Source organism: Dendropsophus ebraccatus, chromosome 6, assembly GCF_027789765.1.
Source record: "Dendropsophus ebraccatus isolate aDenEbr1 chromosome 6, aDenEbr1.pat, whole genome shotgun sequence".
NCBI lineage: Eukaryota > Metazoa > Chordata > Amphibia > Anura > Hylidae > Dendropsophus > Dendropsophus ebraccatus.
In genome coordinates, this window is record NC_091459.1 from 7037020 (window position 1) to 7181198 (window position 144179).

The following is a 144179-nucleotide window of genomic DNA, read 5'->3' on the forward strand; positions in this document are numbered from 1 at the left end:
GTAGCAAAGGGGTTAATGGTTGATTTCATGTTGCTTGACGGTGGAGGAAAGGTTTCTTGCCGTTCTCAGGTGGTTTCCTCGCCCCCTGCATAATCCAACAATGTAAGCTGGATGCTTTGTGTTCAACCTCCCCCCCCCATTCAGTGATGATACAGATCAGTACATGGCCGGACAGAGCACAGAATTGTCATTGAACAGCAGCACAATTCACTTCCTGCTCAGATAGTTAATAGCTGCACCTTTATGACTTATTATCCAGAATTGTTATTTTGTCATGGTGCACATGTAACGGTCAATATTTGCCATTTAATGTCGGCCATTTACTGAATTTCAGCAGTGTGCGAGCATAGCCTTTCTGTGTTTTCTATCCACTCCCGGTTTTGGATAAAAATACTGACCAAAAATAACTGTGTGGGAACATAGCCTTACAGTGTACTCCTGCTACTAGAAAAACGTCCCCCTCCGCAGTCAATAGTCAATGCTGTGATCAGTAGACAGATGACATATATTCTTCCTGGTTCAGCTCTAGTTCAAAGAAAAGTTCCAAGAAAAAGTTCTCAAGATGACGGCAAATAAATAGGTTAAAGGGATCAACCATTATCTTACAGAACAGCGTACTTGTGATCCATGCGGTTGTAAACCACCTGTTTCTAAAAGGTGTCACTATAAAAGTACTGCGCTGTAAGTGATAAAGAACCTACCTGTCAATCAAAGGGGCCGGAACAAACGTCTCATGGTGGTAATAGTTCTTTTCCTTCCCATGGAGCTATGTAGATTTTGTAGGTAGATGCAGCTGATACTTGTGAAAGACTAAAATGTGACCGATTTTCTTCTTCCCCTTGTACAAATCTAGCCAGTCACACCCCAACCCTACAACCACTCCCCATCACCTAAAAGAAACAAGGGCTCAGATTACTTGATATACTCCACTGACAACTTTAACCCCTTCTCCCATTAGGTAGTCTGGTCTTAAAAGGGATTGTTCACCATTTTCATTTACTCTTTCACATTAACTGGTGCCATAAAGTGCCAGAGATTTGTCATTTACTTCTATTAAAAAAAAAATCTCAAATCTTCAAGTACTTATCAGCTGCTGTATGTCCTGCAGTAAGTGGTTTATTTTCTCCAGTCTGAAACAATGTTTTCTGCTGCCACCTCTGTTCTCTAGAAAACTTATTCTGCTCTCCTGACTGGAAAGAATACATCACTTCCTGCAGGACATACAGCAATGGATAAGCACTAGAAGATTACTAGACTTAAGATTTTTTTTTTAATAGAAGTAAATTTCAAATCTCTGGCACTTTCTTGCACCAACTGATATGAAATACATTTTTTTGTGAACTACCCCTTTAATGGCAAAGTAATTTTTTTATTTTTGCATTGTCACCTTTCAAAAGCTGTTACTTTATTTTTCCATCCACATAGCAATTAAAAAAGAACCATTTTAGGGTTCGAATATCTTATTGGTTAAATTTATGTAGCTCTTTTTCGACAGGGAAATGGGGAAAAAATATTTTGTAATTTTTTTTTCCACCTTGCTGTCTAAAACCCATATTTCTTTTATTTTTCAACATACAGAACCATATATCAGCTATATAACAGCTATACTTACTGTATCCAGGTCCAGTCTCCTGAAGGCAGCTATATAACAGCTATACTTACTATATGCAGGTCCAGTCTCCTGAAGGCAGCTACATAACAGCTATACTTACTGTATCCAGGTCCAGTCTCCTGAAGGCAGCTACATAACAGCTATACTTACTGTATCCAGGTCCAGTCTCCTGAAGGCAGCTATATAATTCCTATACTTACTGTATCCAGGTCCATCCTCCTGAAGGCAGCTATATAACAGCTATACTTACTGTATCCAGGTCCAGTCTCCTGAAGGCTGCTATATAACAGCTTTACTTACTGTATCCAGGTCCAGTCTCCTGACGGCAGCTATATAACAGCTATACTTACTGTATCCAGGCCCAGTCTCCTGAAGTTTTTTAGTCAAGAAATGAAAAAAAAAACAGACTAAACACATAAAGTTCATGAGTGTCATGGCTCAATGTGTCCATCAACCACATGACTGCCTTCTCTGTGAGCGCAGATGACATGGGAAACGCGGGACTTCCTGTGTTTAGACTCTTTGAAAGAAAAAAAGAGTCAGAGCACAGGAAGTTCTGTGTTTTCCCATAAAAAATAAAATAAATAAAAATTCAAATGCAGACTTGCTTTATATCACATCATTTATATTTAATTTTTCAGAAATCAATAAATATCAATAGTACAAGTGGTTTTATAAAACTCTGTAACAGGTTTTATTTAGCAAAAGAGTTTCCTTTTGTACTCAAAAAGCTGTTTTCCTACCTCCCCCCTCACTTCAGAAGAAGCAGGATTTCTGTGTCCATTATGCTCTATGGAGAGGGGAGGGGTTGAGAGAAGTGAGTGAGCATGGAATACAGAAATATCAGTCCTTATCATGGAATACAGAAATATCAGTCCTGCAAAGCACAACACCCTGCAACCTTCTCTCAGCAAGTTTCTAGATAAGCATTGATTTTTCTGACCTCTGAATCCAGCGTTTTAGACGCCCAGACAGTCTACAAACAGCTGACCTTCATGTCTCTTCTTCCTGCTCGCTTATCTCCCTTGGCCCCTCCCCCCGCCATAGTATTTAATGAACATAACAGAACCCGTCTTCACTTGCTTCTCTATAATGAAGACAGCTTTGCCTGAAAATGAACAGATAAAAAGTGAGGGGGGAAGTGAGAAAACAGCTTTTTGAGTACAGAAAGAGGCCTTTTTGCCTAATGAATACCTATCACAGAGGGTTTTTTTTAATTGCTTGTACTATTGATTTCTGCAAAAAAATTTTGCAGATTGCTAATACTGAGAGTTCTGTCACGTCTCAAGCCGCAGCTCAGATTAGGAAGCGGCAGCCGGACAGGAGAACGGGGTGGCGCGATCAGGGACCCGGAGCTGGAACCGGGGAGGTAAGTTACCAGCGGCCTCTATTTCCACCCCTTCCCTGACAATACCCTATAAATAACCCTGGCCCGGAGTACCCCTTTAAGATCCACCAGGATCAAGAAAAAACTATATGCTGGACATAGAAATACATTAAGTGGGAATTAAAAAATGTTTTATTAGTAATCACTCGAGATGAGTGAGTAGTAAAATATTCGAAAGCTCGAAATTCGATTTGAACGGACTGCGATGTTCGACTATTTGATTGAATTTTGAACCCCTTTATATGGGAAAAAATGCTTGTGACTTGGTAAACTCCAAGTGGTCAAATTTAGGTTTCCAAGTCCACCGTGACACCTCAGAAAATGATGCCAACACCTCTGGAATGCAACTGGGACAGCAGGGAAAGCATGCCTGGGTGCAGCTAACATGCCCAAGTCGCAACATTACGCCACTATCACAGCCTCTGAACAATACACTGTAAAGTGTAAGTAAAGTGAAAAAAACACCACAAAACCTTCTTTCCTCTACATTAGCATAGACAGAAAGCCAAATTTTAAGGAAAGTAACATTTTCATGCACTCTTTGAAATTACTTTGCCTTTGGCAACCGCAAATGGCGTAGGCAAGGAGTGAAATCAAACAGCACCCACCGCTAACTGTCATTATGTGTGTGTGTGATGTGGTTAGACATATCCTCTTTAAATTTGAAAGTCATCTGGCATTTCCATACGCCCTTCATTACACATAAAGAGGTGTGGGTGTCATGGGAACCTTCTAAAAATGGAGTTTGAATACCTTTTGGTGAGCCCTCCAAAAATTGTTAGAGGCTCTTGAGGTGAGCTCTCCAAAAATTGATTTAGACTAGTTAGAGTTGAGACAAGCAAAAAAAATAAAGTTGCATGATGTCGACGTGAGCCCCCCCAAAATTAAATTTTTAGGCCCTTGACGAGCCCTATCTTGAACCCCTTGAGGTGAGCACTCGAAAAACTCTGATGGATGGCCCTTGAAGTGGGCCACCTTGAAAAAATTATATGCATGGCCCTTGATATGAGCCTTTTAAAAAATGTGTAAGTCTGTTGTCATACTCCCTTTAAAACATTTAAAATGGTCTATTTATACTGTGGTTGAGAAGGAGGAGGAAATGAGCTAAAGCAGACAAAGCATGTTTTGCTGATTTACAACGGTAGAGAAGCAAACTGATAAGCATCAGCCTGTCAGCACTGTCAGTTGACAAGCGGCTGAACCTATTGGTAATAATGCCCCCGGCTGTGCTGAATACCCTCTCTGAGAGAACACTGATGGCAGGGCAGGCCAGCACCTCCAAGGCGTAGAGGGACAGTTCCAGCCGTGTGTCCAGTTTGGAGCCCCAATAAGTTTAGGGCACAGAGGGATCGGGGAGGACAGGGTGCTCGTGTTATACTACTCGGCCAGTGATGGTAATGTTGTGAACCCAGTGCTTGTCCAGCAAACATGTGTGATGTTGGTACCTGCTTTGTATATGGCCGGTAGTGTTCCCCAACAGGTCGAAGACCTGCTGGGTTGTGATGGGTCCCTTGGGCTCTTGTCACAGAAGTCCTAAGTGGCTATTGGTACCGCCACCCACAGAAAGTGGGAAAATAACTCAAGGTGTACGGTTTGTGTATAGGTGCTGGTGCAGAAGAAAGGAAGACTGATTCCCAGTGATGGAAAAATAAAACAGCTTTACTGTGCAGTCTCTCAATAGTACAAAACACTTTTTTAGCAAGTAGATAAATTTTTGTACAGACTTCAATGTTTAACTTGGTTTGTGTTGCGGAGATGCTTGAAAGAGTAGAATATAGTAGAGATAGTTGTAGCGGTGCTTGGAGAGTTAAGAGTAGAGTGGAGCAGCGTAGAGGAGAGGAGTTTTTCAAAGGAGTCCCAACCCAATGTAGTACTTGTGCTCTGCTGGAACTTTTGAAGAATACTTAAGAGTGAGAGTGATACTTGTACCCGTGTTTAGACTAATGTCTGACCACATTCTGCCCTACAGTGTTGAGGTACTCATCCTACTAGGGTGATACAAGTCCCAGCCGTGGTTACCTGGGTAAAGATCAATGTCCAACACTTCCAGGTTTACTTGCACTGCGAGATAGAACACATAGACCTTCTGGTAGCTTTGTTCTATCCAGGTGAGTTTCAATTGTCCAGTAGGATACTACCCTGCACCTTTTAGACTGGTTCATGGCATGGGCTAGGATTATCACCGACTCTTCTCCCTTGGTAGTGTCTAGCACTGCTTAGTAGATATAGTGGATAAACTGTAAAAACTGAGTGTCTCTTGTTGCTTCTTCATACACATATATTCTTGTTTCAACCAACTCACTTACATTCTGTCTCAACACTGACTTAACTTCCTCACACATGGGGCTAATTAACCACTTCCCTGGGGACTTTGTGTGTAGAGAGAGCAGGGATATAGGAAGAAAGAGCATCTCCTATAGGTAAACACAGAACACATGGTGCAACAATAAGAGTAACCCTTTGCTTACTTCAGCTGTGCGTCGAAATAACAAGGTTTAAAAGTAACGCAGACACCTAGTGGTGAAACTAGAGAACACTACCTTCATCACCACTGAATCTAAAGAGAGAATTTTACGACAGGTGCCTAAGGTCCTTAAAGGACAAGTGCCATGAAAAACTTTTTCCCAGTAATTGAAGCACATTACAAAGTTATATAACTGTGTAATATGCTTCAATCCCCTATCTGCCTCCCTTCCCTGCATTTTCCCCCCTCCACCCCCAACCAGGAAGTGTTCTAACTCACACAGACCTGATTACTGTCGTCAACGTCACCAAGCTCTTCTCTCAGCTCCTTCTCCTGTTACACTAGCCTCCCCCTCCCCTGCCTTGTCAGGTGACAGGCTTGCTCAGCTTCCATTGGCTGAACAACTGCAAGCCATCACTTGTCACATCTCACTTGCTTATCTTCCCTCTGACTGACTCCGGCACATAGGCAGCTCCCCCCTCCCCTCATACCCTCTCTCCTGCTGCCGTGGACTCAGTGAAGGAGTCATGTCACTAGAGAAGATAAGCTGAGCAAGCAGAGTCACCTGACAAGGAGGGGGAGGGGGAGGCTGGTGTAACAGGAGCTAGACCAGCCCTCCTTCTGATGACTCATCCTCACAAGAAGGAGCTGCATGGTGACGGTGACGACAGTAATCAGGTCTGTGTGAGTCAGGACACTTCCTGGTGGGGGGTGGAGGGGGGGGGGGGGGGGAAAGACAGGGAAGGGAGGCAGATAGGTGATTGAAGCATATTACACAGTTATATAACTTTGTAATGTGCTTCAATTACTGGAAAAACGTTTTTCATGGCACTTGTCCTTTAACTGTGGGAAACCACACAAGACTGTCTGTGTCACTATATGATATGCTGCTAGACAGTCTCTCCACTATAATGGAAGCAGCTATTTCCTGTGCTGTGCAGTAGCCCTAATAAAGGCTTTAAAGTTTTCTCTTGCCTAAAATCTTCCAAAATCATGAATTTCCTCTCTCCTTTTTTAATTATTTTAAAGCAAAACACAAAACACTGCTCAGTGAGGGGACACATGAACAATTATTGATGCTATTACAATTTTATGTAGCAAACGGGCACATACACTCATGAGATACAATCATCAGTATAAACTATATATGCCCATGAATCGAAATGGCAGAAAAAATAGCAATATGATAAATTGGGGAAACAAAGTAACTCACAGTAAAACTAAAGTTATCAGCGAAACCCTCAATTTATAGAAACATAGAAGATTGTCGGCAGAAAAAGCCCACCTAATCTATCTAGTCTGCCCTTATAGTATTTCCCTTCTCATAATCTTAGGAATAAGGTCATGTTCACATGCTGTAAGAGACAGGCCAGGTCACGGAACAGCAGGTCTCTGAAAAGGTCACCCTGGCTAGTACTGCAGTACCGGCCGGATGATCTTTTCGTCCGCAGTGCTCTGATGCTGGCTCATCCGTGCGCACCCGCATCAGAACTCCCCACAGCACTCTATGGAGTTTGCGGCCGGAGCTGCACGCTCCATAGTGTGAACTAACATGGTTTTCTGCAGCCGCTATTAAAACGGAGCGTATACTATGTGTATACGCCTTGGCCGGGATTCCTAGGCAGCAATGGCCATGGTTTTACGAAAATATACAGTGTGTGACCATAGCCTAGTACTGTATATGTATATACCAGGCAGGTTACATTCAGGTACTGTAGATTTAGCTACCACATCTGCTCAGCAGCTCGCAGGCTAGAGACTATGATCTGTGTCTGAGGGTTTGGGGTGGCATTAGCCCAGGGATTTAGGAGACCCCTGCTAGCCACTCCCTTGGGCCATGATACATTACCTGTAGCAGGTATATTAATGGGTGTCTGGGAGTCCCCACAGCAAACATCAACCTACCTCTCGATATAGACCACTGTGTTTCCTGAGAGTCAACCACAACCCAAAGATAAGATCAGAAGTATGCAGAGAGACACAATGTGGTCCAACTAGTTTTCTGTCCCACTTCATAAACAGAAAGGTAAGAGGAAATACATTTATTTTACTATACATGACGCATATTTTCTGGCATGTTACACATGCCTTCCCCGCACAAATACCAGGTTGGTGATCGATGAGGACATTATTCACAAGGACATCATCTGATTTTCTATCCTACATATCCTTTTAACCAGTTCAGGTCCAGTGTATTGTATGCGTTTGTAAGCAGACACTGTTTAGCGGTTTTAAGTTTGTATTTGCTGTCTGGAGCGTCACTGGGTGGGAGAAAGGGATTAACTATATTCTGCCCCCCCCCCCAATCAGCTGCAGGCCCCTCTGTGATGTCAGCCCCTCACCTTTTATATAAGGCAGTTCGGTAATGGAGGTGGCCAGCCAGCTGTGTGTAGAGAAGAGAGCAGGATGGCAGCAGGCAGTTAGAGCAGAGCAGGGAGAGACTAACAGAGGGATATAGGGACAGAGAGGAGAGGAATGGCGGAAATTGATTGACTGGCTGATTAACATTTTTTTTTAAATGTGATTTTCTGATTTTGACACTTTTATAACAATATGCTGTAACAAATTTGTCCTTCTGTAATAGCTCCAGTATGACCAAATGACCAAACATTTGTAAAGCTCGCAAAATCAATTTCCGACTGCTTTGCTCATCTCTAGTTGCAACATGTTTCGGCTTCCAGTTGCAAGAAAGCCTTTCTCAAGCAGTACACATTACAGACACATAACTGTTTAAATAGTGACATATAGAAACAACAGTGCCTCCAATGGCAAGCTAAAAGACATGAGGATTTTTACCTTAAAACCGTTCCTTTTGTGGTGTCCCACCAGAGGTATTCCTTGTATTACACCTGTCGCAAAAGCCCTCCACTCAAAAGTGAGGTGCTGATGGAGGTATTTATTGGTTTCATGACCAGATGTGAGTATTTTGTATGTATTTACTTGAATACCTGTATGTATATTGCACAGCTGTAGTGAACACAGGGTTACTGTTTTGTATTATGGGATCTTGTGGTCCAATGGAGATACTTCTTCTTCTTCCCCCTATTTCCATACCCAGCCAGGTTTAAAAAACAAACAGCAGCAGCCTAGTAGTACCAGGGTGGGACGGGCCTTTTTTTTTTGTTTTGGTCCTCCTCAGCCTAATTATACCAGCCTTCCACTGCGCAGTATTTTTTGACACAACAGGACTACTGGTACCTGGCTCTTCCTAGTACCCCTGGTGCGGTGGCTACTGGGGTAAAAATGGGTGGATTAGTAATTTTATACCGACTAACACTAAGTCCCGACTTAATAATCAGACAGCGGTATGTGACGTCCCCAGTGTTCAGCTGCAGATGTCATCCTGCAGCCGGCATCAGGATCCTAGAGTGGCGCAACAGAGGCATGAGGAGGGGTGAGTTTACATGTTTATTATTTTCACCCCCACCTCCTGCCTGCCTGCTGATTTTAGTCTTTCTGGGACTTTGTGGGTTAAAAGCAATAAATTGCATGTACTTACCTGCCCAACTGCACCATTCCAATGGTGCCCGGTCCGTTTCATTGCCTGAGCAGGCAGTCCCTTGTGTCAGCAAGAAAAGACTGCCCCTCTGCTGCTGCCAGTGCTGTACAAGCTCTGGTCCCGACACCATTAAATACCCCTAATGCTGCTGCATGCAGTGACAGCAATACGGAACCTCCTCCAATGTCTATTCTAATGCACATTACCATTAGGCTTAACAATAGAGTCATAAGTATCATAAGTATTTATTAATTGTAAATGTTGTGTTCTTGTAAATCCCATTGCCATTTGTTCTAATAAATAATGTGAAATTGTATAATTTTTCCTTGCCTTGTTTTCATGAATTTACAATTATTTTATGTGATGTCTAGTTTGCTTTTGTAAAGTCTTCTGTTTGCAATTGTAAAATCCATAGTATTTTAATGCAAAGCCTATTGCTTGATCTTTGTGAACTTGAAGGTTCCTCCAGTGAAATTAGTTTTTTTTTTTTAAATCAACAGTTTTCAGAGAGTTAAATAGATCTGTAATTTACTTTTATTTAAAAATCTCCAATCTTCCAGTACTTATCAGCTGCTGTATGTCCTGCAGTAAGTGGTGTATTCTTTCCAGTCTGACACAATCCTCTCTGCCGCCACCTCTGTCCATATCAGGAACTGTCTAGAGTATTTCTATGGGGATTTACTGCTGCTCTGGACAGTTCCTGACATGTACAGGGCCGTATTTACCACTAGGCACCCGTGGTCTGGTGCCTAGGGCAGCCTCTTGCAGGGGGGCAGCACCAGGGAGCAGGGGGAAAGAGAAAACATTTTTTTTTTTTTTTAGCCTCTCACCTCCTGCACAGACTTGCCAGTAAATCTGGTGTCTTTTCCAGGGGGGGGTGGGGGGTATGGTGGTATTGGTCAGGCCTTGTATGGCCAACCAGTGCGTGAAGATGGGGCGTCTTCAGGTTTAGTGCCTAGGGCAGCAGCAAGTGTTAATACGGCTCTGGACATGTACAGAGGTGGTGGCAGGGAGCACTGTGTCAGACTGGAAAGGATACATCACTTCCTGCAGGATGTACAGCAGCTGATAAGTACTGGAAGATCTGAGTTGTTGTTTTTTTTTATGGTTCAAAATATTTTTATTCACAAGAATTTTCATACAAGGAACATACAGTCATATTGGTAATGAACAAAGTATGAAGCCATACAGCGATGTGTGCACATCATCAATTACAAGAAGAACGCGATCCATAGTATTAAACAGCGTTAACAGTACAAACACGATGAAAACGGAACGCACACACTCTAATGTAGGCCGTACCCAGTGCACTCCCCCCAATCTGAGGAGCTCAATACACATTAAAGGTAGAACTATAGGAAGAAAGAAAGGAAAATGGGAGGCCGTGCTTATATTCTGCAACACATCATTGTGCCTGTCATGAGTAATATTACCTTTGCCCTAACCAAAAGGCAAGAGAAATAAAAAAATCAAGAACTCAAAGGGGGGAGAAAACCCCAACCAACCACACATAACGAGACAAACATATATACATACAAGAGGGAAGGGGGAGAGGGAAACACAAAGGGGACAAGAAGGGAAAGGAAAGGAGGGGTGAGGGAAATGTTCCCACCGTACTAGATCAATCAGGTCCCAGGTATCCGTAAGAAGTCACAGCCTACCCCCTCAGAGCGTAGACCCCGTCAGCCATGTGGCAAGCTCCGGAGAGGCTTTAAAGAGAATCCATGATCTCCATTTACAATTAAATTTGGCCCCTGTATTGTGTTCCTCTGATCGCAACTCCTTCATACACATGATCAGTTAAAGGCCTCTACCCAGTTGCTTCTGGAGGGGGGAGCCTGTGACCTCCACAATCTTGGTATAATCTGCCTGGTTGCCACCAAGAAATACCCCAAAAGGTCCTTCTTGATTTTGGAGAGAGGGCCAGGCAACACAGAGAGAAGAGCCATTTCTGGAGTAAAGGTTATGGATGGCCCCGTGACCTTGTTATATAGGTCCTGAACCCCTTTCCACAATGAGGCTACCGGTGCGCAGGACCACCATATATGCTTCATGGAACCCACCGCCGAGGAATATCTCCAACACTGGTTGGACACTGAGGGATACATTTTATGTAATTTTTCTGGTGTCCTATACCATTGGGTCAGAATTTTATAGTTAAGTTCCTGAAGTCTACTAGACACTGATAATTTGTGTGTCAAAATAAAAGACTTTGACCATTCTTCTTCGGTAAGCTCTCTACCAAGTTCTCCGTGCTAGGCGGTCTGGAACCCCAAGGGCAGGTCCCCTGTCCCTTCAGAAATAAGAATACCATATATCAATGAAATCAGGGCCGGCGTCAGCACCTGGCATACTCGGGCAAGTGCCGGGGCCCACGGCCGCCCAAGGGGCCCCCGACACTTGCCCAAGCGGGGAGACAGACGCCCGCCGCATCACCGACCCCCGGGGGACACCAAGTCCGGGGAGGGCTGGAGGGGCTGGGGAAGGACCTGCCGTGTTTGCTGCACTGGAAAAGGACCTGTGGTGACGTCATAAGGGGGCGGGACTGAAAACGGGAGAGGCTACATATGGATGAAGGACCTGTGGTGACGTCATAAGAAGGCGGGGCAGAGAACGGGAGAGGCTGTATATGGATGAAGGACCTGTGATCATTGTCATGTGACATGAGGAGGCGGGGCTCACTAATACCTTCCCTCTGTATGCTGTGAGTTTTAGTCCTTCTCTCATATCTCCTTCTGTAATGGCCTCTGATCTCCCATAATAACAGGCTGCCCATGCTGGGAGTTGTAGTTCTCCTCATATCTCCTCCTGTAATGGCCTCTGATCTCCCATAATAACAGGCTGCCCATGCTGGGAGTTGTAGTTCTCCTCATATCTCCTCCTGTAATGGCCTCTGATCTCCCATAATAACAGGCTGTCCATGCTGGGAGTTGTAGTTCTCCTCATATCTCCTCCTGTAATGGCCTCTGATCTCCCATAATAAGAGGCTGTCCATGCTGGGAGTTGTAGTCCTCTTATATCTCCTCCTGTGATGTCCTCTGATCTCCCATAATAACAGGCTGTCCATGCTGAGAGTTGTAGTACTCCTCCTAAATCTCCTCCTGTTATGTCCTTTGATATCCCATAATAACAGGCTGTCCATGCTGGGAGTTGTAGTACTCCTCCTAAATCTCCTCCTGTTATGTCCTTTGATATCCCATAATAACAGGCTGGACACGCTGGGAGTTGTAGTTCCCCCTGGTATACCTCATGTAATGCCTCCTGATTGTAACTCCATTCTAGCCTGCTCTATGGTGAACAAGCTAGAATACAGACTCCAGGGGGACGACCTCCTTCTAGCACCTTCATTCTAGTCCATTCTAGCATGGATCCGATCTCACCAACAGGCGCAGAGCGATGACGTCATCACGCCTGCTGGTGGATCCACAAGGTGCACACAAGGGAGAAGAGGACCCGTCCCCGCCCGGATTAGTGAGTATGTTTTTATTTTCTTGTGCTGAGGGAGATCAGGGGGCATTTCTATGGGGCAGAGCAGGGGGCATTTCTATGGGGCAGAGCAGGGGGCATTACTATGGGGCAGAGCAGGGGGCATTATTATGGGGACAGAGCAGGGGGCATTACTATGGGGACAGAGGGCATTATTACTATATGGAGGGCACAGCACGGGACCCACAAACCTCCTTACTTTACTGCACATGACACCAAACAGTGGAGTTACTACTGTATGGGAGCCTATAGGTGGGAAAAAGGGAAGGAAGTTGCTGGAAAAGTGCGGAGCCTAACATGTTTGTCTGACAGGTCCCGAAGAGATGAATTGTAGCTGGAAGAAATCATCATGGAGGTCTGGGCCAGATGGAGAGGAAAAGGAGAGCGATCGCCTCAGATCAAAGAAGACGTCACCTGTGAGTTACTGAATTACGTTTTTTTCGATATTTTGTCAAACTTTATTTGGTAGGTGTGCCCCGAGGTGTGCTATACAAAGGGGCCCGCTGAGGCTCTCTCGCCCAAGGGCCCACAAAAACCTGGAGCCGGCCCTGAATGAAATGGTGTGTGTAGGGGCCTCAGTGGCCACACAGAGGTGTTTGAATGATGTCAAGGACGCCGTCAACACCGCCAAGGGAGCCAAGGACCTAGTTTTCCCCTTCAGCTGGAGATAATGGAGCCACAAGCCCCCCCGCACGGGTCCTTCGCCCCTGATATCATTCAAGGGTCGAACCCCCATCTGACTCATCACATCTCGCATCCTCGGCGTGATAGATTCCCCTCCGGGGAATAGGGGAGAGCCACTCAAAAACTGAGGGAAGTGTGGGTTCCCTAGCAGTGGGGTGAGTGGGCCAGGGATAGTGGCAAGGCCATTTTTAACTGCAAAGCGTCTCCAGGCCCTAAGAAGGGTGGACAGCATAGGCGATAGCCCCAAATCCCCCACCGCCACTGTACCAGGGATCCAAAAGTCTCCCCTAGCTTTATGTGCATTGAGTGAGTGTTCTATCTCCACCCAAAGTTTAGAATGGCCATGATGTTGGAGATCCAATACACAAGTGGCTATAGCCGCTCTATGATAGAGAGTGAAGTCCGGTATGGCAGCTCCACCCCTATGCTTTGCTTGTTGTTTTTTTTTAATAGAAGTAAATTACAAATATATTATATATATATATATATATATATATATATATATATATATATATATATATATATATATACAGTTGATTTGAAAGAAAACTATTTTTTACCCTTTTAATAGAATCTGGCACCTACAGGTAATATTTTCTGCTGCCACTATACCTCCTAACATTGGAAGGCACCTACAGCAGAGAGGACGGATGAACCAATATGTGTTACGCGAAAGCTATGCACACAACTACTAAGCAACGTTGCATAATTTACACTGGAAAAATAAATATTTAGGAGCTCAGAATTTCTTTATTCATCAATTTATAAAATTAGTTAACTTAAGTATTTTCCAAAGGATGACACAAAGAAAACTGTTTCTTACTAAAGCTATGTGAGGAAACGCAGGGCATCTCCCAAGTGTCTTTTTATTCATCCTGCATCAATATCAAACATTTATTTGTCTTCTAATGCTTTGATATAAAATTATATTTAGAGACTTTTTCATTTCTTTGGGTTTTGTTTGAAATTTTTTTTCAGTTAAACTGTTAAAACCGAAACCGATGTCCAGTGTTTTAGAGAACTATTATTTTTACGTTGCTATTTTGTTTTGTTTCCAGACAGCCGTCACGTTCTTGTTGCGGTACTGGTCTTGCAGAATACGGTTTATCTAGAACAAATCACAAAATATTGATGAGTGTCTCTTAATATAGCACCTATATTACTATATTATATTATATACACCTATATAATCCTAATAACTTACCTCATTTATGATAAGAATTTGATTATTTGCTGCAGTTGATGAGAAAGTCAGTGAAATAAAAAGGCTGTGGGCATCTACAAAAAAGGGAACAAAATGATTCGATACCAAAGTGTAAACTCTATGGGATATTGTAGTCACTTACTTTATACTATACGAATACTAGATGTCATCATGAAGTTCTACATAATACAAACTGCAGCTTTTTTATAAACTTTTATAAGTTTATTAGCCATTAGTATAGAAAAAAGAACTTCCTCCAAAAGGATTTTGGGATAGATTGTTTGAAACTTGTGTTAGAGATGAAAGATGTGATCATGACATTGGAGTAAAGAGCAAAGACTTAAAGGTAATGTATCACCTAAACTTCCTTTTACTGATAGGAGTCAGATACAAAACATTGTTCTTTAATTGTAACCTGTTTTTATTTTCTGACTGTAATTGTTTTTATTTCACTTTTTTGTACATTATTATGAGGGCTGCCATATTGCCTGGGCTGTTCTTAACAGCATTTAGTGACAGATTCATGGACATAGATGGCAATAGACAGAGTCTGTCCCCTTGAGATGAATGAGAAACATTACTGAGTGCGCTCTGTGACCTTTGGAAAGCTGATTCTACAGGGAGCTGCTATTGTCTCCTCTATCGTTACATGACGCTGCAATGCTGTACAGATCACTTAACTGCAGCCTCCTCTTATCACCACAGACAAAACAGGAAGCCTCAGCATAGTTTTAGCCTTAGTGGTGAGAATAAAAACTGCAAGATCTCAGGATTATTATATAATATAGATTGAAAATTTGGAAAAAAATGGCACAAAAAATTCTTTAAAATGATGTTTAACGTAAACAATTTTCTGATGACAAATTCCCTTTAAGGCTATGTTCACACTACGTATGAGTCCGGCCGTAGTTCGTACGCAGCTGTACATGTGCGGCTGAAAGTACGGCCGTGGGAAAAATAGACATGCGGCCAGATTGCGAACATGTGTACGAACTGCGAACATACGCCCGTAGTACAGTTCTGCTTCCCTAGCTTGTTTGGAAGCGATCTGAAGCAGGTGATTTACTTGGAAATCTTCACCCAGCCCAATAAAACTCACAGAACCTTTTGGATCTAAAAATCACGTTCAATTTGGCTGAAATAAGTTCTCCGTACGGGACCGCATGGAAATCTACGGCCGTGAGTTGGAACATTTCCGTCCTCAAACTATGGTCTTGTTCATTTTTCACGGCGCCGTATACGATCCGGCCGTAAGCTCATACGTAGTGTGCATTGTGCGGGCGTATATCAAGCGAACGCATCAACCTCAAAACTACGTGCGTATATTCGCGGTTCGCACTACGGCCGGAAAGATACGTAGTGTGAACAAAGCCTAAATGTGTTAACTACAGTAATTAGGTTTGTGAAACAGAAACTACATGACAATTGTGAACTAGTCCTGTGAGTGCTGACATTTTTTGCTTGTTAGTATGCAATGTCTTCCTTGGAGAGTTACATTGCATTTTTCAAGTGTTACCTAAAATAGTTAATATGTCTGCATCATATAGGGAAGATTCAATAAATAGTTAACCAAGTCAGAGATTGTGTGAATATCATTATGTTTCCTATGAGGGTGGGCTAGTTTCTGGATTAGAGGGGGTTAAACAAGTAAAGGGAAAAGCAATATAGTAAATTGTGGTCAAAACTGTGGAAAGGTTAGTTTGAGTGATCAGATAATGAACCACTTTGAGGTAGCTATGGGCATGGGTCTATGGGGATGCTACAGTCAACCATAATTATAATGGGAAATCAACCAGGTAGGAAAGTGGTCGATAAAAGTGGGGTCAAGACTATGTGGTCAGAGATGGTGGCTATTTGGACATTATGGGGAAAGTGAATGTTTTTCCCCCTCTACTAACCGACCTAAACCTGACATTTCCGTCTCTGTTTCTGTCACTGCCATAACGTCTAAGCAGCTCTCTTGGGGTTATGCTAAACACTTCATTTGCAACTTATCATCATTATATCCAGATCGATCCTTTCCTTATAGTTGAAACTGCTAAAACTCTCACTGTCGCTTTGATTCATTGTCCATCCTAAATGTATCAGCCAGGCTCATCTTTCTATTCATTACATTGACGCCTCCCTACTCGCCCTGTGCCAGTCATTACACCGCTTACCCCTCAAATTCAGAATACAACGCAAACTCCTCACACTCACCCACAAAACCCTCCACAATGCTGCACCTCCCTACATCTCCTCCCTCATCTCTGTCTACCATCCCACACAATCTCTATGTTCTTCTAACAATCTCAAACTAAAATTCTCCATAAACCAAACTTCTTATTTTTCTCATTTACACAAAGAGGTGTATCCTTTTGATGGTATGCACTAGGCGCTGACTTTCATACATACCCCCTTAGACTCACACCGCCAATTTTCAAATCAACTGGTTTTAGAAAGTTATATAGATTTGTAATTTACTTCTTTTAAAAAATCACAGGTCTTCTAGTACTTATCAGCTGCTGTATGTCCTGCAGAAGGTGGTGTATTCTCTCCTGTCTGACACAGTGCTCTCTGCTGCCACCTCTGTCCATGTCAGGAACTGTCCAGAGCAGCAGCAAATCCCCATAGAAAATCTCTCCTGCTCTAGACAGTTCCTGACATAGACAGAGGTGGCAGCAGAGAGCACTGTGTCACATTGGAGAGAATCCACCACTTCCTGCAGGACATACAGCAGCTGATAAGTACTGGATAACTTTATAAAACCAGTTGATTTGAAAATTGTGGACGTGAGTCTAAGGGGCTATGTATCAAAGTCAGCGCCTAGTGCATACTATCAAAGTCATACACCTCTTTGTGCAAATGAGAAGAATAAGAAGTTTGGATTATGGAGAATTTTAGTTTTAGATTGTTAGAAGAAATGCAGGACATACAGCAGCTGATAAGTATGGGAAGACTTGAGAGTTTTAAACAGAAGTAAATTACAAATCTATATAACTTTGTGACACCAGTTGATTTGAAAGAATTCGATTTTAGCTGGAGAACCCCTTTAATGTAGAGGTTGAGACCCAACAATCATTTATCCAAACATCCTCAAATCATAATCACATAAAGTCATCAATGAAAGCGAGTTATAAAAATGTGCAATGAAAAATAATTTATGGAATTGTCACAATACTCACTTGTTTGAACTGCGACACTCGAGCCTTCTCCTTGTATTTTGGACTCCCCAACTAGAGCTGAAACCACAACTGTGTACACATTTCCAGGAGACAACCCTTCAATTGTGTACTTTGTATTTAGCGTGGAATCGGAAGTTCCGTTGAACTGAATTTGATAAGCACTTACACCTCCATCTGGTGGAGACCAGCTTAGAGAGAAAGACGTGGTGGTGATACTCCCTGCAGCCAGGTTCTTGACTGCTCCAGGTTCTACAAAGAGAATAAAGAGAGCAATTTAATTGAAAGAAAAATGCATTGGGAGAGCAATGTCTGTACATTATACACATCTTACGGGGTGCAAAGAATTCCTATGTTATCACATCTTGGCTTCTGCTTATATACCTGTAATAACTTATTTCCTTATATTTACAGTGGGAGATTATATTGTGGGTGATTTTTTCTTTGGGCGTGCAGTTAAAGGGATACTCCGGCCCGGGGTATTTTTCAGCTATGGCCAGGAATGGGGTGGTTGACGGCGGAGGTCACTTACCTTCCCGCTTCCAGCGCCGGGTCCCGGATCGCATCGCCCGGTACACCCGTCCCACAGCCACTTCCTGGTGTGAGCTGCCGCATGAGACGTGACGTCTCAAGGCAGCTCAGCCATTCAGCGACCGAGGTGGGACTTTGCTACAGACGCTGAATGGCTGAGCTGCCTTGAGACGGTAAGTGACCTCCGCCATCCATAACCACCCCATCCCCGGACAGAGCTGAAAAATACCCCCGGGCCGGAGTACCCCTTTAAGCTGTTCTGAGTTATCTACCAGACCAGCCCTCTCAGTAAACTTTTCACACCCAAATCTGGGCCCCGATATCCAGGGCCGACTCCAGCTTTTTGTGGGCCCTCGGGCGACAGAGCCTCGGCGGGCCCCTTTGAGGAGAAAATCATGGAGAGACAGGTGAGGAAAGATTTGCAGCAAAAGAAACATGCGGCTGCTGCATATCTTTCTCCTCCTGTATCTCCTGATCTCTCCTGCATGCAGCTCCTGCTGTGTGTGTGTGGATGTGTATATATACAAGCACACACACACACAGAGCAGGAGCTGTATACAGGAGAACTAGCAGCACCAGCATGATTTTATATATATATATATATATATATATATATATAGATATATATATATATATATATATATATATAAACATGGTGAGACCCCTAGTTCTCCTATATACAGGTCCTGCAGTGATATACAGTGTATATATATATATATATATATATATATATATATATATATATATATATATATATATACACTGAACATCACTGCAGGACCTGTATATAGGAGAACTAGGGGTCTCACCATGTTTATATGATAGAGACAGAGAGACAGAGAGAGATGATAGATAGATAGTTAGATAGATAGATAGATAGATAGATAGGAGATAGATAGATAGATAGATAGATAGGAGATAGATACAGATATCTAGTTGTTTTGTGTATAGAGGTCCTGCTGTAACATATATATATATATATATATATATATATATATATATATATATATATATATATATATATATTACAGCAGGACCTCTATACACAAAACAACTAGAAACCAGCACATACAGAACACTTAGTTTGCAGAGCCTACCGTGCTGCCCTCTATCAGGTCAGGTGTCCGATCACATGACCCGTGACATCATCAAAGGTCCTACACACTCAAAGGTCCTTTCCTACTCGGCTGTAGGGAAGATTTGTGAAGGAAGACAGGTGCTCGGGGCCCCAGTATGTATCGGCGTGGCCCCTAACTGTCACATGCGGCCTCTAGGGGCCCAGTCCCCTTTGTTACTACACTTTTTTTTCTATTTTACTAACAAAAAAATGTAGTAACAAACGGGAGTGGGCCCCTAGAGGAGCTGTGGGCCCCGGCATTTGCCCTAGTTAGCCGGGTGCTGACACCGGCCCTGCCGATATCCTAAAACGGCACGGATATCTATGAATAGGTCAGTACATTGTGGACAACTAAGGATGTACTGCTGCCTGTAGATTGGGGTCCACGACTACGGACGGCACTACGGACCATGTGAGTGACACCTGTACTGTTTAGCCTGGTTATGAACGATATAGATATTGGATTACGTTTAATAATTTGTATGCGACACAAAGGTTTACAGTGCTGTAGATTCAGTGGATCTATTATCCATAAAGATACCATGGATATACTGGTTAAATGGGCGACAAGTGTGACTTGTAAGCACCGACAATCATGGTGTCCAGGGTGTAATAATATATTATTTTATATTATTACATGAATAGATTGTACATTTACATAAAACTCATTAGTAGGAGAATGGCTGAAATAATAATATACACACCGCCCTCCATGTCCTAGGTAATAATAAGGTGCAATAAATGAGCCAGAATATGTCAGAAAACCAAGTGTTGTGCTGCATAAAGATCACCCAGAAAGTGACTCCACACACGCACGAGACGTCCAGGGTCCATCGAGGAGTCACAATTTGGGTAATATTTATGCAGCACAGCACTTTGCTTTCTGTCACACTCACACAAACTCTCACATCTGAGAGCTCTGTATATTGTATCCTGTGTATCCTCAGACACAAAGTTGATACATTTACAGGTAGGTATACATTGTAGCAAACTCAGAAGAGAACAGTGTGCAATATCTTGCTAGAACTTATTTGCTCTCCACATACTTACTTGTGTAACTTGCTGCCTGTGAGGATAATCCTATTACATTTCCTCCAACAACGGCAGACACGCTGAAGGTATAATAATTCCCAGCTATAAGTTCCCCTATTGTAGCAGAGGTTGTAGTCACGGTTCTGTTAAATGTCAAATTTCCCACCATCTGGATCAGGTAAGAACCTGTTATTCCAGCAGGCAGCTCCCAGGTCAGAGATATTGAACTGGTGGTGACGTTCACTGTGTTCAAATTTCTTACTACATCCGGTCCTAAAAAGCAACACAATATTCTAATTTAATGCTTTTCAATAATGTTTCCCTACAGCTGTACTTAAAGTTTGGTGTCGGTATGGTCACTGACTGGCTGAGAAGGGCTGACACATCATGACCCAGGTCCCTGCTCAGACCAGGAAGCGGCTGGGAGACTGGGAACCGGATCGGGGGACAGCAGACCTCCAGCACTGGAGCCAACTAGGTGGGTGTATGTTGTTATGTTCAGCCACCTCCTCCCGGGCTCTTTTGAAAAAATGTCTGACACCGGTTTTTCCCTATGTCTTCACAGTATGTTATTTGTGGCTCTGTGGCCTTGTCTGAAGATTTTTATTTATAATTAAATAATAAAGTGAATATCCTGTACTACTAGTGTTGTGTGGAAGTGCATTCCTATAGCACAGAGCTTTTCTATGTCTGTTAGTGTTACGTGGTTTGTGTGTACTGTTTGCGCTCCATTTGGATTTATTAGAGGTGCCCGTTGGTCCTTGGTTCATTTCATTACAGAGCGTGCTATGGGATTTGTAATTCTGAACTCATTCCTGTCTCATTTTGACAGTCTGCGCTAGGCACAGGCTTTGATACGAACCTACTTAACTCATTCTTAACACCCACAGTTTGACCTAAAGACTCATCTCTATTGGGCTGCCCTATAACATTGCCTAAAATAGTTTCCTTACCCAACTCTCCCCCTCACCTTTTAGTTCGCAGTGTTCCCCTATGCTTAATGCACTTTGTATTTGCTCACACAGATTGGCTGGTGGTTGGCTCATCCACCTTTATGTGCACAACACTATTCTGCCTTTATAGCTAATGTGGTACCAGTATTCAAGAAGAGGTCAAAATGTGATACTAGAAACTATAGGCCTGTAAGTCTAACATCGTGGGTAAAATATTGCATGCTATACCGGACTATCTTATTGACTATGTTTTTTTGTGTGTCAACTCCACTCCTCATAGAGTATAAGCTTTTGCTAGCAGGGCCCTCACTCATCATGTTCAGTTATTATTGTGTGAGGCTATGTTCTTTATTAGTATGTGTTTTTGTGAGTTGTGGTTTTAGAGCAGGGCCTCAGCAGTTTATCTCCCTTGCTCATTAGACTGTCCTGTGGCAGCTCAGACTGAAATTAATGTACATGTTAATGTACAAATTGGAACCCAACCATAATTTAGCCAAATGTTATGTTATCACACGATTATAGCCACATAAATTTATCAATAAAAGCAAATTAAAAAGTGTGCAATTAACTATACTTTATGGAATTGTCACAATACTCACTTGTTTGAACTGCGACACTCGAGCCTTCTCCTTGTATTTTGGACTCCCCAACTAGAGCTGAAACCACAACTGTGTACACATTTCCAGGAGACAACCCTTCAATTGTGTACTTTGTATTTAGCGTGGAATCGGAAGTTCCGTTGAACTGAATTTGATAAGCACTTACACCTCCATCTGGTGGAGACCAGCTTAGAGAGAAAGAAATGGTGGTGATACTCCCTGCAGCCAGGTTCTTGACTGCTCCAGGTTCTACAAAGAGAATAAAGAGAGCAATTTAAGTGAAAGAAAAATGCATTGGGAGAGCAATGTCTGTACATTATACACATCTTACGGGGTGCAAAGAATTCCTATGCTATTACTAGTTGGCTTCTGCTTATACACATGTATAAGGGGAAGCCGGCGTCAGGCATTTTCTTCAAAAGAGTCAGGGAAGAGGTGGCCAAACATATCATGGATGGGACCCTGCTATGGCCGCTGACTAGCTGAGCGAAGGACAGTGGACCCCAGCGCTGGAGGCAGGGAGGTGGGTGCATTTTGTTGTGTTAAGCCACTTCCTCCGCGACTCTTTTAAAAGAAATGCCCGACACTGGACTTCTCCTTTAAACTACACTAACTATTTGGGGGGATGGAAATTGTACTTTTATTTTGTATCATACTTACGTGTGTATTTATAGGTCTGCGAGTTGTCCCCTATTACATTTCCTCCAACAACAGCAGAAACTAAAATGCTATAGTAATTGCCAGGTGTCAGGCCTCCGACAGTGTAGGAAGTTGTGGTAACACTTGTAGTTAATGTTATATCTCCCGAGATTTGTATCTGATAAGAATCTGCAGATCCATCTGGTTTGTCCCAACTCAGATACAGAGATGTGGTGTTAATAGTCTCTGCTAACAGGTTCTTTACTTTTGTAGGTACTAAAAATTATAAAAAATAAAAAATATACATGAAATAAGTTATGGGTATTCTCTATCTATCTACATATAATCAACTGACTTCTTTAGATGATAAATCCTTTTAAGTACCCCTTTAAAGGGAAACTATAAACAGGTTAAAAGTATCTAGCCTGCTGATATCTGCCTATAGTACACAGGGTGCTGAGAACCCAAATCCCTTCTTCCACATAAAGACAATAGAGATAATAAAGAAGGGGCACTTGCAAATCTCACATTTTGGCCCAGAGCTATAAACTTGCATTCAGAGGTCCCACACAAACCTAAAACCTCTCAGTCTATTCAATGATTTGTGAGCTAAACAGCTCAGACACAAAGGGGGACATTTACCATTGAAGCTAAAACCTGTGATTTTTTAACAGTGTATTCTTTTTTTTTTTTTTATCCAGCCGAATAGTACTTATTTAACAAATTGTAACGCCCGGAGTAGTGGATCCACTGGACCGGCACCAGCGATGGCACAAACCTCACCAGGGAGCGGAGTCTAAGGGGCCGCTGGTTTTCACCAGAGCCCGCCGCAAGGCGGGATGGACTTGCTGCGGCAGGCGACCCCCAGGTCGCTACCCCTGGCTTGGTTGCTGGTGTCGGCAGGCGAGGCGTGGCAGGAGATGGCACAGGCAATAGTCTGCAGATGAGAGAGCACGTGATAGGCTGGACACGGGAACAGGTGGAGTGACAGGGGAACAGGAACCAGGAACAGGGACTTGGGACCAGGTAACGGACAGGACTCAGGAACAGGGACTTGGGACCAGGTAACGGACAGGACACAGGAACAACAGGGAGCTGGGCCAAACGCTATGGGAAGCATGTAGAGGCTCCAACACAGGGAACAGGGCAAGCTGGGATTTATAGGGGAGTGATTAGGTGCAACTACCAATTAGGAGCGCACTGCCCCTTTAAATCTGAGACAGCCGGCGCGCGCGCGCCCTAGGAGGCGGGGACGCGCGCGCCGGCCGGCACAGCGGGAGACAGGAGCGTGGAGAGGTGAGGCGCCCCCCGGGGCCGAGGTGATAGCAGCGCCGGGTCCCCGACTATGGACACCGCCTGCTGCATGGGGCAGGAAGCGGTCGCGGCGGCGGCCCGGAACGCGGGACGCCGCCGCGGCTGTGACACAAATATTACTAAATTTGTAAGCAAAAGTAATAACAGAAAAAACTAATAAAATTGCGCAAAAAAGCTGCCACTGACCAGACGTACTGTAGGCCTGTAGCTGTTTGTGCAAAATCCCAAATTATGCTACTTTTTAGGTGAATACTCAAAACAGGCAGAATAATTGAAAAAATATTCACTCGTTAAATACTGGTCAATGAATAGAACTTAGGGGGAGATGTATCAAAGGGTGTAAAATTTAGACTGGTGCAAACTGGCCATAGCAACCAATCACAGCGCAGCTTTCCTTTCACCAGAGCTGGAAGCTGAGCTGTGATTGGTTGCTGTGGGCAGTTTGCACCAGTCTAAATTTTACACCCTTTGCTAAATTTCCCCCTTAGTCTATAAAAATGGGTGCAAAAACATATATTCACCAACATATAAATTTCCCCCAATTGTAATTCATTTTAGCCTATGTTAACACCTAATTTTCTGCCTCAAGTCAGGCTCTATCCCAGAAACCTTTGAAAAAAGGATACTGACATTTGCCCAATGTGTTGTCGTTGACTTCAATAGACAGAAAGTAATAATTTTAATAAGTCTGCCACGCCTTTCAGTCCCACCCAAACATGGTTTATGTCCAGGGAATAGACAGAAAATAGTCACAAAATGATTATGCTCTGTCTATTCAAGTCAACGGGGCTGTCAACAATTTGTCAGGCTAATGTCAGCATCCCTATTTCATAGGTTTCTGACGTATAGCCTGGCATGGTGCAGAAAACAAGGTGTGTACATAGCCTTACCTGTAGGTAAACATTATAGCAAATTCTCAGAAGAGAAGAGTGTGGAATATCTTGCTATAACTAGAGATGAGTGAACCCGCCGGATTTCTGGTTCGTATGAACCAGAACTCTTGACACCTGATTCCCGCTGTCTGCTGGCTCCATGCAGCGGGTGGATACAGCCTAAGGACCGCCTGGAAAACTGGGATACAGCCTATCCCATAGGCTGTATCCCAGTTTTCCAGGCGGTCCTCCGATTGTATCCACCCGCTGCATGAGGACTGCAGACAGCGGGAATCAGAGGCCGAGAGTTCTGGTTCATACGAACCAGAAATCCGGCGGGTTCGCTCATCTCTAGCTATAACTTATTTACTCTCCACATACTTACTTGTGTAACTTGCTGCCTGTGAGGATAATCCTATTACATTTCCTCCAACAACGGCAGACACGCTGAAGGTATAATAATTCCCAGCTATAAGTTCCCCTATTGTAGCAGAGGTTGTAGTCACGGTTCTGTTAAATGTCGAATTTCCCACCATCTGGATCAGGTAAGAATCTGCTTTTCCAGCAGGCAGCTCCCAGGTCAGAGATATTGAACTGGTGGTGACATTCACTATATTCAAATTTCTGACTACATCCGGTCCTAAAAAGCAACACAATATTCTAATTTAATGCTTTTCGACAAGGTTTCCTGGAAACTATTCACCTACCACAGCTCTTAAAGAGAATGTATAGTCTAGATTTTATTTGATTGATTAGAGACAGATAATATAACACATTCTTTTTTCTAATCTGTTTCTATTTTCTGACTTTAGCTTATTTATTTTTTCAGTTTTTGTACCTCTTCTGCCTGTTTGTTTGACCATCCCTACTTGTTTGTCTGCAATCTGTGTTGGCACGCAGTCGCCCAATTTTCCGCAGCCGCCTAGGGCTGATTGTGGCAAGTAGGCATAGACAGTAGGGGGGGGAAGTGCAGCTTTCACTGTCAGTGTCTTTCCCGTCCCTGCCTTTGCCAAGTGAATCACTATTCATAACAGTTTGGTTTGTGAAGTTTGTGAATTTTGCTGTAAACTTGTCGCCAAAACATCTTTTTTAGGCAAAAAAAGATCATTATCAAAGGGAACCTGTCACCCCTCGGGTCAGGGTAAAGGCCACCCGACCCCCCGCTAGAGCCCCGGATACTCGCCAAGTCCCGCTCCTGGAGCTGGTCCCGGGACAGAGATATCCTTGTCGGAAGCCCGGCGCGCACTCGCTGCATAGATGGGTCCAATGTCCATAGAGAATCAATGGAGCTGTCATTCTCTATGGGTGTCAGACTCATCTCTACAGCAAGGATATCCGACAAGGATATTTTTGCCCTGGACCGGCTCCAGGAGCAGGACTTGGCAAGATAGGGTAAGTATCTGGGGCTCTAGCGGGGATCTGACGACCTTCACCCCGACACGGGGGGGGGGGTGACAGGTTCCCTTTAATTATGTTATTTTTAACAATCAACAATTTTATTTATTTTCATTTTTCTATGTATATTATAACACAAGAACACTATTGCCAAAAATCATTGGGATGGGAAGGGAGATTAATTAAATTTAGCTACATCCACTAAATTCGACTACACAGTATTTGGGGGGATGGAAATTGTACTTTTATTTTGTATCATACTTACGTGTGTATTTATATGTCTGCGAGTTGTCCCCTATTACATTTCCTCCAACAACAGCAGAGACTAAAATGCTATAGTAATTGCCAGGTGTCAGGCCTCCGACAGTGTAGGAAGTTGTGGTAACACTTGTAGTTAATGTTATATCTCCCAAGATTTGTATCTGATAAGAATCTGCAGATCCTTCTGGTTTGTCCCAACTCAGATACAGAGATGTGGTGTTAATAGTCTCTGCTAACAGGTTCTTTACTTTTGTAGGTTCTGGAAAATGATAAAAATATACATGAAATAATTTATGGGTATTCTCTATCTATCTACATATAATTTACTGACTGCTTTACATGACTTTTAAGACTGTGTTCACTCATAATATTTTGGTCAGTATTTCAGCCAGTAGTTTTAGCCAAAACCAGGAACAAACGGCTGTTGTTTCCATTGACTTCAAATTCTCAGAAGAAAAGATTGTGATTGTGCTATAACTTATTTGCTCTCCACATACTTACTTGTGTAACTTGCTGCCTGTGAGGATAATCCTATTACATTTCCTCCAACAACGGCAGACACGCTGAAGGTATAATAATTCCCAGCTATAAGGTCTCTAATCGTAGCAGAGGTTGTAGTCACGGTTCTGTTAAATGTCGAATTTCCCACCATCTGGATCAGGTAATAATCTGTTTTTCCAGCAGGCAGCTCCCAGGTCAGAGATATTGAATTGGTGGTGACGTTCACTGTGTTCAAATTTCTGACTACATCCGGTCCTAAAAAAAAAACACAAAACAATGTTCTAATTAATGCTTTTTAACAATGTTTCCTGGAAACTATTCACCTACCACTGCTCTTAAAGAGAATATATAGTCTAGATCAGACGTGTCAAACTCAGGCCCTCCAGCTGGTTTAAAACTACAATTCCCATCATGCCTGGACAGCCAAAGCTAAAGCTTTGGCTGTCAAGGCATGATGGGACTTGTAGTTTTACAACAGCTCAAAGGCCTGAGTTTGACATCCCTGGCCTAGAATTTATTTGATTGATTATAGCCACATAATAAAACATTTTATTTTCTAATCAGTTTTTTTTATTTCAGTTTTTGTACATTGCTATTGTACATTGTTGCATTTAGTGACATGCTTTACAGCAGGCCTTATGGACATACACGGCAATAGACAGACTCTGTCCCCTTGAGATGAATGTGTAACATTACTGAGCGTGCTCTGTGACCTTTGAAGAGGTCATTCCACAGGGAGCTGCTATTGTCTTATACTGGTGCTATGTATCTACTGGTGTCACAGGTAATAGGCTGTATCCCTGTTTTCTAGGTGGTACTCGGGCTGTCTTCACCTTCCCCACGGAACAGGAAGGCAGCAAGAGTCAAGTGCCAATGGTTCGGGTTCGTACAAACCTGTTAGATCATCTCTAGTCACTATCTCACTGAAGAGCAAAAACCTAGAAACTAATTCCCTTAAACACTATAAATATTTGTACATTTTAAGCCATAAATTATGACTACACAAACCAGAAAAAAAAATTAAGTCACATTTTTTTACATAACAGCTGTACTGCCAGAAAAACCACCAAAAGGCAGGAAAACGTCTGGCAGTTTTTTGGGTGTTTCTTTTTTTTGACATTTTCAGTTTAAGCATATGTTCACACAATGTATGAACAACGGCCGTTGACTTGCTCAGCACTCAAAAAACAACAGCCGTTGAATTGAGTGTCAAACAATGGCCGTTTTTGACATGTCAGTTATTTCCACAACCATTGCGGACAACGTCCATTGTATGCATTGACTGTAAAACAACACATTTTTCTATGACAAGAACGGCCGTTGTTTTAAGTGAAAACAACAGCTGTTCTTGTCATATAAAATACATTGTGTGAACATAGCCTGAAAGAACACAAAATCCGTGTGTGAGAGGATCCTTAAAGTTTCTATTCCTGAAAGTTATCGCCGGTTTATTCCTCACAAACTCACTTGTGAACATAGTTATTGGTGAGGTTTCTCCATTGATGTTTCCTCCAACAATAGCAGTAACTAGGAATGTATAATCATTTCCAGGTATCAGGTCTCTCACAGTGTAGGAAGTTGTATCCACAAGTATTATCGTTGAATTTCCCAATATCTGGATCAAGTAAGAATCTGCATTTCCATTTGGTTTTTCCCAATTAACAGATATAGAATTAGTGGTGATGTCTCCTGTCTTTAGATTTCTGACTATATCGGGTTCTGAAAGAATAGATAATGACTGTGTATAATAAGTTATAATAATTTCCAACACTGTTTGGGAGATTTATCAAGCAGTCTTACGGTAACAATGTCCTGTGTAGCCCATAGCAACCAAACATAGAAAAGAGGTAACAGCATCCAGAAAAGGTGTCATAGATTCATAGAAACTTTTTATTCCATCATGGTATCCATAAATAAGCAACAATTCACCAGCTTTTTCTCTGAGCTTGAGAGAAACTCGGCGGTTGAAATGTCGTTTGCCAATACAGCTTGAGAAAGGTCGAAGGTAGATCGAAACATTGCACATATGTTTGCATATCTCTACTTATTTGAGTAATTGTGCTTACATGTTTTGCACTAAAATACCTGACAATGATGACTAAAGGCCCTATTCCACCAACAGATCTGACGACAGATTATCTGCCAAAGATTTGAAGCTGAACCCAGGAGTGGATTTGAAAAGAGGAGAAATCCAGTCTTTCCTTTATGACCTGTTCTCTGATTATAGTCTGTTCCTGGGTTTGGCTTCAAATCTTTGGCAGATAATCTGTCGTCAGATCTGTTGGTGGAATAGGTCCTTAAGGGTCCTATTTCACGGGCCGAGTAGGGCCCGATCAACGATGTAAACGAAGCTGATGCTGCCGCGCGGGACCGGGAGAAGGAAAAGACCTACGACTGGACAGGTAATGTATGATGTTTGTGAAATCGTCGGTCACCTGCTGTGCACCGCTATTCCACATAGCCATGCGTGGGTGGTGACCGATGATTTAAAGTTTGAACCTAAATGAACGATCAGCTGATGACACGATCATTGACTGATCGTTCTCTCCATTTCACGGAGAATAACTCCCGTCAGGGTGACTTTTTATTTTTTAAGTGCTGCGGTGAGGTGGAGGCTAAAAGAAATAATGCACTCCACAGTTCCAGCGCTGATGTTGATTACTGCTGCTCTGGTCCACTGGTCCCCACCCATTTCCTGGTTGGAGAGGGGACCCCGTTACAGCCGATGACTGGCTCGGCGTGTCTGACATGACACATCTTGGGTCTCATCTCTAACCAGAAAGCGGCGGGGGACCAGGGGACCAGAGCACAGGTACATGGAATCAGCCTTGGAGCTGGGGAGTTGGGTGCATGTTATTTCTTTCAGCCTCCCCTTCCCCGGCACCTTTACAAAAAATTTAATAATTACTAAATCACTAGTTATTTACAAATATTAGAATATCAAGGACTTTTTCACACGCAAAAAAGCCCTTATTTGCCAATGGATGAAGAAAAAAAAACACTGTTACCAAAAATCATTGGAATGGGAATGAATTAACTTCGACTTTAAGGGGTAAATTCACACCGGCATATCCGCAGCAGATTTAACGCTGCAAACTTGCAGCTAAATCTGCAGCGGATCCCTCCCCTGTGAATTCCAATGTGATTACATACTGGCTGCAGGATTGTCATCCCATTGCCAGTATGTAAGTGCCGGCCCCATTAACCCCCGCCGCTCCAGATAATATATTACCGCCACCACGATCTGGTCGCGTCTGAGGCTCCCGACTCCCGGAGGTCCCACACAGCCAATCAGTGCACGGCCCCGTCACAGTCACTGATTGGCTGCGCGCGACCTCCGGGAGCCTCAGAAGCAATCGTGGTGCCAGTAAGCAGCCGGAAGCAATCGAGTGTCGAGGCGGGATCAGCGCCATTACGGCGCTGACCCCGGACGCAGTGACATGTGTGGATCGCTTTTCCGGGACAACGTCCCAGAGGAGCGAATCTCCCCACTAGACAACAGGGGTCGGCTGCATCAAGTAATCGGATGCAGCTGTCAACTTTGACAGCTGCATCCGATTACTTTATTAGCGGGCACAGCGATCTGACCGTGCCCGCTAATAGCTAATAGCTTGTAGCCCGGAACCACGGCGGTTCAGAGCGCGGCCGCCGCACGGCCCTGCTCTGAACACATGAAGGCGGCTCTGGACGTACGGGTAAGTCCAGGGTCGCCTAAGGGTTAAAGAGGACCTGATGGTACATTCTCTGTAAGCAAGTTGTAAATTTTTATGTTGCACAAACCATGTCCCCGCAAAATGAATCTGTAGTGTATTTACCTTTATTTAAAACTGTGGTAACATGATCATTTAACAAGATGTTCTACGTAAGTAGTCGCCATACTTACGCCATGATAAATTGTAGAGTGCAATTTCTTCTCTTTCCCACTGGGTGGCACATGGTGCTATTCACATTGCCAATAATTTAGCTTGATGTCAACTGCATATTGCTATCAGCTTCTTGGGCCATTGTTGCAGTGAAAATTGCATTGATCTCAATGCACTACAGCCGGAAATAATTGACATGTCAATTATTTTCACAGTCATCTTAAAAAACGGCCGTTGTGTGCAGTGACTTCAATACAACACATTTTTTAAGACAAGAATGGCTGTTGTTTTAACTGCAAACAACAGCCGTTCTTGTCATAAGAAATATGCTGTGTGAACATAGCCTTATTCTTTTTAAGGGGAACGATCAACAGCAGGGCTGAGGAGGATGGTGTGTCTCTTACCTTTCTTCTCGGCGCTATTCCCGTGCTGTTTGCATTGTAATCCTCCTTTAGGAGCACCCAGAGCACAAACTTTTGCTCTAGGGGGCGGAGAAGTGTTCCGGACCGAGGATTACACTGCTAACAACACAGGAATGGCGCAGAGGAGGAAGGTATGTCTCTAACCTTGCCCCCATGCACAATAGGGGGTTATCAGCAGATTAGAGTTGTCTAACCTGCTGATAGTTTTCCTTTAAGAATTAGATTTATCTTTGCTGGCTGGAATAACTTTTTTTAATCCTACTTACGTGTGTAACCAGATACTAGTGAGTAGTCCCCTGTTACATTTCCTCCAACAACAGCAGAGACCTGAAATATATAGTTATTTCCAGGTGTCAATCCTCCAGCAGTGTAGAAAGTTGTATTGATGTTCGTAATTAATGGTACATCTCCAAAGATTTGTAGCAGATAAGAATCAGCATATCCTTCTGGTTTGTCCCAGCCCAGAAATACTGATGAGGTGTTAATAGTCTTTATGAAAAAGGACCTTACTTTTTCAGGAACTGGGGGGTAAAAAAATTATACATATAAATAAATAAAGATTATAAGAGAAGAAACAAGTTAGTTATCTATTGTTCTATAAAATATCAAAAGGAATTCTCTGGCCAAAAGCTATTGTTTGCCTATCTAGGCAGGTTCCTGTTGGCTTCACTCAAAAACTATAGTCTGTTTATGCAGTCAGTTCTTGTCATTCATTGACCTTGATTTAAAAAAATAAATAAAAATAATAATATATATATATATATATATATATATATATATATATATATATATATATATATATATTATGATATACAAAAATATGTATAGAAGAAACCCAGCACTCATAATGCTCACATGACGTACAAACATAACGGATGTCCAAAAATATGGCTAAAAACAACATACCCTATGGATAAAATTAACAAATTCTGCGTTTTTTAAAGCACGTATTTTACACGTCCTTGTGAATAGCCCTATAGACATTAAAAAACCCTAAAGCAATTGAGGCATAAAATAAATTTGTGTCAAAAATGGCTTAGTTCTATATGGAAGTATCTGAGCTCTTTCTTATATCTGTAATATCTGTATACAATTTTTTAAAGTGTGCACCATATTAAACTGTACGGCTATATTCATACAACGTACTGTATTTTCCTCTCCGTTTCTGAAAAGAAAAAAGGACTGACGTTATTTTACGTTATTTTATAGACTCATGCATTGGTTGTCCGTCATTCCATTGATTGCAATAAATTCCATTGAGGTTAATTAAAATGTGGCAATAAGGGACATCTTTTTAAATAGAAAAGGGCGACGCCTTGTCTCTTTTTTTTGAGGTTGTGTGAACATAGCCTAGAACTGAGAGGAGCTTACAAAACAACATAGAGTTTAGGTTGTTCTTTATTTCATTAGTATTTTTTTTTGTAGTGGATCTAATACCGAAAAAAATTCACTTTTTAAGAAATACAGCAAAACACAACACTATTGCTCCCTACTAACACGGTCGTCTGATGGAATAAAATGGTAAAAGTCACTATTACATATCAATAAATCCATCTCACCTCTCTCTCTTTATTGTAAATAAAGAAATATACATGTTAACCTCTGTATACACTTACTTGTATAGGCAGATATAGCTGAGCTATTCCCTTCTACATTATGTTCTGCGTCAAAAACAGAGACCAGAAAAGTGTAATAATTCCCGGGAATCAGGTTTTCAATTGTGTAAGACGTTGTAGTGATATTTCTATAGAATGTGGAGTCTCCCTGGATTCGGAGCAGGTAAGAACTGGTATATCTATTTGGCGGCTGCCAGCTCAGGGTGACATATGTGGTGTTGATAGAATTTATTATCAGATTGCTGACGACTCCAAGTTCTAAAGGAGAGATAAAGAGAATCATTATGTTACATAGATTTGCGGTGCACAGTTCTGTCCCATAAGACCTTCCCTGAAACATTTTCGCTATGTTGACATACTGTAAAATAGAGATAAACTATTTCGGTATTTTCAATATAATGCACTTCATTGAAGTCAATGGGAAATGTTAGTTTCCCTTAAAATCAGATTTAGCATTTATTTTGTATGTGAAGTCATTCTATACAGAAGAATGCTACCTATACATGTGGACACTGTGCTTACCTTACCTTACCATGTGACATGTTTTATTAGGTTACTGCTACATTGGAAATGGATGCTGCTACAGTCCATTAGCTGATATTGGGATATTGGGATTATGGCATTATTTCTCATAGGTTATGCTCACACATAGTATTTTCTTCTGTTGTTTTTTTCAACCAAAATCAGAAGTGGAACTGACAGGGCAAAATTATAATGGAAAGATTTGCCCAGTTTCTATGTTTTCAACCCACTTTTGGTTTTAGTTGAAAAAGACTGACCAAAATACTATGTGTGAACGTAGCCATATAGTGATAGATAATGTGAAGTAGTCAGATTCTGTTTTGCGATAGAGTAACCTCTTACCCCATCATACATTTTAGACTTACCGTCTAAACATATTTTTTTCCAGCTTTTTTTCTCAATCTGTGGAACTATTTTTTCCCCCCCATGAATATATGAATTATTTTGAACTTATTTTTGCATGACAAGCTGTCCTTTTTATTGCAACCATTTCAGAATACAGTATGTGTGTTTTTTACTGTTTTTTGGTAGGCAGATCAACAAATTTTATTTTATACACATTTTTTTTGTCTCTCAAGGATACTTTTACAGTGATCAGCAGTGATCTACTATAATAGACTGTACTAGTCCTGGCGCTAACAGACACTTTATCTAGTTGTGCAGCAGACATGGCCTGGAAGAGCAGAAATGGATCTGTCTTGTGAAGCGGACTTTATGTGAACTCCAGGATTACAGCGGAGCGCTGCTGAGGAGGCAATTTCTGACCTCTCTAATAAAAGACCAAGATGGCTGTCATGTAGTAGGTGGTTTCATACAATGATTTACCGCAGAGTTATACCACTCTCTTGACCTCCTGTTCTGTGTCACAGACCCATCTGTTCATCACTAGGGGGAATCCATGCAGCAGATTGATAACTGAGAGATCAGATTACTCTGCTCATAAAGAGTAAATGAGAGGGGCGGGTGGAGGGGAGGGCATGCCGGAACACAGGTAGAAACACATTGAAAGATGCTGCTGGTTTGGTCTCGCCCCAAAACTCTCAAATACGGGTAATTGTGTGTGCACAACCACTGTAACTGTGCAGGGCTGAATGTTGAGCTCCATACAGGTATGGAAAAGGGTAAAGCGTCAGGATAAATTCATAATTTACCTAGTACTTTATAAAGTATTACTGAACTTGAATGCAAAGTGGTGCAAATAAGACACAGATTCTGTACAATAAAAGTGGCTATATAGCTTTGATGTCCAAAGATACCCTGTAGCCTGGGCATCAGACAATCGGATGTATTGTTATAAATGTAGATTTGTTTAACCCCTTAAGGTCAAAGCCAATTTTCATTTTTGAGCTTTTGCTTTTTCCACTTTATGTTTAAAAGGCCATAGCGCCTGCATTTTTTCACCTAGAGACCCATATGAGCCCTTTTTTTTTGCAACACCAATTGTACTTTGCAATGACAGACTTTATTTTCCCATAAAATATGCTGCGAAACTGGAAAAAAAATCATTTGCGCTGTCAAATTGAAAAATTGAAGGAATTTTATTTCATGGAGTTTCGTGTTTACGCCGTTCACCCTGTGGTAAAACTGACATGTTATCTATGTTCCTCACATCAGTTTCATTACAACGATATGTAACTTGTATAACTTTTATTTTATTTGATGGCTTTTAAAAAATTAAAACCTTTTAGAATAAACAAAATGTGTTTAAAATCGCTCCATTCCCAGGCTTATAACGCTTTTATCCTTTGGTCTATGGGGCTGTCTGAGGTGTGATTTTTTCCACCATTATGTGTTCTTTCTATCGGCACCTTGTTTGCACGACTTTTTGATCACTTTTTATTACATTTTTTCTGGATTTGATGCGACCAAAAATGCACAATTTTGCCCTTTGGTTTGTTTTTTTGCGCTTACGCTGTTTACCATGCGATTAGGAATGTGATAATTTAATAGTTCGGGCGATTACGCAAACGGCAATACCAAATATGTTTATTTATTTATATTTATAAAATGGGAAAAGGGGGGTGATTTGGACTTTTATTAGGGGAGGGGATTTTTCCTTTTTTTTTTTTTTTTTTTTTACATTTAGTAGAAGTTCCCCTGGGGGACTTGTATATACACAGCACTGATCTCTTGTAGAGATCCATGCTGTGTATATACACAGCAATGATCCATGAGATCAGTGATATATTGCTCTGGCCTACTGCAGGCCAAAGCAATATATTACCAAGCCGGGATCAGTGTCAGTGCGACGCTGAGGTCCGGCCCGGCCAGAAGAACGGATCTCCCTCCCCCCCCCCCCCCCCGCGATCATAGTGGGAGATCCGTCCCAGTAGACATGAGGGAAGTGATAAACGGAGCATCTAAATGCAGCTGTCAGGTTTGCTGCATTTAGATACTTAATTAGTCGGGGCAGCAACGGGAGCAGTCGGGAGCGGGACCCCTCTCTGAACTCCTCCAGCGTCACCATGATGTACCAGATATGTCATGGGACGCTAAGGGGTTAAACTATATGGAAAATATCAGTTACTGTTACACCAACAAATCTTTCATTTCAGTAAATTTTTACCTGTAATAACAGTTATTGGTACATTATTCCCCTCTATTAGATTACTGGCACCAGTAACAGCAGCAGAGACCAGGACTGTATATTTTGTACCAGGTCTAAGATCTTGAATAGTGACACTATTTTGTTCAGTAGTTGTATTGTACGCATCATTTTCCTGGATTCGTATCACATAAAAACGTATCTTCCCCTCTGGAGGCAACCAACGGAGAGACACAGATGTATCTGAGATGCTGAACATTGTCAAATTCTTCACCACTTCCGGTCCTAACAAGCAAACGGAAACAATTGAAAAAAGACATGACGTTCTTTGGTCAGGAAATGAGAAGTAGACTATGCTCCCACTTAGTAATAATATTAGACGGAATTGCGTCAGTCTTGTTAAATAGACGGCCACTAATAATGATCATTGTTAGCGGATGTCTATCTTACAAAATGGACACCTTCCCTGATATCTTCTCAAAGTGGGAAAATAACCTTACACTTTATTTATTTATTTATTTTTTTAAATAGGAATTACATAAAGGGATTGCATAGAAAAAAAAATTAAACAGTGCCACATTTCTCTGGAGGGGGAGGACAGAGGAGTGGACCAGAAAGTGAGGATTTTCTGCAGCTTCAGCATGTGGTGCAGACAAATGGCCCAATTCATGTAACAGAAATCTATAACACACGGGCTTAGATTTTGGATAGGAATTGAACAAGGTTATATTTTCTTAAGTGGAGTACCTACTACACTAGAGTGAAAGGAAACCTGTCATCACTTTCATGCTATATGAGCCACAAGTCATTAAAGAGTTAATTCACACAAACATAACTTTTGATATGTTGCTGCCCATGGTGAGACTAAAAATTTCTTCCATACTTGTTATTATCTATTTAGTCTCCTTCCCCCAGTTCTCAGCTGCTGCTTTCTGCAGAAAACACAAAAATCTGTGTATGTGTTTATCTCTCTGTCTCCCCCTCCCTTCTAAGATGACTGATGTAAACAAGTCCCTGACTGGCTTTATCTGCAACATTGTAGCTTCTTTGTAATGCTGGGAGGGTTATTCTGAGGTCAATTTGCGGATGAACCCACTGTGATGAACCCTCCAAGCATTAAAAAGAAGCTACAATGTTGCTGATACAACCTGCTAGGGACTTGTTCACATCAGCTGTCTCAGAAGGGAGGGGGGAGGAGGGGGAGACAGAGAGTAAAGCTCACACACAGATTTTTGTGTCTTCAGCAGAAAGCAGCAGCTGAGAACTGAGGGAAGGAGACTAAATAGTTAATAACAAGTATGAAAGGAATTGTTAGTCTCACCATGGGCAGCAACATATCAAAAGTTATGTTTGAGTGGAATACCCCTTTATGACAGTCCCCAGTGGCTTCTGCCTGTCCTGACAGCTTTAATTCATCAGTTTCATGCTGCATGAACCATAAGTCATATAGGAAGAAAATTAGGACATTTTTTCTTATACATGTGCACTAAGCTACTCTGCATGTATACAACTATTATATTATCACAACATCATCTGGTAGCATGAATATATAAAACAAGGTCACAGCTACTTACTTGTAGTGACTGTTATTTCTTTGGCATCTCCTTGTATATTTACTCCTGTTACTGCTCTGATTTTAACTGTATACTGGTTTCCTGGTGTTAGGTTTTGGATGGCCACAGATTGAGAGGTCTTTGTCATAGTCTGGGTTACATCTCCTATGACCTCAATGAGATAGTAACTGTAATTGCTTTTAGGAGGGGACCAGCTCAGGTATATTGAATTGGTGGATACATTGGCAATTTGGATATTTATGACCACATCAGGTACTGTAGAAATAAATAAAAACAGAAACTATCACTTTTCATCTCCTATTCACATTGTTACTATGTCCTAACATGACAGCATTTTTACATTTTACTGTTAAAAATTTTAAATTAAAAGTAAAAATTTTGAGATTTTCTCTAACGTGATACATTGTCGGCAACGGAAAATTGTTGAAAAGAAACGTAGAAAAAAAGATAGCATGTACTGTACTTAGTTTTCTAAAGATAAATATTCAAAATTTGCCTGTAGAACAAATAATGATTAGCAGATTTTTATTAGCTATTTATATGAAATAAAATGGTACAATGTAAAATGGCTCCAAGGGAAAATGAGCACCATGGAACACATTAAGGGTACGGACACACACAACATATCTGCAGCGGATTTCGCTGTGAATTCACAGCAAGAAATCTGCTGCGGTGCCGTTGTGTGTGTTTGCACCCATAGGCTATGTTTGCACAATGTATGTGTTGTAGAAATCATGACTATTGTTGCAAATTGCAACAACGGCCGTGATCTATACAGCACACACATTGTATATGGAAACATAGGATCCTGGCCGGAGTGTATACACATAGTATACACTCCGGCCAGGATCCCTAGCGGCACCCCGAGAAACTGACATGTCAGTTGTTTGTGGCCGCTATTCATTGAACAGCGGCCGCAGAAAACCCTGTCAGTGCACACAATGGAGTGTGCGGCTCCGGCCGCATGCTCCATTGTGTGCAGTGGGGAGTTCTGATGCCGATGCGCACGGATGCGCACTCAGCGGTGCAAAAGATCATCTGGCCGGTACTGCAGTACTAGCCGGGATGATCTTATCTGACAACGGCCGTTCCGTGAGGCTAAGGTTGTGTTCCTACACAGTATTCTTGCTCAGTATTTTGCATCCAAAACCAGGAGTGGATTGACATTCAACAGTGTGTGAACATAGCCTTTCTGTGTTTTTAATCCCGTTTTGGTTGCAAAATACTGAGCAAAAATGTTGTGTGTAAACATCACCACCAAAACGCGTCTGGTTTGGCATAAATTGACTACTTTTGGTACCAAAATGACAGCCATAAAAACAGACATATCAAAAATTTCAAATGGTCGAGGTCTAGTTGCTGAGACACAAAGTAATCTCTACAGTCGGGAGAAGCACATGGTTGAGCACTTCACTCCCTGTCTTGCCACTTAATCCATCTCATTGCAGGAGACTCTATGGTCAGTCTATGAAACCTGCAATGAGTCAAGTAGTGAGTAGAGTAAAGCACACGCCACACGCATCTCCTAGCTAAGTCCAGAGACTGGTGGGGGTCTCAGCATATTTGGTTGCAAGAGACACATCTGTCTGCAGGGGGCAGACAGATCTGACCTGACCACAGGGGGCATATCTGACTGCAAGAGGCAAACCTGGCAATAAAAGGCTTCTCTGGTTACACGGGCATAACCAATGAAAGGGACAGGGACATACCTGGCTACAAAGGGCATATTTGGCTTTAGGGGCCATCTCTAACTAAAAGGGGGCATTGCTGACTGCAGAGGACATAGCCTAATACTAAGGGAACACCCCGCTACAATAGACACATCTGGTTGCATGGAGCATATATACAGCTGCAGGGGGCATATCTAAATACAAGGGGTATACCTGACTACAAGGGTCAAACCTGGCTGCAAGGGGCACTAAAGAGCTATTTCTGAACTTACATGTGTAAAAGCTGATCTCGCCACCATACCCATACAGTAAATCATTGCTTTCATATGCAGAGACCTGCAGCTTGTACAAATTCCCAGATGTCAGATTAGTGATCTGTACTGCAGTAGTGTTCACAGTCCGGTTACTGGGGGGTTCTCCATAGACAGAGATGCTATAGGTTGTATTCTGACCACCGTAAGGGTCCCAGGATAGCCAAAGAGATGTTTTGGTAATAAGTGTAGCAGTGATGTTCTCTGCAACTGAAGCAGAAGTGGAATATTAATGATGAATGATCAATTTAACTTAATGCTTGAGAAAATGTTTTTTAAAGGGGTACTCCTTCAAAAATATTTTTCTTTCAAATCAACTTATTTCTATTTAAAATCCTCCAATCTTTCAGTACTTATCAGCTGCTGTATGTCCTGCAGGAAGTGGTGTATACTTTCTGGTCTGACACAGTGCTCTCTGCTGCCACCTCTGTCCATGTCAGGAACTGTCCAGAGCAGCAGCAAATCCCCATAGAAAACCTCTCCTGCTCTGGACAGTTCCTGACATGGACAGAGGTGGCAGCAGAGAGCACTGTGTCAGACTGAAAAGAAAATACACCACTTCCTGCAGGACATACAGGAGCTGATAAGTATATGGAGACTGGAGATTTTTAGAAGTAAATTACAAATCTATATAACTTTCTGAAACCAGTTAATTTGGAAAAAGAAAATTTGTAAAAGAAAAAGATTTTCCCCCGGAGTACTCCTTTAAAACTAAATTTGAGATACTTTTCGGCTTTTATACATTTTGATGTTGTTCATATTATAACTCACCCAATACAAAAATCCACTTGCGCTCCCCTTGTAGACCATTGCCAGCGACTGCAGAGATCCTCACTGTGTACTGGATGCCACTGGTCAGGTTAGTGATTGTCGCTGATTCAGAATACACTGTGAAACTCTGAGGTGGATTTCCAATCACTTCTACCAGATATGAACTCCTGTTCCCTTCTGGAAGCCTCCAGGTGACATACATAGAGCTGCTGTTTAGTTTAGCAGCTGTTAGCTCAGTTACAGTGGAAGGACCTGCATTTGGGACATAAACACAAAATCTTAAAGGGTGTATGTGTATTTACTGGGTGGCATAATTGCTCAGAGCTACGCAGCATGGGGGTCCTGGGTTTGAATTCTGGATAAGGGCAACATCTGTATGTCATTTACCCCCTACTGTATACTCCAAATACATAAAATATGTATGGCTAAGTCCACACATCGTTCTTTTTCAGTAAAGAACGGACGTTGATTGCAATGCAATCAGCGTCCATTCTTTACTGCAGGGAAGGAATTGCATTGAAGTCATTGCAATACCGCCCGCTGTATGGACACAATATTATTTTAGGCTGACAGCCACTCTTTGCATTGAAGTGAATGGTTAATTGATTTGCGGGCACACCCAACAGTACCCACAAGTCAATGTTAAAAAAATAATGTTTCTGCAGCCGATACATAAGTATCACCTGCAGGAATGGCCGAGGGGCTATGAAAGGAGAGAAAGTTATTTTTACAGTATTTGAAATTCTTTAAAATACTTACGTGTATAGGTTGTTATATTATTGCTTTCACCCTGCAAATTTCCTTCTCCAACAAGTGCAAAGACCACAAATGTGTAACTATTTCCAGGTGTTAGACCTTCACTGGTATAGGTAGTTGTAGGTACAAATGTGATAGAAGACTTATCTCCCAAGGTCTGAATCCGGTATAAACTCACATTTCCTTGTGGTTTCTGCCAAGTCAGAGATATAGAAGTGGTTGTAATAGCTTCTATGTTCCAAATCGGTACCTTCCCGGGAGCTGTTTGAGGGAGAGAGATAAGTGTTCTATTAAAAATTGTACTTGGCTGTTTATTGATTTCAAAGTTATAAGGGTAACTCTCAAAAAACATCATTTATCCACATACCAACAGCACCCTTTAAAGGGGTTATCCAGCACTACAAAAACATGGCCACTTTCCCGCTGTCTTGTCTCCAGATTGGGTGGGGTTTTGAAACTCAGTTCCATTGAAGTAAATGGAGCTTAAGTGCAAACCGCACCTGAACTGGAGACAACAGTAGGGGGAAAAGTGGCCATGTTTTTGTAGCGCTGGATAACCCCTTTAAAATCAGTGCTGCAGCCTGGTGGAGGAGATGGGAGCACATTGCAACATCTATCATTAGGTCATGTACCGACTTACACCAGAGCCCTCAGTTTTTATAAACTGTGGGGGAGATTTATGAAAGGGTGTAAATATAGACCTGGTGTAAACTGCCCACAGCAACCAATCACAGCTCAGCTTTCAGGTTTGGTAAAATAAAAGCTGAGCTGTGATTGGTTGCTGTGGGCAGTGTACACCAGGTGTATATTTACACCCTTTCATAAATCTCCCCCTGTGTGTTCAAATAATGTTAGGCAATTTTAGTACAAACTGCTCCATATTTTTGCTTCAGACAGTTTACATATTGACAAAGTGCATCTGTTGCTTCCATGTCACATAAATAACTTTTTCAGAGGAACTAGTGATTAGAGATGAGTGAATTAACAGTAGGAACAAAGCAAAGTGATGAGCATTCTGCTCATCAGGCTGTGGGCTTTGAAGTCTTCTCCGCTTTGTGCTGCTCCTCCCCAGACACTGTGAAAAGATAGATTCAGTCCTTAGAAACTTCTCCCAGTTTACCAGGACTGGATCCATCTTTCCCAGCACCCAGGAAGGAGTGGCAGGAAGCGGAGCAGGCTTTAAAGCCCACATCCTACTGTAAATTTGCTCATCTCTACTTGTGATGAATGGCAGTTTATTACTAACAGTTTTGCTGTGTTTTTTCTTTTTCTTGCTTAAGGGTGCCTTCACACATACCGACTCGCAGCAAAAAACTCGCTGCGAGTTTCTGCTACGAGCCGAGTTCCTGGAAGGCCCCTATCACTACATACAAGCAGTGGTCTAAAGCCCGCTACGTGTATGTAATGCAGCCACCCCCTTAACCCCTTCGGCTCCCGCACCGGTCCCGCACCGCTGTCTCCATACATTACCTGGCTCTGGCTGCACGGGGTCCCGGGGCCTGCTCTGCCGCCCAGCCAATCAGTGGCTGCGGCTGGGCAAAACACTGATTGGCTGGGCGGCAGAGCAGGACGGCGGGACCCGTGCAGTGAGGACAGGTAATGTATGGAGACAGCGGTGCGGGACCGGTGCGGGAGCCGAAGGGGTTAAGGGGGCGGCTGCATTACATACACGCAGCGGTCTTTCAGACCACTGCTTGTATGTGGTGATAGGGGCCTTCCAGGACCCGGCTCGTAGCAGAAACTCACAGGGAGTTTTCTGCTGCGAGTCGGTATGTGTGAAGGCACCCTAAAGCAACTCTGTATTCACCAACTTACCCCACCAAACCGATAGTACAGTTTGTTTGGCGTTGCAGATCTGGTGCACAGACAATCTAGGCCACGCTAGTATGACAAAGTGCGGCAGATTTTTTGAAAAAAAATCACTTTTGAGCTAACCAAGACACTGGAACCATGTTAAAAGACACAAACAGTAAGAATTTATTCTCTCATCAAAAAGATAGTACAAGCGGTTTAGTGGGGTTGGTTGGTGGATACAGAGTCACTATTTAATGGTAAAAATACAGCCATATATTCAACATACTAATGTGGTCCATTAAAGGCAATGGAAAAAAATGACCAGCAGTGCACAAACATTACAGAACAATGAAGATAATGAATACTATTATTATTTTGATTTTGCAAAATACTACTTTTTTTGTTTGTTTCTTCATTTTTTTTTTATTTTCACTTCAAATTCTGGTCGTATTTAGCTTTTATTTTACATGCCTTCAGTATTTGATTTTGCATACGACCAAGTTGTGTATAATTTTGTGTATACAACCAAGTAATTTAAAGTGTAACTGTCATATAAATGTCATTTTTCAGAAATCAAATATTGTAAACAGCACTACTTTACTGAAAGAGTAGTATATACTTGAAAGAAACTCCCAGCAAATGTGGTTGGTAAATCAACAGTAACTGAATTAGAACATGCCTGAAATTAACATATATCTATCCTACAATAATAAGAAAGGAAATAATATAAAAGCAGACTAGATGGACCAGGTAGTCCTTTTCCAAGGACAACCTTCTACTCTTCTAGGAACAATTTATTGTTAAAGGGTTGTCCAGCGAAAAACTTTTTCTTTCAAATCAACTGGCGTCAGAAATGTATATAGATTTGAAATTTAATTCTATTAAAAAATCTCAAGTCTTCCAGTACTTATTAGCTGCTGTATGTCCTGCAGGAAGTGTTGTTTTATTTTCAGTCTGACACTACTTACTCTCTGCTGACATCTCTGGCCGATACAGGAACTCTTGTCTCGGTTCTCTATGAATGCCAATAGAAAACCCCTCCTGCTCTGGAGAGTTCCTGACTCGACCAGAGAGCCCTGTGTCAGACTGGAAATAAAACAACATTTCATGCATGACATATAGTAGCTAACAAGTATGGGAAGACTTAAAGAGTCACTGTCGTATTTTTTATTTTTTTTTGCAGAAATCAATAGTCCAGGCGATTTTAAGAAACTTTGTAATTGGGTTTATTAGCCAAATCTGCCATTATCTGCATGTAAAAAGCCTTTTCCCAGGTCCCCCCCTCCTTCCTCTTTTTCATCCACTCTGAAAAATCTGAAAATTGTGACTTGTTGCAGGAGACGTCCCCTGTCTGCTCTAGGGAGAGGGGAGGGGGGAGGAGGAAGGAGGGAGTTAGCCGGCAGCAGAAAGCAGATAACAGAGGATTACAGGCACGGAGCTGGGTGACAGCTGTAATCCGAGCTCAGACAGGTCACTGGTGACTGTCACAGGAGATATCCCGTGAGGGATTTGTAGATTAACTCTTTGTTGTCCTGTTTTTATCTTTTCTTTAGCTCTCTCCATAGGAGAACAATGAAGACAGGGGGGAGAGCTTCAAACTGCTTTTTCATGATAAAAATGCATTTTTCGGATAATAAACCCAATTACAAAGTTTCTTAAAATCGCCTGGACTATTGATTTCTGCAAAAAAAAAATTCACGACAGTGACACTTTAAGATTTTTAAAAGTAGTAAATTACAAATCTATATAACTTTCTGATACCAGTTGATTTGAAAGAAAAAGTTTTTCGCTGGACAACCCCTTTAAGTATAAAAGTTACATATTGGGCTATGTTTACACACAGTGAGTATTTGAGGGAATTTTCTGAGATAAAAAAAAATTGTAAAATCAAACGCAGCTAACTGAACTATGTTAGAACATGTACAAAAAGGGTTCATAATAAGCCAGAAAACAGAGACCAATCAACTTAGTGGGAACATGGCCTCCTTATAGTATAAGCACCATTTTATAATCTGCCAAATAAAAACTGCTGCACAATAGCTAACTGTTAGACAAAAGAAAAACACTTTCTACTATATTAGGTGCTCACTTGTGTATGTAGTACGACTATTGCTGTCTCCTTTTACAGTATTTTCTCCAGTAAGAGCAGAAACCAGAAATGTATAATAATTTCCTGGAATTAGATTTCCTATGGTGACTGAGGTTGAAGAAAGATTTGTATTTAGTTCAGAATTCTCTGGGACCTCAATCATATAAGAACTTGTATTTCCTTCTGGTGGCAGCCAGCTAAGAGACACTGATGTAGTGGTGATATGCACTATGGTCAGAGCTTTCACTATGTCAGGTCCTAGAACACAAATTTGAAATTAATTCAAGTTAATTAGTTTCATGTTTTCCCAGCTTACAGTCATAATTTTATTATCAATTTTTGTTTCCTCATGAGTTGACAACTATATTGGTTATATTTTATTAAAAGAAATAAAACAATTTTAAGAATATCTCATAGTAGCCTACAAAGCATATTGCGAATGTGATCCCGCTGTATGGAGCATTAATGCAACCAAATGTGGAATACTGTGTCCAGCTGTGGGGACCTCACCTACAAAAAGATATTGATAAAGTAAAACAGGTCCAAAGAGGGTCTACAACATTGGTGAACGGACTGAAGCCTAAAACCTAATGGAAAAAAATAAAGGATCTTTATCTGTATAGCCTAGAAGAAAAAAAGGAAAGAGAGGGCATGATTGAAACCTTTACCTATGTTAAAGGGGTTATAAATAGAGATGAGCGAACCGGGTTCGGATTCGAGTCTTCCTGAACCCGAACGATCGCCATTTGATTAGCGGTAGCTGCTGAACTTGGATAAAGCTCTAAGGTTGTCTGGAAAACATGGATACAGCCAATGACTATATCCATGTTTTCCACATAGCCTTAGGGCTTTATCCAAGTTCAGCAGCCACCACTAATCAAATGCCGAAAGTTCAGGTTCGGATGGACTCCAGCATGCTCCAGGTTCGCTCATCTCTTTTTTATAAGGTTTACGAGGCTAGTGCTTAAAAAAAACAAAAAACAAGATGACCTTATCTGAGGTTAGTTGGCGGAAAACTCAGAACCAATACGAGAAAGCACTACTTTACTGAAAGAGTAGTATATACTTGGACAAAATTCCTAGCAGATGGGATTGGTAAACCTACAGTAACTGAATTCGAACATGCCTGGAATAAACATATACCTATCCTAAAATGATAAGAAATTAAATAATATAAAAGCAGACTAGATGGAACAGGTGTTCCTTTGAAAGGACAACCTTCTATTTTTCTAGGAACAACTTAATATTAAGTTACATTTTGGGCTATGTTTACACATACTCAGAAATTGGGGCAATTTTGTGAGATAAAAATTTAGTAAAATCAAAAACAGCTAATTGAACTATGTTAGAACATAGCTTTATACAAAAAGGGTTCACAATAAGCCTAAAAACAGAGACCAATCCACTTACTGGGAACATGGCCTCCTTATAGTATAAGCACCATTTTGTAAACTGCCAAATAAAAACTGCTGCACAATAGATAACTGTTAGACAAAAGAAAAACATTTTCTACTATATTAGGTGCTCACTTGTGTATGTAGTACGACTATTGCTGTCTCCTTTTACAGTATTTCCTCCAGTAAGAGCAGAAACCAGGAATGTGTAATAATTTCCAGGAATAAGGTTTTGTAAGGTGACGGAGGTTGAAGAAAGATTTGTATTTTGTGAAGAATTCTCTGGGACCTCAATCATATAAGAACTTGTATTTCCTTCTGGTGGCAGCCAGCTAAGAGACACTGATGTAGTGGTGACATTCACTATGGTCAGAGCTTTCACTATTTCAGGTCCTAGAACACAAATTTGAAATCAATTCAAATGAATTAATTTCTTGGTTTCCCAAGGCTTAAAAGGCATGGTTTTATTATCATTTTTTTCGATCCTCATGAGTTGACAACTATACTGGTTATATTTTCTTATAAGAAATAAAACAATATTAAGAATATCCCATAGTAGCCTGCAAAGCATATAGCGAATGTGATCCTGCTGTATGGAGCATTATTGAAACCATATCTGGAATACTGTGTCCAGTTGTGGAGTCCTCACCTACAAAAAGCTATTGATAAAGTAAAACAGGTAAAGAGGGTCTACATTGGTGAATGGAATGAACAAAAAACTAAGGAAAAAGAATAAAGGATCTTTATCTGTATAGCCTAGAAGAAAAAAGGAAAGAGAGGGCATGATTGAAACCTTTACCTATGTTAAAGGGTTTATAAGGTTTACAAGAATAGTGTTTTTAAAAAAGAAGCAAAACCGAAAAACAAGACGACACAATCTGAGGTTAAATGGCGGAAAACTCCAAACCAATACGAGAAAGCACTACTTTACTGAAAGAGTAGTATATACTTGGAAAAAATTCCTAGCAGATGTGGTTGGTAAATCCACAGTAACTGAGTTCGAACATGCCTGAAATAAACATATATCTATACGAGAACGATAAGAACGTAAATAATATAAAAGCAGACTAGATGGACCAGGTAGTCCTTTTCCAAAGACATCTTTCTTTTCTTCTAGGAACAACTTAATGTTAAGTATAAAAGTTACATATTGGGCTATGTTTACACACACTCAGTATTTGGGGGAATTTTCTGATCTCAAATTTTAGTTAAATGAAACACAGCTAATGGAACTATGTTAGAACATAGCTTTGTAAAAAAAAAAGGGTTTACAATAAGCCTGAAACCAGAGACCAATCAACTTAGTGGGAACATGGCCTCCTTATAGTATAAGCACCATTTTTTAAGCTGCCAAATAAAAACTGCTGCACGATAGCTAACTGTTAGACAAAAGAAAAACACTTTCTACTATATTAGGTGCTCACTTGTGTATGTAGAACGACTATTGCTGTCTCCTTTTACAGTATTTTCTCCAGTAAGAGCAGAAACCAGGAAGGTGTAAAAATTCCCTGGAATTAGATTTCCTATGGTGACTGAGGTTGAAGAAAGATTTGTATTTAGTGTAGAATTCTCTGGGACCTCAATCATATAAGAACTTGTATTTCCTTCTGGTGGCAGCCAGCTAAGAGACACTGATGTAGTGGTGACATTCACTATGGTCAGAGCTTTCACTATGTCAGGTCCTAGAACACAAATTTGAAAGCAATTCAAGTTCATCAGTTTCATGTTTTCCTGAGGCTTAAAGGCATAATTTTATCATCATTTTTTGTTTCCTCATGAGCTGACAACTATACTGGTTATATTTATTTTTAAAGAAAAAAAACAATATTTAAAATATAACATAGTAGCCTACAAAGAATATTGTGAATGTGTTCCCACTGTATGGAGCATTATTGCAATTAAATGTGGAATACTGTGTCCAGCTGTGGAGACCTCACCTACAAAAAGATATTGATAAAGTAAAACAGGTCCAAAGAGGGTCTACAACATTGGCGGACTGACTGAAGCATAAAACCTAATGGAAAAGAATAAAGGATTCTTATCTGTATAGCCTAGAAAAAAAAAGGGATATAGAGGGCATGATTGAAACCTTTACCTATGTTAAAAGGTTTATAAGGTTTACGAGGGTAGAGGTTTAAAAAAGAAACCAAACCGAAGAACAAGACGACACAATCTGGGGTTAGTTGAGGGAAAGCACTACTTTACTGAAAGAGTAGTATATACTTGGAAGAAATTCCTAGCAGATGCGGTTGGTAAATCTACAGTAAATGAGTTCGAACATGCCTGAAATAAACATATATCTATACGAGAACGATAAGAACGTAAATAATATAAAAGCAAACTAGATGGACCAGGTAGTCCTTTTCCAAAGACATCTTTCTATTCTTCTAAGAACAACTTAATGTTAAGTATAAAAGTTACATATTGGGCTATGTTTACACACACTCAGTATTTGGGGTAAAAAAAAAGAGTTAATAATAAGCCTGAAACGAGAGACCAATCAACTTACTGGAAACATAACCTCCTTATAGTTTAAACACCATTTTTTAATCTGCCAAATAAAAACTGCTGCACAATAGCTAACTGTTAGACAAAAGAAAAACACTTTCTACTATATTAGGTGCTCACTTGTGTATGTAGTACGACTATTGCTGTCTCCTTTTACAGTATTTCCTCCAGTAAGAGCAGAAACCAGGAAGGTGTAATAATTTCCAGGAATAAGGTTTTGTAAGGTGACGGAGGTTGAAGAAAGATTTGTATTTAGTGACGAATTCTCTGGGACCTCAATCATATAAGAACTTGTATTTCCTTCTGGTGGCAGCCAGCTAAGAGACACTGATGTAGTGGTGACATGCACTATGGTCAGAGCTTTCACTATGTCAGGTCCTAGAACAGAAATTTGAAATCAATTCAAGTTAATCAGTTTCATGTATTTCCAAGGCTTAAAGGCATAATTTTATTATCATTTTTTGTTTCCTCATGAGTTGACAACTATACTGGTTATATTTTATTAAAAGATATAAAACAATATTAAGAATATCACATGGTAGCCTACAAAGTGTATAGTAAATGTGATTCCGCTGTATTGAGTATTATTGAAACCACATTTGGAGTACTGTGTCCAGCTGTGGAGACCTCACCTACAAAAAGATATTGATAAAGTGAAAGAGGTCCAAAGAGGGTCTACAAAATTGGTGAACGGACTGAAGCCTAAAACCTAATGGAAAAGAATAAAGGATCCTTATCTGTATAGCCTAGAAGAAATAAGGGAAAGAGAGGGCATGATTGAAAACATTACCTATGTTAAAAGGTTTATAGGGTTTACGAGGGTAGTAGTTTTAAAAAACAAACCAAACCAAAGAACAAGACGACACAATCTGAGGTTAGTTGGCAGAAAACTCAGAACCAATACGAGAAAGCACTACTTTACTGAAAGAGTAGTATATACTTGGAAGGAATTCCTAACAAATGTGGTTGGTAAATCTAAATTAACTGAATTCGAACATGCCTGGAATAAACATCTATCTATCCTAGAATGATAAGAAAGGTAATAATTCAAATGCAGACTAGATGGACCAGGAAGTCCTTTTCCAAATACAACCTTATATTCTTCTAGGAACAACTTAATGTTTATTATAAAAGTTACATATTGAGCTTTGTTTACACACACAGTATTTGGGGCAATTTTCGGACATAAAAATTTTGTAAAATCAAACACAGCTAATTGAACTATGTTAGAACATAGCGTTGTACAAAAATGGTTTATAATGAACCTGAAAACAGAGACCAATCAACTTACTGGGAACATAACCTCCTTATAGTATAAGCACCATTTTTAAGCTGCCAAATAAAAACTGCTGCACAATAGCTAACTGTTAGACAAAAGAAAAACACTTTCTACTATATTAGGTGCTCACTTGTGTATGTAGAACGACTATTGCTGTCTCCTTTTACAGTATTTTTTCCAGTAAGAGCAGAAACCAGGAAGGTGTAATAATTTCCTGGAATTAGATTTCCTATGGTGACTGAGGTTGAAGAAAGATTTGTATTTAGTGAAGAATTCTCTGGGACCTCAATCATATAAGAACTTGTATTTCCTTCTGGTGGCAGCCAGCTAAGAGACACTGATGTAGTGGTGACATGCACTATGGTCAGAGCTTTCACTATGTCAGGTCCTAGAACACAAATTTGAAATCAATTCAAGTTAATCAGTTTCATGTTTTCCTGAGGCTTAAAGGCGTAATTTTATTATCATTTTTTTGTTTCCTCATGAGTTGAGAACTTTACTGGTTATATTTTATTAAAAGATATTAAACAATATTAAGAATATCACATAGTTGCCTACAAAGTGTATAGCGAATGTGATTCCGCTGTATTGAGTATTACTGAAACCACATCTGGAGTACTGTGTCCAGCTGTGGAGACCTCACCTACAAAAAGATATTGATAAAGTGAAAGAGGTCCAAAGAGGGTCTACAACATGGGGGAATGGACTGAGGCCTAAAACCTAAAGGAAAAGATTAAAGGATCCTTATCTGTAGAGCCTAGAAGAAATAAGGGAAAGAGAGGGCATGATTGAAAACATTACCTATGTTAAAAGGTTTATAGGGTTTATGAGGCTAGTGTTTTTAAAAAAGAAACCAAACCAAAGAACAAGACGACACAATCTGAGGTTAGTTGGCAGAAAACTCAGAACCAATACGAGAAAGCACTACTTTACTGAAAGAGTAGTATATACTTGGAAGAAATTCCTAGCAGATGTGGTTGGTAAATCTAAATTAACTGAATTCGAACATGCCTGGAATAAACATATATCTATCCTAGAATGATAAGAAAGGTAATAATTCAAAAGCAGACTAGATGGACCAGGAAGTCCTTTTCCAAATACAACCTTATATTCTTCTAGGAACAACTTAATGTTTATTATAAAAGTTACATATTGAGCTTTGTTTACACACACAGTATTTGGGGCAATTTTCGGAGATAAAAATTTTGTAAAATTAAACACAGCTAATAGAACTATGTTAGAACATAGCGTTGTACAAAAATGGTTTATAATGAGCCTGAAAACAGAAACCAATCAACTTACTGGGAACATGGCCTCCTTATAGGATAAGCACCATTTTTTAAGCTGCCAAATAAAAACTGCTGCACAATAGCTAACTGTTAGACAAAAGAAAAACATTTTCTACTATATTAGGTGCTCACTTGTGTATGTAGTACGACTATTGCTGTCTCCTTTTACAGTATTTTCTCCAGTAAGAGCAGAAACCAGGAATGTGTAATAATTTCCTGGAATTAGATTTCCTATGGTGACTGAGGTTGAAGAAACATTTGTATTTAGTGAAGAATTCTCTGGGACCTCAATCATATAAGAACTTGTATTTCCTTCTGGTGGCAGCCAGCTAAGAGACACTGATGTAGTGGTGACATGCACTATGGTCAGAGCTTTCACTATGTCAGGTCCTAGAACACAAATTTGAAATTAATTCAAGTTAATTAGTTTCATGTTTTCCCAGCTTACAGTCATAATTTTATTATCAATTTTTGTTTCCTCATGAGTTGACAACTATATTGGTTATATTTTATTAAAAGAAATAAAACAATTTTAAGAATATCTCATAGTAGCCTACAAAGCATATCGCGAATGTGATCCCGCTGTATGGAGCATTAATGCAACCAAATGTGGAATACTGTGTCCAGCTGTGGGGACCTCACCTACAAAAAGATATTGATAAAGTAAAACAGGTCCAAAGAGGGTCTACAACATTGGTGAACGGACTGAAGCCTAAAACCTAATGGAAAAAAATAAAGGATCTTTATCTGTATAGCCTAGAAGAAAAAAAGGAAAGAGAGGGCATGATTGAAACCTTTACCTATGTTAAAGGGGTTATAAATAGAGATGAGCGAACCGGGTTCGGATTCGAGTCTTCCTGAACCCGAACGATCGCCATTTGATTAGCGGTAGCTGCTGAACTTGGATAAAGCTCTAAGGTTGTCTGGAAAACATGGATACAGCCAATGACTATATCCATGTTTTCCACATAGCCTTAGGGCTTTATCCAAGTTCAGCAGCCACCGCTAATCAAATGCCGAAAGTTCAGGTTCGGATGGACTCCAGCATGCTCCAGGTTCGCTCATCTCTTTTTTATAAGGTTTACGAGGCTAGTGCTTAAAAAAAACAAGATGACCTTATCTGAGGTTAGTTGGCGGAAAACTCAGAACCAATACGAGAAAGCACTACTTTACTGAAAGAGTAGTATATACTTGGACAAAATTCCTAGCAGATGGGATTGGTAAACCTACAGTAACTGAATTCGAACATGCCTGGAATAAACATATACCTATCCTAAAATGATAAGAAAATAAATAATATAAAAGCAGACTAGATGGACCGGGTGTTCCTTTGAAAGGACAACCTTCTATTTTTCTAGGAACAACTTAATGTTAAGTTACATTTTGGGCTATGTTTACACATACTCAGAAATTGGGGCAATTTTGTGAGATAAAAATTTAGTAAAATCAAAAACAGCTAATTGAACTATGTTAGAACATAGCTTTATACAAAAAGGGTTCACAATAAGCCTAAAAACAGAGACCAATCCACTTACTGGGAACATGGCCTCCTTATAGTATAAGCACCATTTTGTAAACTGTCAAATAAAAACTGCTGCACAATAGATAACTGTTAGACAAAAGAAAAACATTTTCTACTATATTAGGTGCTCACTTGTGTATGTAGTACGACTATTGCTGTCTCCTTTTACAGTATTTCCTCCAGTAAGAGCAGAAACCAGGAATGTGTAATAATTTCCAGGAATAAGGTTTTGTAAGGTGACGGAGGTTGAAGAAAGATTTGTATTTTGTGAAGAATTCTCTGGGACCTCAATCATATAAGAACTTGTATTTCCTTCTGGTGGCAGCCAGCTAAGAGACACTGATGTAGTGGTGACATTCACTATGGTCAGAGCTTTCACTATTTCAGGTCCTAGAACACAAATTTGAAATCAATTCAAATGAATAAATTTCTTGGTTTCCTTGAGGCTTAAAAGGCATGGTTTTATTATCATTTTTTTCGATCCTCATGAGTTGACAACTATACTGGTTATATTTTCTTATAAGAAATAAAACAATATTAAGAATATCCCATAGTAGCCTGCAAAGCATATAGCGAATGTGATCCCGCTGTATGGAGCATTATTGAAACCATATCTGGAATACTGTGTCCAGTTGTGGAGTCCTCACCTACAAAAAGCTATTGATAAAGTAAAACAGGTCCAAAGAGGGTCTACATTGGTGAATGGAATGAACAAAAAACTAAGGAAAAAGAATAAAGGATCTTTATCTGTATAGCCTAGAAGAAAAAAGGAAAGAGAGGGCATGATTGAAACCTTTACCTATGTTAAAGGGTTTATAAGGTTTACAAGAATAGTGTTTTTAAAAAAGAAGCAAAACCAAAAAACAAGACGACACAATCTGAGGTTAAATGGCGGAAAACTCCAAACCAATACGCGAAAGCACTACTTTACTGAAAGAGTAGTATATACTTGGAAAAAATTCCTAGCAGATGTGGTTGGTAAATCCACAGTAACTGAGTTCGAACATGCCTGAAATAAACATATATCTATACGAGAACGATAAGAACGTAAATAATATAAAAGCAGACTAGATGGACCAGGTAGTCCTTTTCCAAAGACATCTTTCTTTTCTTCTAGGAACAACTTAACGTTAAGTATAAAAGTTTCCTATTGGGCTATGTTTACACACACTCAGTATTTGGGGGAATTTTCTGATCTCAAATTTTAGTTAAATGAAACACAGCTAATGGAACTATGTTAGAACATAGCTTTGTAAAAAAAAGGGTTTACAATAAGCCTGAAACCAGAGACCAATCAACTTAGTGGGAACATGGCCTCCTTATAGGATAAGCACCATTTTTTAAGCTGCCAAATAAAAACTGCTGCACGATAGCTAACTGTTAGACAAAAGAAAAACACTTTCTACTATATTAGGTGCTCACTTGTGTATGTAGAACGACTATTGCTGTCTCCTTTTACAGTATTTTCTCCAGTAAGAGCAGAAACCAGGAAGGTGTAAAAATTCCCTGGAATTAGATTTCCTATGGTGACTGAGGTTGAAGAAAGATTTGTATTTAGTGAAGAATTCTCTGGGACCTCAATCATATAAGAACTTGTATTTCCTTCTGGTGGCAGCCAGCTAAGAGACACTGATGTAGTGGTGACATGCACTATGGTCAGAGCTTTCACTATGTCAGGTCCTAGAACACAAATTTGAAAGCAATTCAAGTTCATCAGTTTCATGTTTTCCCAAGGCTTAAAGGCATAATTTTATCATCATTTTTTGTTTCCTCATGAGCTGACAACTATACTGGTTATATTTATTTTTAAAGAAAAAAAACAATATTTAAAATATAACATAGTAGCCTACAAAGAATATTGTGAATGTGTTCCCACTGTATGGAGCATTATTGCAATTAAATGTGGAATACTGTGTCCAGCTGTGGAGACCTCACCTACAAAAAGATATTGATAAAGTAAAACAGGTCCAAAGAGGGTCTACAACATTGGCGGACTGACTGAAGCATAAAACCTAATGGAAAAGAATAAAGGATTCTTATCTGTATAGCCTAGAAAAAAAAAGGGATACAGAGGGCATGAATGAAACCTTTACCTATGTTAAAAGGTTTATAAGGTTTACGAGGGTAGAGGTTTAAAAAAGAAACCAAACCGAAGAACAAGACGACACAATCTGGGGTTAGTTGAAGGAAAACTGAGAACCTATACGAGGGAAAGCACTACTTTACTGAAAGAGTAGTATATACTTGGAAGAAATTCCTAGCAGATGTGGTTGGTAAATCTACAGTAACTGAGTTCGAACATGCCTGAAATAAACATATATCTATACGAGAACGATAAGAACGTAAATAATATAAAAGCAAACTAGATGGACCAGGTAGTCCTTTTCCAAAGACATCTTTCTATTCTTCTAAGAACAACTTAATGTTAAGTATAAAAGTTACATATTGGGCTATGTTTACACACACTCAGTATTTGGGGTAAAAAAAAGAGTTAATAATAAGCCTGAAACGAGAGACCAATCAACTTACTGGAAACATAACCTCCTTATAGTTTAAACACCATTTTTTAATCTGCCAAATAAAAACTGCTGCACAATAGCTAACTGTTAGACAAAAGAAAAACACTTTCTACGATATTAGGTGCTCACTTGTGTATGTAGTACGACTATTGCTGTCTCCTTTTACAGTATTTCCTCCAGTAAGAGCAGAAACCAGGAATGTGTAATAATTTCCTGGAATTAGATTTCCTATGGTGACTGAGGTTGAAGAAAGATTTGTATTTAGTGACAAATTCTCTGGGACCTCAATCATATAAGAACTTGTATTTCCTTCTGGTGGCAGCCAGCTAAGAGACACTGATGTAGTGGTGACATGCACTATGGTCAGAGCTTTCACTATGTCAGGTCCTAGAACACAAATTTGAAATCAATTCAAGTTAATCAGTTTCATGTATTTCCAAGGCTTAAAGGCATAATTTTATTATAATTTTTTGTTTCCTCATGAGTTGACAACTATACTGGTTATATTTTATTAAAAGATATAAAACAATATTAAGAATATCACATGGTAGCCTACAAAGTGTATAGTAAATGTGATTCCGCTGTATTGAGTATTATTGAAACCACATCTGGAGTACTGTGTCCAGCTGTGGAGACCTCACCTACAAAAAGATATTGATAAAGTGAAACAGGTCCAAAGAGGGTCTACAAAATTGGTGTACGGACTGAAGCCTAAAACCTAAAGGAAAAGAATAAAGGATCCTTATCTGTATAGCCTAGAAGAAATAAGGGAAAGAGAGGGCATGATTGAAAACATTACCTATGTTAAAAGGTTTATAGGGTTTACGAGGGTAGTAGTTTTAAAAAACAAACCAAACCAAAGAACAAGACGACACAATCTGAGGTTAGTTGGCAGAAAACTCAGAACCAATACGAGAAAGCACTACTTTACTGAAAGAGTAGTATATACTTGGAAGGAATTCCTAACAAATGTGGTTGGTAAATCTAAATTAACTGAATTCGAACATGCCTGGAATAAACATATATCTATCCTAGAATGATAAGAAAGGTAATAATTCAAATGCAGACTAGATGGACCAGGAAGTCCTTTTCCAAATACAACCTTATATTCTTCTAGGAACAACTTAATGTTTATTATAAAAGTTACATATTGAGCTTCGTTTACACACACAGTATTTGGGGCAATTTTCGGACATAAAAATTTAGTAAAATCAAACACAGCTAATTGAACTGTTAGAACATAGCTTTGTACAAAAATGGTTTATAATGAGCCTGAAAACAGAGACCAATCAACTTACTGGGAACATGGCCTCCTTATAGTATAAGCACCATTTTTAAGCTGCCAAATAAAAACTGCTGCACAATAGCTAACTGTTAGACAAAAGAAAAACACTTTCTACTATATTAGGTGCTCACTTGTGTATGTAGTACGACTACTGCTGTCTCCTTTTACAGTATTTTCTCCAGTAAGAGCAGAAACCAGGAATGTGTAATAATTTCCTGGAATTAGATTTCCTATGGTGACTGAGGTTGAAGAAAGGTTTGTATTTAGTGAAGAATTCTCTGGGACCTCAATCATATAAGAACTTGTATTTCCTTCTGGTGGCAGCCAGCTAAGAGACACTGATGTAGTGGTGACATTCACTATGGTCAGAGCTTTCACTATGTCAGGTCCTAGAACACAAATTTGAAATCAATTCAAGTTAATCAGTTTCATGTTTTCCTGAGGCTTAAAGGCGTAATTTTATTATCATTTTTTTGTTTCCTCATGAGTTGAGAACTTTACTGGTTATATTTTATTAAAAGATATTAAACAATATTAAGAATATCACATAGTAGCCTACAAAGTGTATAGCGAATGTGATTTCGCTGTATGGAGCATTACTGAAACCACATCTGGAGTACTGTGTCCAGCTGTGGAGACCTCACCTACAAAAAGATATTGATAAAGTGAAAGAGGTCCAAAGAGGGTCTACAACATGGGGGAATGGACTGAGGCCTAAAACCTAAAGGAAAAGATTAAAGGATCCTTATCTGTAGAGCCTAGAAGAAATAAGGGAAAGAGAGGGCATGATTGAAAACATTACCTATGTTAAAAGGTTTATAGGGTTTATGAGGCTAGTGTTTTTAAAAAAGAAACCAAACCAAAGAACAAGACGACACAATCTGAGGTTAGTTGGCAGAAAACTCAGAACCAATACGAGAAAGCACTACTTTACTGAAAGAGTAGTATATACTTGGAAGAAATTCCTAGCAGATGTGGTTGGTAAATCTAAATTAACTGAATTCGAACATGCCTGGAATAAACATATATCTATCCTAGAATGATAAGAAAGGTAATAATTCAAAAGCAGAATAGATGGACCAGGAAGTCCTTTTCCAAATACAACCTTATATTCTTCTAGGAACAACTTAATGTTTATTATAAAAGTTACATATTGGGCTATGTTTACACTCAGTATTTGGGGCAATTTTCGGAGATAAAAATTTTGTAAAATTAAACACAGCTAATTGAACTATGTTAGAACATAGCGTTGTACAAAAATGGTTTATAATGAACCTGAAAACAGAGACCAATCAACTTACTGGGAACATGGCCTCCTTATAGGATAAGCACCATTTTTTAAGCTGCCAAATAAAAACTGCTGCACAATAGCTAACTGTTAGACAAAAAAAAAACATTTTCTACTATATTAGGTGCTCACTTGTGTATGTAGTACGACTATTGCTGTCTCCTTTTACAGCATTTCCTCCAGTAAGAGCAGAAACCAGGAATGTGTAATAATTTCCTGGAATTAGATTTCCTATGGTGACTGAGGTTGAAGAAAGATTTGTATTTAGTGAAGAATTCTCTGGGACCTCAATCATATAAGAACTTGTATTTCCTTCTGGTGGCAGCCAGCTAAGAGACACTGATGTAGTGGTGACATGAACTATGGTCAGAGCTTTCACTATGTCAGGTCCTAGAACACAAATTTGAAATTAATTCAAGTTCATCAGTTTCATGTTTTCCCAAGGCTTAAAGGCATAATTTTATCATCATTTTTTGTTTCCTCATGAGCTGACAACTATACTGGTTATATTTATTTTTAAAGAAAAAAAACTATATTTAAAATATAACATAGTAGCCTACAAAGAATATTGTGAATGTGTTCCCACTGTATGGAGCATTATTGCAATTAAATGTGGAATACTGTGTCCAGCTGTGGAGACCTCACCTACAAAAAGATATTGATAAAGTAAAACAGGTCCAAAGAGGGTCTACAACATTGGCGGACTGACTGAAGCATAAAACCTAATGGAAAAGAATAAAGGATTCTTATCTGTAGAGCCTAGAAGAAAAAAGGGATATAGAGGGCATGATTGAAACCTTTACCTATGTTAAAAGGTTTATAAGGTTTACGAGGGTAGAGGTTTAAAAAAGAAACCAAACCGAAGTACAAGACGACCCAATCTGGGGTTAGTTGAAGGAAAACTCAGAACCTATACGAGGGAAAGCACTACTTTACTGAAAGAGTAGTATATACTTGGAAGAAATTCCTAGCAGATGTGGTTGGTAAATCTACAGTAACTGAGTTCGAACATGCCTGAAATAAACATATATCTATACGAGAACGATAAGAACGTAAATAATATAAAAGCAGACTAGATGGACCAGGTAGTCCTTTTCCAAAGACATCTTTCTATTCTTCTAAGAACAACTTAATGTTAAGTATAAAAGTTACATATTGGGCTATGTTTACACACACTCAGTATTTGGGGTAAAAAAAAGAGTTAATAATAAGCCTGAAACGAGAGACCAATCAACTTACTGGAAACATAACCTCCTTATAGTTTAAACACCATTTTTTAATCTGCCAAATAAAAACTGCTGCACAATAGCTAACTGTTAGACAAAAGAAAAACACTTTCTACGATATTAGGTGCTCACTTGTGTATGTAGTACGACTATTGCTGTCTCCTTTTACAGTATTTCCTCCAGTAAGAGCAGAAACCAGGAATGTGTAATAATTTCCAGGAATAAGGTTTTGTAAGGTGACGGAGGTTGAAGAAAGATTTGTATTTAGTGAAGAATTCTCTGGGACCTCAATCATATAAGAACTTGTATTTCCTTCTGGTGGCAGCCAGCTAAGAGACACTGATGTAGTGGTGACATTCACTATGGTCAGAGCTTTCACTATGTCAGGTCCTAGAACACAAATTTGAAATCATTTCAAGTTAATAAGTTTCATGTTTTCCTGAGGCTTAAAGGCATAATTTTATTATTTTTTGTTTCCTCATGAGTTGAGAATAGAGATGAACGAACGTGCTCGTCAGAGCTTGGTACTCAATCGAGTGTTAGGGTACTCGATGGTACTCGTTACTCGGACGAGCATCTCGCGATACTCGAGGAAATCTTATCATCCGTTTCCTGTAAGTTTGGGCGCTATTTCTCAGCCCATAAACATGCAGGAGACTCTTTGGTACATCCTGCAATGACGTGGGACCCATACATGTCGATAGCAGCGATTGGTTGGCCAGATCAGATGACCCTGCCATATAAAACTCGGCGCCGGCAGTGCTGGCTTCAGACGCATGCTGTGAGAGATCAGGGAGAGTGTCCGTGTAGGATATAGTGTTCCAGTAGGCAGGGAATATACTAGCAGTATAAACAAACAGACCTTTTCAGGGCTTAAAAGCTTTTATTAATACTATTACTACAGACTGCTGGCTGGGAGTTGCAGTGCTGCTACCGCGATTTAAGCAGCACACTGTGGTGACCGGCTGCTGGCAGAAAGGGGGCATTAGGTGTTTCATACACACCCCTATGAAGTGCTCGGTGTGCTCCTTTTTGGGGCTGGTGGTCCTGGTGTACTGCACTGTATAGCTGGGATATGTAGTGCATCTCGCCTAGAACTTACTTCACTGCTTATATTGTATTGGGGTGACAAAGCGTGTGTACAGTTGTTGCCCATACCAGATAGCACCACCTAAATTAGTGTGTATTGCACTGTATAGCTGGGAGTTGTAGTGCATAGAACTTACTTCACTGCTCATAGTATTGGGGTGACAGAAAGTGTATACAGTTGTTGCCCATACCAGATAGCACCATCAAGCCCCCCCTAAACTAGTGTGCACTGCACTGTATAGCTGGGATATGTAGTGCATCCTGCATAGAACTTGCTTCACTGCTCATTGTATTGGGGTGACAAAGTGTGTACAGTTGTTGCCCATACCAGATAGCACCGCCAAGCCCCCCCCCCCCCCAAACTAGTGTGTACTGCACTGTATAGCTGGGATATGTAGGGCATCCTGCATAGAACTTGCTTCACTGCTCATTGTATTGGGGTGACAAAGTGTGTACAGTTGTTGCCCATACCAGATAGCACCGTCAAGCCCCTCCTAAACTAGTATGTACTGCACTGTATAGCTGGGATATGTAGTGCATCCTGCATAGAACTTCACTGCTCATTGTAAGGGGGTGTCACAGCGTGTGTGTATAGTTCCGGCCAATACCAGATTGTACCGTACAGCCCCCCCTAAACTAGTGGGTACTACACTGTATTGCTGGGATTTGTACTACACTACCCCTCAAGTGATGATCACTTTGCATGAGACAATTGCCAGATCCTCAAGGATGAAAGTCAAATTCAAAATCAAAACAGCGATGGGGGAGAGGTGGTGAGTCATATTATGCAGGGAATGCAGTCAAATTGAAAATCAAAAGGGTGGTGGCGGGGGTAGAAGTCAGTAGTTACATTATGCAGGGAATGTTACCCCAACTGCTACAGTCAAATTGAAAATCGAAAGGGTGCTGGGGGTTGTTGGCTACTTGTTGGCTACTGCTGGGCCTTAACTGGCACCCATGTAGGCTACTGGTGTGCCTGCCCTTGCCTTGTTGTTGCTGGGCCTTAACTGGCACCCATGTAGACTACTGGTGTGCCTGCCCTTGCCTCGTTGTTGCTGGGCCTTAACTGGCACCCATGTAGACTACTGGTGTGCCTGCCCTTGCCTAGTTGTTGTGGGCCTTAACTGGCACCCATGTAGCCTACTGGTGTGCCTGCCCTTGCCTCGTTGTTGCTGGGCCTTAACTGGCACCCATGTAGACTACTGGTGTGCCTGCCCTTGCCTGTAATGGACACTTAATTTTTTTTATTTTCTAGCCTTCAATTTAAATTTTAAAATCAAATCGACTTCAATTAAAGTGCAATTTTCACTGTTCAAAGGAACAGACAGTGATAATGGTGGATCCTAATTTAGCACCCTTGTGTTATCCATTTCAAACCATATGACCTGTGGATGTGAACTTGCGGGGATTCTCTGCTGTCCTTTCATTTTTTAGCTCGGGGCCTCTTAAGAAGAGTGTATTGTTATTCTTCGTCCCTACCTCCAAAGAGATGCCTATCACGCACAACTGCATGAGGGTGTGAGGCTAAATCTAGCCATAATCCGGCTATTTTAGTTTTAGGCGCAGCAGCACTGCCGTGGGTAAGCGCCAACAGGCGGTGCACAAACTGCTGAACAGCACCTTCTACCTTCCTTGAATGTTTTAGCCGTTTTGAAGGCAAGATTGACCAGGCCTTTTACCAGTAGCCTTTTTCCTATTTTGGATGTTGTAGTAGCCTTTTTGAAGGCAGGATTGACCAGGTCTTTTTAATACACAGTCTACCGCACTTGCCGTCTCTTAGAGACTCTTTAAAGGATTGAAAGTGTATTTAATCAAATTCCGTGGCCTCTTAAGCAGACTGTATTGTTCTCTGTGTCCTCACTGCCATGCTCTGACATCACACTAAGTCTGCGGAGGAGCGGGACTGGTTGACGGGGGCCCACCGATCGCGCCCTCGCCAACCAGCCTGCTGTTTTTTTGTTTTTATTTTGTCAACCCGTGGCCGGGGCCTCACCACCCCCGGTCGAGAGGCATCAAGTGTACTGACTGACAACTGGCCTAGCCAGTTAGCTGTCAGCACCCGGGTTCATGTCCACTACATATCCCAGCCCCTGGACTCACTCCAATTTTTGGGAGGCTCACTAGCTTCCTTACTCACTTGTTATGGTTCTCTGTGTGTTCAAGGCCCTGCACTGTCTTACCTAGTTTTGGGGGAGCCTCACTAGCTTCCTCACTCACTTGTAATGGCTCTCTGTGTGCTGAATGCCATACTGTGTCTGGCCTAGTTTTGGGGAGCCTCACTAGCTTCCTCACTCACTTGAAATGGCTCTCTGTGTGTTCAAGGCCCTGCAGTGTCTGGCCTAGTTTTAGGGAGCCTCACTAGGTGTGCCTGCCCTTGCCTCCTTTTTGCTGGCCCTTAACTGGCATCCATGTTGACTATTGCTGGGCTTTTACTGGCATCCATGTTGACTACTGCTGGGCCTTTACTGGCATCCATGTTGACTACTGCTGGGCCTTTACTGGCATCCATGTTGACTACTGCTGGGCCTGCCCTTGCCTCCTTTTTGCTGGGCCTTAACTGGCATCCATGTTGACTATTGCAGGGCCTTAACTGGCATCCATGTTGACTATTGCAGGGCCTTTACTGGCATCCATGTTGACTACTGCTGACTACTGTGGTGCCTGCCCTTGCCTCCATGTTGGCTTCTGCTGGGCCTTAACGGGCATCCATGTTGACTACTGGTGTGCCTGCCCTTGCCTCCATGTTGGCTACTGCTGGGCCTTAACTGGCATCCATGTAGACTACTGCTGGGCCTTTACTGGCATCCATGTTGACTACTGATGACTACTGTGGTGCCTGCCCTTGCCTCCATGTTGGCTACTGCTGGGCCTTAACTTGCATCCATGTTGACTACTGCTGACTACTGGTGTGCCTGCCCTTGCCTCCATGTTGGCTACTGCTGCCCCTTAACTGGCATCCATGTATACTACTGCTGGGCCTTTACTGGCATCCATGTTGACTACTGCTGACTACTGTGGTGCCTGCCCTTGCCTCCATGTTGGCTACTGCTGGGCCTTAACTGGCATCCCTGTTGACTACTGCTGACTACTGGTGTGCCTGCCCTTGCCTCCATGTTTGCTACTGCTTATCCTGCCTGGCCTCCATGTTAACTACTGTTGCTCCTGCCTGGCCTCCATGTTGGTTACTGTTGCTCCTGCCTGGCCTCCATGTTGGCTACTGCTGATCCCGGCAGTTCTCGGTGTGCTCAATACCATGCAGTGTTTGGCCTAATTTTGGGGAGGCTCACTTTCTTCCTCACTCACTTTTAATGGTTCTCTGTGAGCTCACTGCCATGCTAGGTCTGGTATAAATTTTGGAAGGCTGACTTGCTACCGCTTCTACCTTGTTCACTCTGTCCTCACCGCTATGCTGTGTCAGGCTGAAATTTTTGGGTGGTTCATGATAAGCTACCTCTGTTTTAATGGTTCCCTGTGTTCTCAATGCCATGCTGTGTCAGGCTTTTGGGAGTTTTTGGGTGATCCCTATGCCTACCTCTGTTTTAACCAGGCTGTTGCACAGAATTAGGCATAATGGTGCCATAAGGCAGCCTCAGAGGCATGCATACATGCTGCCGCTGCTGTTTCCTCTCCATTTCCGTTGTGTTTCCATCTATTTCTAAAGTTGACAGGTTTTCACACAACCTTCTCTCTACCGAACTTGAGTCCCCTCAAAAAATGCTCGAGTCTCCCATTGACTTCGAGTATCGGGAAGTACTCGGCTCGAGTAACGAGCACCCGAGCATTTTAGTACTCGCTCATCACTAGTTGAGAATTATACCGTTTATATTTTTTTAAAATAAATAAAACAATATTAAGAATATCACATAGTAGCCTACAAAGCGTATAGCAAATGTGATTCCGCTGTATGAAGCATTATTGAAACCATATCTGGAATACTGTGTCCAGTTGTGGAGACCTCACCTACAAAAAGATATTGATAAAGTAAAACAGGTCCAAAGAGGGTATAAAAAATTGGTGAACGGACTGAAGCCTTAAACCTAATGGAAAAGAATAAAGGATCTTTATCTGTATAGCCTAGAAAAGAAAACTTAGAGAGGACATGATTGAAACCTTTACCTATGTTAAAAGGTTTATAAGGTTTACGAGGGTAGAGTTTTTAAAAAACAAACCAAACCAAAGAACAAGACGACACAATCTGAGGTTAGTTGGCAGAAAACTCAGAACCAATATGAGAAAGCACTACTTTACTGAAAGAGTAGTATATACTTGGAAGAAATTCCTAACAAATGTGGTTGGTAAACCTACAGCAACTGAATGCGAACATGCTTGGAATAAATCCTAGAATGATAAGAAAGGTAATAATTCAAAAGCAGACTAGATGGACCAGGAAGTCCTTTTCCAAATACAACCTTATATTCTTCTAGGAACAAATTAATGTTTATTATAAAAGTTACATATTGATCTTTGTTTACACAAAAATGGTTTATAATGAGCCTGAAAACAGAAACCAATCAACTTACTGAGAACATGGCCTCCTTATAGTATAAGCACCATTTTTTAATCTGCCAAATAAAAACTGCTGCACGATAGCTAACTGTTAGACAAAAGAAAAACACTTTTTTACTATATTAGGTGCTCACTTGTGTATGTAGAACCACTATTGCTGTCTCCTTTCACAGTATTTCCTCCAGTAAGAGCAGAAACCAGGAATGAGTAATAATTTCCAGGAATAAGGTTTTGTATGGTGATGGAGGTTGAAGAAAGATTTGTATTTAGTGAAGAATTCTCTGGGACCTCAATCATATAAGAACTTGTATTTCCTTCTGGTGGCAGCCAGCTAAGAGACACTGATGTAGTGGTGACATGCACTATGGTCAGAGCTTTCACTATGTCAGGTCCTAGAACACAAATTTGAAGTGAATTCAAGTTAATCAGTTTCATGTTTTTCCAAGGCTTAAAGGCATAATTTTATTATCATTTTTTGTTTCCTCATGAGTTGACAACTATACTGATTATATTTTATTAAAAGATATAAAACAATATTAAGAATATCACATAGTAGCCTACAAAGCTTATAGCAAATGTGATTCTGCTGTATGGAGCATTACTGAAACCACATCTGGAATACTGTATCCAGCTGTGGAGACCTCACCTACAAAAAAATATTGATAAAGTAAAACAGGTCCAAAGAGGGTCTACAAAATTGGTGAACGGGCTGAAGCCTAAAACCTAATGGAAAAGAATAAAGGATCTTTATCTGTAGAGCCTAGAAAAAATAAGGGAAAGAGAGGGCATGATTGAAACCTTTACCTATGTTAAAAGGTTATAAGGTTTACGAGGGTACTGATTTTAAAAAAGAAACCAAACCGAAGAACAAGACGACACAATCTGGGGTTAGTTGAAGGAAAACTCAGAATCTATACGAGGGAAAGCACTACTTTACTGAAAGAGTAGTATATACTTGGAAGAAATTCCTAACAAATGTGGTTGGTAAACCTATAGCAACTGAATTCGAACATGTCTGGAATAAACATATATCTATCCTAGAATGATAAGAAAGGTAATAATTCAAATGCAGAATAGATGGACCAGGAAGTCCTTTTCCAAATACAACCTTATATTCTTCTAGGAACAACTTAATGTTTATTATAAAAGTTACATATTGGGCTATGTTTACACACACAGTTTTGGGGCAATTTTCAGAGATAAAAATTTAGTAAAATCAAACACAGCTAATTGAACTATGTTAGACCATAACTTTGTACAAAAATGGTTTATAATGAGCCTGAAAACAGAAACCAATCAACTAACTGGGAACATGGCCTCCTTATAGGATAAGCACCATTTTTTTAATCTGCCAAATAAAAACTGCTGCACAAAAACTAACTGTTAGACAAAAAAAAACATTTTCTACTTTATTAGGTGCTCACTTGAGTATGTAGAACGACTATTGCTGTCTCCTTTTACAGTATTTCCTCCGGTAAGAGCAGAAACCAGGAATGTGTAATAATTTCCAGGAATAAGGTTTTGTAAGGTGACGAAGGTTGAAGAAAGATTTGTATTTAGTGAAGAATTCTCTGGGACCTCAATCATATAAGAACTTGTATTTCCTTCTGGTGGCAGCCAGCTAAGAGACACTGATGTAGTGGTGACATTCACTATAGACAGAGCTTTCACTATGTCAGGTCCTAGAACAGAAATTTGAAATCAATTCAAGTTAATCAGTTTCATGTTTTCCTGAGGCTTAAAGGCATAATTTTATTATCATTTTTTGTTTCCTCATGAGCTGAGAACTATACTGGTTATATTTTATTAAAAGATCTAAAACAATATAAAGAATATCACATAGTAGCCTACAAAGTGTATAGTGAATGTGATTCCGCTGTATAGAGCATTACTGAAACAACTTCTGGAGTACTGTGTCCAGCTGTGGAGACCTCACCTACAAAAAGATATTGATAAAGTAAAACAGGTCCAAAGAGGGTCTACAACATGGGTGAACGGACTGAAGCCTTAAACCTAATGGAAAAGAATAAAGGATCTTTATCTGTATAGCTTGGAAGAAAAAACTTAAAGAGAGGGCATGATTGAAACCTTTACCTATGTTAAAAGGTTTATAAGGTTTATGAGGCTAGTGTTTTTAAAAAACAAACCAAACCAAAAAACAAGACGACACAATTTGAGGTTATTTGGCAGAAAACTCAGAACCAATACGAGAAAGCACTACTTTACTGAAAGAGTAGTATATACTTGGAATAAATTCCTAACAAATGGGATTGGAAAACCTACAGTAACTGAATTTGAACATGCCTGGAATAAACATATATCTATCCTAGAATGGTAAGAAAGTTAATAATTCAAAAGCAGACTAGATGGACCTTTTCCAAAGACAACCTTATATTCTTCTAGAAACAACTTAATGTTTATTATAAAAATTACATATTGGGCTATGCTTACACACACAGAATTTGGGGCAATCAACTTACTGGGAATATGGCCTCCTTATAATTTAAGCACCATTTTTTAATCTGCCAAATAAAAACTGCTGCACAATAGCTAACTGTTAGACAAAAGAAAAAACTTTCTACTATATTAGGTGCTCACTTGTGTATGTAGTACGACTATTGCTGTCTCCTTTTACAGTATTTCCTCCAGTAAGAGCAGAAACCAGGAATGTGTAATAATTTCCAGGAATAAGGTTTTGTAAGGTGACGAAGGTTGAAGAAAGATTTGTATTTAGTGAAGAATTCTCTGGAACCTCAATCATATAAGAACTTGTATTTCCTTCTGGTGGCAGCCAGCTAAGAGACACTGATGTAGTGGTGACATGCACTATGGTCAGAGCTTTCACTATGTCAGGTCCTAGAACACAATTTTGATATCAATTCAAGTTAATCAGTTTCATGTTTTCCCAAGGCTTAAAGGCATAATTTTATTATCATTTTTTGCTTCCACACGAGCTGACAACTATACTGGTTATATTTTCTTAAAAGAAATAAAACAATATTCAAAATATCACATAGTAGCCTACAAAGCATGTCGCGAATGTGATCCTGCTGTATGGAGAATTATTGCAATCAAATGTGGAATACTGTGTCCAGATGTGGAGACCTCACCTACAAAAAGATATTGATAAAGTAAAACAGGTCCAAAGAGGGTCTACAAAATTGGTGGACGGACTGAAGCCTAAAACCTAATGGAAAAAAATAAAGGATCTTTATCTGTATAGCCTAGAAGAAAAAAGGGAAAGAGAGGGCGTGATTGAAATCTTTACCTTTGTTAAAAGGTTTAAAATGGTTTACGAGGGTAGTGGTTTTAAAAAATAAACCAAACCGAAGAACAAGACGACACAATATGGGGTTAGTTGAAGGAAAACTCAGAACCTATACGAGGGAAAGCACTACTTTACTGAAAGAGTAGTATATACTTGTAAGAAATTCCTAGCAGATGTGGTTGGTAAACCTACAGCAACTGAATTCGAACATGCCTGGAATAAACATATATATGTATATTTTCTAGAATGATAAGAAAAGAAATAATATATAAGAAGACTAGATGGACCAGGTAGTCCTTTTCCAAAGACAACCTTCTATTCTTCTAGCAACAAAAGTTACATATTGGACTATGTTTACACACACTCAGAATTTGGGGGAATTTTCTGAGATAAAAATTTTGAAAAATCAAACTTAACTAATTGAACTATTTTGGAACATAGCTTTGTACAAAAAGTGTTCATAATAAGCCTGAAATCAGAGAACAATCAACTTACTGGGAACATGGCCTCCTTATAGTATACGCACCATTTTTTAATCTGCCAAATAAAAACTGCTGCACAATAGCTAACTGTTAGACAAAAGAGAAACACTTTCTACTATATTAGGTGCTCACTTGTGTATGTAGTACGACTATTGCTGTCTCCTTTTACAGTATTTTCTCCAGTAAGAGCAGAAACCAGGAAGGTGTAATAATTCCCTGGAATTAGATTTCCTATGGTGACTGAGGTTGAAGAGACATTTGTATTTAGTGAAGAATTCTCTGGGACCTCAATCATATAAGAACTTGTATTTCCTCCTGGTGGCAGCCAGCTAAGAGACACTGATGTAGTGGTGACAGTCTCTATGGTCAGAGCTTTCACTATGTCAGGTCCTAGAACACAAATTTGAAATTAATTCATATTAATAGGTTTCATTGTTTACTGAAGCTTAAAGAGATATAAACCTTTTTAATAATACCCCCCCCCCCTCATATGTTGAAAAGTATAATGGTTATATTTTCTAGGTTAAGAAAACATAACCTTTATATTTCTCAACATATAAATAAGCCCCAATTGGTCTAAATGAGTGTATTAATTTTATTATTCTATTTACAGGGATATATATATTTTTCTTTTAGGAACAAGTGTACTTCAAATCACACATTTCAATCTACCATTTACCAAATATATTTTTTTATTGGGTGAATTTGGAAAAAAATGCTATTTTGTAACTTTTGGGGGGGGGGGTTGTGTCTACTTTGTACATTTTGCCGTAAAATTGACATGATATCTTTTTCCTATACGTCAGTCCAAACACAACCATATGCATGTTTTCATAACTTTTCTAATTTATTTCTTACAGTTAAAGTTGTTTTTTTTCCCCAAATAGTTATAATTAAAATTGCACTATTATTACTCTTATGCCGATTTAATTTTTTACCTACCAGGCTGTATTGGATGTAATTTTCTGAGTCATGATTTTTAGTTTTTATTAGTATCATATTTGTGTAAATCGGATGTTTTGATCACTTTATATTAACTTTTTTATATACAGTATAATCTAACAAAAAATCAGCACTCCTGGTATTTTTTTCCCTCTTTGTATTTACACTGGTTACCATACAGGAATACTATTGTTATTTTTTAATAGATCTGACAATTACTCATGCCACAATATATATGTTTATTTAGTTATCTTTACATGTTTTATTTGTAAAATGTGAAAGTGGGGTGTTTTTAACTTTTATTGGTGTTGAGGCTTTGGGATACTTTCAAAAATATTTTTAATTTTTAAGTCCCTCTGGAGACTATTTCCTGTAATCATTAGATTGCATACACTGGTTAATGCTATGTCATAACATAGCATTGATCAGTGTTATCGACCATCCTTTATAGATCTGCCTGAGGCAGGCTCTATGACAAGATTCTTGATCAGATTACCTCCGGAAGTCCGAGAAAACAATCAGGACCCCCGCATCCACACTGCAGGGCTCCTGATTAGTAAGTGACAGCAGCTGCTCCTGTCACTTACACTTGATGATTACTGCAGGGAGAGAGGCAGCGAGGAGACGCTGCACAAAGGACCAGCTGGTACGTGCTGGGGATGCGGTTGGGGCGGCAGTGGGGGAGTTTGGGGGTCTTTGGGGGTATGTTCCATCAATGCCAAATACTCGATGGCTTTTTGAGGCCCATTGGCAATGATGGCTAAAAAATTATTTTGTGTGAACATAGCCGTTTACCATTTTTTTTTGCAGATGTAGTTTCAAAATGTACAGTTACGGAATTTAAACATGCCTGGAATAAACATATATCTATCCTAAAATGATAATAAAAAGAATACAATAAAGGGAGACTCAATGGACCGGGTAGTTTTTTTCTGCTAAAAATCTTTCAGTAACTACTCAACACACACTTCTAAAAAAAACTGTGTTGGAACATGGCTATATATATATATATATATATATATATATATATATATATATATATATATATATACTGTATATATATATATATATATATATATATATATATATATATATATAAAAGGCTCATAAAAGGTCAGATAGGAAAAAAAGAAAAATCAGATTGGGAACAAAGTCTCCTCATATTATAATCACCATTTAGTAATGTGGCAAAGAAAAACTGTTGCTGAATAGTTAACTGTTAAGCAATGTTCCCAAAATGTAAAAATAAGGGCAAATAACAGCCACTATGGCAAAGGGCCATAATGATAGCTGTTCAAAAAATGGTTGCAGAATGGCCAAAAAAAGGACATAGTGTGAACATAGCCTGATGGATGAATATTATTACATGCAGTGTGTGCACTGCCAGACAATATACAATTGACTTTAAAGGAAAACTCCGGGCACACCTCTTTTTTTACAAGTGCAGAGGAGGGGGAGGATAAACAAAATAACAAGCTCTCACCTTTCCGGCTCCAGTACTGGTGGTCGTATACGGTGGTATGCGACCACCAGTGCTAGAGCCGGGGAAGTAAGAGGATCTTATTGCTTTTCTCTGTCACTTGTGGAAAAAAAATAGCCTGCACAGCTTTTTCCTTTAACAGTTTAATAAACCTAGTCTAAAGTCTTTGGAAAAATGTCAGTATTTGCACACATTGTAATTTTTTTATTACCGTGTTTCCCCGATAGTAAGACACCCCCGAAAGTAAGACATAGTTGGACTTTCGGGGGCTGGGCTAAAGTAAGACATACCCCGAATGTAAGACATAGTACATAGGGCGGTATTTTTGTACTTTTATGTCCCTGCGCCCGTCCTGTCAGAGGCTCGCACGCGCGCGCACACACACACACGCGCGGCCCGGCACGAGCGCTGCACGTCATGTGCAGGGACGCCGGTATTGGTGCGGGAGCTGAAGGAGCAGCAGGGCCCAGGTGACTGCCCGCACCGCCCCCGTCTGGTCCAAGCGACCTTCCCCCCACCCCCCGTGCGCGCACCTGTCCGCCCTCTCTGAGGCCCCGTCCTGCCGCACCGTCCATGCGCCCACCACCCGTCCGGTCCGGCGTCCCTGCTCACTGAGGGGAGTACAGGACAGCCGCCCTCACGTGCTGCTGCTCCTCCAGCTCTGACATGGCCGCCTCCCTGCACACACAGGACAACGTGTGACAGCTGACCTGTCATCTCATCCCCTCAGTAACAGTACAGGATAGGAGGAATAATGGGCTGCAGCAGGCGGGATAACTTATAGCTGTGTGTGTTATCCTGCCAGCTGCAGCACATCCATTCCTCCTATGTTACAGTCCTGCACTGTTACTGAGGGGACTACAGTCATACACCCCTGTCCGCCCCCCTATACAGTCATACACCCCTGTTTCCCCCCCCTATACAGTCATACACCCCTGTCCGCCCCCCTATACAGTCATACACCCCTGTCTCCCCCCCCTATACAGTCATACACCCCTGTCCAATATAAGACATACCCCAAAAGTAAGACATAGTGGGACTTTTGGGAGTAAAAAGAACGTAAGACACTGTCTTACTTTCGGGGAAACACGGTATTATTATTTACAATGTATGCACAGATAACTGTTTTCCAATAGACTTTAATGTACTGTAGCACATTATTAAATTCTATTGAAAAGGCTGTGTTTGAACTATTTTAAGAATTTACTTGTGTATGAAGTTATTTGAGTGCTCTCTCCTTTCATAGTATTTCCTATAGATAGGACATAAACCAGGAACGTGTAATGTTTTCCAGGAATCAGATTTTTTATGGTGACTGAGGTTGAAGTAACATTTGTATTTAGTGAAGAATCCTCCAGAACATGTATCAGATATAAACTTGCAAATTCCTCGGATGGCAGCCAACTGAGAGACACTGATGTAGTGGTGGTGTTCACTATGGTCAGATCCTTAACTATGCCAGATCCTAGTACAAAAAAAATCAAGAAATCAATAAATCGCTGTATTTAATTTATATGTATTTAAAAAACATAATAAAGTGGGGGAAAAAGTAACACACTGCCGATTTTGCAAGTTTTCTCACCTACAAAGAATAGAGAGGTCTTTATTTTTAATTGTACTAATACTTAGACTATGGGAGATAGAGTCTATAGGGAAAAACATATTACAGTGTATGATTTTAAAAAATCAATTAGAATTTTGCTACATAAAATTCTGACACAATAGAAAAACAGAAATATTAGGGACAGAAACCTTTGTTTGCATTTACAAAGGTCAGACATTTCCTGTAGTTCTTGGCAAGGTTTGCACACACTGCAGAAGGGATTTTGTCCTTCTCCACCATACAGATACTCTCCAGATCTGGGCAACATTGAGTTTACGTTTCAAAGATTTTTTATTGGGCTCTGGTCTAGAGACTGGCTTGGCCACACAATGACCTTTAACCTCTTAAGGACATATGACGTACCGGTACGTCATATGTCCTCATTAGCACTTTAAAGCGCCGCGGTCCCGGGTGCCGCGTGTAGCCCGGGACCGCCGCTAATTAGCTAATCGGAGGCAGTTGTCAAAGTTGACAGCTGCCTCCGATTACCGGAGGCAACCTTTCCCTGGTGTCTAGTGGGGGAGATCGCTCCTCCGGGACGTTGTCCCGGAGGAGCGATCTCCGTTACTGATGCCGGCCGTAGACTCGTCCAAGATGGCACCGTCCCCGGCTCGACACTCGTTTACTTCCGGCTGCAGCAGCCGGAAGTAAACGAGTGCCTATCTCATTGATCTCTGCAGCATATCTATGCTGCAGAGATCTCAATGAGAGATCAAAGTATATATACTAGAAGTCCCCCAGGGGGGCTTCTAGTATATGTGTAAAAAAAAAAAAAAAAGTGTTGTTTATAGTAAAAAGCCCCCTCCCCCAATAAAAGTCTGAATCACCCCCCTTTTCCCAGGTTTTAAATAAAAGTAAACAAATAAATAAATAAATAAACATATTTGCTATCGCCGCGTGCAAAATCGGCCAAACTATTAATTAATCACATTCCTGATCTCGCACGGTAAACGGCGTCAGCGCAAAAAAATCCCAAAGTGCAAAATTGCGCATTTTTGGTCGCATCAAATCCAGAAAAAATTTAATAAAAAGCGATCAAAAAGTCGTATATGCGCAATCAAGGTACCGATAGAAAGAACACATCATGGCACAAAAAATGACACCTGACACAGCCCCATAGACCAAAGGATAAAAGCGCTATAAGCCTGGGAATGGAGCGATTTTAAGGAACGTATATTTGTTAACAATGGTTTGAATTTTTTATAGGCCATCAGATACAATATAAGTTATACATGTTATATATCATTTTAATCGTAACGACTTGAGGAAGTTTTACCCCAGGGTGAATGGCGTAAAAACACAGTTCCCCCAAATAAAAGTAATGCGTTTTTTTTTTTCAATTTCACCACACTTTGAATTTTTTTCTGGTTTCGTAGTATACTTAATGCAAAAATTCAGTCTGCAGTTGCAAAGTACAATTAGTGACGCAAAAAATAAGGGCTCATATGGGTTTCTAGGTGGAAAAATGCAAGTGCTATGCCTTTTAAACACAAGGATGAAAAACCGAAAACGCAAAAACGAAAATGGGCCCCGTCCTTAAGGGGTTAAACACGTCTTATAGACCCACTCCTTAGTTGCCCTGGCTGCGTGTTTTTGGTTCATTATCAAGCTAGAAGACCCCAACAACCTTCTATTCTTCTACACAACAACTGGACAACTCACTGATCACTCTCCAGATCTGGGCAACATTGAGTTTACGTTTCAAAGATTTTATTATTGGGCTCTGGTCTAGAGACTGGCTTGGCCACACAATGACCTTTAAAAACGTCATATAGACCCACTCCTTAGTTGCCCTGGCTGCGGGTTTTTGGTTCATTATCAAGCTAGAAGACCCCAACAACCTTCTATTCTTCTACACAACAACTGGACAACTCACTGTTAAGTATAAAAGTTACATAATAGGCTATGTTCACACATACTCAGTATTTGGGAGCATTTTCTGAGATATAAATGCCTGAAAAAATTATCTAAAAAACAAACACCACTGGAAAAACTGTGTTGGAATATAGTCGTGTACAAAGAATTGCTCATATTAAGCTTGAAAACAGAGACCAATCAACTCAGTGGGAACATGGCCTCCTTGTATTATAATCACCATTTATAATCTGCCAAATAAAAACTGTTACATAATAGTTAACTGTTAGACAATAGAAAAAAACTTTCTACTATATTAGTTGCTCACTTGTGTATGTAGTACCACTATTGCTGTCTCCTTTTACAGTATTTTCTCCAGTAAGAGCAGAAACCAGGAATGTGTAATAATTCCCTGGAATTAGATTTCCTATGGTGACTGAGGTTGAAGAAAGATTTGTATTTAGTGAAGAATTCTCTGGGACCTCAATCATATAAGAACTTGCATATCCATCTGGTGGCAGCCAGCTAAGAGACACTGATGTAGTGGAGACATTCACTATGATCAGAGCTTTCACTTTGTCAGGTCCTAGAACACAAATTTAAAATAAATTAATATTAATCAGTTTCATGTTTTCCTGAGGCTTAAAGGAATTTATAAGTTGACAACTATGTTAGTTATGTTTTGTTAAAACAATTTCAAATATTTAGAATATCAGGTAGTAACATGTAAAGTGTATAGAGATTGTGATATTGCTGTATGGAGCATTAGTGAGACCACATCTAGAAAACTTTGACAAATTTTGGAAACGTCACCTACAAAAAGATATTTATAGAATAAAACAGGTCCAAATAGGGGTTACAAAAAGGTGGATGGTTTGGAGCAAAGGCAAAAGACTAAGGCTTCTCTACCTGTATAGTCTGGGGGAAAAAGGGGACATGATCAAAACCTTTAAATATGTTAAAGGGCATCTTAAGATTTCGGAGGATAGTGTTTTGTAAATAAGAAACTGAACAGAAGAACGAGGAGACACAATCTGAAAAATCAGAATCAGTAGGAAAAAAACACTACTTACACTACGCTACATAAAAACTACTGAAAGAGTAGTATATACTTGGAAGAAAATTCTAGCAACTATGGTTGGTAAATCTACAGTAACTGAATAATCTGCCAAATATGAACTGTTATATAATAGTTAACTGTTAAACAGTAGAAAATGTTTTTTTTTCTATAAGTACTCACTTGTGTAGGTAGATATAATATTGCTGTCTCCTTTTGCAGTATTTTCTCCAGTAAGAGCAGAAACCAAGAATGTGTAATAATTTCCTGGAATAAGATTTCCTATGGTGACGGAGGTTGAAGAAAGATTTGTATTTAGTGAAGAATTCTCTGGGACCTCAATTATATAAGAACTTGTATTTCCTTCTGGTGGCAGCCAGCTAAGAGACACTGATGTAGTGGAGACATTCACTATAGCCAGGTCCTTCACTATGTCAGGTCCTAGAACACAAATTTAACATAAATTTATATTAATCAGTTCCATGTTGGCCTGAAGCTTAACAGAATACTTTTTTTCCTCATGAGTTGATTACTATAATGTTTATGTTATCTTTAAAAAATTACAAACATTCAGAATATCAGGTAGTAGCGTATGAGGCGTATAGTGATTGTGATGGAGCATTTATGGAGCATTAGTGAAACCACATCTGGAATACCTTTTCCATTCCTGAAGACCTTATCTACAGAAAGATAGTCAAAATAAAATGGATCCAACGAGGGTCTACAAAAAGGTTGTTTCTAAATAATGCATGTACAGACAGACATTTTTCCATAGACTTGTAGCATGTTATTAGATTGGGGCTATGTTCACACAGCGAAAAAGTATGGCAGTTGTTGCAATCGGCAACAACGGCCGTACTTTGTACGCCAAGACACCATGCATGTTTATCTATGGGATCCCGGACGGAGTGTATACACATCGTATACGCTCCGGCCGGGATCCCGTGCGGCGCTGCAAAGAACTGAATTGCGGCCGAAGGAAACCCTGTCAACACAGCTAAGGCTAGATTCACACATCTAATCAAAGACTATGTTCACACACAGTATTTTTGCTCAGTATTTTGGTCTGTACTTTTCAACCAAAACCAGGAGTGGATTGAAAGCACAGAAAGGTTTTGTACACAGTGTTGAAACTGAGTGGATGGCCGACATTTAATGGCAAATAATTGCCATTATTTTAAAACAATGGCCGTTGTTGTTAAATAACAGTAATCATTTGCCATTGAATGGTGGCCATCCACTAAATTTCAGCAGTATGAACATAGCCTTTCTGTGTTTTTAATCCATCTAAGGTTTTGGTTGAAAAATACTGAACAAAATACTGAGCAAAAATACTGTCTGTGAACATAGTCTAATAATGTGCTACAAATCTATGGCCAAAAAAAGGCATTGCCGAACATAGCCTAACACTTATTTCTTGTGGATTTATACCTTGTGTACAACTTGTGTTATGAGTACAATTAACATTGTATTATGTGTTATGAGGTACTATCACATTTGATGTTTTGTTCTTCCGATTTAATTTAAGAGTTTGAGGCTATGTTCCCACAATGACAGCCGCAAATAATGTTCATGAACATTATTTGCAGCCATGATTATAAATAACGTCCTTTTTTTACCTAAAACACATGCCGTGTGAACATAGACTAAGGAACCAAATTAGGAGAAGGTTTTGGGGGACTTATCTGATACCATGTCTGCACTATGATCTCAGTCTAATCTGGTGTCATCTTTGCTTTTTCCCCCGGCCTTGGGGATGTTTCCCAAGGCTATGTTCTCACTTCAGTAACATATCGGGTACAGACAGATTCTAAGTGTCCGTTTATGTTATGATACGGCCGTCTTCCCCAATATTTGCCCAAAGTGGCAGGTTGCTAGGGGAACAGTCACACAACAGAGAAGCACTGCTCATTCTTACAGGACACAGGTTAAAAATCTTAGCTGAAGAAGAGAGTGCTGGTCCAATGTTCACACACAGTAAAATAAAAGCAAAATATTCTGAGAATATACTTTGCACATATTTATGAAATGTTTGTTAAATTAGTCCGATTTGGCTAGTTGAAAAAACAGACAAATACTCTGGAGAAAAATGGCACGTTTCAAACTCAATAGTAAATTTCCCCCTATGTGAATTTGGTAATAACAGACTTTTTTTTTTTTTTACACTATATGAACATAGCCTAATTATGATCATGATCATTATTAACGGCCAGCATGATTAAAAAAATTGTTGTTTTACAGCTAAAAAAGAACACAATGATGTCCTATGTTAACACTTTTTTTTTTTTTTTAAATAACGACCACCATTACCGCATTTTAATTGACCTTAATGGAATGCATTGGAGTCAATGGCATGAAGGCTGCCCAATGAACACAGTGTATTAAATTAAACAGCTGTGTTCTTTACCTATTTTACTGTCTTAGGCCCTGACCCCACAACACCTTTTTTGGCTGTTTCACGGCTGTTTTTTTGGATGGCTATCATTTCACAGTCAATTAACATCTGTTATTTTAAAAAAATGGCCATTACTTGGCTGCTAAATGACGGCTATTCAGAAAACAGTCCGTCAAATTGCCAAAAAGAGTGTGGTCATGGCCATATTTTGGTTTTATTTTACAGTTTGTAGATATAGCCTTAACTTTCAATTATTTTAAGGACTTACTTGTGTATGCAGATATTTGAGAGCTGTCTCCTATCATAGTATTTCTCTGGACAAGGACATAAACCAGGAATGTGTAATAATTCCCTGGAATTAGATTTCCTATGGTGACTGAGGTTGAAGATAGATTTGTATTTAGTGAAGAATTCTCTGGGACCTCAATCATATAAGAACTTGTATTTCCTTCTGGTGGCAGCCAGCTAAGAGACACTGATGTAGTGGTGACATTCACTATGGTCAGATCCTTCACTATGTCAGGTCCTAGTACAAAAATTCAAGAAATATATAAATTAATTTCATGTATATGTTTTTCATTGCCAATTTTGAACGTTTTCCCACCTACAAAGAATGTAGAGGTCAGTATTTTTTTACGTACACTAAAACTATGAGAGACAGAATCTGTTAAAGAAAAACCTGAAAATCGCATTGTATGGTTTTTAAATACTTAGGGGGACATTTATTAAAAGGCTAAAATGCCTTTTTACACGCAGATGGGCCCGGTCGGCGTAAGAATATTCTCAAATGGTCTATTTGCTGATATTTCCTTAGCATCGGGCCATCTGCTCCTCCTGCACCAGTGGGGCAGGGAGGGGGTGTTATGGTGGATGCGGCAGCACGCAAAGGGGGCGTTTTTGCCGCATTTATCACTTTTCCTTTGGAAAAATTACAGTGAAACCTATGCCAGCTCTGAGCTGGATTAGGTTTCACTTTGTTCGCATGGATGGGCTCCGTGTGCACGGTATTTATATAGAGGCAGTGCACTTCTACATAAATCCTCAGAGCTCCAGAGCTGCGGGGACATTTGTAAGCCAAATGTAAAAAATGCTGAACTTAAAGGGGTTGGCCACTTTATAGTAAAATAGGTCAGTACAAAGTTTTAGTAATTGTACTCACTGTATATACTGACAGCAGCTCCCTGTGTACCTCATAGAGCCAAAATCAGACTCCCCTCCTCCAGGCTGGGCTGCCCTGCTCTGTCTTGTTTCTGTCCATAAAATGGCTGATATGGAGGAGTATGAGACCATGCTCTGTCCATTGTGTCCTCCATAGACATATACAGGCTCAGTGGTGGACACTGGGGGCGGGGCATGGTCACATGCTTCTCCATGTAAGCAATCTTATGGACCAAAACACCACAGAGCAGGACAGCCCAGCCTGGAGGAGGGGAGTCTGATATTAGCTCTATGAGGTACACAGGGAGCTGCTGTCAGTATATACAGTGAGTACACTTACTAATACTGTACACTGAGCAATTTTACTATAAAGTGGCCAACCCCTTTAATAAATAACTTAATCATTTTATTGCAAGAAATACGTTTTTAATACATAAGAAAAAACAGAAGTTAACCCCTTAATGATCAATGATGTCCATGTACGTCCTGGTGCTGCTAATCACTATTCTGTTGTTTCTCTGCCCTTTGGCCAGGTGATCACTGATTGGTGTGATGTCAGTGGTGGGTGGAATTAGAGATGAGGTGTTACAGCTTGCCTGGCAACAGAAGAGACCGAGTTTATGTGACTTTGGTCTAAGGGGAAGGACAAACGAGACGAGACCATGTGGACCAAGAAGTGAGGATTTTCTGCAGCTTCAGGGTGTGATTCAGGATGTGCTGCAGACAAACGACCCAATTCATTTAATAGAAACCTATTACAGACAAGCTTAGATTATGGGTAGGAATTAAAAGGGTAAAATGTCCTAAGTGGAGTACCCCTTTAAGGTCTAGAGACTGGCTAGATCCCTCCAGGAGCTTGAAATACTTCTTACTCGCTTATTCGCCCTGGCTGTGTATTTCTGTTCATTGTCATGCTGCCATGACCCATCTTTAATGGTGGAGACTCAGCATTGAGACCCCCACCAAACAAAGTTTTTGACGTGTCCCTATTCCAATATGGTATTACTTTCAGAAGCACAATGAGCTCCAAGTTGATTTGAATTATTATCAATGATTCCTAATATTATTTTAGCTAGTGCAAATGGTATTTAATTTGTCATTGAAATATTTAAATAAAATTTTGTTATAATTCCTTATCCTGCAATGGTTTATTAAAACTACATAATACATTAAAACATTATGAGGTTCTACAATAAATTTAAGTAAATCTGTCAATAATGACAGTTTGTTAATATTATACCAGGATTTTCTTTCCTCCTGCACATACTCCAGATAGGCAATGACTATGCATTTACATTGAAAAAGATCCACAGGAAAGCAAAACATTATTTCTATGCTAATAATAAAGTATAACTAACAACTAATGTCACTTTGTCTGGAGTATAATGATATTTACACCAAGAATGTCTTGTGTTTTATTATTAATAACTTTATTTATCAAAATCTAAAATAGAACTCCATGTCAGAATCAAGCATTGCATCAATTTTCAGTAATTCAAAGATTGGGAATCAGTATATATATTCCATTTTAAAATATTATACTAACAATTTCTTTTTTTTCCATTAGGTGTACCCCCTCCCAGTGCACCCACTTAATCAAATCCTCTTTAATTTGAGGCCTTTAGTCTACTTTTCTTTTTAACCTCTTTATTAGTATTGATTCTAGTTGGTAGTCAACTAGCTGGGCCCATGAGATCCCCAGTAAGATCCAACCCCAGACACAGCACTGGTTCCCATCCAAGTATCGCCTGGCTGACCCTTCAAATATGGTAATCAGAATAAATCCTTGGATGGATGGCCGATTCCCAGAAATGACATGTAACTTGTCATATTACTGCATTCAAAAAAGAGATTCAGGTCCCTAATAAACTACTTCAAGGAATCAACCATCATGATGACAAGTTAATCCATCTTTTCTTTAGACAATAGAGGATACTCCATTTACATTGCTACTGGCGGTCTAGGATATTCATGTATCAGTGTTTAGCTCATCCTGTGTCATCTTTTTCTACATAAAAAAATTCCCACATTTGCATATGGACATCACATTCTGTTACAATAAGAACTCACTTGTGTATGTAGAGATAATACTGCTGTCTCCTTTTACAGTATTTTCTCCAGTAAGAGCAGAAACCAGGAATGTGTAATAATTCCCTGGAATTAGATTTCCTATGGTGACTGAGGTTGAAGATAGATTTATCTTTAATGAAGGATTCTTCAGGACTTCAATCATATAAGAACTTGTATTTCCTTCTGGTGGCAGCCAGCTAAGAGACACTGATGTAGTGGTGACATGCACTATGGTCAGATTATTTACCATGTCAGGCCCTACGAGAAAAATGGAGACAGATTCTTGTTAAATAGGAAAATTATGCACAAACCATTGGGTCAGTCGTACAAATTGCTCATAAATATATTAAAGAATGTATATGCCCCAATGTATAATGTACTAGGTATTTAGCTAATCTGTGGACCCCTCCTAAGTTGTGTATATGTATGTCAAAACTATGCCAGTTAAAAAATATCTTGTTGAGTTAATACCGACTGATCCTTCTATACTACAGTTAGATGTGTAACGTGACAGTGTTAGTAACACATGCATAAAAAAATCTGCTGTTATACTCACTGGTGGTAACTGTCAGTTTTGCAGCATCTCCAATTACATCTACTCCAGTAACTGCCCTAATGGTAACTGTATACTGGTTTCCAGGCATCAGATACTTGACTGAGAATGATTGGGAGGTTGTTGTCTCATTTATGTACACATCGCCTGTTACTTCAATAAAATAGTGACTGTAATTGCCTTCAGGAGGGAACCAGCTTAGATCCATGGAGTTGGTGGAAACGTTGCCAACCTGGACATTCCTGACAACACCAGGGCCTGTGGTTAGGAGGGAAAATAACAATCTTCAGAAAGATATTCAGATGATGCCTAGGGAAAGCAACAGGGGCATAGCTAGGGTTCACAGGGCCCCTTAGCAAAAAATTGTAAGGCCTCTCCCCTACGCCCAACACAAAGCACTGTGCATATATATAAATATATATATATATATATATATATATATATATATATATATATATATATATATATATACACACACAGTATATGCTCTGTGATGTGCAGGAGCAGACTACCTTCTGCTTAACCCCTTCTGTACTGCAGTGTTTTACTTCTGCGTTACTGCTTGTGCACTGATAACCCCTGACCTCTGCACCCAGCTCTGTACATTTTCCTACTTGATTAGGGCAGGCAGCTGGAGAGGTCAGGGGTTATCAGTGTAGTGAGGCGGAGATCTCTTTGTCTTCTGCTTGTTAACCTTTTTTTGTGTTGCAGCATGTAAGTGAACACTGGGTCATTTACACACTGCAGTACATAAGGGGTTAAGGGGAAGGACACAGGACCGGCTCTTACCTTCTCCCCTGGGCCCCCCTGCTGCACAGGCCCCATAGCAGCTGCCTACCCTGCCTCTATGGTGGCTACGCCACTGGAACGCACAGTGCCATCACTGTCTATCAACATGCTAATTTTATCTGCAACATTCATCTCACAGACTCCGATGACATCAGAGGATGGTTCATTGTCTCAGGAAAGAGTTTGTGGTCCTATATTTTTTAGTTTCTGTCAGGAGTGAAGCATGCTGAAGCTAGTAGTATTAGTGAGTACGCTATATTAGAAAGTTATACAGTAAGTCTTGGGGTGATTTTTTTATTTGAATACAATTTTCTCATACCGCAGAACCCTATTAAGGCAGCTACAAAGGGTCTGTTCTGCTCATTAACCCCTTCACATCAGCTATACGGCTGTATACGTTCCTGCTGCACATACCCTGTGCAGCAGGAATGTATATAAACATTCCTGACTGTGAAGGGGTTTTAATGTGTGCAGGGCTGTTTTAACGCGTTTCTGTCCCCAGACCCGGGCATGACAGGCAGCCGCAGTCCCGCAGCTGCCTGTCATTAACCCCCTTTAACACCGTGATGCACAGCGATCGCAGCGTTTAAGATAGTCAGTAACAGGTCGAGCACCTGTCACTGACTGATCGGGACCCCCGCAGCATGGCTACTTACCTTCATCCTGTCAGAACTTTGATCTGTGCGTAGAGTCTACTCTCGGACAGATTCTATGCACAGATCGCCAATAATACTGATCAATGTTATGCTAGAGAGGAGATACTAGACACATACAGCAGTAAAGGACATGTAGTATCACATTATACTGTAGGGAGGCGCTACTAGACAGCCAATCAGTGCAGGCACTTCACTAATACTTGGGTTTTACCAGTAAAATGGCTACTTCACTTAGCTATTCACTTGTGCCACAGATCCTGAATGTCTGTAGCATTGTTTGTTGAGTCTGGTCTCAAGTTATAATGGCCAAAAAAGGGACATTGTATGTTAAAATATTGTAACCTGAGGCCATTGTAAGTTGAGGGACCAATGTGTTTGGACTTCTGTGTAATGGCAATTTAATGGGATCCTTCACATAAACGTTTTATAGTAAGTGGGGGATGAGTATGTGGGGGGTATATGTGGGGTATATCATGAGATCATACTAAACCTTTCAGTTCATCTTGCATCATCTGCAGAGTACCAAGACAGATTGGTTAATATGATACTTACGTGTGTACAGACTGATCTCTCCACCATAACCATACAGTAAGGCCTTATTGTCATATGCGGAAACCTGGATCCTGTACAAATTCCCAGATGTCAGATTAGTGATCTGTACTGCAGTAGTGTTCACAGTCCGGTTACTGGGTGGTTCTCCATAGACAGAGATGCTGTAGGAGGAATTCTCCCCAACATATGGGTCCCAATTCAGCCAGACTGTTGTGGTTGTAATAAGTGTAGCAGTGATGTTATCTGTCACTGTGGACAACAAAACACATAACATTCAATGTCAGAGACATGAGCGGATAATCCATAGGTTATTTTAAAATAAAGGCTGCTATTTGTATGATGTCAGCCGTTATTATAAAAATAATATTATACAAATGTTACTAAGACGCAATCCATATCAACATATAAATAAAAAAAAAAATCACACAAGCATAATAGCATGACAGGAAGATACAAGCACATACATATGATTAAACAAGTAAAGATTTGTATGATAATGTAGGTGGAATATACAAATAAGCTTCAGATCTAACTGCAAAAAGTAAAGCAGTATGTGGGAATTTATCAAGCACTTATGTCAGATGTCAGGGGTAAAAAAAAGTCACAAATTTTGGTGCAACATTTAGTGTAGGTTGAGTGCAGCATAAAAGGCATGGCAGTCAGCCAGATATACACCAATGACAGTGCTGTCTACAGCCAAAAAGACAGAAATGGCTGAAATGACAGCCATAGGTGTGAGGTGCAGCGCTCCTTTCTCTCCTTGTCTGTATTTTACGTTTCTCTTTTTTCTGAGTGTTTGCACTCCTCCTAGAAGACCCATGTGACCGCAATCAGCAGAAGGCACCTGTGCACACATGACTAGAACCTCCTATCTTTCCTCATTCTACCTGCAGGAGCAATGGTGAGTAAAAAGACCATGTTCACAGTTGTGTTGTTTGGTGACCTTTTTCTCCGCTAGTGGTGCCTGCTGGGTTGTTTGGGGGGCCCTTGGGGGATTGGTCCTGTGACAGTGGGGTTGCAGGGCCATTCTATGGCCTCCCTTCCCTGTTTGTGTTCGCTTTACGGGGTTGGCGGTCGCTGACTAACAGTGTTGAGTTAGTGTAGGGACTCATGTGAACCAGGGGACCTGCATGTGGTACATGGGGCAATATGGTTTGATCAAATTATATACCAACATCCTGGCATTGGTTTTTAAATGTAGCCAAGAGGCATTAGTGTCAGTCATAGGTGTGAGGTGCAGCGCTCCTTTTTCTCCTTGTCAGTGCTCTCTACAGCTTCAGAGTTCATATGAACCTGCAGCAGACCTACATAACAGCACAGAGAGTGGAAATGTACTGTATATACTCCCTTGCTTCATAGGCAAAGTTTTTAAGTTCAAAAAAGTTTCAATAGTAACATTTACAGTGGGATATTTGATTTTGCGGATGAAATTTGTGGAGAACGTAAAAAGTTCAGACTACAGCCATATTATATCATGAAAGCAGGGCTGTTAAGTAGAAGCTACAGTTACAAGCCTCCACAGTAACTCAGCTGATCCTATAGGTTTTCTATGGGGTTCAGGTCTGGAGAAAGTGCAGGCCACTCTATTTGAGGTACCCCAGTATCCAGCAACCATTGCTATTAGTGTGGAGGGGAGTTAGAAAGAGGGGAAAACTGCCAGGTAAGTAGAGGGGTGGGCATGGGGACAGGTATATTGAACTGTGGTTTTGGTTTCCTAAAGGCAGAGCAGTATATATTGTACAGGTGGAGCAGGATTTATTGTGCACTGTGGAGGTGGTTTTCTACAGGAGGAGCAGTATGTATTTTTGCACTGCAGTGTTAGTTTACTACAGATGGAGCAGTATTTATTTCCACACTGAACAGAAGTTTTTGCTGAACAGTGTTGCTGGTTTGCCACTTCTACCACCATGTGCACTACATGGTGGTATATGGAGCTACATGATAGTGGGTGTGGGTTGATAAGGCCTCAGCATCAAGATGGATTGCCTGGTGAGACATGGGTACAAAAAATTTAGGAAGCTCTGGTTTAGGCAAATGACACATACATGATGGCTTTTGAATCTTGTGGAGCTATACACACTCTCTAAATACGGAAAATATTGTTAGCCAGTGTACAGGCTACCTAGCTCTCCTTGGATCCTGAAGGGCTAATCTACTGGAAGATAAAGGTATTTATTTAGGTAGATTTAATGTTCAGCCATCTCTAGTTCTGCACAAAGCACCATGAAACCTACGTCCGGCCATGTATATAATCATAATAACTGCAGAGCTAATGTAGTAAAATAATACATTTACAAATCAAATTACTGATAAATGTGACATCGTAACTAATAAGTCATAACTGAAAGGGCTGCCAGGAAACATCTAGCCAAATAGTAATAAAACAATAGTAATAGAGCATATAGATCAAATAAAACTGAATATTTTTATAGACATCATTGTTTTGTTATCAGTAAAGAAAATATATCAGGTATTTTATGATTCTATAAAACAGAGCAAGAGCATTAAAGAAAAATGCAATTACCTAATAGAGAAATCTCCTTGCTGCCTCCTTGTAGACCATTGCCAGCGACTGCAGAGATCCTCACTGTGTACTGGATGCCACTGGTCAGGTTAGTGATTGTCACTGATTCAGAATACACTGTGAAACTCTGAGGTGGATTACCGATCACTTCTACCAGATATGAACTCCTGTTACCTTCTGGAAGCCTCCAGGTGACATACATAGAGCTGCTGTTTAGTTTAGAAGCTGTTAGCTCAGTTACAATGGCCGGACCTGTAAGTAAATGATTATTTAGATCACACGTACTATACTCTCATGATATTAAGAAAAATACTTTATATAATGTATAAAAATATATTATTATTATTATTATTATTATTAAAAATATATTTATTTAAAAATGATTGTATTCATTTGTTGAACTGATCAAAGGTTTGTCAACTAAAGCCCAGACAAGTGGTAGGAATAGTAGAATAGTAGGTGACCACAAAGGGTACCATATCGATGGAGGAGGCGCAAATATCTGTGACCAAACTTTTAAGTACAGTAGGTTCTGGGGTATGATCATGAAGGTTTGCCTTCAGAATGCCAAGGGCACATTAATAAATGACTGTTCATTCAAACAATTGTGTGTTGTCTTTTCTAGAATGTAGAGAAAAGTAAAAAAATGAAAAATAAAATAGGGGGGGATTGATATGTTAGGTAACGTCTAACGTGTAAGATTAAAAGGTAACTATCATCAGGTTAGACTAAGCTAATCTGCTGATATGGTCCTTTTGTACACGGGGTGCTGTGGACGAAAGTAAGTCTTTTACCTTCATCCTCAGCTCTGTTTCTGTGTATTTAGTAGTTATATCCACAGGCTAATCAGGCACTTTGGACCACTGGGGGTTGGTACTACCCCCCCCCCCAGGGCGCTCATCCCCCCGGCCAGTCTGCTCTGTTGATATTCATTTGGCCAGCTTTGCTCCCCAAAGCGCCTTATTCACCTGGTGATATAAAGAGGTACTCCAGGTAAAATTCACTTTTCCCCTATCCACAGGATAGTGGAAAAGTAGGAGATCATAAAGGTCCAACCTCTGAACCCCCCGCCAATCTCCGTATCAGGGCCCCAGCTTCTGTATTATGAATACAAACGCAGTTGAGGCACGTGACCCGCAGCTCTATCATTCTTATGGAGCCAAGGGAAAGAGCAGAGTACAGCACTTTTCTGGTGTGCTCTGCTCTTTCCGTCACTCTATTCATAAAACAAAAGCCGGGGGTCTGATACGGAGATCAGCGTGGTTACAGAGGTTGAATATAAAGGAAAAGTTGGTTTTTCTTGAATACCGCTATAACTACTAAATACACGAAAACGGCACAGAGGGTGAAGGTAAGAGATTTACCTACGTCCTTAGCGCTCCGCACACAAAAGGGAGATTTGTCTAACCTGCTGAGAGTTTCCATTTAAATATATGGTTACCCCCTTTACATTATTCTTCCTAACAAGAGCAGAGATGAAGAATAAGTAATAATTTCCTGGAATTAGATTTTCTATGGTGACGGAGGTTGAAGAAACCTTTGTAGTTAGTGTAGAATTTTTCAGGATCTCCATGATATTTTATAAAACATACATTTTCACTTAGTAGCTAGGATAAAATAATTAGAAATTAATAATAAAAGTTTCAGGATTTTAAAAACTCACTTGTATATGCAGAAATATAGGTACTTTCTCCCTTTACATTATCATTGATCAAAGCAGAGATGGAGAATGTGTAATAATTTCCTGGAATTAGATTTCCTATGGTGACTGAGGTTGAAGAAAGATTTGTATTTAGTGCAGAATTTTCTGGGACCTCAATCATATAAGAACTTGTATTTCCTTCTGGTGGCAGCCAGCTAAGAGACACTGATGTAGTGGTGACATGCACTATGGTGAGAGCTTTCACTATGTCAGGCTCTGAGAAAAAAAGAAATAAATTATGGTACCCTAACAAAATTGCATTACTTATAAGGTTATATGGTTGATAAGTAAGGTTGATTAATAAAAGTTCAACGTCTAAGTTCTCCATCATTCTAGAAAGGATGCCTCTCTTACAAGAATATACATATATGTTGCTGATGCTATAAAAACTGTGGCTATAATACAGGTGGATAAAATCAGTAGGTAAAGCAATCAAAGATATTCAAGAGAAGCTGGAATGAGGTAGAGGTGAGGCGGGCCGAAGTGCGGCACAAACGCATTACCACTCCCCCTCTTTTACAGTTGTGAAGACAGTTACGGCACAGATTGGGGGCAAAGTACAGCACCCATCTGAAAAATAAAGGTAACACACCGCACTAGGAGACACACACCTTCATCACACTGTCAGCACCTCAGAACCCAGAACAGGTGATGACAGATTCTCTTTAACAGCGTGCAGATCAGGTATTGTTCTTTAATGAGTAAAGTGCTCCATTGACTCATCATAGTGCTACAAATCCCTTAAGGGGTTAAAGCACTTAAATATTAGATATATAAATGGAAACTACCTTATAGTGTAAAAAAAACTCACTCGTATAAGTTGAGATATTGTAGCTGTCTCCTTTTACAGTATTTTCTCCAGTAAGAGCAGAAACCAGTAATGTGTAATAATTCCCTGGAATTAGATTTCCTACGGTGACTGAGGTTGAAGGAACATTTGTATTTAGTGCAGAATTCTCTGGGACCTCAATCATATAAGAACTTGTATTTCCTTCTGGTGGCAGCCAGCTAAGAGACACCGATGTAGTGGTGACATTCACTATGGTCAGATTCCTCACCATGTCAGGCCCTAAATAAAATAAAAAATTAGAACTTGTAAAAAAATAAAGAAACACCTATGATAAAACAGGACCAACAATATGGTATACAATATATTTGCTGAATATCCTAGTACAGTTAAACAATTGTATTACAATTAACTACAGCACCGGGGGTAGCTTCAAAATATTCCACGGCACTTGTATAAAGGAAGCTGGGTGCCTGCTTTAACACCCGATTCAAGGTGCAGCAATATAGTATCCAAAAATGTAGCGGCACATTCAAATCAATGATTAAATAAAGACTAATTCACTTGATTTGGATGTGCCGCTACCTTTTTGGATACTAACTACAGCACCAGATAGAGGTTCAAAGGATATTAATACACATACAGTACCTCTATTGAATTGATTGTAATAAAATATCCTTTTTTACATATGTTTTTACTACCCTGACTTGTTACAGGTACCTGAGGTGGCCCATACCTTCTTCTCCACTCACACTGATTATTTGGCTTATAACTCTGGTCACCTAGATCTATTGGTTGGCTGCAAAGCTTATAAGGCTGTGACCAGGGGAGCTTTTATTAAAGGGGTACTCCAGCGGGGGGGGGGCACTTTTTTGCTGGGACCGGGGACGAGGTGGCTGAGGGAAAAGACGTCCACTCACCTCCCCGATTCCAGCAGTGGGTCCCGCATCGTGGCGCTCTGGTGCCCGGTTCCCGGCTGCTTCCGGGTGTCTGACGCGGGCCCGAGACGTGACGTCTCAGGTCTGCTCAACCACTCAGTGAAGGAGGCGGGATCCGTTTCAAGTCCGCTCAGATCCCGCCTCTGTCACTGAGTGGCTGAGTACCTGAGGCGTCACGTCTCGGGCCTGCTTCAGACACCCGGAAGCGGCCGGGAACCAGGCACCGGAGCGCCGCAATGCGGGACCCGCCGCTGGAACCAGGGAGGTGAGTGGACAGCTCAGCAAGCAGCCGCCTCTGCCCAATCACCCTCCACCCTAACAACAGGGTTGTCAGCAGTAGCTTCTACAGACAATGCTGCTGATAGACAGGTCAGTCACTGTGAGGAGTACAGATGAGCGAACCGGTTCAGCCGGGAAGGGATCCGGATCCGAGTCCGATTGGATTCGGATTTTTGGAAGTCCGCTTCAAATTTTTTTTTCTTGCTTTCTAAAATGGCAGCCGCTATTTTAGAAAGCAGGAAGTGTTCCGGGCGGGAGAAGCGCTTTCCCATGATGCCCGGAACACTTCCAATCAGCAGGGATGTTGCTTTAGCCCACCCTCTGTGTCACGTCGGTATTGCTTTAAGAGGAGCGGCATCCATGTTGGCTACTGCTGCTCCTGTACTGGCCTCAAATGACTACTGCTGGAACTCCACTGGCCTCCATGTTGACTACTGCTGCTCCTGTACTGGCCTCAAATGACTACTGCTGGACCTCCACTGGCCTCCAATGACTACTGCTGCTCCTTCATTGCATTTGTGACCTTTTTCCTGCATAGACCCTGTAATGGTGAGTTTCCTGCATAGACCCTGTAATGGTAAATATTAAAGTCTAAAAAAAAAAATTTACTTTGAGATATTGAAAAGATAATGATGTTACTAACACTTTTGAAAAGTTCGCTCATCTCTAGTGAGGAAATGAACGTTCCGGGGCTTGCCAGTTCCCTCCTGGTCTGTTTGCTTAGAACAGCTGCTGTCCCCACACACACACACACACACTACACCCCTGGGTATTATGGGTATTAGAGCTGGCATTATAAGGGCGTAACAATGTGGAGAACACTCAAGTTGGGAACATAGAGGCAATGTGACGGACAATGAGGAGGTATTGTGGCTGACAGTTGATGGGTAAAATAAAAACGCCCTTTGTTGCCCATAGCAACCTTAACTTTCATTTTACCAAAGCAAGGCTAGAAATGGAAGGTAAGCACTGGTTGGTTGCTATGGCCAACAAAGAGAATCTTACTATAAGACAACACAATAAATTTCCTCTTTTGGCCTAAATTTGGCACATAAATATATTGTGAGAGATTTATCAAGCAGTCTTACAGTAGGAATGTTCTGTGTTGCCCATAGCAACCAATCACAGCTCAGCTTTCCAGTATGCATGAGCTCTAGTAAAATGAAAGCTGAACTGTGATTGGTCGCTCTCCTGATATACTTATGTGCCAAGTTTGCTCTGGTAAAATGAAAGCTGTGGGTTACTATAGAGAACCTTACAAAACAAGAGCCTGATAAATCTCTCCCAAACAGATCCAATATTATACTAAAGAGAACAGGCTGTAATAAGGGTTAATAATAGAGAACCACAGTTAGTGAGTGGTTTGCACATTCACAAGGTAATGGTCTTTACAAAATTTTCTCTGACACCCAATGTACCTGCATGAAGAACTTAGGGTACCATAGCCCTGCACTGGGCACCAAGAACTTGTGATATGACTTTTCTTTGTTACTTCAAAAGCACATGTCTAACCCACACCTCAAATCTCAATAGTTTATACAAAGCCACATTTACTTACGAGTGCACAGAGAGATGACCCCGTATCCTCCCTCCACACCGGCAACAACTGCAGAAACCATAAATGTGTATTCATGTCCTGAGATCAGTCCAGTAATCAGAAGAGAATGTGAGCTTGTAACAAATGTGGAATTCTGCATTCTTATCCAATAGTAGTCACTGTTTCCTACAGGTGGTTCCCATGTGAGATTTACTGAAGTGGTTGTAATTTCAGGTGCCAAAATATTGTAAGGTGCTCCAGGGACTGTCAAATAAATATAAACATATACATTAGTTTGTTGGTTTTTATAATGTTAATTAAAAATCGACTGCAAATATGCAGAGCCATAGGGCATGACTGTACACCATCACGCAGCTAATTCCATTGCAGCACTTGCAGTGTAAAATCCGCTGCCAATGTGGACAGTGTGAACACAGCCTAAAGCTTTGTTCCGACTTCAGGAACATACTGTACCAGGGAAATGGTTGAAGTTAAAAAGACAGCCACCAGTAAAGATTATGTTCTTTACTAGCAGCCGTCTATTTAATGAGAGGCGTGTTCACCTAATATGTTCCTGATCTAAGGACATAGCTTTAGGTTATGTTCACACATAGTATTTTGGTCGGTATTATGGTCAGTATTTGTAGGAGTAAAGGCCCTATTCCACGGAACGATTATCGTTCATAAACTCGCTCAAACGACCGCTCGTTAACGATAATCGTTCCGTTGAATTGATGAAAACGATCGAACGACTCGAGCAAAATGGTCGTTGAATCGTTCTCAAAAGTTTTTCAACATGTCGAAAAAAAATCGTTTGTCTTCCAACGATAATTCGCTAATCGTTTTGTTGAATTAGAAATTGTTAAATCGTTCGCAAAATGTGTCTAAAAACTTCTATTCCCCGCCTACATTATCATCTCGGCGAACGTTTTAACGATCATGTAACGACCGCAAAATAATCGTTATCGTTCACATTACCACTAGATTGAATGTGTAATCGTTCGCAAAAAATAGTCGTTTATTGATCGTTAACGAGCGGTCGTTTGAGCGAGTTTATGAACGATAATCGTTCCGTGGAATAGGGCCATAAGGCGAAAGAGAAAATAAAGACCACCCAACAAATTTTTTGGGCTATTTGATGGCTGTTTTTTTTGGAAGGCCATCATTACACACGTAATGATGACAGTGGAAGACATTTTCCCCCAAGTTCCGATGAAAATACCCAACAAGGCTGATGGATTGCTGCATCAGCAAATCAATGACTACAGCAGTGTCCAACCACAGTCACTGACAAACTGAGCAGGCAGTCCATCAACTGGGTCATGACATTCCAGGAAAAGGAGATCCCGAAGCACAGCGGGATCCTGGAGCAGCAAGCCAGTGCTGAAGAGGCAAGGGGAGAGGTAAGTAAGGACCAATAGTGATCACCAGAATTAAGAGGTTAATAAGGTTCAGGAAGGTAGCGTTTTGAAACTATAATTTCTTCCTCTGAGGTTTTTGTGAAATTTGTAACTCCTCGCATTCAAAGAGTCCTAACTCTTATATGTTTCCATATAATGAGCGATATAAAGGCTTATTTTTTGTGGGATTAATAAAGATTTTTAAAGACACCCATCATATTATCCTAAAACATACTGCACAACAGAAAATGAAATATTTTGGGGCTAAAATTGTAAAAAAAAAAAATCAGTTCTGAAAATTTGAGGGTTAAACTGCTGGAAGCAGACGCTGGTAGGCAGTCGATTACAGTCACTGCATATACCGTAGGATAAGCTCCTTGGCCTTCTTTTCTATGCAATGACTGACAGGCCGCCGCAAATAGGATAATCGGCAGTCGTCAAGAGGTTAATAAGGTTCAGGGCGGTAGTGTTTTGAAGTAAGAAAGTGAACGCTAGAACAAGAAGACACAGTCTGAGATTACTTGAGGGGAAGATCAGGACCAATATGACAAAAAAAAACACTGACACGAAAGAGTAGTACATACTGTACTTGGAAGAAATGTTTAGCAGGTGTGATTGGTAAATCTGCAGTATCTGAATATAACAACGCTTGAAATAAAAATATATTTACACTGAGATAATAGGAAAGGAAAAAATATTAGAGCAGAGGAGATGGACCAGGTGAACTTCTTCTATCAACAATATTTTATTGCTCTATAAACTACTCAACCTAAAAGATAAAAGTAAAGTATTGGACAATGTACTTGGGAGAATTTTCTGACATATAAATAATATAAATTAAAAAAAAAAAAAGGTCCAAAAGCAAACACTGCTGAGAAAAATTGTATTAAAATACCGCCTTTTACAGAAAGAAATAAGGCAGAAAAACAGAACATGGCCTCCTCATATAATAATCACCATTTTATAATCTATTAAATTGAAACTTTTATTTTTAATACATAACTGTTAGAGAAAGCAAAAACACTTTGTACTTAACTAAAACTATGTTCACAAAAAATATTTAGAAAATTTTCAGACAGATAAAAGTCGTAGAAAATTTTTTATAAATTATGTTAAAACTTAGCCTTCTAAGAAAAACAAAAACAGTGGCCAATCCACTGACAGGGAAAATGGCCTCCTCATATAAAAATTACCTATTTAGAATCTGAAAAATAAAAACTGTTACGTTAACAGTTAGACAATAGAAAACACTTTTTTTCTTTATTAGGTTCTCACTTGTGTATGTAGAACGACTATTGATGTCTCCTTTTACAGTATTTTCTCCAGTAAGAGCAGAAACCAGGAATGTGTAATAATTCCCTGGAATCAGATTTCCTATGGTGACTGAGGTTGAAGAAACATTTGTATTTAGTGAAGAATTCTCTGGGACCTCAATCATATAAGAACTTGTATTTCCTTCTGGTGGCAGCCAGCTAAGAGACACTGATGTAGTGGTGACATTCACTATGGTCAGAGCTTTCACTATGTCAGGTCCTAGAACACAAATTTAAAATACATTCAATTTAATCAGTTCCATGTTTTCCCGAGGCTCAAAGACACAAACTAATTCTTATTGTTTTTGTTTCTACATAAGTTGACAACTAGAATGGTTCTTTTCTAGTAAAATTATTATTATTGTGAACACATTTGAAATACTGTCTCCAGTTGTGAAGACCTCACCTACGAAAAGATATTAATAAAGGAGAACAGGTCCAAAGAGGGTTGACAACCGATCTCAAGCATAAAACCTGATAGGAAAGTCTAAAAGATCTATATTTTCATAGTCGGGAGAGTAAAAAGTAAAGAGGACATTATTGAAACCTTTAAAAATGCTAAAAAGTTCATAAGGTTTAAGAGGGTAGTGTTTAAAAAAAAAAGTTGAACAGAAAACAAGAAGACACAATCTGAGGTTGGTTGGTACTAAAAGAGTAGAAGTTTTTAAAAGAAATATCTAGTACATGTTGTTGGTAAATCTGCAGTATCTGAATTTAAAAATGCCTGGAATAAACATATATCCATCCTTAGGTAATAAGACAGGAAATAATATAAGGGCAGACTAGATGGACTAGGTAATCCTTTTTCCCAAAATCTTATATTCTTCTATGAACAACTCAACGTTACGTATAAAAGTTGAATGTCCAGCTATGCTCTTACACACATGATTAGGGGGAATTTTCTAAAAAATAAATGATGTCTAAAATAATCAAAAAGCAAAACACAGCTGAAAGAACTATGTTAGAACATAACTTTGTACAAAACAGGCTCATAAAATGCCTGAAAGCAGAGACCAATCAACTGACTGGGAACATGGCCTCCTTGTATTATAACCACCATTTTATAATCTGCCAAATAAAAAGTTTTAAATAATAGTTAACTTTTAGACAAAATAAATGCTTTTTTATTAGGTGCTCACTTGTGTATGTAGAACCACTATTGCTGTCTCCTTTTACAGTATTTTCTCCAGTAAGAGCAGAAACCAGGAATGTGTAATAATTTCCTGGAATTAGATTTCCTATGGTGACTGAGGTTGAAGAAAGATTTGTATTTAGTGAAGAATTCTCTGGGACCTCAATCATATAAGAACTTGTATTTCCTTCTGGTGGCAGCCAGCTAAGAGACACTGATGTAGTGGTGACATGCACTATGGTCAGAGCTTTCACTATGTCAGGTCCTAAAACACAAATTTAAAATACATTCATTTTAATCAGTTTCATGTTTTCCCAAGGCTTAAAGGCACAAACTATTTCTTATTGTTTTTGTTTCCACATAAGTTGAGAACTAGAATGGTTCTTTTCTAGTGAAATTAAAAAAAAAAAAACATTAGTTAGAATATCACACAGTAGCAAAGGAGGCGTAAGTGATCCCACTATATGTTTCATTATTGAGACCACATTTGGAATACTGTCTCTAGTTGGGAAGACCTCACCTACAAAAGATATTGATAAAGTAGAACAGGTCCAAAGAGGCTCTACAACATTGCTGGACGGTCTCAAGCATAAAACCTAACGGCAAAGACTAAAAGATCTATATTTTTTGTTGGAGGAAAGATCACAACCAATATGAGAAAGCAATACTTTACTGGAAGAATAGAACATCTTGGAAGAAATTTCTAGCACATGTTGTTGGTAAATCTGCAGTATCTGAATTTAAACATGCCTGCAATAAACATATATCTATCCCTAGATAATAAGACAGGAAATAATAAAAAGTATTTGGGGGAATTTTCTGATATATAAACGTCGTCTAAAATAATCAAAAAGCAAACACAGCTAAAAGAACTGTGTTAGAACATAGCTTTGTACAAAAAGGCTCATAATAAGCCTGAAAGCAGAGACCAATCATCTGACTGGGAACATGGCCTCCTTATATTTAAACCACTATTTCATAAACTGCCACATAAAAACTGTTAAATACTAGTTAACTGTTACAAAATAGAAAATGTTTTTTTCTTAATTAGGTGCTCACTTGTGTATGTAGAAGCACTATTGCTGTCCCCTTTTACAGTATTTTCTCCAGTAAGAGCAGAAACCAGGAATGTATAATAATTCCCTGGAATTAGATTTCCTATGGTGACCGAGGTTGAAGAAAGATTTGTATTTAGTGAAGAATTCTCTGGGACCTCAATCATATAAGAACTTGTATTTCCTTCTGGTGGCAGCCAGCTAAGAGACACTGATGTAGTGGTGACATGCACTATGGTCAGAGCTTTCACTATGTCAGGTCCTAGAACAAAAATTTAAAGTACATTTATTTTAATAAGTTCCATGTTTTCCCGAGCCTTAAAAGCACAAACTAATTCGTATTGTTTTTGTTACCACATAACTTGACAACTACAATGGTTCTTTTCTCTTAAAAAACAAAATAAAAATTAGTTAGAAGATCACATAGTAGCGAATGATGCGTATAGCGAATGTGATCCCACTGAATGTCGCAATATTGTAGCCACCTTTGGAATACTGTCTCCAGGTGTGAAGACCTCACCTACGAAAAGATATTGAAGAAGTAGAACAGGTCTAAGGAGGATCTAAAACCGATCTGAAAGAATAAAACATCTTGGAAGAAATTTCTAGCACATGTTGTTGGTAAATGTGCCATATCTGAATTTAAACATGCCTGCAATAAACATATATCTATCTATAGATAATGAGACAGGAAATAATAAAAGGACAGACTAGATGGACTCGGTATTTGGGGAAATTTTTTGAGATATAAATGTCGTCTAAAATAATCAAAAAGCAAACACAGCTAGAAGAACTGTGTTAGAACATAGCTTTGTACAAAAAGGCTCATAATAAGCCTGAAATCAGAGACCAATCATCTGACTGGGACCATGGCCTCCTTATAGTATAAGCACCATTTCATAAACTGCCACATAAAAACTGTTACATAATAGTTAACTATTAGAAAATAAAAAATGTTTATTTCTTTATTAGGTGCTCACTTGTGTATGTCGAAACACTTTTGCTGTCTCCTTTTACAGTATTTTCTCCAGTAAGAGCAGAAACCAGGAATGTGTAATAATTCCCTGGAATTATATTTCCTATGGTGACTGAGGTTGAAGAAACATTTGTATTTAGAGCAGAATTCTCTGGGATCTCAATCATGTAAGAACTTGAATTTCCTTCTGGTGGCAGCCAGCTAAGAGACACTGATGTAGTGGTCACATGCACTATGGTCAGAGCTTTCACTATAGCAGGTCCTAGAAAACAAATTTAAAATACATTCATTTTAATCAGTTCCATGTTTTCCGAAGGCTTAAAGGCATAAATTAATTCTTATTGTTTTTGTTTCCTCATAAGTTGACAACTAGAATGGTTCTCTTCTCTTAATTTTTTTTTTTTAAATTAGTTAGAATGTCACAGAGTAGCGAATGAGGTGTAAGTGATCCCACTATATGTTGCATTATTGAGACCAGATTTAGAAAACTGTCTCCAGTTGTAATTACCTCACCTACAAAAGATATTGATAAAGGAAAACAGGTCCAAAGATTCTCTACAACATTGGTGGAAGGTCTCAAGCATAAAACCTAACGCGAAAGACAAAAAGATCTATATTTTCATAGTCGGGAGGGGGAAAAAAAGTAAAGAGGACATGATTGAAACCTTTAAATATGTTTAAAGGTTCATTAAGTTTAAGGGGGAAGTGTTTAAAAGAAAAAGAAGTTGAACCAAAAAAACAAGGAGACTCAATCTGATGTTAGCTGAAGGAAAGATCACAACCAATACGAGAAAGCAATACTTTACTGAAAGAATAGAAAATCTTGGAAGAAATTTCTAGCACATGTTGGTAAATCTGCTGTATCTGAATTTAAATATGCCTGGAATAAACATGTATCTATCCTTAGATAATAAGACAGGAAATAATAAAAGGGCAGACTAGATTGACTCGGTATTTGGGGGAATTTTCTGAGATATAAATGTCTTCAAAAATAATCAAAAAGCAAACACAGCTAAAAGAACTGTGTTAGAACATAGCTTTGTACAAAAAGGCTCATAATAGGCCTGAAAGCAGAGACCAATCATCTGACTGGGAACATGGCCTCCTTGTATTATAACGACCATTTCATTACCTGCCAAATAAAAACTGTTACATAATAGTTAACTATTAGAAAATAAAAAATGTTTTTTTCTTTATTAGGTGCTCACTTGTGTACGTAGAAACACTTTTGCTGTCTCCTTTTACAGTATTTCCTCCAGTAAGAGCAGAAACCAGGAATGTATAATAATTCCCTGGAATTAGATTTCCTATGGTGACTGAGGTTGAAGAAAGATTTGTATTTAGTGAAGAATTCTCTGGGACCTCAATCATATAAGAACTTGTATTTCCTTGTGGTGGCAGCCAGCTAAGAGACACTGATGTAGTGGTGACATTCACTATGGTCAGAACTTTTACTATGTCAGGTCCTAGAAAACAAATTTAAAATACATTCATTTTAATCAGTTCCATGTTTTCCGAAGGCTTAAAGGCATAAATTAATTCTTATTGTTTTTGTTTCCTCATAAGTTGAGAACCAGAATGGTTCTTTTCTCTTATTTTTTTTTTTTTTTTTATTAGTTAGAATGTCACAGAGTAGCGAATGAGGTGTAAGTGATCCCACTACATCTCGCATTATTGAGACCAGATTTAGAAAACTGTCTCCAGTTGTAATTACCTCACCTACAAAAGATATTGATAAAGTAAAAGAGGTCCAAAGAGGCTCTACAACATTGGTGGACGGTCTCAAGCATAAAACCTAACGCGAAAAAAAAAAAAGATCTATATTTTCATAGTCGGGAGGGGGCAAAAAAGTAAAGAATAAATAATTGAAACCTTTAAATATGTTTAAAGGTTCATTAAGTTTAAAGGAGACCTGTCACCCCCCGGGCCAAGGTGACAGGCTCCCGACCCCCAGATAGATCCCCTTATACTTATCTCATGTCGCTGAGTCCCGCTGCCGGAGCCGGTCCCGGGACGGAGATTTCCCGGTGAGAAGCCGGGGCGCGCGATGTGGAGAGAGGTCCGGCGTCCTTAGAGAATTAATGGAGCCGGACTTATCTCTGCTGCGCGCACGGCTCCATTCATTCTCTATGGACGCCGGACCTCTCTCCACAGCGCGCGCCCCGGCTTCTCACCGGGATATCTCCGTCCCGGGACCGGCTCCGGCAGCGGGACTCGGCGACACAAGGTAAGTATAAGGGGGTCTATCTGGGGGTGGGCAGCCTGTCACCCCGGCGCGGGGGGTGACAGGTCCTCTTTAAAGGGGAAATTGTTTAAAAGAAATAGAAGTTGAACCAAAAAAACAAGGAGGCTCAATCTGATGTTAGCTGAAGGAAAGATCACAACCAATACGAGAAAGCAATACTTTACTGAAAGAATAGAAAATCTTGGAAGAAATTTCTAGCACATGTTGTTGGTAAATCTGCTGTATCTGAATTTAAATATGCCTGGAATAAACATGTATCTATCCTTAGATAATAAGACAGGAAATAATAAAAGGGCAGACTAGAAGGACTCGGTATTTGGGGGAATTTTCTGAGATATAAATGTCTTCAAAAATAAACAAAAAGCAAATACAGCTAAAAGAACTGTTAACTATTAGACTAACTATTAACTAAAAGATTAGTTAACTATTAGAAAATAAAAAATGCTTTTTTCCAATATTAAGTGCTCACTTGTGTATGTAGAAACACTTTTGCTGTCTCCTTTTACAGTATTTTCTCCAGTAAGAGCAGAAACCAGGAATGTGTAATAATCTCCTGGAATTAGATTTCCTATGGTGACCGAGGTTGAAGAAAGATTTGTATTTAGTGAAGAATTCTCTGGGACCTCAATCATATAAGAACTTGTATTTCCTTCTGGTGGCAGCCAGCTAAGAGACACTGATGTAGTGGTGACATGCACTATGGTCAGAGCTTTCACTATGTCAGGTCCTAGAACACAAATTTGAAGAACATTTATGTTAATCAGTTCCATTTTTTTCCAGAGCCTTAAAAGCACAAACTAATTTGTATTGTTTTTGTTACCACATAACTTGACAACTACAATGGTTCTTTTCTCTTAAAGGGAACCTGTCACCCCCCGTGCCGGGGTGACAGGCTCCCGACCCGCCGTTAGAGCCCCCTATACTTACCTAATCCCGCCGGGTCCCGCTTCTGGAGGTGGTTGGGTGATCAAGATCTCAGCGCTGCAGCGCTGAGAGATGAGTCCAACACCCTTAGAGAATGACGGAGCGCTGGACTCTCCTGTCATTCTCTATGGGTGATGGACTCATCTCTCAGCGCGCGTGCCGGGCTGCAGCGGCTGAGATCTTCATCACCCGACCACCTCCAGAAGCGGGACCCGGCGGGATTAGGTAAGTATAGGGGGCTCTAACGGGGGGTCGGGAGCCTGTCACCCCGGCACGGGAGGTGACAGGTTCCCTTTAAAAAAAAATCTAAAAATTAGTTGTAAGATCACATAGTTGCGAATGAGGTGTATAGCGAATGTGATCCCACAGAATGTCGAATTATTGTAGCCACATTTGGCATACTGTCTCCAGGTGTGAAGACCTCACCTACAAAAAGATATTCATGAAGTAGAACAGGTCTAAGGAGGATCTAAAACCGATCTGAAAGAATAGAACATCTTGGAAGAAATTTCTAGCACATGTTGTTGGTAAATGTGCCATTTAAACATGAATTTAAACATGCCTGCAATAAACATAAATCTATCTATAGATAATAATAAGACAGGAAAAAATATAAGGGCAGACTAGATGAACTCGGTATTTTGGGGGAATGTTCGTACATATAAATGTTGTCTAAAATAATCAAAAAGCAAACACAGCTAAAAGAACTGTGTTAGAATATAGCTTTGTACAAAAAGGCTCATAATAAGCCTAAAGCAGAGACCAATCATCTGACTGGGAACATGGCCTCCTTGTATTATAACCACCATTTCATAGACTGCCAAATACAAACTCTTAAATAATAGTTAACTATTAGAAAATAAAAATGTTTTTTTCTTTATTAGGTGCTCACTTGTGTATGTAGAACGACTATTGCTGTCTCCCTTTACAGTATTTTCTCCAGTAAGAGCAGAAACCAGGAATGTGTAATAATTCCCTGGAATTAGATTTCCTATGGTGACTGAAGTTGAAGAAACATTTGTATTTAGTGCAGAATTCTCTGGGACCTCAATCATATAAGAACTTGTATTTCCTTCTGGTGGCAGCCAGCTAAGAGACACTGATGTAGTGGTGACATGCACTATGGTCAGAGCTTTCACTATGTCAGGTCCTAGAACACAAATTTAAAATACATTCATTTTAATTAGTTCCATGTTTTCCCGAGCCTTAAAGGCACAAACTAATTCTTATTGTTTGTTTCCTCATAAGTTGACAACTTGAATTGTTCTTTTCTAGTAAGAAAATCCAGAAATTAGTTAGAATATCACATAGTAGCGAATGAAGCGTATAGCGATTGTTATTCCACTGAATGTAGCATTGTGACAACATTTGGAACACTGTCTCCAGTTGTGGAGACCTCACCTGCGAAAAGATATTGATAAAGTAGAACAGGTACGGGAGTCGGGAAAATAAAAAGTAAAGAGGATTGAAATCTTTAAAAATGCTAAAAGGTTCATAAGGTTTTTTGAGGGTAGTGCTTTTTTTTTTTTTTTTTTTTAAAGAGAAGTTGAACCCAAAACAAGGAGACACAATCTGAGGTTAGTTGGAGGAAAGATCAGAACCAATATGAGAAAGCAATACTTTACTAAAAGAGTAGAACATCTTAAAAGAAATACTGTATCTAGTACATGTTGTTGGTTAATCTACAGTATCTGAATTTAAACATGCCTGGAATAAACATGTATCTATCCCTAGATAATAAGAAAGGAAATTATATAATAGCAGACTCGATGGACTAGGTAATCCTTTTTCCCAAAATCTTATATTCTTCTATGAACAACTCAACGTTACGTATAAAAGTTGCTATGCTCTTACACTCATGATTAGGAGGAATTTTCTTAGATATAAATGTCTAAAATAATCAAAAAGTAAACACAGCTGAAATAATTATCTTAGAACATATCTTTGTACAAAAAAAACGTCTCATAATAGGCCTGAAAGCAGAGACCAATCAACTGACTGGGAACATGGCCTCCTTGTATTATAATCACCATTTTATAATCTGCCAAATAAAAAGTTTTATAGAATCGTTAACTGTTAGACAATAGAAATGCTTTTTTCTTTATTAGGTGCTCACTTGTGTATGTAGAACCACTATTGCTGTCTCCTTTTACAGTATTTTCTCCAGTAAGAGCAGAGAGCAGGAATGTGTAATAATTCCCTGGAATTAGATTTCCTATGGTGACTGAGGTTGAAGAAAGATTTGTATTTAGTGATGTATTCTCTGGGACCTCAATCATATAAGAACTTGTATTTCCTTCTGGTGGCAGCCAGCTAAGAGACACTGATGTAGTGGTGACATGCACTATGGTCAGAGCCTTCACTATGTCAGGTCCTAGAACAAAAAATTTAAAATACTTTCATTTTAATCAGTTCCATGACTTCCCAAGGCTTAATGGTATAACGTAATATTTATTGTTTTTGTTTCCTTATAAAATGACAACTAGAATTATTCTTTTCTCCTAAAAAATGCAAAATAACTTAGGATATCACATAGCAGCTATGAGGCTAATAGCGATTGTGATCCCGCTGTATGTACTATTATTGAGACCACATTTGGAACACTGTGTCCAGTTGTGGAGACCTCAGCTACAAAAAGATATTGATAACGAAGAATAGGTCAACAGAGGGGTTACAATATTGGTGGACATTCTCAAACATAAAATCTAACGGAAAGACTAAAGGATCTATGTTTTCATGGTCGGAAGAAGAAAAGTACAGAGAACATGATTAACACCTTTAAATATGTTAAAATGTTCATAAGGTTTAAAAAGGTAGTGCTTTAAAAAAAAGAAAAAAAAGAAATTGAACTGAAAAACAAGGAGACACAATCTGATGTTAGTTTGGGGAAAGATCAGAACCAATATGAGAAAAGAATACTTTACTGAAAGAGAAGTACATACGTGGAAGAAATATTTAGCACATGTTGTTGGTAAATCTGCAATATATGAATTTAAAAATGCCGGAAATAAACATGTATCTATCCCTAAATAATAGGAAAGGAAATAATATAATGGCAGACTAGATGGACTAGTATTATAGGACTTGTATTATAATCACCATTTTATAATCTGCCAAATAAAAACTGTTATATAATAGTTAACTGTTAGACAATAGAAAATGTTTTTTTCTTTATTAGGTGCTCACTTGTGTATGTAGAACCACTATTGCTGTCTCCTTTTACAGTATTTCCTCCAGTAAGAGCAGAAACCAGGAATGTGTAATAATTCCCTGGAATTAGATTTCCTATGGTGACTGAGGTTGAAGAAAGATTTGTATTTAGTGAAGAATTCTCTGGGACCTCAATCATATAAGAACTTGTATTTCCTTCTGGTGGCAGCCAGCTAAGAGACACTGATGTAGTGGTAATATTTGTTATAGTCAGTTTCTTCACTATGTCAGGTCCTAGAACAATAAATATTAAATGTATGTTAATTAGAGTTCTACTAGTTATATAGTTATATACACTACCATTCAAAAGTTTGGGGTCACATTGAAATGTCCTTATTTTTGAAGGAAAAGCACTGTACTTTTCAATGAAGATAACTTTAAACTAGTCCTAACTTTAAACAAATACACTCTATACATTGCTAATGGGGTAAATGACTATTCTAGCTGCAAATGTCTGGTTATTGGTGCAATATCTACATAGGTGTATAGAGGCCCATTTCCAGCAACTATCACTCCAGAGTTCTAATGGTACAATGTGTTTGCTCATTGGCTCACAAGGCTAATTGATGATTAGAAAACCCTTGTGCAATCATGTTCACACATCTGAAAACAGTCTAGCTCGTTACAGAAGCTACAAAACTGACCTTCCTTTGAGCAGATTGTGTTTCTGGAGCATCACATTTGTGGGGTCAATTAAACGCTCAAAATTGCCAGAAAAAGAGAACTTTCATCTGAAACTCGACAGTCTATTCTTGTTCTTAGAAATGAAGGATATTCCATGCGAGAAATTGCTAAGAAACTGAAGATTTCCTACAACGATGTGTACTACTCCCTTCAGAGGACAGCACAAACAGGCTCTTACCAGAGTAGAAAAAGAAGTGGGAGGCTGCGTTGCACAACTAAGCAAGAAGATAAGCACATTAGAGTCTCTAGTTTGAGAAACAGACGCCTCACAGGTCCCCAACTGGCATCTTCATTAAATAGTACCCGCAAAACACCAGTGTCACCATCTACAGTGAAGAGGCGGCTGCGGGTGTTAGGATCCGGACAGCAGGACAAGACAAGACAGTGAGCCCTAAGCTCAGCCCTGCCCACTGTCCTCTACCTACTTGCCACAATCCGCCCTAAGATGGCGGCGAGCAACTTGGCGGCGGTCCCTGCACTGGCTAGGTGGGACACAAAGACAAGACAAACAGACAGACAGACAAACACAATGAAGAATAGTCAACCGTCCGGGTCACAACAATCGGGCAGCAAAAGTACAGAATCAATATCCAATAAACGTAGTCAAAGTCCAGGCAATATGGTCAAGGGCAGGCGGCAAGCAAGGGAAGTCAAGGAATAAGGCAAAGATCAGGAATAGCAAATACACAGAAGATACAAGCAGGCAGAGACTAAGTCAATAACCAGCAATGATATCCCAGACTGAGGAGGTTATATAGGAGGTCAGGGTTCTGATCCAGAACATCATTGGACCATCCCCCTGATCTCCAAGCACAGACACCTGAGAACAAAACAGATCCACTGGCAGGAAGACCTGTCAGTCACAGCAGAACCAAAACACAGATTAACCCTGACATGGTCAGACAGAACTCAGCAGGTGAAGTCGGGTGTGTCTCCCAAAGAGAGCAAATAAACCAGTGTTCAGACACAGCAAAACAAAACACAGAACAGAATAAGAGAATATCAGCGCCTTCTCGGCCGCACAGCACGAGCAGAGGGACGCATAACGCTCCGCAAAGATACCATCCTGACAGTACCCCCCCTTTTATGAGGGGCCTCAGGACCCTCACAGGACTCAACCTCACTTAGAAGATTGCCATCTGACTCCCATTCATCAGAAGACGAGTCCATGGCATGGAGAACAGGCTTACTGACAGGACGAGCAGAACAACATGTTAAATTCGCATCAGATACAGGCAAATCAGGTACAACAGAACTAGAAATATTAATTTCGCCGGAGGGTACCTGTGCGCCCAAGTGACCTTCCTGGGAGTCACCTGGACGCCGATGATCTGGGTGCAGGTTTTCTTGCCGCTTGGGACGCTTGTGTCAGAAACTGATGAAATGGCCACTGTCACCACAGTAGTAACATAGACCATTGTGTCTCCGGTGTTCTCGCCTGGTCTTGGCGTCTAATAGTCCCAGCTGCATGGGCTCGTCCTCAGGAATAGTAGGGGTAACAAGAGGGGTTTTGACAGAATAGGAGACAGATTGTTTAGAAGAGTCAGAGTCTACTCTCTCCCTATGTCTGTCACGGAGCCTGCGGTCTATACGAATAGACAAATTCATGGCCTGCTTAAGGGTGGAAGGTTTTGGATGCCCTGTCCAGGCATCCTTAATGCCATCAGACAACCCCTGCTTAAACTTGCATCTAAGTGCAGGATCATTCCATCCGGATGGAACGCACCACTGGCGGAACTCAGCACAATACTCCTCCACCGGTCGCTTGCCCTGTCTCAAAGTAGTCAACTGCCTCTCAGCTGCTGCTGCCCTGTCAGGATCATCATAGAGTAACTCCAATGCAGAGAAAAACTGATCCACAGAAGACAATTCAGTGGCATCTGGAGGCAAAGAAAAGGCCCACTCCTGTGGAGTTCCTTGTAAGAGTTACATAACTATGCCCACTCTCTGGCTCTCATCCCCAGAGGACCGGGGACAAAGTCTGAAAAACAACTTACATCCCTCTCTGAAGATTCGAAAGGCCTTTCTTTCGCCTTTGAACCTATCAGGAAGCTGCACTGGAGGTTCTGGGGGAACAGCAACAGATAGCATGGCATTTTGGCCCAGGAAAGACTCTACCTGCTGCACCCGTTGCGTAAGGTCCAGAACAAGCTGGTTGAGACTTTGCATTTGCTCAACCAGAGCTTTCATGGGGTTCATAGCAAGGTGGAGAGAGAGAGAAAAAAAAAAAAAAAGTATGGCTGGTTATTCTGTTAGGATCCGGACAGCAGGACAAGACAAGACAGTGAGCCCTAAGCTCAGCCCTGCCCACTGTCCTCTACCTACTTGCCACAATCCGCCCTAAGATGGCGGCGAGCAACTTGGCGGCGGTCCCTGCACTGGCTAGGTGGGACACAAAGACAAGACAAACAGACAGACAGACAAACACAATGAAGAATAGTCAACCGTCCGGGTCACAACAATCGGGCAGCAAAAGTACAAAATCAATATCCAATAAACGTAGTCAAAGTCCAGGCAATATGGTCAAGGGCAGGCGGCAAGCAAGATACACAGAAGATACAAGCAGGCAGAGACTAAGTCAATAACCAGCAATGATATCCCAGACTGAGGAGGTTATATAGGAGGTCAGGGTTCTGATCCAGAACATCATTGGACCATCCCCCTGATCTCCAAGCACAGACACCTGAGAACAAAACAGATCCACTGGCAGGAAGACCTGTCAGTCACAGCAGAACCAAAACACAGATTAACCCTGACATGGTCAGACAGAACTCAGCAGGTGAAGTCGGGTGTGTCTCCCAAAGAGAGCAAATAAACCAGTGTCCAGACACAGCAAAACAAAACACAGAACAGAATAAGAGAATATCAGCGCCTTCTCGGCCGCACAGCACGAGCAGAGGGACGCATAACGCTCTGCAAAGATACCATCCTGACAGCGGGATTTTGGGCTTCAGGGCAGAGTGGCAAAGAAAAAGCCATATCTGAGACTGGCCAATAAAAGAAAAAGATTAAGATGGGCAAAAGAACACAGACATTGGACAGAGGAAGACTGGAAAAAAGTGTTGTGGACGGATTAATCCAAGTTTGAGGTGTTTGGATCACAAAGAAGAACGTTTGTGAGACGCAGAACAAATGAAAAGATGCTAGAAGAATGCCTGACGCCATCTGTTAAGCATGTTGGAGGTAATGTGATGGTCTGGGGTTGCTTTGGTGCTGGTAAGGTGGGAGATTTGTACAGGGTAAAAGGGATTCTGAATAAGGAAGGCTATCACTCTGCACCGCCATGCCATACCCAGTGGACAGCGCTTGATTGGAGTCAATTTCATCCTACAACAGGACAATGACCCTAAACACACCTTCAAATTGTGCAAGAACTATTTACAGCAGAAGCGGCAGCTGATATTCTATTGGTAATGGAGTGGCCAGCGCAGTCACCAGATCACCACCCCATTGAGCTGTTGTGGAAGCAGCTTGACCGTATGGTACGCCAGAAGTGCCCATCCAACCAATCCAACTTGTGGGAGCTGCTTCTAGAAGCGTGGGGTGCAATTTCTCCAGCTTACCTCAACAGATTAATAGCTAGAATGCCAAAGGTGTGCAATGCTGTAATTGCTGCAAAAGGAGGATTCTTTGACGAAAGCAGTTTGATGTAAAAACAATGTTATTTCAAATACAAATCATTATTTCTAACCTTGTCAATGTCTTGATTCTATTTTTTATTCATTTCACAATGTATGGTGGTGAATAAGTGTGACTTTTCATGGAAAACCCAAAATTGTTTGGATGACCCCAAACTTTTGGACGGTAGTGTACTTGATAAAGATGAAAAAGATGTCTTTCAAGTTTGAAGGGAGCCTTCCACCCCAGCTGCCCGACCCCCGGTGGAGCCCCTAATACTTACCCCCCCCCCCCCGGGCAGCGCCTCTATTAGCCGGCGCGGGCCCGTTGGGCATTGAAGTGCTTTATACTTCATATCCCTGGTGTCTAGTGGGACGGATCTCCCCCCTCTTCCCCCCCGAGATCCGTTCTTCTGCAAGTGCCGGGCCTCAGCGTCGCAATGACGCTGATCCTGGCTCGGCAATGCCTTGCACTGGCCTGCAGCAGGCCAGTGCAATGTATCACCGATCTAATTGATCTTTGCTGTGTATATAAACAGCATTGATCTCTATCTCTACTTAGTGTAAAAAAAAAAATTAAAGTGTTTTTATTAATAAAAAAATCCCCTCCCCTAATAAAAGTCCAAATCACCCCTCTTTTCCCATTTTATAAATATAAATAAATAAACATGTTTGGTATGGCCACGCACGTAATCGCCTGAACTATTAAATTATCACATTCCTGATCTCGCACGGTAAACGGTGTAAGCGCAAAAAAATGCTAAATTGCAGAAAAAAAGTGCAAAATTGCGCATTTTTGGTTGCATCAAATCCCAAAAAAATGTAATTAAAAGTGATCAAAAAGTCGCATATATGCAAACAAGGAACCGATTGAAAGTAAAGATTATGGTGCAAAAAATGACACCTCACACAGCCCCATAGACCAAAGCATAAAAGCGCTATTAGCATGGTAATAGAGCGATTTTAAGGAACATATATTTGTTAACAATGGTTTGAATTTTTTAATAGCCATCAGATAAAAGAAAGTTATACATGTTACATATCGTTGTAATCATAACAACTTGAGGAACATATATAACAAGTCAGTTTTACCCCAGGGTGAACGACGTAAATGCAAAACTTTCCAAAATCCAAACAAATTCCGTTTTTTTCCCCCCAATTTGACAGCGCATATGATTTTTTGCCGTTTTCGCAGAATATTTTATGGGAAAATAATGCCTGTCATTGCAAAGTACAATTGGTTTCGCAAAAAATAAGGGCTCATATGGGTCTCTCGGTGAAAAAATTCAAGGGCTATGGACTTTTAAACATGAAGTGGAAAAAGCAAAAGTGCAAAAAAGAAAATTGGCTTTGACCTTAAGGGGTTAAACATGAGGAGGAAAAAATGAAAGCGCAAAAATGAAAATTAGCCTGGTCCTGAAGGGGTTAACCTAATTTTGCTAAGCTGTGCCTCACGAGCAACTATGGGGCGTCTCACTGGGGAGGCCTGTCTTACATTTTGAGAAGCACTGCTCTATACAATAGAGAACAATCCATAAACATTGTTAAAGGTGGTCTAGATGTGAAAAGATCACATCCCTTCATCTCTGTAAGGTCCATTCATATAGTAATGTTTAGATCACCCGAGACATCTTTTTCTAAATGGAATAACCCCAAAATTAGATAGATGGACATAACATTTTATTACAGTAAGGACTCACTTGTGTATGTAGAACCACTATTGCTGTCTCCTTTTACAGTATTTTCTCCAGTAAGAGCAGAAACGAGGAATGTATAATAATTCCCTGGAATTAGATTTCCTATGGTGACTGAGGTTGAAGTAACATTTGTATTTAGTGAAGAATTCTCTTGGACCTCAATCATATAAGAACTTGTATTTCCTTCTGGTGGCAGCCAGCTAAGAGACACTGATGTAGTGGTGATATGCACTATGGTCAGATTATTTACAATGCCGGGCTCTATGAGATATGATGAGATATGAGAAAAATGGAGACAGATTCTTGTTAAATAGGAATATTATGCTCAAATCATTGGGTTAGTTACACAAATAGCACATAAATTATAATAAAGAATGTACATGCTGCACTGTATTCTGTAGTAGGTATTTAGCTAATCTACGTATCCCTCCCGAAATTAATAAAAGATGATCAATAAATTATATGTACCCCAAAATGCCAACTTGCCCCAGAAGAAAGTTCTCTTACTGCTATAATTAAAGGAAATTAAAATATAGGCTGGTCTGTAAGAATTAATAGTGACTAGTGACAATTCTACACAACAATTAGGTGTATAACATGACAGTAACAGTGTTCGTACCATATGAATAAAAAGTGAAAGTGCTGTTATACTCACTGGTGGTAACTGTCAGTTCTGCAGCTTCTCCAATTACATCTACTCCAGTAACTGCCCTAATGGTAACTGTATACTGGTTTCCAGGCGTCAGATACTTGACTGAGAATGATTGGAAGGTTGTTGTCTCATTCATGTACACATCGCCTGTTACTTCAATAAAATAGTGACTGTAATTGCCTTCAGGAGGGAACCAGCTTAGATTCATGGAGTTAGTGGACACATTGCCAACCTGGACATTCCTGACAACACCAGGACCTGTGGTTAGGATAATAATTCTTTAGTGCTTTTATGTCTGTCACCATACTAATCTTTTTGCATTATGGGTGACCCTACATCATGGGGGGAAAAACATGCCACAGAAGTGTATAACATTGCTTACCTATCTGTCCCAGTTCTGAAACTACTAAAAATTCATTTGTTTTGAGGGTCTTAGTTTTGTATTTTATGGCTGCCCTTCCCGGTTGAGCAGTTGTCTGGTACTACAATTCCCAGACTGCATTGCTTTCCCTCACCTGTTCATCACAGTCCTCCCACTTTGCCTTCTCCCCTCCCACAGCTGAATCATCCAAGGCAGCATGTTACAATCACACCTCATTCTCCCTATCCAGATAACCCCTTTAAGGACCAAAGCCTATTTTGGAAATCTAATCTGTCTGGTTTTATGCAGTTATAGCTCTGTGATGCTATAACTTAATTCTTCTAACTTAAAATTTTCTGTGGTGACTGCGAGTTTATTCATGTGATTTTTTTCTTGCCAGCATTGTTAGGCACACTGCAATAATAAATATGTGTACTGTACTTGTTTTCTTTTTTTTTCCTTCTACATTTTCTACATTTATAAAGGGATTAGGGCTATGGGGATACAGTTTTAAAACTTTTTTTTTACTTTATTTTACTGAGGGAGAATTCTCTCTCTGTTTTGCCCCATAGATTCTGGGATTGCACTGATAGCAACGCATTTACTGTCATAATCTGAGCTCGGCTCGGGTCTCGGCAGTTTCATATTTTTTATTTTATTTTACAATGTGTGAAAATCGCCAAAAAGTGTTGGGAGACAGAAATAACCTCAAACAGGACAATATATAACCTAAGGAAAGTTCAGAGCTTAAGATCATAGTATATATCCCCATTATTATCAACAATATGTATATACCTTTAATCCATTTAAGGCTGTACATTTTATATAAATCCACAATGATACTTACGTGTGTACAGACTGATCTCTCCACCATAACCATACAGTAAGGCCTTATTGTCATATGCGGAAACCTGGATCCTGTACAAATTCCCAGATGTCAGATTAGTGATCTGTACTGCAGTAGTGTTCACAGTCCGGTTACTGGGGGGTTCTCCATAGACAGAGATGCTGTAGGAGGAATTCTCACCAACATATGGGTCCCAATTCAGCCAGACTGTTGTGGTTGTAATAAGTGTAGCAGTGATGTTATCTGTCACTGTGGACAACAAAACACATAACATTCAATGTAAGAGTCATGAGTGGACAATCCTTAGGCTGTGTTCACACATGGCTTTCATTTTGGCGGCCATATCCATCTGCACTAGATATAGAGAAGAGTAAAGAGGGCAACAATGTATACACTTCCTTGCTTGTCAAACATGCTTCAATAGGCGTGAAGTAAAAAAAAATGTTTTTAAAAATCTAAAAAAAATAATACCGTACATAATAAAAAATGTAAATCACCCCAGTCCTGTTTTTCAAATCCTCTTTAGAAATTTCTGCAACAACAATAACGCAGTAATCATAATAGCTGCAGAGCTAATGAAGTAAAATAGTCAATTCACAAAACCCATGACTGATATTTGTAACATTATAACTAATAAATACTGTAAGGCTTTATTCACATGTCAGTATATTTCTGCGGATTAGTATTTTTTATTTTTTTTTACAGATGTTACAGAGGTGATTTCTGTAACGTTCGCAAAAAAGCTTCAATTGGAGTCTTTGTGCCACTAGGACGTCCTTTTTTTTTTGCATCCAGAAGTGTGAATAAGCACATAGAAATCAATTGGATCTAAATTTGTCTGACAAATGTGAATGAGGCGTAAAAGCTGCCAGGAAACTGTTCTAGCAAAATATTAATGAAACAATAGTAATAGATCAAATCTTTAAAGAGGACCTGTCACCCCCCGTGCCGGGGTGACAGGCTCCCGACCCCCATTAGAGCCCCCTATACTCACCTAATCCCGCCGGGTCACGCTTCTGGATCCGGTCAGGTCACGGAGATATCAGCCGCTGCAACCCGGCGCGCGCTGAGAGGTGAGTCCAACACCCATAGAGAATAACAGGAGAGTCCAGTGCTCCGTCATTCTCTATGAGTGTTGGACTCATCTCTCAGCGCACGCGCCGGGCTGCAGCGGCTGAGATCTCCGTCACCCGACCGGATCCAGAAGCGTGACCCGGCGGGATTAGGTGAGTATAGGGGGCTCTAACGGGGGGTCGGGAGCCTGTCACCCCGGCACGGGGGGTGACAGGTTCCCTTTAAGGAAACCTGAGGAATGGATCAACAAGTGTGCATTTTATTATCAAATGAGATTTATTATTATAGAAAGAATATTTTTCTCACAAGGAAGAAGAATATATCAGGTGTTTAATAATTCTACAAAACAGAAGATTATTGAAGAAAAATTGCAATTACCTAATAGAGAAATCTCCTTGCTGCCTCCTTGTAGACCATTGCCAGCAACTGCAGAGATCCTCACTGTGTACTGAATGCCACTGGTCAGGTTAGTGATTGTCGCTGATTCAGAATACACTGTGAAACTCTGAGGTGGATTTCCAATCACTTCTACCAGATACGAACTTCTGCTACCTTCTGGAAGCCTCCAGGTGACATACATTGAGCTGCTGTTTAGTTTAGAAGCTATTAGCTCAGTTACAATGGTTGGACCTGTAAGTGGAAAAATATTTAGATTACACATACTATAGTCCCATAATATATACATATACATAAACACACAAACAATAAATCTATAATGTATATTAACTACAACTCATTTTGTAACTTCATCTGTTGAAAGTAATCAAAGGTTTCCAACTAGAGCCTGGAGAAATGGTGGGAATAACGCAGGGTGCCATGTTGATGTGGAGGTACAATTATCTGTCCAACCATTTGCACACTGTGACCAAACTTCAAATACAGTACTGTAGGTGCTAGGGTATGCTCATGAACATATCCCTTCAAAGTGCTAGGGAGCCCATTAAAGGAGAAGACCGGGCAAAGCTATCTTTTTTAACAAGTGCTGGGGAGGATAAAAGTAATAACATGCTCTTAACTCCCCCGCAAATTTATATCTTAGGTAACTGCTCACGTGTGTATGTAAAGATATGGTTACCTCCTTTACAATATTCTCCCCAACAAGAGTAGAGATAAGAATGTGTAATAATTCCCTGGAATTAGATTTCCTTTGGTGACTGAGGTTGAAGTAACATTTGAAGACTTTTCAGGATTTCAGTCATATAAGAACTTACATATTTTGTTAAACATGAATTTCACTTAGTAGCTTAGATAGAATCATTAGAAATTGAGAAAGAAATTCTTAACATGGTAGGTAAAAAATAAAAAAAAAACTCACTTGTATATGAAGATATATTGTTACTTTCTCCCTTTACATTATCATTAACCAGAACAGAGATAAAGAATGTGTAATAATTCCCTGGAATCAGATTTCCTATGGTGACTGAAGTTAAAGAAACATTTGTATTTAGTGCAGAATTCTCTGGGACCTCAATCATATAAGAACTTGTATTTCCGTCTGGTGGCAGCCAGCTAAGAGACACTGATGTAGTGGTGACAGTAACTATAGTTAGATTCTTCACCATGTCAGGCACTAAGAGAAAAATAAAATACATTATGGTTAGAGATGAGAGAACCAAACTTCCCGAACCAAGATCTGTTCTGAACCGAACTTTCTGAAAAGTTTGTAACAAGGCAATAAAGATGGCGACTGCTTAATAATAATAACAATAATAATAATGCTTATACTTGTATAGCGCCAACTGATCACACAGCACTTTACATTTTGTTACTTTTGGTCCCTGTCCCCATTAGGGCTCACAATCAAAATGTATCTGTATGTTTTAGGAGGAAACGGGAGTGCCCAGAGGAAAAAAACATACACAAACATAGAGAGAAAATACAATATCTTTGCAGAGGTTGCCCTTGGTGGGATTTGAGCCGAAGACACCAGGGCTGCAAGGCTATTATTATAATAATCCCTTGCAGCCGGCCAATCGGTGGCAAGCCACCTCCTGCAAAGTCACTTTTCCTCCTTCAGTATAAGTGCAAGGGTGCGCCATCAGCTCGCCATTTAGTTCCTGATGAGTGAACTAAACAAATGCTCATTGCAGAGAAAGTGATAGGTAGAGGCAGAGAGCGTCAGGGAAAGAAAAAGTTTAATTAGGTGGAGATAAAAGAAAGTTTGAGTAAAGTAGTTGTGTAGTCTGTGTAGCTGCAAAATTGCTCATGCCACTTTGTGTGTCACTACACAGCGTCTACAGTAGAGATGAGCAAGTAGTAAAATATTCGGAAGCTCAAACTTCAATTTGAATAGACTGTGTTGTTCGAATATTTAATCGAATATTAAGCTCTTAAGAACCCAAGCCGTACGGGTACGTCATGAAATCCGGTCACTTAAAGACCTATGCTGTGACCTGTATGTCATGGAGTCCCGCCAGTGTTTTGAAGTGAACTCAGGAGCTGAGCTCACTTCAAAGCATGTGGGGACCAGCTGCTATATGCAGCCAGGTCCTCACTGTTAATGACGGGCTGCCACAATCATGCGGCCGCCCACGATTAACCCCTGCAGTGCCGCTGCACTCACATCAGTGGCAGGATCTGTGCTCCTGTAACTGAATGATTGGGAGCCCCGCAGCATGATTGCGAGGGTTTCAATAGTTGTATCTGACTGCCGAGGTCTCTTACCTTCCACCCTGCAGTCAGATCGGCGATCACTTTATAGATTGCACTATACAGATTGCTATGGCATAGCAATGATCAGTGTAAGAAATCCAATGTAAAAATGTTAAAGTCCCCTAAGGGGACATAAAAAGTGTAAAAACATAAATAAATAAAAAAGTAAAAAAAAAAAAAACATAGCCCCTCCCCCAATAAAAGTTTAAATTACCCCCTTTCCCATTTTATAAATAAAACATAAAAATAAATAAACATATAATAAACCGTAGCATGCGTAATCATCCAATCTAATAAAATAAATCAATATTGTTCCTGCACGGTGAGCAGCGTAAACAAAAAGCGGTAAAAAAAACACCAGGATTGAATATTTTTATTACATTTTATTTAAAATAAAATAAATAAAAATTGATCAATCCATCTCATCTACACAAATATGGTATTAATAAAAACTAGAGATCATGGCGCAAAAAATGATGCCACATACAGCTGCATACGTGAAAAAAATAGAAACGCTATGAGAGTCAAAAAAGAGCCATTGTAATCACATCTATTTGCAAAATAAAAAAGTTTTACTGTTAATAAAAACAGTAAAACATTAGAAAAGCTATTTAAAATGCATATCGCTGTATTCAGACTGACCCATAGAATAAAGATAAAATGTCAGTTTTACTGTAAAGTGCATTACGTAAAAACAGATGATGTTTTGGGGGTTTGGTCATACATGGTATGGTAGATCAAAAGGCACCTTTACAAAGTACACCTGTTCCTGAAAAAAAAAACAAGCCCTTAAGGCCATTTTGGGCTTTGTCCTTAAGGGGAAAAAATCCAAAGTCAATGGGAGAAAAATGCAGGGAACCTAAATTTGACCACTTGGAGGTCACCAAGTCCACAATGAAACCTCAGGAAATGATGCAACTGGGACAACAGGGGAAACATGTCAGGGTTCATCTAACACACCAGAGTTGCAGAATTACACCACTATCATAGGCTCTCAACAATACATAACAAACACAATATAACCTCTATGTAAAGTTGAAAAAAATAAACCTTCCCTCTACATAAGCATGGACAGAAAGCCCAATTGTAAGCAAAAGAAAACTTTCCTGCACCCCTTTAAATCACATTGGCTATGACAACCACAGATTGCATAGGCATGGGGGGGAAGAATCAAACAGCATCCACCGGTAACTGTTATTGTTTGTGTGTGTGTGTGTTTGTGTGTGTGTGTGTGTGTGTGTGTGCGCGTGTGTGTATTTGTGTGATGAAGTCAGACACATCCTACACAGAAAGGGGTAAGGGTCTCATCGAAACCATGTAAAAATTGAATTTGAGGCCCTTGAGTGAGGTGACAGTTTTATATTGCAATAGAACTTTGCCAAGCCTGGCGTATACAGTATAGATGTGATGTAGGGCTGCAAGTTCTTATAGTTTGGAGGTCATATGAGTAAGCCAGCCAATGATTGTAGATGCTGTTATTGCAATGCCAGTGCTCCTAGGACCTGTCACCCCCACTGCATAGTTATTGGCTAGAAAAAAGCACCAGGCAAGGTGGGAGGAGAAACAAATACAGGGTTTTCTGTCGGATGCTAGATCGAAAACGACTATTTCAAATAATGTAGTATTCAATTGAATAGCTACTCAATTGAGTACTACTCGCTCATCTCTAATAGTTATTAAAAACAACACTTTTTTGGCACAGTTTTTGATGCATTTTTGGTGTGGTTTTGCCTCAAAAGTGCTTTTTATTGCCTGGAAAAAATAAATTTAGCAGTTTTCATACCTTATTTTACATAATATGTCATGGTGCTTGTTCAAGTAGAAAGATCACTTTTTACTTAAACAAGCACCATGACGTAAGTTGTAAAATAAGGTATGAAAACTGGTAAATTTACACTTTACACCTGTGTAGAGGAGTCAGAATGCAAAAAAGGGGGTGACAGTGTCGCTTTAAGATTTTTAAATAAAAGTAAATTACAAATCTGTATAACTTTCTGACACCAATTGATTTGAAAGAAAAAGATTTTCACAGGACAACCCCTTTTATCTCTGTTGTAGCCACGCCTAATGGAGGAGGTTAAGCCATCCCTTTATTGTGATGTCACATTGTGATGTGAAGTTGTCACATCCAGAGCTCACATTAACAGCATTTCTACCATGTTACGCCAAACCTGGGGGCTGACTCAGTTTTCTCTGTTAGATGTGGCTATATCACATAATGAAAGGGGAGCATAGTGGTGCACTAAAGGGTTAACACCACACCTAAAAGGTTATTTGCATGTTGGTTAAAAGTGGTTATCAAGGACAATGAAGTGGCAGATCAAGTTAATAAAGGTATGGTTATTCTGTAAAAGTTCCTATTGATCCATCACAGTGGTTTCTCAAAGACAAACCTGGTAATAGAAATCTATTTAAGGGTTTAATGCATTTAAATATTAAATACATAAATGGAAACTACTTTTTAGCGTAGGAAAAACTCACTTGTGTAAGTAGATATATTATAACTGTCTCCTTTTACAGTATTTCCTCCAGTAAGAGCTGAGATGGAGAATGTGTTAACATTCCCTGGAATCAGATTTCCTATTGTGACTGAGGTTGAAGTAACATATATTGTAGGATTCTCTGGAATCTCGATCATATAAGAACTTGCATTTCCTTCTGGTGGCAGCCAGCTAAGAGACACTGATGTAGTGGTGACATGCACTATGGTTAGATTCCTCACTATGTCAGGCCCTACAAAAAAAAAGAAACAATTTTAGGACTTGTAAGAAAACACACATTATATAACATGGCCAACAAAATACTTTACAATATATTTGCTGCATATTGTAATACAGTTTAACTATTGTATTTGCCAACTATCGACCTGTCTCCAATTTCCCCATCATCTCTAAATTCCTGGAACGTCTTGTCTACTCTCGCCTAACCCCCTATCTCTCTGATAACTCTCTTCTTAAACCCTCTAAAGTCCGGCTTCCGACCCCTTCACTCCACTGAAACTGCTCTCACCAAGGTGTCAAACGACCTCCTGGAGGCCAAGTCACAAGGAAACTACTCCTTGCTGAATCTCCTGGATCTTTCAGCGGTGTTTGACTCTGTGGTACTAGCATAACTCCTGTGCATCAAGCTGGATGTCTGGGGGTTATGCTTGACTCTGATCCATCTTCACTCCCTATATCCAAGCTCTTACACGCTCCTGTCACCTGGATTAGCCAATCCAGTTATAATGGTAACAATATCTATAAAGATAATTATAATGATGAACTTCATAGTCAAAGGCCTGTATTACAATAGACTTGAACTGGGCACCAAAAGCTTGTCATATGACTTTTATTTGTCATTTCAAAACCACATGTCTAAACCACACCTCAAATTCTGATAGTTTATACAAAGCCACTTTTACTTACGAGTGTACAGAGAGAAAACGCCATGTTCCCCCTCCACACCGGCAACAACAGCAGAAATCATAAATGTGTATTCATGTCCTGGGATCAGTCCAGTAATCAGAAGAGAATGTGAGCTTGTGGATGTAGCAAAGGTGGAATTCTGCATTCTTATCCAATAGTAGTCACTGTTTCCTACAGGTGGTTCCCATGTGAGATTTACTGAAGTGGTTGTAATTTCAGGTGCCAATATATTGTAAGGTGCTCCAGGGACTGTCAAATAAATAACATATACATGAGGGTGCTAAGTTTTATAATGTATTATTAAGGTTAAAACACAAAATCAGATTGCGTTAAAGTTCCATTGCAGTTTCTGACTGTATCACATGGATTTCTTATAATATCCGATGATAGATTTTCATCATAGTACTGGAAATTGTTACTTAAACACAACTTACAATGAAAACAATTGGATATACAGGGGTGCCTTGGATTAGGAGCATAATTCGGTCTGGGGCCATGCTTGTAATCCAAATCACTCTTAAACCAAAGCAAAATTTCCCATAAGGAATAATTTAAATGCAGACAATTGGTTCCACACCCCAAAAATAATGATTTTTTTTTTAAAGAAAATTCTGAATAACATGTAAAACAAATGAAACAAACATTTGGAAAGCTGAATATGTCATATTATAAGGTACTGTACAGTATAGCATGTGGAGTATAATGTATAGTAAGTGCATAAGAATGAAAAAACATCAGCAGTTTTTAGATATAAGATGGAGCTGCAGATCCCCATAATGCAGTAGTGTAGTACAACAGGCTAGAAAAGAGAAGCAGGGCTGTTGTCAGAGATCTGTGTGGTCACATGACGGCAATGGGGAAGGGTGTGTGTGTGTTTAGCATGGACCAATCAGGAAGTGAGTATAACAGAGCTGTGCAGGAGGACATTGAAAGTTACTTTTCTATACAGCAGTGTGAATGGGTGAACAAGTGTAAGTGCAGGCACATTATAGCAACAGTGTGTATAGCTGACTGTAAGTGGAGGAACATTATAGCAGCAGTGTGTATAGCTGAATGCGAGTGCAGACACATAATAGCAGCAGTGTGTAATGCTGAGTGTAAGTGCAGGCACATTATAGCAGGAATGGAGAGGATAGGAAACACAAAGGCTGACAGAGATCGCAGATAGCATGAAGGAATGAGCAGGGAAGATGTGGCACATAAATGCAGTGCTCTCAGTCCACGGAGAGAGGGGTTACAGCTGTGGAGAGATTACCTCCACTGTCCTGTCTCTTGATGCAAGTCCCAGCCTAAAGTGGATTTTTATGAACCATTTATGAAAAGGCTCCATGTTGAAAAGTGTGTAAAACAAAAATTTCACACACCATTTTTTGAGGCATTTTTTACAGCCGTAGATAATAATCACAATTATTATTTACCACCATAAATATCAAAATACGGCCTTTTGTAACAGCAAATAACGTTGTGTGGACATACTCTTATATTAATTATCAATACATTTATTTCCACTAAAATATGTTAACAGATAAGTTTTAATGTATGAATAGATCATTTTGCACTGATACATGGAGACACAATTTGCTTTTGTAATATGACAGTTAATGCCCTGGAAGACGGCAAAGCAGATAAAAAATTTTAATATTTAGATTAATATAGCCTCCATGTTGATTTTAACAGTTTCAACTAAAAACTAATCAAATGCGTAGGAACATGGCCTCCTTATATTAGAATCTCCATATCATAAGCTGCCAAATAAAAATTGTTAGGTTATAGTTAAGTGGTAGAGAAAATTAAAACACTTTCTACTATATTGTGTGCTCACCTGTATAAGTAGAACTGTTAGCGCTGTCTCCTTTTACAGTATTTCCTCCAGTAAGAGCAGAAACCAGGAATGTGTAATAATTTCCTGGAATTAGATTTCCTATGGTGACTGAGGTTGAAGAAACATTTGTATTTAGTGAAGAATTCTCTGGGACCTCAATCATATAAGAACTTGTATTTCCTTCTGGTGGCAGCCAGCTAAGAGACACTGATGTAGTGGTGACATTCGCTATGGTCAGAGCTTTCACTATGTCAGGTCCTAGAACACAAATTTGAAATAAATTCATATTAATCAGTTTAATGTTTTTTTCTGAGGTGTAAAGGCCTTATTTTTTTGTACTTTAGGTTGGCAAATATAAAAGTTATATTCCTCTAACATAATTACAAATAATCAGAATACCAAGTAGTAGAGTATGAGGCGTATAGAGATTGTGATTCCCCTTTATGACGCCTAATTGAGACCACAACTGGATTACTCTGTCCAGTTCTTGAAACCTTATCTACAAAACGTTATTGATAAAACAAAAAGGGTCCAAAGACAGGCAACTAAAACAAAAGCCAAGAGGAAAGACTTCATGATTTATATCTGTATCATCTGGAGAAAAGAATGGAAAGTAAGGACATGATCTAAACCTGTAAAGATGTTTAAGGGCTTAAAGCGACTTTGTACCCACAATCTGCCCCCCCCCCCAAACCACTAGTACCTTCACATAGCTGCTTTTAATCCAAGATCTGTCCTGGGGTCCGTTCGGCAGGTGATGCAGTTATTGTCCAAAAAAACAACTTTAAAACTTGCAGCCTGTGCCAAACGGGACTATCTGTACCCTAACTTTACACCTCGGTCCCTCCGCCCCACCCGCCTCATCATTAGAAATGCTCCAGGAAGATTGCCTCCTATTCCTCACCTGTGTCAGCCCGGCACATGGGCTGGATCGTTAAGCAACTGTGCAATGTTCAGAATGGAGAAAATGTTCCAGTGGCATTCCTAATGATGAAGAGTGTGGGATGGAGGGACAGAGGGGTGGTGCAAATTTAGGGCACAGATACTCCTGTTTGGCACTGGCTGCAAGTTGTTTTTTTAGGACAGTAACTGCATCACCTGCCGAACGGACCCCAGGACAGATCTTGGATAAAAAGCAGCTATCCTAAGGTACAAGTGGTTTGGGGGGGTCAGATTGTGGGCACAGAGTTGCTTTAAAAAGGTTAAAGAGGGTAGTGTTTTAAAATAGGAAACTGAACACAAGAGCAAGTACCTACATAGATAAAAGGTAACATAGTTAATAAGATTGAAAAAAGACAAGATTTCATCAAGCTGAACCTAAAACCCTAGTGTATTGGTACGATCTGTGGATATTTGGGGGAAAGATCAGAAGCACATTGAGAAAATACGACTTTACGATAAGAGTAGTAGATGCTAAGAGGAAACTTTTAGCAGATCTGTTTGGTAAATCTAGAGTAAATGACTTCAAACATGCCTGTAATAATCATCTATCTATCCTAAAAAAAAAACTGAAGAAGAAGGAAAGTAATATATAGCAGACTAGATTGACCAGCTGGTCTTTTTCTGAAAACATTTTTCTATTTTATAAGAAAAATTCAAGGTAAAATATAAAAAGTTCTGCATTACGGTAAATTCACGCACAGTATTTGGGAAAATATTGTGAGATATAAATGCCTGAAAAACTATTTGAAAACCAAACGCTACTGAGAAATCCGTTAGAACATAGCCTTATAAAAAAACAAAAAATCCTGATCATACCAGTTTAAAAAGAGACCATTAAACTTTACTGGGAACATGGCGTCATTATATTATATTTACTATATTAAAAAGCTGACAAATGAAAAGTGCCTTGCATAACAGTATGTCATAAGATGAAAGAAAAACACTTTCTACTATATTAGGTGCTCACTTGTGTACGTAGAACCACTATTGCTGTCTCCTTTTACAGTATTTTCTCCAGTAAGAGCAGAAACCAGGAATGTGTAATAATTTCCTGGAACAAGATTTTTTATGGTGACTGAAGTTGAAGAAAGATTTGTATTTAGTGAAGAATTCTCTGGGACCTCGATCATGTAAGAACTTGTATTTCCTTGTGGTGGCAGCCAGCTAAGAGACACTGATGTAGTGGTGACACTCACTATAGTCAGAGCTTTTACTATGTCAGGTCCTAGAACACAAATTTAAAATACATTTATTTTAATCAGTTCCATATTTTCCCAAAGCTTAAAGGCATTAATTAATTCTTATTGTTTTTGTTTCCTTATAAAATGACAACTAGAATTGTTCTTTTCGCGTAAAAAAAATCCCAAAAATAATTAAAATTTCACATAATAGCATATGGGGCTAATAGCGATTGTGATCCCGCTGTATGTACTATTATTGAGACCACATTTAGAATACTGTCTCCACTTGTGGAGACCTCAGCTACAAAAAGATATTGATAAAGTAGAACAGGTCCACAGAGGGGTTACAACATTGGTGGACCGTCTTAAACATAAAATATAATGGGAAAGACTAAAGGATCTATGTTTTCATAGTCGAAAGAAAAAAAGTACAGAAAACATGATTAAACCCATTAAATTTGTTAAAACGTTCTTAAGGTTTAAAAAGGTAGTGTTTTTAAAAAAAGAAATTGAACTGAAAAACAAGTATACACAATGTTATGTAGTGGTGACATTCATTATGGTCAGAGCTTTCACTATGTCAGGTCCTAGAACACAAATTTAAAATACATTCATTTTAATCAGTTCCATGTTTTCCCGTGTATTTTAGTCATAAATTAATTTTTCTTGTGTTTGTTTCTTCATAAGTTGACAACTACAATGGTTCTTTACTTGTAAAAAAGAATAATAAATCCAAAAATTTGTTAGAATATCACATAGTAGCGAATGATGTCTGAAGCAGTTGTGATCCCTCTATAGTATATGTCGCATTGTTGAGACCACCTTTAAAATACTGTCTCTAGTTGGGAAGACCTCACCTAGAAAAGATATTGATAAAGTAGAACAGGTCCAAAGAGGCTCTACAACATTGGTGGGCGGTCTCAAGCATAAAACGCGAATGACTATAAGATCTATATTTTCATAGTTGGGAAAATAAAAAAGTAAAGAGGACATGATTGAAACCTTTAAATATGTTAAAAGGTTCATAAGGTTTAAGAGTTTAGTGTTTTCAAATAAAGAAGTTGAATGTGAGAAAGCAATACTTTACTGAAAGAATAGAACATCTTGGAAGAAATTTCTAGCACATGTTGGTGGTAAATCTGCATTATCTAAATTTTAAAAAATGCCTGGAATAAACATATATCTATCCCTAGATAATAAGACAGGAAATAATATAAGGGCAGACTAGATGGACTAGGTAATCTTTTTTGCCGAAATCTTATATTCTTCTATGAACAACTCAACGTTACGTACAAAAGTTGCATGTCCAGCTATGCTCTTACACACATGATTAGGGGGAATTTTCAGAGATATAAATGTTGTCTACAATAATCAAAAAGCAAATACAGCTGAAAGAACTATGTTAGAACATAACTTTGTACAAAAAAGGCTCATAAAAAACCTGAAAGCAGAGACCAATCAACTGACTGGGAACATGGCCTCCTTGTATTATAACCACCATTTAATCTGCCAAATAAAAAGTTTTATATAATAGTTAACTGTTAGACAAAAGAAATCCTTTCTACTATATCAGGTGCTCACTTGTGTACGTAGAAGCACTATTGCTGTCTCCTTTTACAGTATTTTCTCCAGTAAGAGCAGAAACCAGGAATGTGTAATATTTCCCTGGAATTAGATTTCCTATGGTGACTGAGGTTGAAGATAGATTTGTATTTAGTGAAGAATTCTCTGGGACCTCAATCATATAAGAACTTGTATTTCCATCTGGTGGCAGCCAGCTAAGGGACACTGATGTAGTGGTGACATTCACTATGGTCAGAGCTTTCACAATGTCAGGTCCTAGAACACAAATTTGAAATGAATCCATATTAAACAGTTCTGTTTTTTTTCTGAAGCTTAAAGGCCCTATTTCTTGTTCTTTAGGTTGGAAAATATAAAAAATATATTCCTTTAAAATAATTACAAATAATCAGAATATCAAGTAGTGGAATATGAGGCGTATAGAGATTGTGTTCTCACTATATGACGCTTAAGTGAGACCACATCTGGATTACTGTTTCCAGTTCTTAAAATCTCACCCATAAAAAGATATTGATAAGATAGAAAGGATACAAAGACTGGCTACTAAAACATAAACCAATAGGAAAGACTTAATGATTTATATTTCTATCGTCTGGAGGAAGGAAGGAAGGGAAGGACATGATCGAAACCTTTTAAGATGTTAAAGGGCTTAAAAAGGTTAAGGAGGGTAGTGTTTTAAAATAGGAAACTAAACAAAAGAGCAAGTACATAAATCGATAAAAAGTAACATAGTCAATAAGATTGAAAAAAGACAAGAGTTCATCAAGTTTAACCCAAAACCCTAGTGTGTTGGTACAATCTGTGGATATTTGCGGGAAAGATCAGAGGCACATTGAGAAAATTCTACTTTACGGTAAGAGTAGTAGATGCTAAAAAAACAACAACCTGAACACACAAGTTTAAATAGAGATTATTAAAACAAGACTGGGAACATGGCCTCATTATACTATATTTAATATATTAATAGCTGCCAAATGAAAAGTGCCTTGCATAACAGTAAGCCATAAAACGAAAGAAAAACACTTTCTACTATATAAGGAGCTCACTTGTGTACGTAGAAGCACTATTGCTGTCCCCTTTTACAGTATTTTCTACAGTAATAGCAGAAACTAGGAATGTATAATAATTCCCTGGAATAAGATTTCCTATGGTGACTGAGGTTGAAGAAAGATTTGTATTTAGTGAAGAATTCTCTGGGACCTCAATCATATAAGAACTTGTATTTCCTTCTGGTTGCAGCCAGCTAAGAGACACTGATGTAGTGGTGATATGCACTATGGTCAGAGCTTTCACTATGTCAGGTCCTAGAACACAAATTTGAAATAAATTCATATTAATAATTTCAATAATTTTTCTGAGGCGTAAAGGCCTTATTTTTTTGTACTTTAGGTTGGCAATTATAAAAGTTATATTCCTTTAACGTAATTAAAAATAATCAGAATACCAAGTAGTAGAGTATGAGGAGTTTAAAAATTGTAATTGCCCTTTATGACACCTAAATGAGACTACAACTGGATTACTCTGTCCAGTTCTTAAAATCTCACCTACAAAACGATATTGATAAAAAAAAGGGTCCAATGACGGGCTACTAAAACAAAACTTAATAGGAAAGACTTAATAATTTATATCTGTATCATGTGGAGGAAAAAAGGGAAAGTAAGGACTTGATCTAAACCTTTTAAGATGTTAAAGGGCTTAAAAAGGTTAAAGAGGGTAGTGTTTTAAAATAGGAAACTGAAATCAAGAGCAAGTACCTACATAGATAAAAGGTAACATAGTTAATAAGATTAAAAAAAAGACAAGAATCCATCAAGCTGACACTAAAACCCTAGTGTATTGGTATGATCTGTGGATAGTTGGGGGAAAGATCAGAACCACATTGAGAAAATACGACTTTACGGTAAGAGTAGTAGATGCTAAGAGGATACTTTTAGCAGATCTGTTTGGTAAATCTAGAGTAAATGCCTGGAATAAAAATCTATCTATCCTAAAAAAAAAAAAAAACAGAAGAAGGAAAGTAATATATAGCAGACTAGATTAACCAGCTGGTCTTTTTCTGAAAATTTTTTCTATTTTATAAGAAAAATTCAAGGTAAAATATAAAAAGTTCTGCCCTATGGTAAATTCACCCACAGTATTTGGGAAAGTAATGTGAGATATAAATGCCTGACAAACTATTTGAAAACCAAACGCTACTGAGAAATCTGTTAGAACATAGCCTTGTAAAAAAACAAAAAATCCTGATCATACCAGTTTAAAAAGAAACCATTAAAACCTGATTGGGAACATGGCCTTATTATATTATATTTAACATATTAAAAAGCTGACAAATGAAAAGTGCCTTGCATAACAGTATGTCATAAGATGAAAGGAAAACAATTTCTACTATATTAGGTGCTCACTTGTGTATGTAGAACGACTATTGCTGTCTCCTTTTACAGTATTTTCTCCAGTAAGAGCAGAAACCAGGAATGTGTAATAATTTCCTGGAATTAGATTTTTTATGGTGACTGAAGTTGAAGAAAGATTTGTATTTAGTGAAGAATTCTCTGGGACCTCAGTCATGTAAGAACTTGTATTTCCTTGTGGTGGCAGCCAGCTAAGAGACACTGATGTAGTGGTGACACTCACTATAGTCAGAGCTTTTACTATGTCAGGTCCTAGAACACAAATTTAAAATACATTTATTTTAATCAGTTCCATATTTTCCCAAAGCTTAAAGGCATTAATTAATTCTTATTGTTTTTGTTTCCTCATAAAATGACAACTAGAATTGTTCTTTTCTCGTAAAAAAAAACCCAAAAAATAATTAAAATTTCGCATAATAGCATATGAGGCTAATAGCGATTGTGATCCCGCTGTATGTACTATTATTGAGACCACACTTAGAATACTGTCTCCACTTGTGGAGACCTCAGCTACAAAAAGATATTGATAAAGTAGAACAGGTCCACAGAGGGGTTACAACATTGGTGGACCGTCTTAAACATAAAATATAATGGGAAAGACTAAAGGATCTATGTTTTCATAGTCGAAAGAAAAAAGTACAGAAAACATGATTAAACCTATTAAATTTGTTAAAACGTTCTTAAGGTTTAAAAAGGTATTGTTTTTAAAAAAAGAAATTGAACTGAAAAACAAGTATACACAATGTTATGTAGTGGTGACATTCATTATGGTCAGAGCTTTCACTATGTCAGGTCCTAGAACACAAATTTAAAATACATTCATTTTAATCAGTTCCATGTTTTCCCGTGTATTTTAGTCATAAATTAATTTTTCTTGTGTTTGTTTCTTCATAAGTTGACAACTACAATGGTTCTTTACTTGAATAATAAATCCAAAAATTTGTTAGAATATCACATAGTAGCGAAAGATGTCTGAAGCAGTTGTGATCCCTCTACAGTATATGTCGCATTGTTGAGACCACCTTTAAAATACTGTCTCTAGTTGGGAAGACCTCACCTAGAAAAGATATTGATAAAGTAGAACAGGTCCAAAGAGGCTCTACAACATTGGTGGGCGGTCTCAAGCATAAAACGCGAATGACTAAAAGATCTATATTTTCATAGTTGGGAAAATAAAAAAGTAAAGAGGACATGATTGAAACCTTTAAATATGTTAAAAGGTTCATAAGGTTTAAGAGTTTAGTGTTTTCAAAAAAAGAAGTTGAATCAAAAAACGAGACTCAATGTGAGGTTAAATGGAGGAAAGATCAGAACTAATGTGAGAAAGCAATACTTTACTGAAAGAATAGAACATCTTGGAAGAAATTTCTAGCACATGTTGGTGGTAAATCTGCATTATCTAAATTTTAAAAAATGCCTGGAATAAACATATATCTATCCCTAGATAATAAGACAGGAAATAATATAAGGGCAGACTAGATGGACTAGGTAATCTTTTTTGCCGAAATCTTATATTCTTCTATGAACAACTCAACGTTACGTACAAAAGTTGCATGTCCAGCTATGCTCTTACACACATGATTAGGGGGAATTTTCAGAGATATAAATGTTGTCTAAAATAATCAAAAAGCAAATACAGCTGAAAGAACTATGTTAGAACATAACTTTGTAAAAAAAAGGCTCATAAAAAACCTGAAAGCAGAGACCAATCAACTGACTGGGAACATGGCCTCCTTGTATTATAACCACCATTTAATCTGCCAAATAAAAAGTGTTATATAATAGTTAACTGTTAGACAAAAGAAATCCTTTCTACTATATCAGGTGCTCACTTGTGTACGTAGAAGCACTATTGCTGTCTCCTTTTACAGTATTTTCTCCAGTAAGAGCAGAAACCAGGAATGTGTAATATTTCCCTGGAATTAGATTTCCTATGGTGACTGAGGTTGAAGATAGATTTGTATTTAGTGAAGAATTCTCTGGGACCTCAATCATATAAGAACTTGTATTTCCATCTGGTGGCAGCCAGCTAAGAGACACTGATGTAGTGGTGACATTCACTATGGTCAGAGCTTTCACAATGTCAGGTCCTAGAACACAAATTTGAAATGAATCCATATTAAACAGTTCTGTTTTTTTTCTGAAGCTTAAAGGCCCTATTTCTTGTTCTTTAGGTTGGAAAATATAAAAAATATATTCCTTTAAAATAATTACAAATAATCAGAATATCAAGTAGTGGAGTATGAGGCGTATAGAGATTGTGTTCTCACTATATGACGCTTAAGTGAGACCACATCTGGATTACTGTTTCCAGTTCTTAAAATCTCACCCATAAAAAGATATTGATAAGATAGAAAGGATACAAAGACTGGCTACTAAAACATAAACCAATAGGAAAGACTTAATGATTTATATTTCTATCGTCTGGAGGAAGGAAGGAAGGGAAGGACATGATCGAAACCTTTTAAGATGTTAAAGGGCTTAAAAAGGTTAAGAAGGGTAGTGTTTTAAAATAGGAAACTAAACAAAAGAGCAAGTACATAAATCGATAAAAAGTAACATAGTCAATAAGATTGAAAAACGACAAGAGTTCATCAAGTTTAACCCAAAACCCTAGTGTGTTGGTACAATCTGTGGATATTTGCGGGAAAGATCAGAGGCACATTGAGAAAATTCTACTTTACGGTAAGAGTAGTAGATGCTAAAAAAACAACAACCTGAACACACAAGTTTAAATAGAGATTATTAAAACAAGACTGGGAACATGGCCTCATTATACTATATTTAATATATTAATAGCTGCCAAATGAAAAGTGCCTTGCATAACAGTAAGCCATAAAACGAAAGAAAAACACTTTCTACTATATAAGGAGCTCACTTGTGTACGTAGAAGCACTATTGCTGTCCCCTTTTACAGTATTTTCTCCAGTAAGAGCAGAAACTAGGAATGTATAATAATTCCCTGGAATAAGATTTCCTATGGTGACTGAGGTTGAAGAAAGATTTGTATTTAGTGAAGAATTCTCTGGGACCTCAATCATATAAGAACTTGTATTTCCTTCTGGTTGCAGCCAGCTAAGAGACACTGATGTAGTGGTGATATGCACTATGGTCAGAGCTTTCACTATGTCAGGTCCTAGAACACAAATTTGAAATAAATTCATATTAATAATTTCAATAATTTTTCTGAGGCGTGAAGGCCTTATTTTTTTGTACTTTAGGTTGGCAATTATAAAAGTTATATTCCTTTAACGTAATTAAAAATAATCAGAATACCAAGTAGTAGAGTATGAGGAGTATAGAGATTGTAATTGCCCTTTATGAAACCTAAATGAGACTACAACTGGATTACTCTGTCCAGATCTTAAAATCTCACCTACAAAACGATATTGATAAAAAAAAGGGTCCAAAGACGGGCTACTAAAACGAAACCTAATAGGAAAGAATTAATAATTTATATCTGTATCATGTGGAGGAAAAAAGGGAAAGTAAGGACTTGATCTAAACCTTTTAAGATGTTAAAGGGCTTAAAAAGGTTAAAGAGGGTAGTGTTTTAAAACAGGAAACTGAAATCAAGAGCAAGTACCTACATAGATAAAAGGTAACAAAAAAGACAAGAATCCATCAAGCTGAACCTAAAACCCTAGTGTATTGGTATGATCTGTGGATAGTTGGGGGAAAGATCAGAACCACATTTAGAAAATACGACTTTACGGTAAGAGTAGTAGATGCTAAGAGGATACTTTTAGCAGATCTGTTTGGTAAATCTAGAGTAAATGCCTGGAATAAAAATCTATCTATCCTAAAAAAAAAAAAAAAAAACAGAAGAAGGAAAGTAATATATAGCAGACTAGATTAACCAGCTGGTCTTTTTCAAAAAAATTTTTCTATTTTATAAGAAAAATTCAAGGTAAAATATAAAAAGTTCTGCCCTATGGTAAATTCACGCACAGTATTTGGGAAAATAATGTGAGATATAAATGCCTGACAAACTATTTGAAAACCAAACGCTGCTGAGAAATCCGTTAGAACATAGCCTTGTAAAAAAACAAAAAATCCTGATCATACCAGTTTAAAAAGAGACCATTAAAACCTGATTGGGAACATGGCCTTATTAAATTATATTTAACATATTAAAAAGCTGACAAATGAAAAGTGCCTTGCATAACAGTATGTCATAAGATGAAAGGAAAACAATTTCTACTATATTAGGTGCTCACTTGTGTATGTAGAACGACTATTGCTGTCTCCTTTTACAGTATTTTCTCCAGTAAGAGCAGAAACCAGGAATGTGTAATAATTTCCTGGAATTAGATTTTTTATGGTGACTGAAGTTGAAGAAAGATTTGTATTTAGTGAAGAATTCTCTGGGACCTCGATCATGTAAGAACTTGTATTTCCTTGTGGTGGCAGCCAGCTAAGAGACACTGATGTAGTGGTGACACTCACTATAGTCAGAGCTTTTACTATGTCAGGTCCTAGAACACAAATTTAAAATACATTTATTTTAATCAGTTCCATATTTTCCCAAAGCTTAAAGGCATTAATTAATTCTTATTGTTTTTGTTTCCTCATAAAATGACAACTAGAATTGTTCTTTTCTCGTAAAAAAAAATCCAAAAAATAATTAAAATTTCACATAATAGCATATGGGGCTAATAGCGATTGTGATCCCGCTGTATGTACTATTATTGAGACCACATTTAGAATACTGTCTCCACTTGTGGAGACCTCAGCTACAAAAAGATATTGATAAAGTAGAACAGGTCCACAGAGGGGTTACAACATTGGTGGACCGTCTTAAACATAAAATATAATGGGAAAGACTAAAGGATCTATGTTTTCATAGTCGAAAGAAAAAAGTACAGAAAACATGATTAAACCTATTAAATTTGTTAAAACGTTCTTAAGGTTTAAAAAGGTAGTGTTTTTAAAAAAGAAATTGAACTGAAAAACAAGTATACACAATGTTATGTAGTGGTGACATTCATTATGGTCAGAGCTTTCACTATGTCAGGTCCTAGAACACAAATTTAAAATACATTCATTTTAATCAGTTCCATGTTTTCCCGTGTATTTTAGTCATAAATTAATTTTTCTTGTGTTTGTTTCTTCATAAGTTGACAACTACAATGGTTCTTTACTTGAATAATAAATCCAAAAATTTGTTAGAATATCACATAGTAGCGAAAGATGTCTGAAGCAGTTGTGATCCCTCTACAGTATATGTCGCATTGTTGAGACCACCTTTAAAATGCTGTCTCTAGTTGGGAAGACCTCACCTAGAAAAGATATTGATAAAGTAGAACAGGTCCAAAGAGGCTCTACAACATTGGTGGGCGGTCTCAAGCATAAAACGCGAATGACTAAAAGATCTATATTTTCATAGTTGGGAAAATAAAAAAGTAAAGAGGACATGATTGAAACCTTTAAATATGTTAAAAGGTTCATAAGGTTTAAGAGTTTAGTGTTTTCAAAAAAGAAGTTGAATCAAAAAACGAGACTCAATGTGAGGTTAAATGGAGGAAAGATCAGAACTAATGTGAGAAAGCAATACTTTACTGAAAGAATAGAACATCTTGGAAGAAATTTCTAGCACATGTTGGTGGTAAATCTGCATTATCTAAATTTTAAAAAATGCCTGGAATAAACATATATCTATCCCTAGATAATAAGACAGGAAATAATATAAGGGCAGACTAGATGGACTAGGTAATCTTTTTTGCCGAAATCTTATATTCTTCTATGAACAACTCAACGTTACGTACAAAAGTTGCATGTCCAGCTATGCTCTTACACACATGATTAGGGGGAATTTTCAGAGATATAAATGTGGTCTAAAATAATCAAAAAGCAAATACAGCTGAAAGAACTATGTTAGAACATAACTTTGTACAAAAAAGGCTCATAAAAAACCTGAAAGCAGAGACCAATCAACTGACTGGGAACATGGCCTCCTTGTATTATAACCACCATTTAATCTGCCAAATAAAAAGTGTTATATAATAGTTAACTGTTAGACAAAAGAAATCCTTTCTACTATATCAGGTGCTCACTTGTGTACGTAGAAGCACTATTGCTGTCTCCTTTTACAGTATTTTCTCCAGTAAGAGCAGAAACCAGGAATGTGTAATATTTCCCTGGAATTAGATTTCCTATGGTGACTGAGGTTGAAGATAGATTTGTATTTAGTGAAGAATTCTCTGGGACCTCAATCATATAAGAACTTGTATTTCCTTCTGGTGGCAGCCAGCTAAGAGACAATGATGTAGTGGTGACATTCACTATGGTCAGAGCTTTCACAATGTCAGGTCCTAGAACACAAATTTGAAATGAATCCATATTAAACAGTTCTGTTTTTTTTCTGAAGCTTAAAGGCCCTATTTCTTGTTCTTTAGGTTGGAAAATATAAAAAATATATTCCTTTAAAATAATTACAAATAATCAGAATATCAAGTAGTGGAGTATGAGGCGTATAGAGATTGTGTTCTCACTATGTGACGCTTAAGTGAGACCACATCTGGATTACTGTTTCCAGTTCTTAAAATCTCACCCATAAAAAGATATTGATAAAATAGAAAGGATACAAAGACTGGCTACTAAAACATAACCCAATAGGAAAGACTTAATGATTTATATTTGTATCGTCTGGAGGAAGGAAGCAAGGGAAGGACATGATCGAAACCTTTTAAGATGTTAAAGGGCTTAAAAAAGGTTAAGGAAGGTAGTGTTTTAAAATAGGAAACTAAACAAAAGAGCAAGTACATAAATCGATAAAAAGTAACATAGTCAATAAGATTGAAAAAAGACAAGAGTTCATCAAGTTTAACCCAAAACCCTAGTGTGTTGGTACAATCTGTGGATATTTGCGGGAAAGATCAGAGGCACATTGAGAAAATTCTACTTTACGGTAAGAGTAGTAGATGCTAAAAAACAAACAAACCTGAACACACAAGTTTAAATAGAGATTATTAAAACAAGACTGGGAACATGGCCTCATTATACTATATTTAATATATTAATAGCTGCCAAATGAAAAGTGCCTTGCATAACAGTAAGCCATAAGACGAAAGAAAAACACTTTCTACTATATAAGGAGCTCACTTGTGTACGTAGAAGCACTATTGCTGTCCCCTTTAACAGTATTTTCTCCAGTAAGAGCAGAAACTAGGAATGTATAATAATTCCCTGGAATTAGATTTCCTATGGTGACTGAGGTTGAAGAAAGATTTGTATTTAGTGAAGAATTCTCTGGGACCTCAATCATATAAGAACTTGTATTTCCTTCTGGTTGCAGCCAGCTAAGAGACACTGATGTAGTGGTGATATGCACTATGGTCAGAGCTTTCACTATGTCAGGTCCTAGAACACAAATTTGAAATAAATTCATATTTATAATTTCAATAATTTTTCTGAGGCGTAAAGGCCTTATTTTTTTGTACTTTAGGTTGGCAATTATAAAAGTTATATTCCTTTAACGTAATTAAAAATTATCAGAATACCAAGTAGTAGAGTATGAGGAGTATAGAGATTGTAATTGCCCTTTATGACACCTAAATGAGACTACAACTGGATTACTCTGTCCAGTTCTTAAAATCTCACCTACAAAACGATATTGATAAAAAAAAGGGTCCAAAGACGGGCTACTAAAACAAAACCTAATAGGAAAGACTTAATAATTTATATCTGTATCATGTGGAGGAAAAAAGGGAAAGTAAGGACTTGATCTAAACCTTTTAAGATGTTAAAGGGCTTAAAAAGGTTAAAGAGGGTAGTGTTTTAAAATAGGAAACTGAAATCAAGAGCAAGTACCTACATAGATAAAAGGTAACATAGTTAATAAGATTAAAAAAAGACATGAATCCATCAAGCTGAACCTAAAACACTAGTGTATTGGTATGATCTGTGGATAGTTGGGGGAAAGATCAGAACCACATTGAGAAAATACGACTTTAAGGTAAGAGTAGTAGATGCTAAGAGTATACTTTTAGCAGATCTGTTTGGTAAATCTAGAGTAAATGCCTGGAATAAAAATCTATCTATCCTAAAAAACAAACAAACAGAAGACGGAAAGTAATATGTAGCAGACTAGATTAACCAGCTGGTCTATTTCTGAAAAATATTTCTATTTTATAAGAAAAATTCAAGGTAAAATATAAAAAGTTCTGCCCTGTGGTAAATTCACGCACAGTATTTGGGAAAATAATGTGAGATATAAATGCCTGACAAACTATTTGAAAACCAAACGCTGCTGAGAAATCTGTTAGAACATAGCCTTGTAAAAAAACAAAAAATCCTGATCATACCAGTTTAAAAAGAGACCATTAAAACCTGATTGGGAACATGGCCTTATTAAATTATATTTAATATATTAAAAAGCTGACAAATGAAAAGTGCCTTGCATAACAGTATGTCATAAGATGAAAGGAAAACAATTTCTACTATATTAGGTGCTCACTTGTGTATGTAGAACGACTATTGCTGTCTCCTTTTACAGTATTTTCTCCAGTAAGAGCAGAAACCAGGAATGTGTAATAATTTCCTGGAATTAGATTTTTTATGGTGACTGAAGTTGAAGAAAGATTTGTATTTAGTGAAGAATTCTCTGGGACCTCGATCATGTAAGAACTTGTATTTCCTTGTGGTGGCAGCCAGCTAAGAGACACTGATGTAGTGGTGACACTCACTATAGTCAGAGCTTTTACTATGTCAGGTCCTAGAACACAAATTTAAAATACATTTATTTTAATCAGTTCCATATTTTCCCAAAGCTTAAAGGCATTAATTAATTCTTATTGTTTTTGTTTCCTCATAAAATGACAACTAGAATTGTTCTTTTCTGGTAAAAAAAAATCCAAAAAATAATTAAAATTTCACATAATAGCATATGAGGCTAATAGCGATTGTGATTACTATTGTATGTACTATTATTGAGACCACATTTAGAATACTGTCTCCACTTGTGGAGACCTCAGCTACAAAAAGATATTGATAAAGTAGAACAGGTCCACAGAGGGGTTACAACATTGGTGGACCGTCTTAAACATAAAATATAATGGGAAAGACTAAAGGATCTATGTTTTCATAGTCGAAAGAAAAAAAGTACAGAAAACATGATTAAAACTAATTAAATTTGTTAAAACGTTCTTAAGGTTTAAAAAGGTAGTGTTTTTAAAAAAAGAAATTGAACTGAAAAACAAGTATACACAATATTATGTAGTGGTGACATTCATTATGGTCAGAGCTTTCACTATCTCAGGTCCTAGAACACAAATTTAAAATACATTAATTTTAATCAGTTCCATGTTTTCCCGTGTATTTTAGTCATAAATTAATTTTTCTTGTGTTTGTTTCTTCATAAGTTGACAACTACAATGGTTCTTTACTTGAATAATAAATCCAAAAATTTGTTAGAATATCACATAGTAGCGAATGATGTCTGAAGCAGTTGTGATCCCTTTACAGTATATGTCGCATTGTTGAGACCACCTTTAAAATACTGTCTCTAGTTGGGAAGACCTCACCTAGAAAAGATATTGATAAAGTAGAACAGGTCCAAAGAGGCTCTACAACATTGGTGGGCGGTCTCAAGCATAAAACGCGAATGACTAAAAGATCTATATTTTCATAGTTGGGAAAATAAAAAAGTAAAGAGGACATGATTGAAACCTTTAAATATGTTAAAAGGTTCATAAGGTTTAAGAGTTTAGTGTTTTCAAAAAAAGAAGTTGAATCAAAAAACGAGACTCAATGTGAGGTTAAATGAAGGAAAGATCAGAACTAATGTGAGAAAGCAATACTTTACTGAAAGAATAGAACATCTTGGAAGAAATTTCTAGCACATGTTGGTGGTAAATCTGCATTATCTAAATTTTAAAAAATGCCTGGAATAAACATATATCTATCCCTAGATAATAAGACAGGAAATAATATAAGGGCAGACTAGATGGACTAGGTAATCTTTTTTGCCAAAATCTTATATTCTTCTATGAACAACTCAACGTTACGTACAAAAGTTGCATGTCCAGCTATGCTCTTACACACATGATTAGGGGGAATTTTCAGAGATATAAATGTTGTCTGAAATAATCAAAAAGCAAATACAGCTGAAAGAACTATGTTAGAACATAACTTTGTACAAAAAAGGCTCATAAAAAACCTGAAAGCAGAGACCAATCAACTGACTGGGAACATGGCCTCCTTGTATTATAACCACCATTTAATCTGCCAAATAAAAAGTGTTATATAATAGTTAACTGTTAGACAAAAGAAATTCTTTCTACTATATCAGGTGCTCACTTGTGTATGTAGAACCACTATTGCTGTCTCCTTTTACAGTATTTTCTCCAGTAAGAGCAGAAACCAGGAATGTGTAATATTTCCCTGGAATTAGATTTCCTATGGTGACTGAGGTTGAAGATAGATTTGTATTTAGTGAAGAATTCTCTGGGACCTCAATCATATAAGAACTTGTATTTCCATCTGGTGGCAGCCAGCTAAGAGACACTGATGTAGTGGTGACATTCACTATGGTCAGAGCTTTCACAATGTCAGGTCCTAGAACACAAATTTGAAATGAATCCATATTAAACAGTTCTGTTTTTTTTCTGAAGCTTAAAGGCCCTATTTCTTGTTCTTTACGTTGGAAAATATAAAAAATATATTCCTTTAAAATAATTACAAATAATCAGAATATCAAGTAGTGGAGTATGAGGCGTATAGAGATTGTGTTCTCACTATATGATGCTTAAGTGAGACCACATCTGGATTACTGTTTCCAGTTCTTAAAATCTCACCCATAAAAAGATATTGATAAAATAGAAAGGATACAAAGACTGGCTACTAAAACATAAACCAATAGGAAAGACTTAATGATTTATATTTCTATCGTCTGGAGGAAGGAAGGAAGGGAAGGACGTGATCGAAACCTTTTAAGATGTTAAAGGGCTTAAAAAGGTTAAGGAGGGTAGTGTTTTAAAATAGGAAACTAAACAAAAGAGCAAGTATATAAATCGATAAAAAGTAACATAGTCAATAAGATTGAAAAAAAATAAGAGTTCATCAAGTTTAACCCAAAACCCTAGTGTGTTGGTACAATCTGTGGATATTTGCGGGAAAGATCAGAGGCACATTGAGAAAATTCTACTTTACGGTAAGAGTAGTAGATGCTAAAAAACAAACAAACCTGAACACACAAGTTTAAATAGAGATTATTAAAACAAGACTGGGAACATGGCCTCATTATACTATATTTAATATATTAATAGCTGCCAAATGAAAAGTGCCTTGCATAACAGTAAGCCATAAGACGAAAGAAAAACACTTTCTACTATATAAGGAGCTCACTTGTGTACGTAGAAGCACTATTGCTGTCCCCTTTTACAGTATTTTCTCCAGTAAGAGCAGAAACTAGGAATGTATAATAATTCCCTGGAATTAGATTTCCTATGGTGACTGAGGTTGAAGAAAGATTTGTATTTAGTGAAGAATTCTCTGGGACCTCAATCATATAAGAACTTGTATTTCCTTCTGGTTGCAGCCAGCTAAGAGACACTGATGTAGTGGTGACATGCACTATAGTCAGAGCTTTCACTATGTCAGGTCCTAGAACACAAATTTGAAATAAATTCATATTAATAATTTCAATAATTTTTCTGAGGCGTAAAGGCCTTATTTTTTTGTACTTTAGGTTGGCAATTATAAAAGTTATATTCCTTTAACGTAATTAAAAATAATCAGAATACCAAGTAGTAGAGTATGAGAAGTATAGAGATTGTAATTGCCCTTTATGACACCTAAATGAGACTACAACTGGATTACTCTGTCCAGTTCTTAAAATCTCACCTACAAAACGATATTGATAAAAAAAAGGGTCCAAAGACGGGCTACTAAAACAAAACCTAATAGGAAAGACTTAATAATTTATATCTGTATCATGTGGAGGAAAAAAGGGAAAGTAAGGACTTGATCTAAACCTTTTAAGATGTTAAAGGGCTTAAAAAGGTTAAAGAGGGTAGTGTTTTAAAATAGGAAACTGAAATCAAGAGCAAGTACCTACATAGATAAAAGGTAACATAGTTAATAAGATTAAAAAAAGACATGAATCCATCAAGCTGAACCTAAAACCCTAGTGTATTGGTATGATCTGTGGATAGTTGGGGGAAAGATCAGAACCACATTGAGAAAATACGACTTTACGGTAAGAGTAGTAGATGCTAAGAGGATACTTTTAGCAGATCTGTTTGGTAAATCTAGAGTAAATGCCTAGAATAAAAATCTATCTATCCTAAAAAAAAAAAAAAACAGAAGAAGGAAAGTAATATATAGCAGACTAGATTAACCAGCTGGTCTTTTTCTGAAAATTTTTTCTATTTTATAAGAAAAATTTAAGGTGAAATATAAAAAGTTCTGCCCTATGGTAAATTCACGCACAGTATTTGGGAAAATAATGTGAAATATAGATGCCTGACAAACTATTTGAAAACCAAACGCTGCTGAGAAATCCGTTAGAACATAGCCTTGTAAAAAAACAAAAAATCCTGATCATACCAGTTTAAAAAGAGACCATTAAAACCTGATTGGGAACATGGCCTTATTATATTATATTTAATATATTAAAAAGCTGACAAATGAAAAGTGCCTTGCATAACAGTATGTCATAAGATGAAAGGAAAACAATTTCTACTATATTAGGTGCTCACTTGTGTATGTAGAACGACTATTGCTGTCTCCTTTTACAGTATTTTCTCCAGTAAGAGCAGAAACCAGGAATGTGTAATAATTTCCTGGAATTAGATTTTTTATGGTGACTGAAGTTGAAGAAAGATTTGTATTTAGTGAAGAATTCTCTGGGACCTCGATCATGTAAGAACTTGTATTTCCTTGTGGTGGCAGCCAGCTAAGAGACACTGATGTAGTGGTGACACTCACTATAGTCAGAGCTTTTACTATTTCAGGTCCTAGAACACAAATTTAAAATACGTTTATTTTAATCAGTTCCATATTTTCCCAAAGCTTAAAGGCATTAATTAATTCTTATTGTTTTTGTTTCCTCATAAAATGACAACTAGAATTGTTCTTTTTTCGTAAAAAAATCCAAAAAATAATACAAATTTCACATAATAGCATATGAGGCTAATAGCGATTGTGATCCCGCTGTATGTACTATTATTGAGACCACATTTAGAATACTGCCTCCACTTGTGGAAACCTCAGCTACAAAAAGATATTGATAAAGTAGAACAGGTCCACAGAGGGGTTACAACATTGGTGGACCGTCTTAAACATAAAATATAATGGGAAAGACTAAATGATCTATGTTTTCATAGTCGAAAGAAAAAAGTACAGAAAACATGATTAAACCTATTAAATTTGTTAAAACGTTCTTAAGGTTTAAAAAGGTAGTGTTTTTAAAAAAAGAAATTGAACTGAAAAACAAGTATACACAATGTTATGTAGTGGTAACATTCATTATGGTCAGAGCTTTCACTATGTCAGGTCCTAGAACACAAATTTAAAATACATTCATTTTAATCAGTTCCATGTTTTCCCGTGTATTTTAGTCATAAATTAATTTTTCTTGTGTTTGTTTCTTCATAAGTTGACAACTACAATGGTTCTTTACTTGAATAATAAATCCAAAAATTTGTTAGAATATCACATAGTAGCGAAAGATGTCTGAAGCAGTTGTGATCCCTCTACAGTATATGTCGCATTGTTGAGACCACCTTTAAAATACTGTCTCTAGTTGGGAAGACCTCACCTAGAAAAGATATTGATAAAGTAGAACAGGTCCAAAGAGGCTCTACAACATTGGTGGGCGGTCTCAAGCATAAAACGCGAATGACTAAAAGATCTATATTTTCATAGTTGGGAAAATAAAAAAGTAAAGAGGACATGATTGAAACCTTTAAATATGTTAAAAGGTTCATAAGGTTTAAGAGTTTAGTGTTTTCAAAAAAAGAAGTTGAATCAAAAAACGAGACTCAATGTGAGGTTAAATGGAGGAAAGATCAGAACTAATGTGAGAAAGCAATACTTTACTGAAAGAATAGAACATCTTGAAAGAAATTTCTAGCACATGTTGGTGGTAAATCTGCATTATCTAAATTTTAAAAAAATGCCTGGAATAAACATATATCTATCCCTAGATAATAAGACAGGAAATAATATAAGGGCAGACTAGATGGACTAGGTAATCTTTTTTGCCGAAATCTTATATTCTTCTATGAACAACTCAACGTTACGTACAAAAGTTGCATGTCCAGCTATGCTCTTACACACATGATTAGAGGGAATTTTCAGAGATATAAATGTTGTCTAAAATAATCAAAAAGCAAATACAGCTGAAAGAACTATGTTAGAACATAACTTTGTACAAAAAAGGCTCATAAAAACCTGAAAGCAGAGACCAATCAACTGACTGGGAACATGGCCTCCTTGTATTATAACCACCATTTAATCTGCCAAATAAAAAGTGTTATATAATAGTTAACTGTTAGACAAAAGAAATCCTTTCTACTATATCAGGTGCTCACTTGTGTACGTAGAAGCACTATTGCTGTCTCCTTTTACAGTATTTTCTCCAGTAAGAGCAGAAACCAGGAATGTGTAATAATTCCCTGGAATTAGATTTCCTATGGTGACTGAGGTTGAAGATAGATTTGTATTTAGTGAAGAATTCTCTGGGACCTCAATCATATAAGAACTTGTATTTCCATCTGGTGGCAGCCAGCTAAGAGACACTGATGTAGTGGTGACATTCACTATGGTCAGAGCTTTCACAATGTCAGATCCTAGAACACAAATTTGAAATGAATCCATATTAAACAGTTCTGTTTTTTTTCTGAAGCTTAAAGGCCCTATTTCTTGTTCTTTAGGTTGGAAAATATAAAAAATATATTCCTTTAAAATAATTACAAATAATCAGAATATCAAGTAGTGGAGTATGAGGCGTATTGAGATTGTGTTCTCACTATATGACGCGTAAGTGAGACCACATCTGGATTACTGTTTCCAGTTCTTAAAATCTCACCCATAAAAAGATATTGATAAGATAGAAAGGATACAAAGACTGGCTACTAAAACATAAACCAATAGGAAAGACTTCATGATTTATATTTGTATCGTCTGGAGGAAGGAAGGAAGGGAAGGACATGATCGAAACCTTTTAAGATGTTAAAGGGCTTAAAAAGGTTAAGGAGGGTAGTGTTTTAAAATAGGAAACTAAACAAAAGAGCAAGTACATAAATCGATAAAAAGTAACATAGTCAATAAGATTGAAAAAAGACAAGAGTTCATCAAGTTTAACCCAAAACCCTAGTGTGTTGGTACAATCTGTGGATATTTGCGGGAAAGATCAGAGGCACATTGAGAAAATTCTACTTTACGGTAAGAGTAGTAGATGCTAAAAAAACAACAACCTGAACACACAAGTTTAAATAGAGATTATTAAAACAAGACTGGGAACATGGCCTCATTATACTATATTTAATATATTAATAGCTGCCAAATGAAAAGTGCCTTGCATAACAGTAAGCCATAAAACGAAAGAAAAACACTTTCTACTATATAAGGAGCTCACTTGTGTACGTAAAAGCACTATTGCTGTCCCCTTTTACAGTATTTTCTCCAGTAAGAGCAGAAACTAGGAATGTATAATAATTCCCTGGAATAAGATTTCCTATGGTGACTGAGGTTGAAGAAAGATTTGTATTTAGTGAAGAATTCTCTGGGACCTCAATCATATAAGAACTTGTATTTCCTTCTGGTTGCAGCCAGCTAAGAGACACTGATGTAGTGGTGATATGCACTATGGTCAGAGCTTTCACTATGTCAGGTCCTAGAACACAAATTTGAAATAAATTCATATTAATAATTTCAATAATTTTTCTGAGGCGTGAAGGCCTTATTTTTTTGTACTTTAGGTTGGCAATTATAAAAGTTATATTCCTTTAACGTAATTAAAAATAATCAGAATACCAAGTAGTAGAGTATGAGGAGTATAGAGATTGTAATTGCCCTTTATGAAACCTAAATGAGACTACAACTGGATTACTCTGTCCAGATCTTAAAATCTCACCTACAAAACGATATTGATAAAAAAAAGGGTCCAAAGACGGGCTACTAAAACAAAACCTAATAGGAAAGAATTAATAATTTATATCTGTATCATGTGGAGGAAAAAAGGGAAAGTAAGGACTTGATCTAAACCTTTTAAGATGTTAAAGGGCTTAAAAAGGTTAAAGAGGGTAGTGTTTTAAAATAGGAAACTGAAATCAAGAGCAAGTACCTACATAGATAAAAGGTAACATAGTTAATAAGATTAAAAAAAGACATGAATCCATCAAGCTGAACCTAAAACCCTAGTGTATTGGTATGATCTGTGGATAGTTGGGGGAAAGATCAGAACCACATTGAGAAAATACGACTTTAAGGTAAGAGTAGTAGATGCTAAGAGTATACTTTTAGCAGATCTGCTTGGTAAATCTAGAGTAAATGCCTGGAATAAAAATCTATCTATCCTAAAAAACAAACAAACAGAAGACGGAAAGTAATATGTAGCAGACTAGATTAACCAGCTGGTCTATTTCTGAAAAATATTTCTATTTTATAAGAAAAATTCAAGGTAAAATATAAAAAGTTCTGCCCTGTGGTAAATTCACGCACAGTATTTGGGAAAATAATGTGAGATATAAATGCCTGACAAACTATTTGAAAACCAAACGCTGCTGAGAAATCCGTTAGAACATAGCCTTGTAAAAAAACAAAAAATCCTGATCATACCAGTTTAAAAAGAGACCATTAAAACCTGATTGGGAACATGGCCTTATTAAATTATATTTAATATATTAAAAAGCTGACAAATGAAAAGTGCCTTGCATAACAGTATGTCATAAGATGAAAGGAAAACAATTTCTACTATATTAGGTGCTCACTTGTGTATGTAGAACGACTATTGCTGTCTCCTTTTACAGTATTTTCTCCAGTAAGAGCAGAAACCAGGAATGTGTAATAATTTCCTGGAATTAGATTTTTTATGGTGACTGAAGTTGAAGAAAGATTTGTATTTAGTGAAGAATTTTCTGGGACCTCGATCATGTAAGAACTTGTATTTCCTTCTGGTGGCAGCCAGCTAAGAGACACTGATGTAATGATGACATTCATTATGGTCAGAGCTTTCACTATGTCAGGTCCTAGAACACAAATTTGAAATACATTCATTTTAATCAGTTCCATGTTTTCCCGTGTATTTTAGTCATAAATTAGTTTTTCTTGTGTTTGTTTCCTCATAAGTTGACAACTACAATGGTTCTTTACTTGTAAAAAAGAATAATAATTCCAAAAATTAGTTTGAATATCACATAGTAGCGAATGATGTGTGAAGCAGTTGTGATCCCTCTACAGTATATGTTGCATTGTTGAGACCACCTTTAAAATACTGTCTCTAGTTGGGAAGACCTCACCTACAAAAGATATTGATAAAGTAAAACAGGTCCGAAGAGGCTCTACAACATTGATGGGCGGTCTCAAGCATAAAACGCGAAAGACTAAAAGATCTATATTTTCATAGTTGGGAAAATAAAAAGTAAAGAGGACATGATTGAAACCTGTAAATATTTTAAAAGGTTCATAAGATTTAAGAGTTTAGTGTTTTCAAAAAAAGAAGTTGAATCAAAAAATGAGACTCAATGTGAAATTAAATGGAGGAAAGATCAGAACTAAAGTGAGAAAGCAATACTTTACTGAAGGAATAAAACATCTTGGAAGAAATTTCTAGCACATGTTGGTGGTAAATCTGCATTATCCCAATTTAAAAAAATGC

At 38.8% G+C, this 144179-nt stretch overlaps 2 protein-coding genes across 2 annotated transcripts; both read right to left on the reverse strand.

Annotated features, from left to right (window-relative positions):
- Nucleotides 1–13964: 13964 nt before the first annotated feature.
- On the reverse strand, nt 13965–48829 carry LOC138794710 (receptor-type tyrosine-protein phosphatase beta-like). The gene is made up of 21 exons (XM_069973538.1): nt 48667–48829; nt 47463–47720; nt 46174–46431; nt 44645–44791; nt 40765–41022; nt 40006–40257; nt 39196–39444; nt 37254–37508; nt 35701–35964; nt 32613–32870; nt 31263–31517; nt 28179–28430; nt 26712–26966; nt 26215–26469; nt 24940–25194; nt 22390–22644; nt 21730–21978; nt 20196–20450; nt 17501–17749; nt 14337–14410; nt 13965–14240 (listed from the first exon to the last, which is right to left on the reverse strand). Exons 1-21 carry the CDS (start codon nt 48827–48829, stop codon nt 14163–14165), a joined length of 4794 nt encoding a protein of 1597 aa, XP_069829639.1. The 3' UTR covers nt 13965–14162.
- Nucleotides 48830–74605: 25776 nt separating this feature from the next.
- On the reverse strand, nt 74606–77968 carry LOC138794712 (receptor-type tyrosine-protein phosphatase eta-like). The gene is made up of 4 exons (XM_069973540.1): nt 77899–77968; nt 75419–75676; nt 74661–74764; nt 74606–74614 (listed from the first exon to the last, which is right to left on the reverse strand). Exons 1-4 carry the CDS (start codon nt 77933–77935, stop codon nt 74606–74608), a joined length of 408 nt encoding a protein of 135 aa, XP_069829641.1. The 5' UTR covers nt 77936–77968.
- Nucleotides 77969–144179: the final 66211 nt, after the last annotated feature.

Excerpts from the sequence above, each read along its gene's own strand:
- LOC138794710 (XM_069973538.1), bottom strand. The coding sequence starts at position 48,829 with ATGATTGAGGTCCCAGAGAATTCGTCACTAAATACAAATCTTTCTTCA. Across the intron at positions 47,721-48,666 it reads TAGTCGTACTACATACACAA|GACCTGACATAGTGAAAGCT; the intron begins GTGAGCACCTAA and ends TTTGTGTTCTAG. Across the intron at positions 20,451-21,729 it reads GAGTGTCGCAGTTCAAACAA|GACCGGATGTAGTAAGAAAT; the intron begins GTGAGTATTGTG and ends GTTGCTTTTTAG.
- LOC138794712 (XM_069973540.1), bottom strand. The coding sequence starts at position 77,935 with ATGATAGGAGACAGCTCTCAAATATCTGCATACACAA. Across the intron at positions 75,677-77,898 it reads TCAAATATCTGCATACACAA|GACCTGACATAGTGAAGGAC; the intron begins GTAAGTCCTTAA and ends TTTGTGTTCTAG. Across the intron at positions 74,765-75,418 it reads TATTATATCTACCTACACAA|GACCTGACAAAGTGAAAGCT; the intron begins GTGAGTACTTAT and ends TTTGTGTTCTAG.